At 40.4% G+C, this 144,179-nt stretch overlaps 2 protein-coding genes across 6 annotated transcripts in view; both read left to right on the top strand.

The window, feature by feature from the left end:
- The window catches only part of LOC307183458 (uncharacterized protein), a 921,334-nt gene extending 890,483 nt beyond the window's left edge, over positions 1-30,851 (top strand). Inside the window, exon 10 of the transcript XR_013827469.1 lies at positions 30,637-30,851. The gene's annotated coding sequence lies outside the window, so the exon portion shown is untranslated. The remainder of the gene's footprint in view (positions 1-30,636) is intronic.
- Positions 30,852-79,530: 48,679 nt separating this feature from the next.
- DAB2 (DAB adaptor protein 2) lies at positions 79,531-132,590 on the top strand. 5 transcript variants are annotated; one of them, XM_079917328.1, is made up of 16 exons: positions 79,531-80,121; positions 109,724-109,916; positions 111,136-111,275; positions 111,979-112,077; positions 113,768-113,899; positions 114,386-114,466; positions 114,900-114,926; positions 115,175-115,228; positions 115,612-115,674; positions 120,415-121,068; positions 122,041-122,200; positions 126,864-127,496; positions 128,566-128,675; positions 129,278-129,348; positions 130,896-130,931; positions 132,232-132,590. In XM_079917328.1, the coding sequence occupies exons 2-14, from the start codon at positions 109,826-109,828 to the stop codon at positions 129,341-129,343; spliced, it is 2,310 nt and encodes a 769-aa protein (XP_079773454.1). In that variant the 5' UTR covers positions 79,531-80,121; positions 109,724-109,825; the 3' UTR covers positions 129,344-129,348; positions 130,896-130,931; positions 132,232-132,590. The 5 variants fall into 5 exon arrangements, with proteins under 5 accessions (XP_079773454.1, XP_079773455.1, XP_079773457.1 ...); XM_079917329.1 differs by having other exon boundaries at positions 131,767-132,590; XM_079917331.1 differs by lacking the exon at positions 129,278-129,348.
- Positions 132,591-144,179: the final 11,589 nt, after the last annotated feature.

The following is a 144,179-nucleotide window of genomic DNA, read 5'->3' as shown; positions in this document are numbered from 1 at the left end:
TGTTGATGGGCACTTGGGTTGCTTCCGTGTCTTGGCTATTGTAGATAGTGCTGCTATGAACATAGGGGTGCATGTATCTTTTCATATTAGTGGTTTTGTTTTATTAATATACATACAGGAGAGGAATTGTTGGATCATATGGTAGTTCTATTTTTTGTTTTTTAAGGAAACTCCATACTATTTTCCATAGTGGTTGCACCAATTTACATTCCCACCAATAGTGTACAATGGTGGGAACCTCTGGTCTTAATGCCAAGTTTTTTAGTACAGATCCCACCCCCCAACCTGAGAGTCTGCCACATTTGAGAGATAGAAAGTTGCAACCCTTTCTTTCTCTAGTCCCCACCATCCAACCACCTTTTTGAGGTGAGACCACTGCTCTTTATATCCTCAAGAATCCTCTCCATTTTAGACAAGGCAGTTTAAACATCTCTGCAGGTTAAAACTTGAAAAAATAAAGAAAAAAATAATGTTTTCCCTGACTTGAGAAAAATCCAGACTAAAGAATTCAAAAGCTTCTCTCTCCTCTTGGGAGGGAAATGAAAACATTTCTATATCACAGATAATTATTTATATTTATAGCTATTATCAATGTCTACTCATCTACTTCTATATATTAACTATCTGCATCTTTCTATATATCAATCTATAGCTATATCTACATCTCTATTATCTATCTGTATCTCTCTCTGCATAGCTACCTGTATCACAGATTATATCCTAACGGATCACTTGCCATATTGTGTTGTCAGCAAATCATCTTGATGCACTTATTATCTCCTATTAGCCACACCATTCCTTTGGAAAGATTGCAAAATCAGAGGAAGTGTAGGGCTGAAAAGAATCTCAGAATTGACTTATTTGGTATTTCCTAAACTTTTAATATTTCAGCAAATATCTGGTATTTCCTAAACTTTTAATATTTACAACTTTTGTTATACTCACATGTCATAGTCTATTATTTTCTTGATAACTTCTTTAAACCAACTCATTTATTTTACTAAAATACAATATTCTTTAAGTAAATCTTATTAACATAAATGGAGAAAAACTTGCAAAATAATTTCCTTGAGAATAAATAAAATGAAAACAAGACATTGTTCAGTCCTAGTTGCTAGAGTAGGCAGACTCTGAGCTTCAGACTGTTTCTTGCCCCATTTCTTTGTGACTGAAAGGAAAATTTGAAAAGAAATGACCTTCTCTGCTTGTGATTTAATCATACTTAATTCTGAGTCTATATGTCACCAAAAAATATATATATTATGCATCACACTTTGAGAAACACTGAAGGAATTTTTCCCTTCACTTTGCTCAAGAATTTAGCCCCAGAGAAAATGGGTTCCTACCTTGCTTCTGACAAAGTGAGACTAGTCTTCGAGTTTCTTGATCTTGAGCTCTGTGCACTAACCCACGTCATCCAACTAACTTACCTATAGGTTATTACAGGACCATTCCTTTATCTGTGCCCTGTCACTCTAACTGGATGGCAGGCTCACTGAGGTCAGGAGCTGTGACCCTGTTCTTTACATACTCTCCTGCACATGGTGTCTTTCACTCCACAGATGCTCAAGAAGTACAGTTGGATTTGATGTGAAATGCTAGTGGTGTCACCAGGAAATGTTTGTGAGGAAATCAGAATTGCCCCTCTGTCACCTCCAGGTTAGGACAAATGCCAGGCATTGTGCCAGAGACTTGGGTGACTGAGACACAGCCTTTGCCCCCAGGAAAGTCCAGGTGGTGGCAGGAAAGAAGACAGATGGATGGTGGAAGGGTTGCATAGATATAATTGTCCTAAAGGCAAGACATGCAGTAAGAGGGCTAGTCATCAATAGCTTAAGGAGCACAGAGGGAAGAACCATTATGAGAACAAAAACAGATGAGGAATTAAAGTAGGATGTGGAAGAAGAGGAAAGTGAAGAATAAGAGAAAGAGGAAAACCTATTGGTTCAGAAGACTAGAACTCTCTATGACGCCGACGGAGGACTAGCTCAGCTCAAATCAGAACACTTGAGGAACCTCAGCTATAAAGTTTGGATTAAAATTAGAATATAATACCCAGAGCTCCCCCAGAACAAGGGAATTCAGTTGCAGTGATGTCCAAAATCTCTGTCTAGCCTATGGAGCTGGGTTGACCACATTGGTCCACAGTCTCTCTCTCTCACTGACTTAACATGACTGTGCTGATCTCATGTTGGTGGCCTAATGATTTGCTACAGGGCAGACTCTAGTGCCATATGGGAAGTTTGTAGCCGTGGACCACCCAAGCCTCAGGTAATGGAGCAAGTGTTGGGGAAAGTCCACCCAGGCAGCTGAGGTGGATCCAGCTCTGCAGCCTGACCTGACAGAAAATTGTCTTGTGTCCCATATAGAAACTTTTCTGTTTCTTAACTTGCCTAAAGTCCAATTTACACTTCTGAGAAAAAACTCGTTCCTTGGGTAATATCCATCTACAATTTCCCTTAACTGCCATATTACTGTAAACAGGAGAGAGCTCAGGGCAGCTGTGTTGGCAGAATCTATTACTGCTGTGTTTTTATGAAAATCTAGCAGCTTCTCAATCCCTTTTATTTTAGCACCCCCCTATAACTTCCCACCCTCACACTCCTGCCACCTATCCCCACCCCTGCTCCTTCTCTGGACTCATTATTTTTCTTGGAAATATTCTTTGACATATCAACCAACTACAGGAATTGGCCCTGATGTACTCCAGCCTGGAGAGGATTCACAGTTAATGTCAGAAGGAAGCAATTGTCCAAGTTCACTCCAAGAGAATCAATTAGCTTCTAATAACAACCCATCTCCAGAGAATGCGATGGCCTAAGTGTTTGAGCAAAAAACACAGGCCGAATTCCCCACCTCCTACACTCATTTTTCACTCCCAGATATAACAATCAGTTTTTCCACACTCTTCTTACAGACTCTCATTCATTTTTGTACCCCCACCCCCCAAATCTAACATCATGGTGCTGAGCAATGCTCAACACAGAAGCTTTGCCAAATGAATGATTCATAAGAATTCAGGAATATTCCAGTGAGTTACATGGAAAGGTAAAGTAGATATGTAGATATCCAGTAACTTCCTGGTAATTCAACACATGGTTGTCGCACTACCTAGAGATTTCCTGTAAAGTACTCATAATTGAAGTACTTGTAGGTCATATGTGACTTCTTGGTAGTGTTATTCGTTGTACTTTGTGCATTCTAAAGCACAAAGTGTTGCTTTGACCCGTATGATTTATTAGTTTAATTAATAACGCATATCGCCTGTGGAAGCACTATTGCTGTTTGGAGAGGTCAGCTATGAGGCTGCAGAGACACTGCCTGCACAGAGCTGTCTGAAGAAAGAGTATATGAATAAGTAAAGAAGACATTGAGAAACAGAGAAAGATGGAGAGCACTAACCTGTCTACAGAACGGGCTTCAAAACAGGGGAGAGGAAAGAGGTCAAAGCACTGAAAATAGCTTTCAAGCCATGCCAGATCTTTTCCTGGATCAGCACTGCTTTCCAGGGGGGTCTGATCTGGTAGACAGAGCATAAGGGCAAGATTCTAGGCTGGGGTGCTTTGTGAATCAGGTGGCCAGTGATCAATATCATGATTCCAAGTGGTCCATCTGGCTTAGAGCTCAACTCCTGTGAACAGCTAGGGATGCAGATGGGAAGTTGCAGAGATAAGAAAAATACATTGGTAAAAAACTGGGCAAGAATCCTGTTATGGGTTGGATTGTGTCCCTCCCCCGTTCGTATATTGAAGTCCGACCCCCAGTATCTGAGAACGTGACCTTATTTGGAAATAGGGTCATTGTAGATGTAATTAGTTAAAATGAGGATGTACTGGAACAGGGTGGGCACCTAATCCCATATGACTGGTGTCCTTATGAAAAGGGGAAATTTGGACGCGCACACACACACACACACACACACACACACACACACACAGGGAGAACACTATAGAAAGAGTGGAGTAGTATGGCAGAAGCCACAGAACACCAAAACTTGTCAGCAAACTACCAGAAGCGAGGACAGAGGCATGGAACAGCCCTCACAGCCCTCAGAAGAAACCAATTCTACTGACACCTTGATCTCAGACATCCAGCTCCAGAACTAGAAGACAATACATTTCTGTTGTTTGAAGCCACTGGTTTTGTGGTATATTGTTAGGGCAGCCCCAGGAAACTAATATAAACCCCCAGTCAAGTCAACTGGCAAAGCTCCAGGGAGCTGGGGCACCAAGCAACACTTGGGACGTAAGGTAGAAGGGCAGTCACGGGCACTAGGCAGATGTGGCAGAAGTAAGGAGGGGATAGCTACAACTTGTCCATGCCACCTCAGTCCCCCCACCCCCAAATCCATGCACTGGAAAGAGAGCAAGCCCGATCTCACACACTACCAACTGGGGGCCCAAGCCTCCCCTTACACCCCAATGCTTTCGCCAGTCCAAGGTCTGAGTGGGTCGAGAACAAAAGGGCTGAAATTCCCTGTGCCTGTAGGGAAAGATAGCAAAGCAGGCACAGCTGATGCCTCATAGAGAGGGTGAATCAGAGGTCATTGCCCGCCAACTCGGAATTCGCAGTTCTTTTCCTGACACCCTTTTACAACCATCCCACAGATTTTTTCTATGATACCTAACATCCCTTTGGTTCTTAAATGGGTTTGGGATTTAAATTTAAATCCCCAAAGCCACTAAATGGCTTTGGGGATTTAAATCTGAGTTTTTACCTGCCAGTAGCCTAGGTTCCCCAAACATCTCTCTTATAAATGCCAACCCCAATATTTGTTTATAATACTTGAATTTCCTTTGGTTCTTAAATGGGCTTTGCTTTTTGGTTTAAGATCTGTGTATACCTGCTACTAGCTTAGACTACCCAAATGTTCACCCTCTGTTCACGATTACCCCATTTGCCTCCTGGGCTCCTTTCTGACCTCCACCCTCCCATCTCTGGTTAGTGTATCCTTCTCTTTGACCTCCTGTAATGGACTAGTCACACCCCCAGAGACTATTTCTGCTAAGTTCTGTCCAGTGGGACAGGACACCTCCCAAACAGGCGGCCACCAGACAGATTAGGAAATCGTATGAGCCAGAACAGCTGCTGTGGGACATGCTAGCAGTTCAACACGATGCGAGTACAGAAAATTACTGGCTGTCCAGAAGCAGAGAATTTTAGAAATGTACCTCCTACAACTCTTATTATACAGATCGGGAAACAGATCAGCAATTTCATCATACTCACAGAGCTAGCAATTCAAAGAGCTGGCGGTTTGCACTGTACCTGGTAGGACTTGCTGTACTTGGGTGGGCAGCAGGTTCTACAGAAAGGGGCCAGCAGCAAAGGCTTGGACAGGAACGGGAGAGTAAATGAATACTCTGGGCACAGGTATGGGGATGGAACCAGCCAGAGAATGTGTTTACAGCAGAGACCTCAGCAAGACGTGCCCAAAGGGAGCTGAGGTGGGCAAGAGAAATACCCCAGAGCCACAGGATAGCTAAGATGGATAGCTAAGATGGATAAGTGAGACTGCACTCTTGAAATAGTTCGTGGTAGAGGGTAGAGTGATCGGAGAAGGAGCTTTAAAAGAAAGGTGAGGGCTTCCCTGGTGGCGCAGTGGTTGAGAGTCTGCCTGCCGATGCAGGGGACACGGGTTCGTGCCCCGGTCCGGGGAGATCCCACGTGCCGCGGAGCGGCTGGGCCCGTGAGCCATGGCCGCTGAGCCTGCGCGTCCGGAGCCTGTGCTCCGCAACGGGAGAGGCCACAATAGTGAGAGGCCCGCGTACCGCAAAAAAAGAAAGGTGAAAGTCTTACTGTACTGGGTAGAGACCACGTTAGAGAATTAATATATCAATTGTTCTTAGACTTTGGTGTGTAACATATAGATATTCAGTCCTAAAGATGCCGATCGGAGCCTTTGGAGTAAAGACCTGGAAGTCTATGTTTTTTACCAACACCCACCTCACCTCATGATTCTGAGTCTCATTACTGCATGTGAATATGATAAAGACCCAGTTTGTCTTCCAGGCTTTTGCGGCCTATGTGTAGGTATGTGTTTGTGCTGCACTCAAGATCCTAGGGGAAGGGAGTATATGATTCTCAAAATAAAACCTTAAATTTGTTAAATTTAAAGGAAAAACATTCAAGGGATTATTATTTATTTATAGTAACGGCATGATGTATTTGCTAAAACATCATGAATACAGAATTAATATTGAATCAGAGTTGGAAGAAGGGGCTCGGGCTGCCAGTGACAGACAGGCAAGGAAAGAGGACAACGACATGCTCATCTCTTTGCTGCCGTGTGTGGAGAGCAGCTCTGTGATTTGATGGACCTCCTGTAATCCCAGATACTGACAGCGCCCAGTTTGTCAGCACCTGAGCCCTTTAAACAGCTCTATGAGCAGAGCTTCCAAAGAGAATAAAAAGGCAAGTTGTCCATGGCTGCCTACAACTGAAACCGGAGCTGGACAGACCCAGGCCAAGAGCAAACCCGACCCAGCCTGAGACATGCACGTGAGCACACACGCAGGCATGAAAAAGAAACCCACGCTGGCTTTTTTTAACCATCAAAGTGTAGGAGTCACATGGGTAATGTGACTTTGCAAACAGCTAGCACTTAGTCATTTTTCACAGCTGATGGATGGTGTTTCCTTTAACCTTTTGGATTACATTAAAAAAAATAAAAAAAGAGCGACCACAGGGTCTGCACTGAAATCACCAGGGACAATGAACGGCATTGAATCCACCAGGGAATGCACCCTTCCCTCTTTATCTTCCTTTGCCCTGTGTGTAAAAATACTTACATTTTTCAAAACAAGAAAGAATTTGAGACCCTGTGAAAATTTTATAAATTGTTCCTGTGAATCACCCTCGAGTCACCCTCGAGACCTCTGCATCCCATTCCAGTAAGTGTTATATCAGTTCATGACTGTGCTTGCTGGCCGCTGCGAGATCCCTGGGAACAGCTTGGACCTGGCAAGATGGGTCCTCAGGGTAATGGCCTTCCCTGCCTGCTGGAAAGAATCATTTTTAAGTTCAAGAACAAATATTGTCTTTTGCATTTCAGTTGTTGGGTTTTATTAACCAACTGTGTCTGCTGAAGACATCTTGACCTTAATACTAAAATGTCCATTTGAATGTTTCTATATCTTAGTAATCGATTTTTTCATGTAGTCATCAACAAGTTGATATTGAATACCTACCTTCTTCTCTGCATTGCACAAACATTATCTGGAATGAGCATTCTATAGGAAATAAAAAACTTATACACAGCCAAAAATTCTTGGTTCATGTAAGATTAGATATATGATTAAGTGTCAAGATTAGGTAGACATTCAAATTCCAAGCAATATTCTCATTTGTAAGTGTAGTAGACACATAAGGTGTCACTATGTCAGAAATTACCCAAAGTGGAGATTTTAAACCCAGCTGTAAAATTAAGCTTTGGTTCACATGCCAGGGTTTCAGATGATGCTGGATTCTGTGAAGGGATATTAAGCAGTAAATTTAACATGTTAAATAATTCTGTCCCTGCTTTTTTAACGCACATGGATGGATTTTCATCTAAATCTGAAATTGTGGGTGTTCTATGAATGCATTTGTTGCTTCTCAATGTATATTCTGATCAATAGTTTTCTCATTTCATGTCTATTGGGTGACCTTCTTGTGATAGAGGGAGAAAGGATGTTTCTAAGAAAAAAGGTTGACACTGAGTCCACTTGAATAAGACTAATGATAATTTTGATATGATGAAATGTATTTACTTATTCTTTTTTTGTTTGTTTGTTTTTGTTTTTGCGGTACGCGGGCCTCTCACTGTTGTGGCCTCTCCCGTTGCGGAGCACAGGCTCCGGAAGCGCAGGCTCTCCGGACACGCAGGCTCAGTGGCCATGGCTCGTGGGCCCAGCCGCTCCGCGGCTTGTGGGCACAGGCTCCCGGATCGGGGCACGAACCCGTGTCCCCTGCATCGGCAGGCGGACTCTCAACCAGTGCACCACCGGGGAAGCCCTACTTATTTATTCTTTAAAAAACAAATTACATGGCTGGATTTGCACAGGTTAAATTTAAACTGTTCATAGTGTAGAACTTTCCAGTCTCTCTGTGATTTAGCCATTATATATCTGTGTGTTATTTCAGGATTGCTTAGAAGTAGATGCCAAGACAGAATTAGATATGCAAGAGATTACTGGGGAAGGAAGCAGAAAAAGACAAAGAGATCCTTGATATGGGGCTGCAGGTCTGCTACCAGTAGGAGGAGAGAGGAAAAGGAGGGTTGGGTGGAAGAGTTGCAGACGGCAATGAAATTTCAAAAAGTTTTGGCCAGGCCAACGGGAATTCCTTGGGTCTGATGGAAAGTCCTGCATCTCACAGCAATTGGCCTGTGTTAGTCTCCCCCATCCCCAGCTCACACCCTGTACTCAGTCATGGCTAGGAGCAGTCCTTGGGAAACATGACCAGAGCACAGACACAGTGATGGATTCAGAGGGGTGGCAGCTGAGGCCCTCTGTCAGTTATGCTCCCTAACAGGAGTTGACTTGAACAACACATTCTAATGCCCACCACTCTCTGTCAATAAAGGCCTCATCAAGGATGTGGAGAAATTGGAACACTTGTACACTATTGGTGGGAATATAAAATGGTTCAGCTATTATGGAAAACAATACGAAGCTTCCTCAAAAGATTTTAAATAGAACTACCATATGATCCAGCAATTCCACTTCTGGCTATATATCCCGAAGAATTAAAAGCTGGATTTCAAAGAGATCTTTGCACACCTGTGTTCATTGCACATGAACCAAGTGGTGGTTATCTTCACAATAACCAAGAGTTGGAAGCAACCCAAGTGTCCATCAGAGGATGAATGGATAAACAAAATGTGTTATATATGTACAATGGAATATTATTCAACCTTTCAAAAAAAAGAAGGAAATTCTGACATATGCTACAATGTGGATGAACCTTGAGGACACTATGTTAAGTGGAATAAGCCAGCCACAGAAAGACAAATACTGTATGATTCCATTATATGAGGTATCTACAGTAGTCAAAACTTAAAAACAGAAAGTTAACAGTGGTTGTCAGGGGCTGGAGGGAAAAGGAATGTGGAGTTGTTGTTTAAGGATATAGAGTTTCAGTTTTGCAAAATGAAAAAGTTCTAGAGATCTGTGGCACAACAATGTGAATATACATAACACTGCTGAACTGCACCCTTAAGGTGATTAAGATAGTGACTCTTATGTTTTTTTAAACCACAATTTAAAATTTTTTAATTAATAAAAGCGTCATATAACCAAAGTTTGTGGATCACATTTGTTCACTCATTTATTGAACAAATGTTTACTGAGACTTTACTATGTGTCAGGCACCATGTCCCTTACTGTAGACTCTACAGGAAACAAGCAAAGTCTATACCCTCATGGATTATATTGTAGAGTGTATTAATACCCTTGAAAATACTGCCTGATAATGAGGCTCTCCTTCACTAGAGACATGTTGCCCACTGCTGATGGTTAAGAAAATGACTACTTTGGATCTTACTTGAAAGTGTCTATTTGGGGACTGAGTTTGCTGTCATTTACTTATTAGAATCTGCACACAACTATATAAAATGATCCTGCCTGCATTCTACCCTAATCTTTTAATTTTAATACATTGGATTGAACAATTACATAAGTCAGTATTTCTTAAATGTATTTGACCACACGACCATTCCCAATTCTGTGTGTTTGTGAATTTTCCCTTCGATAGTTGAGTGTGAAATCTAGAATAGTGGATGACAGAGACATACAGAATTGGGGGAATATAGTAGGGATGAGAAGAAGCCATCTTAGTTTTGTTTTTTTTCCCCAATGTATATCCTGTTTCTACCTCAGTGTGTGCTCATTCCCATGTACTACAAAACCTGAAATTCCATCATTAAATATTAATCCCTTTGATGTAAGGATTAGACTCTCCAAGTTTTTCTCTTTTTTTTCAAATTGCAAATGGTTTGAGAGAAATAATGTATACATCATTAACACCTTTGTGTGGTTGAGGCTATCAGCCTACTTTTCCTGGATGAGGGGAAAGAATGTCACGTTGGGATTACAAGATGCCTGGAGGTGAGAGGGACTGAACTGATAAACTCTAAGTTTGTCTGTGGTCAAACAGAGAACGTCAGAAAACACAAGTTGCAACATCATCAGTGAGATGGATGGTGATGGTAAACTGGTCTGCTGGATCCCAATAGGAGTGTTATCTCTGAACATACTCTGGCATTTTTCTAATTCTGTCATTGCAAAGGTATGCAAAAAAACTCAGATTTCAAACCAATCTTGAATCTGCAGAACAGTAAAAAACTAGATAATGCTGACCTGTCGAGTGCAATAACTATGGCAGTTTTCAGTGATATTCACAACTTTCAGAGTTATCATCAAGTAAAATTGTTAAATAGACGAAAATGGGTTTGGATGGCCCTTATCTCTGCTCTTGACACCCACCAATTCCCCTTTGTTCACCCACCTGAAAATGCTGTATCCTGACCTCTCCCAGCCTCCCTGACCAGTGTATCATGTTTGGGACCCTTTCCAACTTCATACATCGTCATCACCATCACCATCATTGCCAGTATCCATCTAGTGTTTTCCCTGTGCAGGCGTATTCCATGCATTATCACATTTAACACCCACAGCCCTATTAGGTGTCTAGGTTTTATTATCATCCACGTTTAATGGATGGGTACGTTGAGGCTCAGGAAGGTTAGGCAACTTGCACAGGGTAAGGAGCTAGAATGTAGAAGTGCTGGGTTTCCGATCCAGACTTGTCTGGCCCATACACTTACCTCATACACGATCAATTTTGGCTACCAGTTTAGGGGAGGTGGACACCAGGCACATCCCAAAATCTATCTAAGGAGAGGTTCCTCCCCACGTACTAGTCTGAATACTTTGTGTGCATAAACACATTTGTGTGCAAGCTGAAGACATGGCTTGCCCTTACTGGCCTGGGCCTCATAAGTCTTGACACAAGGGTCTATTCCATAGCAATTAACTCTGGGCTATGCATTCCCATCCCAGGATCGGGAATCTATTTGGGTTTTCAATAATAGCTCAGGAATTCCACACCCCCACTCCAAGTTTTTCTACTTCCATCTCCACCAGGTTTCTGAGTAAAAACTGCAATTTGTTATTCTCTTTCTTTAGGAGAGAGCATCGCAAATGGTAAAAGGTCTCTATCATGAGTCCCTGGTTTTATTTGCAATCAGATGTGATCAGGCCACAGGAATGGCCTCTCGCGCATTTTACAGTCTGGATAAGGATGGCCATGTCAAGCGTGTGATTCATTAAATGACAAGTAGCTACTATTTGTGGTGCTTTAATCATTCAACACATATTCCATGAATGCCTTCTCTGCCAGGCACTGTGCTACATTCTGGACATACAGTGAGCAAGGGAGACTTGCTTCTTGGCCTCACAGAGTCTACTGTTTGGAATCCCAATACCCGATATGTGCTAATAATCACCATATTCTTTGAATACTTAGGCACTCAGTACTTTACATAAATCAGCTCTAATCTTTACAACAACTGTGTGAAGTAAGAAGACAATAGCCCCACTTTACAGATAACTAAACTGAGGCTCAGAGAGGTTATATAATTTGTTCACTGTCATGTGGCTAATAAGGACAACAGCTGGAATCAAAACCAGCTGTTTTTGACTAGAAAGTCCATTCTCTCCTTCATATCATTAACTATAAAGTAGGAGTGAGGGAACCTCAACTCCAGTCCCAGCAGTCTCCCCATGCTGCCCCCTCTGTATTACAAGGTAGCTGTTTTAGGGCCTAAGGAAACCCCTTTACCCCTTTATGTTTCATCTTTCTTAATTGTAAAATGGAAATGATAATTGCACTTTTATAGGAATGCTTAAATGGTGAAAAATCTATAAATACTAAATATCATTATTAATTTAATAATGTGCTCCAATTTTATAATTTCCCCAAATTCCCAGTGAAGATGAGTTCGTAGTCCTCTTGCATTCTAAGTGTGTGTGGAGTGAAGGCTCATACTGCCTCCTCCCACTCTAAGTGATGGTTCAAACAAAAATTGGAGTTGCCTTTGGCTTCTCAGAAGGCAAACCTCAGCTTTCTGGAAAACTGTGCCAATGAGTATGATTCAGTTGAAAATCAATTTGACTAAACTGGTGGTCAAATGAAAGTTCTGCCCATTTCAATAGAACACAGTAAAAAGAAAACATTGAAGTATATATAAAACAATTAACACTGCATCTGGGAACACTGGATTTGCTGATTCAGTTGGATATTTATGTGGTCCCAGTTTTCCTGGCACAGATCCAGTTTATGCTGTAATACTAATAGATTTCACTTTTAATTAATAATAGAATTATTAATTAGCTAGCAGAGTTTCCACACCAGAAGAAACCAATCCCAAGTACGGTGATTTTGCTGAATGACACAGCAGAACTACATAGATTTTGCTTTAAAGACTAAAAAAACTATCTATGTGATCAGAAGCCTAATGAAGTAACTTAGAAGCATCTGTCACTCCTCAATATTCTGTCCCTGGGGGCTATGGATAATTCCAGCAAGGACTGGCACAGGGTTAGAGGCCATTATTTTGGAATGTTAAAATTATGAAATCTTAAAGCACCGTACCTACCTTTAAGCCCAGAGTCTCCACTTCCCCCAGTTAGTTCAACAGTGTCAAACAAAGGTCAGCGAAGTTGTTTACATTGAAATAATCAGCACCCTTGTAAAAGACAATCTGATCTTCACACTGATGAATCATTTTCACCAGCTCCCAGATGAGTTCTTTTAGAAAATCTGTAGCCACATGTACCATCCTCTTCTCCTCTTAGAATAACCAGATTCAGAGACCATGTCACTAATATCTGGGTTCCTTAAAATTTGAAAGCCAGAAGGATACCTTTTAGTGAGCTAACATACCTAGTTATTGAGGCCCTAGTAGCCTAAAGAGTTACTATGGCAGTTCTCAAAGCATGGTGCCCAGAATCACAGCAGCATCACCTACAGACTTGCTAGTAATACAAATTCTCAAGCTCTCTCCCAAACTCACTGAATCAGTAGCTCTGTGGCTGAGCCCAGAAATCCGCATTTTAACAGACCCTCCAGGCAATTCTGCTGCAAGCTAAAGTCTGAGAATCATTGAGTTAATAATACAAGTCCCCATCATTTCTGATTTATTCTCAGGATGTAAAACTTTTGCAGCTTAGCTCAGGAGCCATGAAGTAGAAAGTTCAGCAACTAACAGACAAAGTCGAGTTTGATAGCAGATTGACTTGCTTGATGGAATCTCTGTATGAAGTTTCAAAATATGGAAAATTGAGCTCTGAAATGTTATGATGTTGGTATTGGCAACCAGTACTGCTGAATTGCAGAGAAATACAGGATCCTCCTGCTGTTTCTTTTTCGCTGAATTCCTTTCTGGCCTCTTGGAAAGGTTCCCTTGAGGCATTTCTGAAAATATAAACCTCCCCATGTAAATGAGTTGTTTACCCTCCCGATCATTTGTTAGAAAGCATTGAATTTTGCTGAATCAGGAGAAATTGCTTTTGACAAGCATACACATAAAACAGTAAGTGATACTGAAAACACTTGGTGCAAGTCTCAAAACTTGGAACACTCTAGATTCTTAATAATGGGTCAAGCCATTTGGCAGATCTTTTCATGCAATCTTAAACAAAGTCAGGCCGACCAACAGAATAACAAAGAGTGAATATTAACAGTTGAACACAAATGAGACCTTATCCTGGTAGAGAGACAGAATGCAAGGCATATTAGAGACTGCAAAATGCTGGGGCTTTTAAATAGGGTAAGTTTAAGCTAGTCTGTCTCAATACTACTTAACTAGGAAGAGACAAATCTATAGATAGAAAAACTGGACTCAAGGAAGTGGACAGTTTTTTACTGCTCCAGGAATAGAGAGAAAAAAAAAAAAGGGTAAATTAAAAGAAAAAAAAGCAAACTATACTATTTAAAAAAAAAAGTTATCTTCCAAATGTAGTTGCATTTTAATCCTTTAGTAATTTTAATTTATGTATAATTTAGTTCACTTTTTCTTTATGTTTTAATTATGAAAGCATAGTATTAAATGCCAGTATTAAATTCAAATATATGTAGAAGAGGAGAGAATAAAAGGTGAAATATGCCGCCCGCCCTGTTCATTTCTTCTTGTTTTTCTATCCATACTCTATCTAAGACGTTGCCACTGAAAATTGTTTGGTGTAAATATTTCCAGGCTTTTATATGTGCATGTCTTTAAATTTGAATCATATTTCTGCCTTTCGGTCTTTTACTATATCACGTGAAATTGGCTCAGTGAATAGTCACCAAATTTTGAGTATATACTTGAAGACATCTTAAATAAAATAAACAAGAGCCGTTTGCAATATTAGTCCACATTGAACATGAAAAGGGCAAATATTTGAATTCTATGTATTTTTATTTGGAATTAAGCTGCTTCTCATGTGAGCACTACAGCATAAGCCAAGATAAATTACAGCAGGTATTTGTTTAATTAATAATATTTAGGTGTCTTTTCAGAAAAAAATGGACACAATAGCTTTGTTTTATGTTTATTATGAAATAAGTGACTGTACATATTGTCATGTATCATGAATTTTTTTCACTGTATTTATTGTGCACAAGTTTGCACGTCAGTTTATACAGATTTACTTCATTCCTGTGGAAATGGGATAACAGCCATCGTATAAATGAAGACTCTACCATGATTTACTAAGCCTCTCCCCCTTGAAAGGCCTTGGTTTTTTCCATATTTGCTACCATAAACGATCCACCTATAGCCATCCTTGTACATTAATTGTTGTGTATTTTTGTGAGCATTTTGGTAAAGTAGATTCATAGAGGTAGACTTTCTGAATAAAAAGCAAGGAACATTAGAGTTTTGTTTTGATAGGTACTGCCAAAGCATTCTTTTAAAAGGCAGCAGGGAATGAAAGCACCTATGTTCCCACAGTCACCAAATCTGAACTGTATCACTGCTAAAATACTTCTGTTCTAGTTAGAAAGAGGTATTTTGCTTCAAGATTCATTTCTTTGTTAGAAGATTTGAAAAGCCATTCTGTGGGTTGTCTTTTCACTTTCTTCATGGTAGCGCACAAAAGTTTTTAATCTTGAAGAAGTCTAATTTATCATTTTCTTTTGTTGTTTATGTTTTTTGTATCCTATCTAAGAAACCATTGCCTAATCCAAGGTCAAAAAGATTTAGTCTATATTTTCTTTATGGTTTTAGTCTTACATTTAGGTCATTGATCCATTTTGTAATTTTGTGTATGGTGTGAGGTAGGAGTCCAGCTTCATTCTTTTACAAGTGAGTATCCAACTGTCCCAACTCCATTTGTTGAAAAGACTCTTCTTTCCTCCATTGAATTGTCTGCTACTTTTGTCAAAAATCAGTTGCCTGTGGTTTATTTCTGGATTATCAATTCTATTCCATTGATCTGTATGTCAATCTTTTTGCCAGTGTTGCACAGTCCTGACTGATGTAAACTTGCAGTAAGTTTAGGAAATTAGGAAGTGTGAGTCCCTTAAATTGATTCCTTTTCAAGATTATTTTAGCCATCCAGCTCCTTTCCATATGAATTTTATGACCACTTTGTTGATTTCTGCAAAAGCTATCCAGGATTTTGATAGGGATTATATTGAGTATGTAGATCAATTGGGGGAGTATTACAAGCTACAGGCCCCAAGTTTTTAAAAATATATTTGCCTAATGGCATGGTGACCAACTTGAATTTATGAAACTTTTATAGTTTTATTCATTCATTCATTCATTCATTTAACACACTTAGTAAACACTTAGTATATTCAAGGCACTATGCAAGGAATTCCAGGAATTCCAGGATGAATAGGATACAGTGATTCCCTTCAGAAATTCATATACATGTATGTGAATAGATGACATATTCACAGGTAATTGCAATACAAGGCAATATAAAAATGCCATGTGAAATATGGCATCTTTCATGTGGCATCAACTATGGCAGGGAAACTTCTTTGAAGAGAAGCATTCCATATACAGAGTGAGGAACAGTAGCTATAAGCCCTTCCTAACCTAAGATTATAAACATTCTTTTTCCCAATCTACTTTAGAGAGTTGTTCAATTCTTACGGGTCTATTTCATCATGCTGATAGAAAAGAAAGAATGATAAACTGAGCTTCAGTGACTCTGTGCATGTTCAAGTTTGCTGCCTCATCTGATACTTGGAGGTAGTGTGGCAGGGGCGTGCTTCTAGTGCATGGAAGGCCATCACAGACTTCCCTCTGGCTAAGGCCCCAGGAACAAGTTTCAAATTCTACCATTCATCCTTCACCTGCTGGAATAGTGGTTTGCATATCATGGTGGCTCTTGCCCCCGAGTTTGATCCTAAACCTTTCGGTCTGGGCAGATACTTAGAATCGATGTTAACTTAGGAGCACACATATGTATTCCAGTACTAAGATATGAACTAAAGCTGAAAGTGGACCAAAGAATAAACTGCCCACCCAGAAAGCCATGTAACCCACACTTGAATTTAACAGAAGAAGAAAAATAAATCCCTGCCATTTACTTTGAGCAAGGCAGTAGAAAGAATGTGGAAGACTGTTGAATCATCTATTCACTTCTCAGCTTGAGATGTATTTTTTTTTTTTTTTACTAATCATATTCCTCTCCACCTCCCTCCTCTTTGCTGAGGGAAAGGGATGGAATCAGTACCCCGAACAACCATAACTGTTTTAGGTTGGCAGTGGGTGGGAGAATGGCTCCCCCTCTATGACCGGGCGGTTGACCTGCTGGGCTGTGGCAGTGCGCCACGCATACATTATCCAAATAGCCTGCGGTGCAGCCAGCAACCATGCGCGAGGGCAGCAGAGTTACCCCCAGAGGAGCTCACTGTCCCCTCTGGAGAAGAACATTGCTCCACCCACGCTCGCTGGCCAGCGTCTGTGTATCAAGGATTGAAAAAAGTGTGGCTAAGGGCGGTTTCTTCTTTTAGAATAAACGTTTATCCTCTTGGGTTAACATCCACTTAAATATCCACCCCAGTCCCTCAAACACAAGAGCACATTGCTGCTTCCAAATGAATCTGTATAAATTGCGTCGAAGGCAGAGGAAGCCTGGTGCCCCCTACACCTCCGCTTAAATTCTAGGCTTTGCAAGGGTTTTGTTGGTAACTGGGCCGTGGCTCTCTCTAGCCAGGGATAAAAAAAACATTCCTGAGATGAGCGTGCCAGTAATCAGTCTTAAAACCCCTTCACCATCGCTCAGTCAGAAGTGTTTTCCTGCCCTCTTCAGTACATTTTCCTTGGTCTGTCCTTTCCTCATTTTACCCCCTCTTTAAGACAGTCCTTGTGCTCACTGTAATCTGATTTCAGCTCCATAAATGATGTTCTGATCTTGTCTTCATTTGAAATTTTGATACAATGATTCCCTCCGGATTTTGTTCACTGTGGATTTTTTTGCACTTATTTTCTTTTTCAAAATGTTGCATTCAAATATTATTTGTCTTGATGACTGAGGTTTTTGGCACTCTGTACATTCTGTTCCCAAAGCAAGTGACTCCATGGCCTTGCCCTAGTGGTGGCCCTGATCAGCAGGGTTACACTCAGGGATTGGACAACCGTTACCCTCCCTCTGTCATGGCCCCAGCAGCCAAAGCTCTTTGGAAATACTAATATATCCATGAAAACATGAGGTTCTAATAATAAACTCCCTTGTACCAGAGTCAGTAGTGCTGGAACCCAGAAAGACAATAGCATGCCTACCTCTTCCTGCAGCTGTGTTTCTATGGAACCCTTCTAGAAATGTTCTGGAAAACATTTGAGTACAGCCTAAAGACACATTCTCTATAACATTATTTCTCTGTTCTCGTATTGAGTTTTGCTGTGAGGTGCTCTTATAATAAGTATAAAATTCGAAAGTACAGGGAAGAGAATATCTTGAGGCACATATTATTTATTCTGAGATAGAAGTCTCCTGCTGGTATATGAACACTGATCAAGCAAAGTGGAAACGTTATGGAAAATAAATGATGAAGCAAAGCTGACAAGCTTATTTTCAAAGCAAGAGACGTGGATCTTGTAATAACTTTCCACTATTGTAACTCTTTCTATTATTTCACATGATTGATGTATGTTTAATGGTTTTTATCTGATGTGTCCGGGAACTGGAGAAATGCAGTTGCTTAGGTGAGTGTACATGTCTTTCTTAACAATTGGAGATGTTTTTATCCACAAATCGGAGATCTTGCTTTTCAACTTACATTCTTCTTAGAGAATCACCTGGTATGGCTCCTTCACCTTGAGAGATGCAGTCCAGTCACCAGGTTTGACATAGCGGTCCCTGTGCTCCTAGTAACATCACGTTTATGGGAAAGTTTTATGTGTGTGGTTTTGTTCACCTACTTATAACGCTATCTTGCAGTGGGTTCACAGGGGAGGAAAGTGGGGTAAGAGAGGATAAATGAAATGTGTAGGTGCGCATTGAATTGGCGGTGGGCTCAGACTACGTGCTCCAGCCTTCTGAGTGTGTGGCCTGTGCTCTTAGCTAAATGGAAGATTTAATTAACTTTTGTGCTTAGATTATTAATATACCCACAAGCACATGAGGTTCCATCTATTTTATATGTTAATTATATCCCTCTTTAGTATCTTGGAGCACAAGCCATGTCTGAGAGCTCACATCTATCTTTCTATTTTTATCTGATTTCCACTCCCTTAATCCTACTAAGAGGTCCTTCTACATTAAGAAGAATTCAAGGAGGGGGATATGTCCTGCGCAGCAGAAGCCCTTTAAAGTGTTGGTGTTTAAACTGATTTTACCAGAGATGGGATAAGACACTCAACCTACCGGATCAGATTTGTCTTCAGCACATTTTTCTTCTATTATATTTGTTGTTGTTCCTTCCCTCTTATTTATTCTGATCTCTTCCTTTGGGACATATGTTATTCATATTTGGAGATTCCTTCTATGCCTTTTATATCGAATGTCTTCTGAAATCATTTTTGTGTGTTTGTCCCTTCTGATTCTGGAACACATTTTCATCTGTGTCTTCCTACTCACTCCATTTATCTCCTACAGTTTGCATTGTGCCAGTTCTTCTTCTAATGTAAATGTAATCCTGTTATCCTAGTTTGGTTTTCTCTTATTCTTTCTCTATCCCCTTTACAGTTTCCTATTTATTTCTGCTTGTCTCCCAGCCAGAAAAGTTTTGTTGTGTTTTGTTTTGAAATCCCAGTCTGCTGTCATATCACCTCATACTTAGTTCACAAGTCCATAGGCTCTTGATTTTTATTAAGAATCAAAGCAGGTACTTGTAAAATTATTTCTCATTTCTGCAAATGCTTGTGGTTCCCACAACACCTTTAGTTAAATCTCTTCTTCCATCTTATGAAAGCTTTTAATGGGCCCCGTGATGTTTTGTCCTGTTACTCATATATGAATAAGAAAATGTGCATTAGGGAATTTCTCCAAACTGCGTGCGTACATGCTCCTGGGTTCCTAGGTTGCTCTTAAATACCCTTTCTCAGATATTAAGCTAGAGGACTGACCTATGTGTGTTCCCTGCCACCTGAGAAGTGGTGGGAAGAGAGGAGAGCCCCAAGGAACAAGCAACCTCCATGATAACCTCTGTACCTGCAGCAGCCTCCCCTGGTGCAGCCTCGGTGCTTGATGGAGGCCTCGCTGTTCATGGACCTTCGACTCAGGGGCAGCCCTGGACTGGCCAGCCTTCTATGGGTGTGGCTGCCTGTTTTCTCAGGGGTTCTGCCCACACTTTTGCTACACCCACTACTCACTGCTTCCTGTGCTCATGACATGAACCCAGGGCCTCCCAGAGGTACTAAAATGCCACTTAGCTGCAGGCTGCTAAATGGAACCCTAGCAGTGTGCTCCCCCAAGTAAGACATTTTGATGTAACCAGGTCAGGGTGAGATTTTGATGTAAGCTTTTGGATACATAGTCTTTTATCCAAATGGGCCGTAAGAGTGTATAATCAACGGTTCTCTATTACCAGCTAGAGTCTGCACAAACATCCCTGAACCCAATGCTGATTATGGTAGACTTCTATATTTGTTGTTATTTCTTGAATTTCTCTGTTGCTGATTTTTCCCCAAAATATAAAATCCTTGGGAATCAAGTCAGTACAAAGTTTCAGATGAGTGTGAGAATCTAGAGTTAGACTTTTGAGATTAAACTCTGACTCCATCACTTACTAATTGTGTGACCATAAGAAATGTCCATGTACCTCAGTTTCCATAGCTATCAAATGGGGAAAATAATACACCAAACTTAGCATTTTTAAACTTAGAATAAATTAGTTAATATACGTAAGGCTTTAGACTAGTGCCTGTCACTGGCTAATCACTCGATCAATTTTAGATAACATTATATTTTTTAAAGATTTTTGTAAGTGGATAGATGCCCATTTTCTGGAAGAAATGTGAACACTCAGAAGATTATAAAAGAATTAAAGTCTACACTCCTAACCCTTCTAGAACTCATTCCCTTCCATCATAAGCTAGGATAGAGCAATAAGTAGTTGGGGGCAGTAAATCCTTTTTTAGGACTACCTGGTGCAATTCCTCTCACATATTGGGCGTGCAATAAATGTTAGCTTATTTAAAGGGTCTATCTATGTGATTCCAGGGCATCTTATATATTTCTGGCCCACAGACCATTTCCATATGGCACAGGGCATCAGAGACCACATATCCTGACCAAAATGACTGAGAGATGCTGTTTTTAAAGAGACAGTGATAAGGGCTATAAACTGATTTATTCTAGACTACAGAGAAAGTATTAAGGTAGTTGTATTTAAATACTAAAATTATAAGAGACCAGCCCAACGGCCACCTGGAGGATCCATAAGGGCCACCAGTGGTCATCAGACCACACGTAGAGAACTGCCGGTTTATGTCTATTTTTATATCCCCATAGTGAGCTTCCTTTTTAAAATGACACTGCTCTATCATTTTGTCATGGTCAGTTTGGGCTTCACTTATACACTGCCACAGACTTTTTCTGCTCTGGGGAGATACAGCAAGTTTAAAATTAGTTTTTTTGCTCTATTTCATTTTTAGAGTCATATAAAATACAGTTTATAAAGACTCAAGCACAAGCCAACAAATGCTTCTATTAATGTCATCAAGAAAACAGAATAACTCCTGAAAGCAGAACATGAAACAACAGATTTTTAATTGCCATTTCTCTAAGCTGTCTTCCTCCCTACCAAGTTCTAGTCCTATTTCCCTATTTCTTTCCTTTGAGGCCCAGCTTTGAAATTGGCACTGAACAGTCAGAGTGGCCATTAAAGATTCCATTGGACTAAGTGTGCCAAGCAGACATACATGCCGAAGTCCTGAATAAACACACTGCCTGGAGCCTTGGGAATCAAGAAGGGACGATGCTTGTATAGGTCAGGGGCACTGGGCCTCCCAGCAGCCGTAGACCACAGATGGATTCTGGATCTGAGCGACAGTGCAGATTTCTGGAATTAAGATCCCCAGCCCTCTAGGCAGGAAGCCTGATCGGAAAGCTTGGAAAGCCAGCGTTCTGTAGGAAATAAATAAGGGACATTTTCTCCCCAAGTATTTCCTGTTTTAAAGAAGAAGTAACAAAACAACTAAATTTGCTGCCATCTCCTTAAGACTCTGATTTCTTTTGGTTTAATATTAAAAACAGTTTTTAGGGAGCAAGCACCAAAAAGGAGACTTATGCTAACTGGAATAGTGGGAGGAAGATTTCTTCCTAACACTTAACAGCTCTTAAGAGCACTGGAGGAGGAGTCAAGACCTAGGATTCACTGCTTTGAGTTCTCGGGCACTTCATGAGCCATGACTGAGCTGCATTTTTAAATCAGCAACATGAATTTTTTGATGGGATTATGAATAATTACCTTTAGGATCCTTTCTAGGTCTAGAGTCTTCTTTTGTTCTTTTGCTGCAGGATCCTATTCTGCTAATGATTTCATACACTCTGAATTTGATAGTATAATAGTAAATAAGAAGGCAGTACAATATTAACATCAAGCCAGTGTCAATCTTAACACTCTTTTGTCTTCTAAATCCATATCAATCATTATATTAGCACACAGCCCACCCTCTATTCTTAAAGCTCACTGAAGAAAAGATTGGAGATTATATATATATATATATATATATATATATATATATGAATAAAATAGAATATATTCTAGTACATTGTGGGAGATTTTATATATATACAATGTGTGTGTATATATATATATATATAATTTTATAATATATATAAAAACTGCGACAAAGCACTAGATTTCAAAGTATGTAAAGACCTACAAATCAATAAGGAAAAAAGGACAAGCTTACAGAAAAATGGTCAAGACTTGAAGAGTCATATCACAGAAGAGGGGCAACTACATCAGCAATAAACATATGAAAAGATGCTCATCTTTGATAACCAGGAAAATGCAAATTAAAACCATGATGAGGAATACATAGATGAGCAAAGTGAAAAAGTGTCACGAGTTCAAGTGATGGTGAGGGTGTGGAGAAAGAGAAATGTTCATGCACCGTAGGTGGGAAGATAAATTTGTGTGACTCTGGAAAATAGTTCTACATCATATGGTGAAGTTGAAGCCTGTGATATAGCGCTATGACCCAGAAATGCGGGACGTTTTCTCCAAGGCACATAAACAAGAATGCTCATAGCATGCTCATAATAGCCCCAGTCTGGAAACAACACAAACATTAACCAACAGTAGCATGGGTTGTCTTTATACACTGGAATACTATACTGCAAAGCAAATGAAAAGGCTCTAGCTAACCAGCATGAATAAATCACAATATTGAGTAAATGAATATTTATAGTATGTTTCCCTTGACATAAAGTTCAAACATAGGATGAATAAGACTATATTATTTAAGCATGTGTATAGTGGTAGTAAAACTACAAAGAAAACCAAGGAAAGTAATATCATAAAAGTTATTATAGTGAAGGAGAGAGGATGTTATGATGAGGAAAGAGCAGAGGGAAGCAGTTTCAGGTGGGTTATGCTTTGTATTTCTGTTCTGGGTGATAGTGGCGTGGATATTCTCTTCATAACCACTTTGTTAAACCCTAGTTTTAGATTTTGTTTTTCTGAATATACATTATATTTCACAGTTGCAGAATTTAAAGTTTAAAAGAGAGAAACTTTTTAAAAAGACTAGCAGATTGATGTCTGAAAATTAGAATCTCTACTGAAGAATCAAATGCTTGGTTGGAGTGGAAATGACAGACATTTGGGGGTCAAAGTGTGATGTAGGAAGATTCCAAAATTAGGAAACTAACTTCTACGATTAGGAGCGTATTCATTTCCCAGAACAAGGCAAACTATGAGCCAAAAACATTCCTTTTTAAAAATTTTACTTTTATTTTCTTTGGGAAGGAATTCAGAGATCTAAACTGGCTCTACATGTAAAACTGTACTTGGTTGAAATGGTTAAACAAGTTATAAATATTAACGTAATGAGTAACTTCTCTGAAAAAGTCTGTGAAGCCAGTAACAATGCCAGAGAATCAACTGAATGGGTCTCTAAAGAGTGAAGCGCTCACTCTCTTCAATTCCTGCATATGATTCACCCATCCGAACACTTACATACATCCCTAGTTTGTTAGTTCTTTTAAATTTTTCATCAACAATCTATTATGTCGACTAGTTTACCTAATTCCTCTGTGCTCCTGTTTAATCTATCTCCACAGAATATGGAAATGGACAAGATATATATGACTTCATATATATATATATGACTTCAGTTTCTTTCAGTAATAATGCGGTATCCTCAGCCTTAGCTACTTGAGCTTAAACAGTCCCAGTTTTTGGCCGGGTCCCTGTAAATCTCAGCAGTTGTAGGACTTCTTATAGTTCTCCAATTAGTTTTTTGGTTCACTTCCTGCCAATCTTTGTAACATCTACAACCATAGGGTGGATGTTTGTTTTCTCTTTACAAAGTTTGCCTATTAAATTAAAAAAATTTTTAATGTGAACTGCTCAAAAACGAAAAAAAACACAGAGGTCATTCATTACCAAAACTCCTTATTTGAGAATGGATTTGTCATGCTATGCAGACTATTGATCGCCCAGCACATGCAGGTGATGATCCCGTCATGTGGCCCCGTGGACAGTAACACCACATGTGGACAAAACATCGTTTCTTTACTAAAAATATGGGAGCGGGGGCAGAAAAAGGGAAAAAACAGCTACTAAAACTTTGCTTCAGATGGCTGCAATTTAAAATGTTTCCTAATAATTTATCCAAAGTTATGGGAATACTTTCTTTCTAATCCTAAATCTAGACTATATGTTTTTTGTTACACGATTTAAACACCTTTGTTACGCTTTCTCAATTGCGTCCCGAAGTTCAACTTTGACACCTCACCAGCAAACATTCTTTTGCTCAAGCTTCGTATATGACGTTCTCAGGAATATTTTCCATACTTGAGGACAGACCATTAGAACATGTTATTTTGCTCTGGACTCACCAAGAGAATCGTTTTCCTTAACGTGGTTTCACCCTGAGATCTGAGACCACCCAGTGTTGAAGTGACAAGGATTCTAAAGCTTTGCTGTCTCTGCTCCCCTCCCCTTGAGCCTATGCCTGAAGTTGGTTAAGAACATCTATGCCAAGGGGGCAAGATGTGCGGGCAGAGAGGTGGCGAAGAGGCCCGTAAAGGGAGCTGTTCTGCTCGTTTCCTCCCCCTGCACCTCATGCTGTGACCCAGGACAGGGGACACAGTTACCACATCCTGCCAGATGGACGAGTGCACAGAGTCAGCCCTTTCTTCCTATTTCCTACATGTAGAACACCTGAGTGTGTGGTAGTCAGAAAACTGTTTCTATTTCATCCAATTATTTACTCCTTTTAAATATAGAAAAAGAGAGATCAAAGTGTCTTTTCTAAAGCCTCTGCCAGTTTTCTGGTCATCCGTATCCTGACCTAGTTGGGTTGAATAACTGCAGTGCAAAGTTATTCTTTCACTGTGGCCACAACAGAGAGGTAAATTGTTAACAAAAGACCAGGTGAGTCCATAATTGCTGACATTCTCGGTCTCTATGATGTCAGTTGAGGCCACTGTGTAATCAAGAGCCTGGTGTGATGGTTGTAAACAGGGCTGAAATGCTATCAGTACATCCAGTCTTCCCATCCAGCTCTTCGTTTAAGTTACTGAAATTTCTTTCAGCTACCCTTCCTACCAATCACCCACAGTGTATTCTCTCTCTGGACACAAGTGAAAGTTGGCTGTGGTAACCACAGTTTACCATGCACATTCTAGTTGCGTTTTATGTTGTGGATTTCACATGTCAGTCTAAGGAGTTAAGTTTCTTCAGAAAAGTCTCTTTTCTAGTTGACTAAAACTCAGGAATCCCCAGTGCAATAATAAGAAAGTTCATGCGGGCAGTCTTTCATGATTAGCTCACTCGTGTTGGACAGGACAAAAGGAAAATTTCCTCCTGCGTGTGCAGGGTGGATTGTGTCTCTCCAGCAGCCAGTGTCTGCAATTGTGATGTGCTGAGACTAGAGGAATCGTAAGAAATACATTCTGGAAGACAGAATGAAGGCAAGGCAAGGAGAGGGAGTTCAAGAAGAGAAAGAGAGAGGGGCTCTTTATTTCAGGGTGTCAGGAGACAGAGCCTCCGTAAAGTCTGATGAGGAAACCCTGCCAAGGAGGGGCAGAATATGGATTTAGCCAATGGCGGGGCACTGCTTCAGAGGAGTGCAATCCGGGCTTCCGAAGGGATGCTCTGAATTCAGGGCATTTCGCAAGACCATTGAAAATGCTTAGTAATTGTTTGCAGCTGCTCTTCAGCCATTTCCTTTACATTCCATGGCCCGGGAGACAGAAAGAACAAATTCTTTATGCCTGGTTTTGTGGATCATAGCGTTAGTTGTAAATCCACTGTAGTCTGTAAGATATTGTTTTTATTTCATTGTTTCCACTTCATGCCAAATCATAAAATTTTTAAAAATAAAATAAAATGAAAGAAAGAAACAAATGTAAACAACAGAACGTCTCTTTCAAGGAAATTGCCCTTCATATACAATAAAAGTTCAGTGATTCAGATCTGTCTAGATCAGTGAAAAGTCTGGATTGCAGGCTCTAGAGTCTCAACGTTTAGGTTCTTAGAGATATAGGTGCATGTGTGTGCATGCGGGTACTTCTTTTCTAGGGTAACGCAGATGGCCTAGCACGTGAACTGTGCTGGACCAGGCACTGGGACCCCTAACAGTCTCTGGGCCTCAGGCAAAGTTCCCTGAAATGAGAGATTGGGCCAAGGCAGGATGGCAGATATGTGGTATGTGCAGAGTAACTTTCCATCCTTCTCCCATGGCCAATTTTACTAATCTGTCTCAGTTAACTTTCTATTAGGCCCAGAAGCAGCCTCAGAATGTGTCTTAGCATAGAGTTCCAGGAAACATTCATCAATCTCTCAGCCTCAGCATACAACATTAAGTCTAGGATGGTACTAAGATGATTTCAAAGATTCTTGGAGCACTGTAATTCCAAAATGCAGATAGAGCTCCTGAAGGAACCCACGTTAAGGAATGCAAAAACATAACTAATATATGGTTTATAATGTACAAACCCTTTCCAAGGGTTTGGAAAGGGAAGGGGTGGCAAGGAGAAGGAGAAGGCGGGCGCGTGGAATCATCTAGGGAGACTTCTAAAAATACCCAAACCTGGGACCCACCCTGTCCATTATCTTTGCTTAAGTCTGCGATGGAGGCAGGAGAATATTCTTGCTTAAAAATCTGTTTGTTAAGTTTTGAAACAGACTCCTGTCCAAAGAGCATTTTCTGGAGTCTTGTTTATACGATTTATTTCTTTAGACCGCCTATTATTTCCAGAAAAAGCAATGGTAGATGTTATGTCAACCCCTACTTAAATTAAATTTACACGTTTCCAATGAGTACAGTGCAAATAAAATGATGTTACCATTGATTGAATTTGCAGCTTTATTTCTGGACCAAAGACATTGAATTTTTCAGATAATGGTGTCCACTCAACCCTTCCAGTTTTTCGGGCCAAAAACCCGGGAGTCATTCTCAGCTCTCCTCTTTCTTTCACAGACCTCATCCAGTATATTCTGCCAATTCTGTCAGCCCTTGCTGCTTCTCACCACCTCCTTTGCTAGAGCCTTGTGCAGATTACTCCGCTATCTTCCTAGCTGGTTTCCTGCTTCAGTCCTCGGTCCCCAGTGTCTATTCTCCACCCAGGAGAGAGAGATCCCAATAAAACTGAAGTTGGACCATGCCATTCCTCTGTTTAGAAACCTCCAACTGCCCTCGCAGCTTAGTCTCATTCACACCCAAAGTCATCGGAATGGCCTGCCAGACCCTGTAACTCTTGACACTCCCCCTGCCTCCTTTACTCCTTCCTTTGTCCACTCAATCCTGGAGACTTTGTTCCTAAATTTGTATGTATCCTTCTACTGAAAGTCTTTGCACATGCTGTTCCCTTTGCTTGGAAGGCAAATCCCCCAGATACCTGTATGACTCTCTCCCTCATCTCTTTCAAGCCTTGAATCAAATGTCATGTTATCAGGGAGCACCTTGCTAATCACCACTCTCATTAAAATTGTAACCCTACTCCCCATCCTGCTTTCCTGTTTTAATGTGCTTTATAGAATGTATCACCATATAACATAATAGGCAGTTTAATTACTTATTTTGTCAGCTCCCCGAAGGCAGGGGTTTTGGTCTCCTTTGCTCACTTCTCTATCCCTAACATGTAGAATAGTGCCTGGCACATAGAAGATGCTCAATAGATATTTGCCTAATCGAAATAAAAGAATGGATCAGCCAATAGATAATATGATTCAGTGATCGGAGGAAGCAACATTAATAAGCAATGAATAATTGGGCCAAGGTTCTCTGGGATATTCCATGTTCGGTTTCCCCCACCATAAAACTGACTAATCATTCCTCCCTTTCACCAGGTCACAAAGTTGCAGTTAGAACAAACAGGGATTTATTTTAACACTTTGGAAGAAATGTTCTGTCTTATCTAAATATACAGGAAATAATTATGCAATTTGCTATTTGTGTCATTTACCTCTTCTTTTCTTTCCCTGCACTATTTCACTTAGCAATTTCATAAAACATCAATAGTTAAAGAAGGGATAAAAGTAAGTTTCAAGCAAATCCATTCAGTTACTCACTCATTTCTTTGTAACTGAGGAGAAGAAAGTTCAAAATACGAATTTAAAACAGACATGGAGATTATCTGTTTAATATAATCTCCATTCTCTTTAGATAGAGTCATCATATTTTACAAATAAAATACGTTAGGCCTCAAAAATAATTTGGGGAGAGTTTCTAGATATAAAAGGCAATCTAGAATAAACAGTACGACCCCAAAATATTTGAATTAACCAATAATAATGGCTAATATTTATGAGCATTTTCTAGACAGCCATTATACTACAACTTTGCATGCATAATCTTATTTTATCCTCAAACTCTAAAATGGAAGAACATATGAAAAAATTGAGGCTTCAAAGTGTAAAACATCTTACCTAAGTTCACACAGCTTAGTGGGTGGCAGAGTTGTGATTCAAATTTCAGTCCATCCAAATCCAAAGACAACATTTGTAAGAGCTTCACTTTTCTAAGACAGTGGTTTATGGGGATGGTAAGATAAAATATTTCAAATGACGATAGTTCTATAAAAATTGGGTCATAAGCTTAGGGCATTTTACATTATCCTGAATTTCTAAGTGTTGACTGTAAAAACAGAAGTTATTATCCTAACAAGTCAGAAGGAGAAAAACTGCTGATAGTACCACAGGGTGACTTTCCCCCAGGAACCACAAAGTACTTTCACAAGACATACCAACCAAAAAGGCATTCACAGCATAAAGTAAAATGGGGATTTGGCATTCGTCCAGATAATTGGATCAATGGGATACAAACTGGATGACTCAGCTCTCAGAGTAATTTTTTTTATTTTTCATTTTGAATTATTCAACTTATCTTTTATTCATCTTATATCTATTATTCAACTTCAGTGAATTGAAGCTGGGACTACAATGTCACCTCCTGATTTCCTGTCTGGACCATAACGTATTTCCAAGTGAAGGCATTTTGTCAAATTAGTACATCAAGAGATGTCTTCAGTAAGTCTGTCATTTGAAATTATATGCCTATTCCTCTGCTTACTTTGGAAAGAGAAGGAGATATGGGACCTTGCAGAGAGAAAGGAGAAAAGAGTTGAAGTATACGTATGTGGTGTATGGTGTGGTATGGGTTGTGTGTGTGTGTGTGTGTGTGTGTAGAGTTTTCCTGGCAACTCATGGCATATCAGAAGTGAGTGTGTAATGGGGTAGGGGTGCTATATGGGGGATCTGAGTTCCTGCCATCCTGTTATTTCCCAGCAAGGTCTTAGGAATTCCTACGATCTTCAAATACATTCTCTACCAAAACACACACCACGAAAGCAATCATCATGACCTTCATTAAGTCTAAAGTTCTTGTTTTCTTTCCCTTTATAGATGATTTATGTGACCATTTCTGAATATTGTGAAGCTATTTGTTGCTATAAAATGTTAAAAAGGACTTTCTCCCTATTTAATATATTTTTCTATTTAGAACTTTTCAATCATTCATTTATATCCCAGTAAACCTCTCACATGAAAAGACAGAAAACAGAGACTGTGAATCAGTATAATTTCATGAGTGGAAGATGAGGAATCTTGGTGAATCTAAGAGAAGGTCCATGGAAAATCAAGGAAGTGTCGGGAAAAGAAATGAGTGGTGATGACAAATGGCTCATGGGCTACTCGATACTGGCCCACGTGCCATCTTTGGATCATGAGCTAAACAACATGACTTCTGCCACAAAGGGAGCTGTCTAAATGTAATGTGGGCCCAAGGCTTTGACCTTGAATTAAAACTTTTACTTCTTTTAATGTATAAATGATTATGCTGAACATTAGCCAAGAACAATTCAATACACAGAATGACGTCATATTTAAGAAACACTTGACACGACAGAAATAAATCATCTTAGAATTAACGAGGATGAGAACATATGATATCTTACTAATGAAGAAAATACAGCCTCCATTTAGGCGAAAGCAAATGTTCTAATTAACACTATTAAAAAAAAAAAAGAAAGAAAGAAACTACTAGCTTAGAAAAAAAATTTACTATATTTACCGGAACTGTTTTTGTAACTAAGGCTAAAAGTATGCAGTAGGCAGGTCTTCAGTTTCAAATGTCCTTTCCGGGTTCTGCATCAGAGTGGAATGAATCAGGTGGAAGCATTTCCATGGAGGGCTAGGTCAAAGCAGAGATGTGCCACTAATGGGGGCTTTGTAGATGCAACCAGAGATTCCATGGTGATTAAAAATACAGCCTCTGGTGCTAGACTGCCCAGGTTCAAAACCAAGTTGTGCCACTTACTAGCTGTGCTGTACTCAGAGATATTATTTAATTATTTAACATCTAAACTGTACCTCAGCTTTTTCTTCTAGAAAATAGAGATACAAATGAAGCCTTCTTCATGGGGTTCTCAGGAGGATCAAAAAAGTTAACTTCTATAAAGCACTTGGAACTGTGCCTTGCACAAGGTCAATGCCATATAGTATTAGCTATTGTTATTTTTATTGCTACAGGCGAATAGAGAAACAAAAAGAGAGCTGGAAACATCACTGTTGTACGTGAATCACTCCTGTGACAGGAGGTGAAGTAAGCCAAGATGACAAGTCATAGGGTGGTACATGGCACAAGACAGAGGATTAATAAATATATGTTGAATGAATATATTAATAAGTGAGGGTCCTATTTGTAGGCCAAGAAGATTTAAAGCTAATCTGTATGAATATGAGAACAGCAAAGAAAATAGAAGCAAACTAAGATGGCCAAGACTTGGTTTCATTGTCAGCTCTGTACACCTGGAGTGAACAGGGCTAGACTGTTGTCAAAAAAAAAAAAGGAGTACATATTACTAACCTGAGTCCCTCACTGTTTTAAAAACTTGTGCTTTGATTTAAGTAATTCTTTTTCTTGTACTCCATTCTCAGTGATTTGATGCATTTAAGAAGTCTCAGTAGTAATGCAAAATGACACTGCAATTCACTGGATAATTTTGGTACAATAACAAATAAGGAAATGTGACTAATCTGCCTTCGTCTTATCTTTTTCCTGTAGTAATGAACCAGCTATTTTGGGATGGTTGAATATTGTTTTCCCTTCCCATACACTCCCTTTCCTAAAACACTTTTGGAAGTTTTGTTCGTCAAAAGAAGTGTATTCTAACTACTTCATTCACAACATGCATTTTACAAGCTTCTGACAGAATTCCCTCTTGTACTCTAAAATAGTTTTTTCCTAGAACTCTGTACCAAAAAGACTTTACCGTGTAATGGTTAATATTTTCAAGGTTCCATCTAGTCATTACCACGGCCTGGACAGGTCAAATAAAAAGTAAAGAGAATGGCATAACCATCTAGGGACAGTCCAGAATGTCCATTTTACTATGCTGGGTCTTAGTCCGCTGGCCAGCAGTGTAGGCGGGGGTTACACTCTTCAGGTTATCAACACGAATTCTGATAAGTTAAATAGAATGATGAGGGATTGGGTAGTCATGACGTTGGCAGAACCCAGGATCTCCAGGACTCAGATGCAGTACAGAAGATGCAAATACTTTAATTGCAGATTAAATTAAATGCAGATTTAATTGGCATGTGGTGTCTTGGATAGTCTAGGGGGTAGCATAGTGGACTTTAGTCAAATGAGTCAGGAAGCAGGGCCTGGCTTGGAGCAGCTCGATGTCTCCAAGCAAGAATTGTACTGCAGCTTCCAGAAGCCTCTGCTGCCTTTTCTCTTAGGACAACTGAGGCATCCCTGCTCAGTCTTCTTATTCCTGGCCAGCCTTTTGGGCTTACAGGATCTTCTGTCTTTCCTGAATAGGTGGCCTCACCTTCTCTATCTTTTGGCAGGTGCATTCCCTGAAAAAAGCAGAGGGGGATTTGCAAGAGAAATTTAAACATTTGGGGAAAAAGGTCTTGTGTCACAGACTCCCACTCCTGCCACTATTGCAGCCAAGTAATATCCTAAGATAGGTCAACAGTTATGAAAACGAAATTAATTTTAATATTAAAAGACAAACGTCTGCTTTATAATAGTTAGGGATTTTTGATCAAGGGTAGAAATAATACAGTATGAAATTTCAAAAAATTGGATGTAACTATTTTGCAAGTCAAATGAACATCAGCCAGAAAGTCTCAGAATGGGAAGTTTGGGGTCTGATTTGTCTCAATTCAGTGGTCCACCACCCTGGCTACATATTAGGATTGACTGAATGGCTTTTAAGAAATTTACTCTTCAGATAAGTTAAATCAGAATCTCTGGGAGAGGAACCCCCAACACTGGTATTGTTAAAATTGCCCCAGGTGATTCAGCATGCGTTCAGATTGGAAACCCACTGGTAGAAATTATCCTGATTCGTTAGTTGCCTTGACTAGAGGTTCCCAGACATAGCTGTTTAAATGCTGTTGAAAACAGACTCCTCAGTACAGAAGGATTGAATCAAAGTCTTTAAGAGTGGGAGTGGGTGAAGGAGGGGTTTGGGGGTGTGGTGACATGGTGGTAAGAGGCAGAAATCTGTATTTTAAGAGTACTTTATGGGAAGTCACTTCATTTCACCATCCCAACTCTTAGGAACAATTCTGATTTCATGTTTTGGTTTGCTTAAATGAGTAATCTGCTAAGTCATACTCCTTAGTTCAGACTGTTTTCAGTCTTATTGAGAATATTACCTTGAGTTTGCTTGATACAACACAATTCAAGATTAACTTTCCAGATGGCTTTTCTCTGTCAGCTTTTTACAAGATAATGAGACTGCTTTGATAAAGACCCGCCCTTATAAATCTGTGTGCTGGGCTTTTGGAATTCCTTGCTGGATATGCTCTGTGAACACTCATGCCACATGTTATGATGAACCAGGAAGGAAACAAAGGCATCGGGTTTTTAAAAACTGAGCTTCATCATAGACCCTTACCATAATACACCACCCTACCTTTCTAGACTCTCCCCCCTGGACTGACTCTTCTGAAAGTTTCCCTTTAGCAAACATTAAAGACCGCCCTGCTCTCCTAAAGGACCTCCAATGCTGGAGTGTCATTCACTGAACCACTGCTGGAGCAGAAGGTTGACTTCCTGATTTCCAAATGTGCCTATTTCCATTAGCCAGCAATATTTTATTCTTTGTGGTTTCCCAGGCCTCTCAATTGACTTTTTCTCTATAATGGAAAAAGTAGAAAGACACCCTCTCTGCATTTTTCTCCAGTTCTACTATGACCAAGCATACTTCCTTTTCAGAGGGGAGGTTTATCCACTGGCAGAAAAGTCCACTTTCCCTCTCGCCGCTGACTTCCTCTACGTGGGGCTAATGGATTTTAAACTCTGAGATTTGGGTGCTCACCCATACTGCCTTACTTTGTTCTGAGGCTCTCAGAATGCAATTATAGCTAAGAGTCAACCTAGTACCGCAGAAAGGAGAAAATCTGCAAGGGCTGGGCAGAAAGTAGCTGTTTTATAAACACACTACAACAAATACCTTTGACTTGACCTCCGTCTTATCAAACAGCAAAAACAGACCTGTGGCAGAGAGTCCTGAGGCCATAAATTCAAGAAAGGCTTGCCTCTTAACCCAGTAGAAGAGGAATTTTGTTTATCCCAGAAAACTTTTTTAGTTCTTAATATACAAACTTTCTATTAGAAGATTGGGCCTAAATTAGTGATGAAGGCTGCCTACATTGACCAAAAACCCTTGAAAATAGCTCAACTTTACACTTCAGTCAACCACTGAATATAACCATAGTCAATCCAGTTTCCTCACATAAAAAAGAAATGATGGTAAATGGAACTTTTCAGGGAAAATTGAGATCAGAGTGAGTAAGGTCAAAGGGAAGAAGGTATTGAATACTGACAATCTTCCAGGAGCTCAGTTTGTACTCATAGAGAACAGACATACAAAAATGAGGAAGTGATGGAGAGAAGCACTGCATCCCCAAAACATTCATTTTATAGTGCATCCACCACAGGACAAAGCAAAGCAAAACAAAACAAAACAAAACAAAAAAAATTGAGTTATTTCCTTAAAAATATTATAGTCTTTGTAGGAAGATAAGGCAGACACCCTGAAAGGTGAAATAAGAATGCAGTGTAGTATTTGACTAGATTCTAAGAAATTGGAAAAGAGAGCAAATGTTGTAATGGTTCAGAGGTTCTTCTTGGTAGGGTGTTGTCTTGAACCAAGTAGGATACAGCTGGGCCGTCAAAGACAGGTAAGAGCTCTAAATAAGGAACAGATTTTACCAAAAATAAATAAATAAATGACTATAACAATCATCATAATCTTACACTCACTTGAAATAAAGAATAATAAAGGATTTGTTTCTTCATATGTAGCTGTTTTGAATTATTTTATCTTCATACAACACATATAAGCTGGTTCTAGAAGCTCTCTCAGATTCCATGCAGATCTGAGAGAGTCTTGGATTCCACTGACATCACTGTTGATCCAAAGGACAAAGCTTAACTTTAATTAAAACCCTCGGAGCCTGTATATCAAGTCACTCAAGAAAACAGGTCTCATTACATGATATTGACCATTATCACCAAACTTGATCCCCACTTATTCACCAAGCTGAATTCGAAATAACGGGAAAAATTAAATCTGTTCTCAAAGGAAAATATTTTACCACTAATGAGGTTATTCAAAGAAACATATGGCAGGTTACAAAAATAATTGCATGAAAAGGAATTCCAAAGTGGTTTCAGGCTGTGGCATCACTGCTGAAATAATACATCCTCTTATGATGAGTACGTGAAGCAAATGCCCTTCTTTGGATCAATGACCATCGTTTTGTAAAAATTCAGGCCCATTTCTCTTCAGTCATACCTCATGTAAATGATGTGATTTCAAGACTTCCTTGGGCTCCCCAATTTTCCATTTGATTTGGGGTTGAGGGAGATTGGACTGAATCACTCCTTGTTGCTTACCTTGAGCCCACAGAATGGAGGCAGGGAGCAGCATGGTGGAAAGGGCCTAAGCCTTGGAGTCAGACTGACTATTTCAACCTGGGCTCTACCACCTATTAACTGTGGGGCCTTGGATAAGTCACTTAACCTGTCTGATCCTCAGATACCCTATCAGAAAATAGGGATGATATATACTACATAACAAGGACCTTATAAAGGTAGATTCCCAATACGCAGGAGTAATCACCCTGGCATCGTCATTAATATTTACTTGTATTATTACTTCTGATGTGATTCTGGACGAATCACTAACTCTTTCCAGGTTTCAAATGCCCTGGTTGTGCCTGAGTGGGATGTTATGACAATCTTTTCACTTCCTTCCAGTTCTAAGATTTTATGAAGGAAATCACATCTGCCACCAACCTAAACCACAAACACAAGCTAGGAATTTCTGCTGAGAAGTAGTTCTACTTCTGCATTAATGGAAATTTCACAATTTACTTAAAGAAGACAGAGCAGTGGAGGCAGAGGGTTTGCTAGCTACATATTTCTCCAAAACACACTCTCCAACCTGGGTTCCGGGCGAAAACCCAGTTTAGGCAAGGGGAAGAATACCATCTGTTGGAAACAGGAAAACAGCCCTGATGTTTTCCATAGGACTTATTTATACAATATTCACATTATTTTTAGTGAACTTCTCACACAAGATTGTACGTAAATCAGGATGCTGTGGCCAGGGAAGAAGAGACAGACAGGCCTGGAAGAAAGGAGGCCCTGCTTTGATTCCCAGCTCTCCTCTCTGCTAACTGTGTGACCTGAGTGTCCCTTGTCTTATCGTCAGGAGTAAGAACGTACACATTCAGGGGTGCTGTGCGTTGGCATTGCAGCAGGTCTGGAACATAGTGATTCGGTCCCAATGATCTTGTCTTCGCCATCCACAGGGACAGGCACGTCACTGTAGTCTTCTTAGTCAAGAAAACTACCAGCGCTAGACGGTCAGATAATAGATGTTCAATAACCATTTGCTGGGTTGAATTGGACACACATTCTTTCAGGAGTCAGTTGACTTCCAGAGAAAACTGCAAAAGTTCATTTTTTTAATGATGACCGAAATAGTGATCTGCCAACATTTTATCCCACACATCTAGAATCAGGCTGATTTAAAAGCAGCATTTCCCAAAATGTATGGACAAGAGCTCTTGGAGAAAGGAGTGCAGCTATCAAATGTTTTTGAAAAAGCTGGTGTTCTGAAAATGTACTACCACCATCCCTCCACTTCTCCCACCCCTTCACCCTCTCCCCACCACACACACGGACTTAGGAATTCACAGCGTTAAATAACTGGTTAAGGGCTCTATGAAATGCTGCAGCAAGAAATTTGTTTTGCTGTTTAAGCCAGTAGCATTTGACCATGGAACCCTTAGAATTTAAATTGAGAAATACTGTTTTTTCAAGAAATGGGAAGGAAGTAACAAGGATGCTTAATACGTTCAGATTTTGAAAGCCATTATAAAATACGTTTTAGAACTTCAGTCAGTGCTCAATTGGGCGCAATGTTTAGATATGAATAAGAAGCTTTGAATAAAGCTTAAAAATAGAAAATTAATGTTCCCAGATACTTCAGATCTTTTTCCCCAAACAGGTATTATCATTTAATATCTGGAGGAATTATAGAGAGGAATGAGCTAGCATTGATCAGTGAGCAATAAATATTCTGAAATAAATTAACAAAAAATAAGTTAATAAAAATGTGACTAGGCTTCCCTGGTGGTGCAGTGGTTGGGAGTCCGCCTGCCGATGCAGGGGACATGGGTTCGTGCCCCGGTCCGGGACGATCCCACATGCCACGGAGCGGCTGGGCCCGTGAGCCATGGCCGCTGAGCCTGCGCGTCCGGAGCCTGTGCTCCGCAACGGGAGAGGCCACGACAGTGAGAGGCCCGCGTACTGCAAAAAAAAAAAAAAAAAAAAAAAAATGTGACTAACATAACGCCACAATTCATGAAATGACAAGACTAAGAAGAAAATAAATATTTTAAGATTTAATAAGTATATGGTAGATACATTTTAATGTATTTAGGTTTAAATCTCTAAAATTAATTCAAATTGAGTTCACATTATATTTCAGGTAGGGTGCTGGTTTCTAGAAACAAAACAGTGGGGAAAAATTCTTGCTTGCATGGAGGTTAAGAGATATAAATCTAATAGTAAAAATAGGCGTTAAGTTCTGCTTGCAATAAGTCCTGTGAAAGAAGACAGACTTGTGCTCTGATTTCCACTTTGGACAATGAGATCAGGAACCACACATGCCTCACTTGCTATTGTATCCCAGGCCCGGGCACAGAGCCTGGCACAGAGAAGTTGCTCAGTAGGTATTTGTTGAATTATTTGAGCGAATGCGTAAGTGAATAAATGAATGACTGTAGGAGGATATGACAGAGTTGTCAAGGAAGAGGACCCCTTAATGAAACTAACTTCTGAAGGTTGTTCATCGAGTAAAGAAGGGAGGGAAGGCTATGCCAGCGAATTCATGTGCAAGGGAGGAAGCATGGCACAGGAGGGCTGGGGTGGGTGTCATAAAGAGGAATGGAGTCATCCATGCAAGATGGCACTGGGAGCTAAGCAAGCGGGGGGAGGAGGTTTTCTAAGACCAGGTGGGGATTTTGTTTTTATCTTAAGGTCAAAGGGAAACCACTGAGTACCTTAAGCCAATAGGAAGTGTAACGCAATCAGATTTGTATTGAAAATAGCTATTCCACCTATTGCATCGAGGTGGGGTGGGAGGAGCAAAAGGAATTGTAGGTGGGCGATCTGGGAAGCTAGCGCGATGGTGTGGGTAAGATGATGGTGACATGGGGCTTCCCTGGTGGCACAGTGGTTGAGAGTCCGCCTGCCGATGCAGGGGACACGTGTTCGTGCCCGGGTCCGGGAAGATCCCACATGCCACAGAGCGCCTGGGCCCGTGCGCCACGGCCGCTGAGCCTGCGCGTCCGGAGCCTGTGCTCCGCAACGCGAGAGGCCACAACAGTGAGAGGTCCGCGTACGGCAAAAAAAAAAAAAAGTAAGTTGGTGGTGACATGGATTAATGCAGCTTATGAGGGAATGGAATGATTTGAGAGGGGTATCAAGGAAGGCCCCTGGATTTATGGTCTGAATAACTGAAAAGATGGTGTGTCATTCACTGAGTTAGGAAATAATGTGAGCACGGAGGGGCAGGGACTCATGGATTCAGTTACAATTATGGAATGAATGGTTGTGAATGAATAATTTAGGGCTAGAGCAAAAGAATCAGAATATATTTTTTTGCCTTATTCTTTCCTGTTTCATACATAGTTAGTGAGCACTTCTTTTAGCCCAGGTTGTGGTAGTCATTGCTCCTTAAGGCCACTGGTCAGTGTGTGTCCCTCACTTGTTTAAAAAGCCACAAGATAAAAAAAAGTGTGTAACTATGTGTGGTGATAGATGTTAACTAAACTTATTGGGGTGATCGTTTCACAATATGTACATATATCAAATCATTATGTTGGACACCTTAAACTAAAACAAAGTTGTATGTCAATTATACCTCAATAAAACTGGGGGTGAGGGAGCCAATACAATGCTGGGCACATGAAAAATGATTTTAGGAGTACTGATACTTTCCCCATACAAAGACGAACAGAATCTCTCTGTAAATGTGATTTTAGCATCATTCTTCTTTTAGCATACCTTTTTAAGAAGCCCGTAAAGGATTGAAGAAATGACTGTAGAAATACAAACAAAATAATTTGTTGTTGAGGGTTAGAGGTAATCCCCTAAAAGTTCACTCAAAATACTGAAAATGGGGGAAAGAAAAAATAAAGTCCCAAGAACAACTAACAAGAGAGTAATAATAGTGCCCCCTACACAAGGTTGTTGTAAGGATTTTAACTGAGACGATTATGGGCCTATTGTATTTCCTGAATGTTAGCTGCTGGGATTATTAGTGTTATTAAAGTCATCACATCAGGAGGTGATTGAGACTAAAAGCACACATTAGTTGAAGAGTGTTTTAGGTAACTTCATAGTTGATGGATTCACAGGTACTGTAGTTCTCAAGGCAGATCAGAATGTTTGAGGCTAAGGCATATCACTGTGGTATCTGATCATTGAGTTTAACCCACTAGGTAAATCTTATATTCTATGTTCATCATTTCTCATTAATCTATTCAGGCTGCCTGCCCAAATACCAATGCTGATAAAACAGAATTGTACCAGTTTCTAGACACAGAGGACTCAAACTGTCATGACAGGCATCAACTCTGTGTGAGAAAATTCAACTGCAGGACTATCATAAGAATATGTTTATGCTCAAACAATTGCATGCTTCTATAATAGTAAGACTTTTCCCCTCCAATTCTCTCCCAGTGAAATGCTTTTGTGTCCAACATTAGAGATGCATAAATTACCCGGATTTAAAAAAGCATGTGGAGAGAAGACGATATACTCAATCCATCTCATTGAACACGCTGTGGATTTAAAGGGAACTCTGACTCTTTTTGATATGCAGTGTGCCCCACAGGTCCTTCTGGGACACAAGGGGGGTGAAAGTCCTTCAAAAATAATTTACTTATTGACTTCAGTTAGTCTGAAGGAGAACAATTAAGTGCTTTCAATTCATTTTATCTCGAACAATTGTGCATTGAGAGTCAACTGTACGTCTGCCATTGTCCTAGGGGATGTGTAAGGGCAAGAAGTTTAAGAGTCAGTTCCTAGGCCCAATAAGTATATGACTGATTTGTCAGAAAAGTCACCCACACATGAACAGCAGCAATGCGCAGGGTGCCATGTGACTGATTGTCAAAGTGGCATTCACAGGAGGTACCAAAGGAGGACAGAGACGGGAATGATTGGGATTTGTGGAGAACAGCATCTGAGGAATTTGATTTGGAACTTAGAGAGTGACAGGATTTGGATAAATCTAGAAGTCGGATAGCCATTCCCGGCCAAAGCAATAAGAACAAGCCTGGCAGCACGTGGCGGTGGAGGACTTGGCATCACTTTGGGCCTGCAGAAAATAATGGAAGATTGTAAACTAATATCCTTTCAGTATAGTGGGGCAGGACCATGGAAGGAGTTTGACAATCAACTGAGGAGACTGGAATGAGAGAGGGCAGTGCACTGGAGGAATAAGGGTGTGAATACACGTATGGTTATAGATGTGTATGTACATGTGTATTTAGTTAACAGCTGGGGAAACTGTTGAAACTTCCATTTCCAACATAACATCAGGTGATAATGCTAACATATAGATTATGTACCTGTAGCACGTAGCACTTAAATCTTGTCGACAATGAAAGAATTCTGGTGTCAGAATGTGCGTTCATCCTACTCTTCCAACCAGGAACTCATATCTAGCAATATATAGAAGGACCCTTTGACTTGAAACTTTTGTAAGATGATGAAAGAATTTACCTAAAATGATTACATCCTCACTCTCAAATAAGAATTTTAGGCACTTTAATTTTCTAATTATAAACAATGATGTAAAGAAGACCATCAACATGTTCTACTAAGCAACTAGTCATAAGACTTGTCTACATGACTAGGGGCTATGGAAACAGATCTGATCTTGTCTGATGCTCTTCTGCGTGTGCACAGTTATCTGCACAATGTGTTGTCTGCTTTGGGTTGTCTGGCTGGAATGTCCATTTCTTTCTTCAGGATCCTTATTCCTAAGTCTAGGTCATTATTCATGCCACGGTTACTCTTTATTGATGAAATTCTTCATAAAGTTCTTCTTCCCTTAAATGCTGACTATACTTTGCTGCACTCTACTCTGTGTCTGTAAGTGCCTTCTCCCTGGCAGCTGTGTTTCCTCTGGGAGAACAGTGGTCTTCTGTCTGCTGTCGCAAGCAACAGTCACTTCTTCTTGTAGTGAGAACTGAAACCAGAGCCACCATATGCCATTTCCTGGACACTTTCTATTAAAGTCCCCTTCCCCTCACCCAGAGAAGCTGTAGTTTAGTGGTTAGGAGCATGGGTTCTTGGATTTGAACGTCAGCACTGCCACTTATCAACCGCATGCTCTTGGACATTTAATATTTTTCTGTACATCAGCTTTCCTTTTTTTTTTTTTTTTTTAGAATGGGATAATAGTGCCCACCCATAGAGTTATTGTGAAGATTAACTAAGTTAATATGTGTAAAAGGATTTAGAAGAGTGTTTGGCACATGACAAGTACTCAAAAAAGGTTGGATTCTTTTTCTTCTTCTTATATCTCCTTATGCCCCAATATCATGTGGATATCACTCAATCACTAACTTTCTCCACTCAAGATAGATTCTACCACTGCAACCCATCAGCTAGTTGACACATCCCTGAACCTGTACTCTGGGGCAAACTGAAACAGTGTAAAGCAATGTAATTCCTATTGATGATGTTATAGAGATGAGATTTTTGTGTATGAAAAAATTAAAAAGCAATACAAAATTGAGCACATTATGAGAGGTCAGGAAAGAGTGAGATAAAACAGGCTGAAATTGTAGTGTGAAGAATGGAGAATAAATACCAGGAAACATTTATGAACAGTCAATGCTATTAAAATGGGGTCATTACAATCTCCTTCCCCAAGAGCCTTAACAAATGAGGATTTAGATATAATCCTGTTTTAGCTCAATAATTCAATGCATACTTTGGAGGCAAAGGGAGTGGATTTGATTATCTCGTTAAGGGTCCTTTGGTGCTGTGATGCTATAATGCTGAAAGAAACTCCTTGGTACCTAAATCTCATGTTTCTCAGCTAAAAACAGAAGAATAGTAACTTTGTGTCTACAGCGCTCCGAGATCTTTGAGCTGAAGGTGTTATAAGCAGCAAGGGCACATGTATTTATTACTAACTGGGGGAACTGAAGAAAAAGGAGGCCCTCAGAAATTTTTACATACTTACGTCTTTCTTAGCATTTCTTGATTTTAGAAACATTCATCTGTAACCAAAAGCATTCTACAATATTTTTAAAGCATGTTATATTTCAGTAAAGTTTTTCTTACAGAAGAAAGTTACTAAAAGCTAAACTCTAAGACTGAATCAAGAGGTATTTATTTTAAAAGCATTATAATTGTCTCTTCTGAAAATATAGCACCACTCTCCCCCGCTAAGGTAGAGAATCCATAAGGAATGTGCACCTACTGCTGATTTAATCAATAACCCAGCTTGGAGTTCTAGTTACACTGTGTACAAACTTGGAAGATTATTAAAGGACTTCTTTACGTATCTTTCCTACTGTGACCTTACAGAGAAAAATTTCTCCTCTTTGTATTCATTTTGGAGTACATAAAATATGCCAGATGCTGTGTTGGATGTGAACTAGAGAAAGACAGATAAAAAATAAACAAATAAGGAACTTTCAAGAATGATATGTGCCGTGATGAAAAAACAACAAGTTAGGATGTGTCTGGGTAAGGGTGGCTACTTTAAGTTGGGTGATATACCTATCCTTTTTTTTAAAAAATTAATTAATTTTTGGCTGCGTTGGATCTTCGTTGCTGCACACGGGCTTTCTCTAGTTGCGGCGAGCAGGGCCTACTCTTCACTGTGGTGCGCGGGCTTCTCATTGCGGTGGCTTCCTGTGTTGCAGAGCATGGGATCTAAGCATACAGGCTTCAGTAGTTGTGGGGCACGGGCTTCAGTAGTTGTGGCGCACAGGCTTAGTTGCTCTGTGGCATGTGGGATCTTCCCGGACCAGGGCTCGAACCCGTGTCCCCTGCATTGGCAGGTGGATTCTTAACCACTCTGTCACCAGGGACGTCCCGATATACCCATCCTTGATCTGATTCCACTCAGATTAATTTCTCCTCCATGTCCTGCTCTGCTCTGTACCAGAGTGGGGCTGACCTTGCGGGTTACATTCTGCAGGCTCTTATTAACATAGCTAACCTATGGCTGGGTTTAACAAATGGAATCACTGAGATTGGAGCACTGCAAGAAGGGAGAAGTTAACGTGTTTTTCCCCTCTCTCCCTGCCTTGGGTAATGTCTTCAGCAGAGGCTACATCCCTTCCCTGACTCTTGCCAGTCATGCCTGATGTGCTTCTAGCTTCTGCTGTGGTCCTGGACTTCAGTCAACCTACCTCCTCTTTTTGCCTCTCCAACCCAGAATTGGTAGTAGCTTTCTGTTGTTTTCAAGCTCTGGGTTATTTTTCCATCTCCTTTTTGGCTTCTCAGCTCTCCCACCACATGTGTAACAACACTGCGTGTTAAAATTCCTGTTTTAAATACTTAAGAGTGGTTTCATTTTCCTGGATAGACTCTGACTGTGACAGAGTATCGGGAAAGACTAAACGGAAGAAGCAAGATTTAAGAAAAGAACTAGGAAACTAAAAGGATCCAGACGTATGATGCTCTAGAAGGAGGACAGTCCAGGTTGATAAACATGAACGCCCATAAAGAATGAATAGCCTTGGACTTTCTAAGAAGCATAACGCAATCCAGTGCAGCTGTACCATCGTGTGAGAATGGACAGCGATTAGTTAAAGCCGGAGAGGCAGATGGATGCAGGATCACATAGGTTTTCATTCTAAGTGTGAGAGAGATGGACAGACATGCTTTGATTTGAATTTTTTGAAGATTACTCTGGCTACCTTGTCTATAGTGGATTCAATGTTGGGAGGAAAGATAGTCCAAAGTAGCAGCTAAGGAGATGAAGAAGAGTGGGAAGATTCACAAAGAGCTTTTTGAGATAGCGTAAACCCAATTTATTAGCAGTGTCGATGTTGAGTGTGAGAGAAGAAAAAGAAGAACCAAGGATGACTTTGTAAATTTTTATTGGAGCAACCAGGTGGATCCTGGCACCATCAATTGAGAAAAATGAGGAAGAAGCAGGTTGAAGAATGAGAAACGGAGAGAATTAAGAGTTCTGGTCCTGTTAGGTTGAAATGCCTCTTAGACCTCCCAGTAGAGATGTATAAAAGGCAGCAGGTATTTGAGTCTGGAGTTTAGGAGAGAGGTCAGAGCTGGAAAATAACTTTAGGAGCTCTTGGTATATAAATGGTTTTTTAAACCACAGATTTGGATAACATTGCCTGAGAAGGGAGTGAAATTGGAAATGATTTATTGCAAGCCATCTGTGATTGTTCTAAACACAGGATTTTGAAGGGAAAAAAGTCATTAGACATAACCATGTTTTAATAAATAGACTTTTTACAGAACAAGTAGAAACTTTTTGTATGTATGTTTAAAAATAGCCTGAGAACCCAAAGGCTAGCCCTACACAATTAATTTGATTAATGTAGACAGCTTTTCAAATAATTTAGAACACATGACAGATTGCCTGAATGGTCTTTGCCATGTATATGGTCTCAGTGAAACAGATCCTAATTAGAAACTCTTTTCCTTCGGATACATAAATTTTCCCAGGAAATCAGTCATATGTGATGCACTTGAAATGAGTGTAGAAATATCAACTGACCCTGAATATTACAAAGCTTTAACAATTTATCCTCCATTTCCTGTATCTCTATCAGAGCAAGTCATGAATCATCTTTCAAATATTCTGAGTATGGACACTGAGAAATCTTCAGCTTCTTACTGTCTTTGGCATTCTGTGTTCAGTCAGTTAACCAAACACGACATGTACTTTCTGTAGCTCATATCTCTTCTTCTTTAATCCAACTGCTCCACTTCTAACCCTGTGGCTCTCACCTTCTCTCATCTGGATCACCTTCCTCCTTCTGGGCAACCCCTTCCCAACACCATCCCCTTCATATGTTCTCTCACTGCCATTTCCAGAGCAGCATCTTATCCTGTTACCTGGAAATCCTAGAAGGGCTTTCTAATTCATTCCTGATTACATCTTCTGTGTCTCTAGTCCTCCAAAAGAGCATCCACATGGCCTTATCTGAAATCCCAACCTCTCGGACATCTCCAAAACATCGCTAGCTGCTTATATCAGTGGAATACCAGGCGATTCAGTGTAAAATGTTTGCTATGCTTTGTTCAACATGTGTTTTTAAACAGTCAGAGAATAAAAGATGTAGTCCCTAAATAAGAGTAAAGTTTATTTTAAAGATTTAGAATTATAAAAGAGGCTGCATTGCAAACTGAGTATTGATAGTGTAGGGAGAGGAAAAGTAAATGGAATGAGTCAGTCGTGTGTTTATTGGCTGTTTTCTCTTAATTGAAAAGCATCTCGGGGTTGGAGGATAGTTTTAGCAATGTAGAGAGTGGGATTCTCCCCCATACTTTTCTGACCATGCTAAGAAAAAGGAAAAAAATAAAGGCACTCTAAGTGTAGAGAAGAGATAAATATAAGCCTTGCCAAAGATTTTAAGACAACCCTATTTCTCACAAAAAAAATATAAATTTTGAGAACTGAGGAAGAGGAAGCATTAGATGAAAGCAAGGAAACGTTGACACCCCATACAGTACAGCTGGATACACACCAGGTGAGAAGAAATAAGAAATTCCTGGTCATAAAGAGGAAAGTTAAGGGTAGCATGATGGGGAAAAAAATGAAAATAGTTTTATTATTTATTTTATTTCTTATTAAAATTATATATACAAATGTAATTTTAATTGTAGGTCACTTAAAGAGATCAACCATCTTCACCTAGGAAAATACCTTGAAAGTTTGCTCTGGGTAGAAAAAATGAGACCTCTCCCAAAACATGGTGTGTAAAATGACAGGATTTTCAGAGATTAGATAAGCTGCTCTTCACAAACAGCTAACAGTTAATCAGTGATTGGGGTAAGAAAAAAGAGAAAAGAGGGATGAAAATTAGAGAAGGATAAAGGAGCTAAGAAACACAGCAGGCTGCAAAGCCTGTAGAAGCGGGGCTCCATGAGAAAGCCCAGTGGCGGGGGACTGGGGGTTACTTGTGAACAGCAGTGTGAACGCTCAGTTTAAAGTTATCTGTAGCGCTGTGATGGAAATCCCCTGCATTGCCCTAAAGCGTCAGCAAAATCTGTTACACACGTGTGCACCAAGGCTTTTCGAAAATTACAAAGTAATAGGCTTTGTTCAACCTTAGAATGGCCTGGAGCAGAGAGAAAAGAGGAGCTTCAGTTGATGAGACAGGAAGGGAAACACAAGCTTTCCCCCCGCCGCACCACCAATTCCTGGATATATTGGAGGAACAGTAAGAATAGAAAATGAGGTATAGGACCTCATTTGTATTTAAGTCTGAAAGAGAAGACGTCCCCCTTGACATGTGGATTACGTAAGCATTAACGATAGGTAGATTCATTGGGAGAAATTATTTAATTTCCAATGCAGCTGTTTTCACGTCTCGTATTATGTCATATTGGCATGTTTTTAGCTTGTAAAAATAGTAATTTATAATTATCTTTGTTGAAATCCTTACTTTTTATGAAAATGTGCATTGAGTGGCTCGTGGACTAAATGTTACACCGGAGAAGGGGTTACCTCTTGCTTGCATATTCTTTGCCAAGCAGAGAATTTTAGTCACAGTGCCTAGGAGGTAATTATTACTGATGCCTAACTGGTTCTAGTTCCACGGAACTTTGAGAATCTTTTTTAAACTGTGGATCTTCCATCCAGACGAAGAACACTCACTTAAATTTAAAAGTTTGCATAACATTTCAGGGCTTTATTTACTGCCCTGTATCTAAAAGCCCAGCTATATTGTGTGTGTGTTTAAAGGGGATGGCGGGGGTGGGGGGGTGGGAAATTGGGAGATTGGGATTCACATATACACACTATTATATATAAAATAGATAACAAATAAGGACCTACCGTATAGCACAGGGAACTCTACTCAATGCTCTGTAATGACCTATATGGGAACAGAATCTAAAAAAGAGTGGATATGTGTATATGTATAACTGATTCACTGTGCTGTACAGCAGAAACGAACACAACATTGTAAATCAACTAGACTCCGATAAAAATTAATTAAGAAGGGCTTCCCTGGTGGCGCAGTGGTTGAGAGTCCACCTGCCGATGCAGGGGACACGGGTTCGTGTCCCGGTCCGGGAAGATCCCACATGCCGCGGAGCGGCTGGGCCCGTGAGCCATGGCCGCTGAGCCTGCGCATCCGGAGACTGTGCTCCGCAGCGCGAGGGGCCGCAGCAGTGAGAGGCCCGCGTACCGCAAAAAAAAAAAAAAAAAAAAAAAAAAAAAAAATTAATAAAATAAAAAAAGTTGGGAAATGTGGCTCCCTGGCCTGCCTGCCTGCCCCAAACCAATACAACCAATCCCTGTTCTCAACAGTTGACTCCTGACCCCCTACCTCATCCAAACCAACTTCCCAAAGTGATAAGGAAAAAAAAAAAAAAGGAAATGTGTTGCTTTTCTTTATCTTTTTGCTAGAGGTTCTAGAATTTTTTTCAAATATCCCTGTTTGGAATTCATGAAAGTCAGTATTGGTTGGATTCTGACCTATAGTTCAGAGAAAAATGGACTTTACCTTCATCCTCAGTCTGAGCGTGGCATAATAATGAATGAATGGACTATTCGTTACCCAGCTTCCATGGTTCTTGGATCCCAGCACTAAGAGTTCTACCCTCACTGATAGAACATGGAGAACATCATTTAGGCTCTCTGGGCTCTACCTTATTTATGCAAAGAGGAAGTTTACAATTTCTTCCGGCTCTAACATTTTATTCGTCATAATATAAAATTTTATCAGAATAGATAAATATTCCTCCTTCTGATCATAAATTTCTGAAAGCAAAGCTGTGCCTAGTGCCTCAATAGTCCCTGTTTTTAAAATATATGCACAGAAAAACAGACTCTCGTGATTATAGTCCTAGAACATTACCCATTGTGGGGAAAGGATGTTCAAATCTACTACTTTCCAAATACTGTATATTCTTTCATCACAAACATCACACTAAGGAAAAGTAGATCAGATGAATATACCAGTAATGATGCCATGAATTATCAGGATGACTATTTCCATCCAAATACAGCCCTTATTTCTCTGTACTATGGCATCAGCAGTTCAGATTGTTTTCCTGCATCCAAGAATCATGGAGTCAGGAGTCAGGAGGGTTTGGTGCTGAGCTTGCCAGAAACTAAAGCATTAAAGCCAAATAATATGTCATCTTCAGTCCTGAAATGTGCAGAAAAATTCTAAGTGCCTTTTAATAGGTTATGTAACCTATCCTCTATTAATGGGCCTTTGGATTGATTCCAATTTTTTTCATATAAACAATGCTGCCATAGACATTTTTGGATAAATGCCTTTGTGGATACATTTGAATATGTGTATATGTTACGTATATGACCTTCATTTGGTAACCATATTATCAAGATGTATGAGGTCTTTCAATCAAATCACAAGCAATTAAACAAAGGTAGTTGAGATTCAGATGGATCGAAACCAATGCCCCGCTTTCTTCTTGTCAGTAGAATGTCCTTTGAGGTTGCAACTGAATAGCAAGGGAATGCCATGGGACAATATACAGGTTCAGTTGATATTATTTTAATATATAAAAGAGTTACATTTGAAAGTATATATAAAGAATGCAGGCTCCCACCAAGTTTTACAAACTGTAGAGTTAGATATGAAAATCAGTTCCTATCTTAAAACTCAAAAAAGTGGCTAAGCTTCTCAGGTAATCAATTAGATGAGAGATAAGCAATCCTTTCAACAGACCATGGATCTCTGCTAACACGAGGTAGGACTAAAATACCAGACTTCAAATTATGAAGTCCCTGTTATGAACTCTTAAACAGGCCTCAGTATGTTCTATCAGAATTCAGTGAATGTCCTGACCTAAATTTCTGGTTGTTAAGTCACCTCAAGCAAGCTGAGACATCAACTCCAAAAATGATATTAGATGACATAATTCCTTTCGTAGCTAAGCATCCTTCAACCCTCGAGAAACTTGGAATTAAGTATAGAAACGTTTAAGAAGATCAAAACAATCTTATTAATGTTTTTGGTTAAGTGATATATCCATGTTTGGAAGGAACTTGGCATATTAAAATGAGAAATGAGGTCAGTAATTGCAATTTAAAATGCATAATGAAATAATTGATATAGACTTGCAATTTTAACTCATACAATATATATATAAAAGCTTTGGAATATGAAAGAAGATTAACCTTCACTATTTTTATGTGCTTGGTTTTTTTAAAGATTTTTAAAAATATTAAGTATTTGGGAAGGTTTTTCAGATAGATGATCGACATACTTGAAAAGGAAGTCAAGCAGATGAAATTTACAAAATGAGTTTAAAAATATATGGAGGAGGACTTCCCTGGCAGCGCAGTGATTAAGAATCCGCCTGCCAATGCAGGGAACACGGGTTCGATCCCTGGTCCGGGAAGACCCCACATGCTGCGGAGCAGCTAAGCCCGCGCACCATAACTGAAGTGCTTGTGCCCTAGAGCCCGTGCACCACAACTACTGAGCCCATGTGCCACAACTACTGAAGCCCGCGTGTTCTAGGGCCTTGCATGCCACGACTACTGAGCCCGTGCGCTGCAATTACTGAAGCCTGTGTGCCTAGAGCCCGTGATCCGCAACAAGAGAAGCCACCGCAATAAGAAGCCCGCGCACAGCAACGAAGAGTAGCCCCTGCTGGACAGGACTAAAAGAAAGCCTGCGCGCAGCAACAGACCCAACGCAGCCATATATGGAGGAGTTTAGTTAACTAAGTGCATAAATGTGATTACACACACTCAAAATTTCCCTAAAAATGGTTACTAAAACCATCCAGATTTATAAATAGAGTAATAAATGTGTAAACTGAATTTAAAAGCTTAAGTAAGAAGTATGGCTTTGGATTTTTAATTTTAATCAATTAAATGCTAAGTTTTTAAGCAAAAGCAAATCTCTGAATAGTCTTTTCTACATACAGAAACTACTTTTAAGACAAAAATATTCATACTTAATAGTTGTCACCTACACTATATCCCTCATAGCAATGTAATAGGGCTAAGAAATAAATTTTTAAAAAGGAACTCCTACACATAAATAAGAATAGCCCATTAGAAAAATTGGCTAATTTTAAAAGAAACGAAATACAAACAGCCAAAATATATGAAAATGTACTTAACCTCACTCATAGTTAAAGACAGGGAAAAAATCAAAAGTGTGGTCCCATACAGATTCAGTGAGACACAGTAACTGTCATATGTAGATAAACATGTTAACTAGAACTACTTTTTTGGAAGACAATTTGCCAAAAACTCATGTTTGAAAATGCACCTATCTTTGGATGTGACATTTCTACTTCCAGGAATTTATCATGTATACATATTTGAATGTGTTCACAAAGGCATTTATCCAAGAATGTCCACTGCAACATTGTTTGTAATTAAAGAGTTGGAATGACCATCAGTAAAGGACAAGTCAAATATATTATTAAATCCATGCAGCGGCTTAGCACACAGCCATTCAAAAGAATAGAGTAGCTTTTCATATATTGATATAGAAAAATCTTCAATTATGTGAATATAAAAATAGATAATAAAGCCAAATATAGAGTAGATATGATATACTTCCAATGTATACTGGAAGGAAAAAAGATATCTATGTAAAGATATTTACATAGAAATTTTCTGGAAAAATATAAATACATAGATGTCTCTTATAGGTGATTGATGATAAGGAAGATGTATCTGCTTCTTAGAGCTGCTATAACAAAGTACCACAAACTGGGCGACTTAAAACAACAGAAATTTATTCTCTCACAGTTCTGGAGTCCAGAAGCCAGAAATCAAGGTGCTGGCCAAATTGATTCCTTCTGAGGTCTGTGAAGGGGAATCTGTTCCATGCCCTTCTCCTAGCTTCTGGTGAAAGCTGGCAATCCTTGATGTTCCTTGGCCTGTAGATGCATTACTCCCATCTCTGCCTCTATCTTCACATGACTTTCTCCCCATGTCTTTATGTCCTCACATGGTCTTCTTTTATAAGAACAATAATTGTATTAGACTAGGGACAAATGCTTTTCCAGTACGGCTTCATTTTAACTTAATATCTGCAGTAACCCTATTTCCAAATAAGGTCACATTCTGAGATACTGGGGATTAGGGCTTCAACGTATTTTGCCAAGGGGGTGGGGGGCAGAATTCAACCCATAACAGAAGAATATGGCCATCTGGGCTTAGAGTAAAACTGGTTAATAAGAAAGGACTACTAGTTAAGTGATACAGGCATGATTAAGTGTTATTTGTGGTCCTGATCCGTTCTGAGATAAACATTTGGACAGCAAATACCATGCTGTATAAACTGATCTTCCAAATCTCAACATTTGGCATTCAATTAATTTTAACAGTGTTTCTCTCCCCCACTCAGAAGACTTCCTTTTGGTTCAAAAGAACAAGTCATTAAAACTCAATTTCCCTCAAATGATATTTTTAGTTCATGGAGTCTCAGAGGTAAAAGGGCCTTTAGAGACCATTTCGTATATGCCTGCAGTGCTTGACAGTATCTTCAGCAAAAGGCCCAGTCTCTGTGTGAACACTTCTAGGAATGAAAAACCTACTGCTCCCAAAGCAGCCCTTTCTGTGCCAGGACAGCCCTGATGGTTAGAAAGCAGATACTGAAATTCTGCCTCCCTAAAATTTTCACCATTCTGCCTGTAGTCAGCCATCTGAGCTTTGCAAAATCACATGTATATTTAATATTTAAAATTTTATATATACGTGTATGTAAATATATATTTTATAGAATGTATTAAAATATATTAAAAATACATTTACACTACTACTACTAAAATATTGTGGGACATCTTTGGGCTCTATCACATGTCTTACTTGAGTGGCAATTACAACCACTTCTTAGAGGTAAATATCAAAAAATCAAAAACACAGAAGTAACAACCAGATAAAGGAAAAATGCCAGAATGAAAGTATTGGATAATACAAGCAATCAGCTATCTAAAAAACAGTACGTGGCCACATTCTCATTGACATTGATCCTTCCAAATACATGCGTAGCAAATGCTCATCACACAATTTGATTAACATTTTTATAAGAAAATATCCAGTATAAATGTAAGTTCTACAACTTTTCTTTGAAGACTCAAGTCTTATTTCCAAGATGTTCCTAAAGAGATATATTCTCTTGGGGAGAATGTTAAGAACCGGAAAGTTATCTCATGTATATAAGGAAGAGCTGAAAGCCTTGAAAATAATAGGGGAAATTTTGTGGGAATTTTGCCCAAGAAATCTTTTAGAAAACTTAAATACTTTAGGCAGCTTGAACAAAGGCATGAATTCTGTATGTGAAAGGATTCCATAAAATTGTGACAAATTGTTGCATTCACAGTTACTCCGCCAGATTTTGTCACACAGTTTGAGAGACATTAATAAGTATATGTCAGCTTGTCTTTCCTTGACAAAATACTCCCTTCACCCAAATAAATGGACTTGTTTGAGGCTACAGTAGCTGTCTTTGTCTAAGAAACACTCACTCAGTTTGTAGATGCAGGCTCTTTGCTTGCAGCACCAATTCACACAAAACTCTTTACACCTGGGCAAAAACAACAATGATGCTTCTTTGGAAATATGAAATATATCTAGAGCTCTCAGAAGTGCTGTGGGAAAGTGCAATCATGAATCACTTGGACTTTTCAATAATAGTCAGAAAATCAAACCTAACGTGTTACAAAAATGAAGCTCTGTATCAAGGTAAGTTTGCCACCCAGTTGTACAGTGAAGTAGCTCAGAAAATTGACGATTTAAATTTACCCTCTTTCTTTAATCAATTGTAAAGGATAACATTTCTTCATTGCCTCTCTGATTTAAAGAAAACAATAAAATGTCCCCTGATAATTAAGGCCTGAGAATCACAGCTTCACAGCAGGAAAAAAAAAAAAAGAAAAATTATCACTTAAAAGATAAAAATTCTACCTTTACAATAATACCTATGACTGACTTGTGATAAAAACTAATGGTTGTACAATCTGTGAGCACTTTAATGATATATCCCACTGGCTAAGCAACACCCAATCATGGGCTTTTTCTGCTGTAGTTAAACAGAATTTTCTTACCAGGAAACAGTTGATTCGGTTCTTAGAGGTGAGCTGTTTATTCCCAAAGATCGGTTTACTCAGCATTAAAAAGAGATACCACTATTATTTAGTCCTTTTAGGATTCATGTTTTAAAAATGGTTTGTTGGTTACTTCTTTGTTTTCCCTTTAACAATGATTTTTGTAGAACTACTCATGACTGTACATTTAGAACTAAATAAAATCTAGACAAAATGTAAAAGAATAGAAACCTTAATAAAGTGATGGCGAAAGGAGGGAGTATATGCAGTCAGGATATCTATTAAATTCTGTTTCAGGTTAAGTTAATCTATATGTCCTACATCGTACACTGCCAAAAGCCGCTGATGGAAGTCCTGCTTATCTGGAAATATATACTATTAAGTTGCTCACAAATTGCCAAAATAAATATTTTTTAGCACAATCAAGTCTCTAATATTATTGTAACCTGCCGTCACTAAATTTCAGTAGTGGTTCGATGGTAGGGTTTGTTCCTTGTGGAGTGAATGTTCTGCTATTCTTCTGAAAAATACTTTCTAAATATTGTCTGTCACTTGACTGTACTCAGCCAGACTTGGTTTGGGACTAGGTTTTGCAAAATCAGGGGTTTTGTCCAACAATGGCTAATTTGGGTTTTGGTTTGGCGTCGTGGCCTATAAGAACATGGAGGGTTTCCACTTTCCAAGTTTTCTTCACTGATGACGTAACCTGAAACAAGAATCCCTGTTTTTCTTTTCAATAATTTGTTCCCCCTTCTGGCAGGGTGGCCTGTGAAACTCAGTTAAAACATGTTATTTCAACACTACCAAACAATAAGTGAAACTAAGCTTTACAACTTACTTTGTCATAGACCTGGATAAGTGTATTGCGGTAAGGAGTTTTATCAACCTGCAGCCTATCTTGTTTATTTAGGAGAAACCCCACAACTTCCCTACACTGCCCCCATTCTTCTTCCATGACTCTGTTTCCTCTTTTTTCTCTGAGCCAGGAAACTTTGATAGCTCCATGGTCTTACAGCCCTTATTCCTTGTGCTCTAGAAGTCCAACTCAGGACTCCCATTCTATTCCTTCACAAACTTGGCATACATATTATACATATACTTAACTTATATGCGCCACAATTCATGAACTCTACCACTCCTTTATTGCAAGATGCACCATTATGTTATCTACCACTAAAAAGGTTGGTAATGCTGCCGCTTAAAAAATCTATGCAAGCCATCAAACGTATGACATATTCCAACTTCAGAAATATTAAAATGTGAAAAAAATTTTATCATAGAATTGATGAACTATGGTAATTTAAGGCAAGAAGAAAAGAGAATACCTTTAACTATCTGTAGAAAGGCATTAACAGAATCACTGACTTTCTTCCATTTTGATTTACCGATTGTCTACAGCCCTGACTATCTCATCCTTCACTCACTTTCTGCATTCCAAAAAAAAAAAAAAAAAAGAAGCCTACCATGTGCAGGTCCTGTGGTAGGTGCTGAGGACACGCAATAAACAAGAGACAGTCTTTGTGCTCGAGATGTTTTCACTTGGGGAATGGATACCGAAAGCAGCTAGAGAATTATGATAGAGTGACTATCACTATACTAGGCAGAAGCAAGAATTCTATGGGAGCACAGTGAAAGGTGACCTAACTCAGCCTTACAGAAGTTACGGAGAGCACTCCATAAAGAAAGGCAGCGTCCTTGTTCAAAAGGACAAGGCAGATGAAGAAAGGATACTCAGGTAAAGGAAATAGCATTGTGTTCTGGCAAATGCAAGAATCTCCATAAGACTCTGCTGGACTGGAAGAAGTGAGGTGAGCTAGGACCAGCTGGTGAATGGCCTTGCCTACTGTGCAGAGGAGATGAAAATTGATTCTGAAGAAATTGGTAAACAAGTGAAGGTCTTAAGGATAAAGTGACAAGATTAGTTTAACCCTTTATTTTAATTTGTCTTACTTTTACTTTGTAAGGATCAAATTAATCATGAATAATTGGGTCATCTCTGTCTCCTTGGCTTCTGAAGTTTCACTGTGTTTGTACTGAATACTCAGCTTTGTTTTTTCCTTCTGCAGATGCCTATCTATCCATTTTGAAAATTTCCTTTAATCCTTTAGAATTTTCTTCCTCTAATATCTCTTTCTGAAATTCCTACAAGTCAGATAGTTGACTCTCTAAATTGATCTTCTATGATTCTTACTCAAATTTTCCACCTCCTCATCTTATGGTTCTACTTCAGGGAGCATTCCTAGAATTTATCTTCCAACCCTACTACTCATTTTTTATGGAAGGAATAGCACTATTGTATTTTTAATTTCTATGAGCTCTATAGGGTTTATTTTACAACAATCTGTTATTGTTTATGAATTTAATAGCTTTTCACATCTCCCTAAGAATATTATTATAGAGTTTTAGCATATGTATTATCCCTGCATTGTCTCCATTTTCTTCTTTTGCCCTGTTTTCACCTCATTTACTTTGGCCCCCCTCTCCGTGGTGAGAGCATCCCTTTACATTCTGGTAATCCAAGGCTTTTCATTCATATTTAAGAGTGGAGCTTCAAGACCTGAGTGGAAACTCAGTGTACATGGACAGGGTTAGCTGACTACCCTTCAAGTAGATCTTGTAGGCAGCTGGCCATTCCATTAGGGCTTCCCAACCACTAGTCTATAGGGGGTCTTTCTTCTACATGATTCAGTTTTTCTAGAGACCTTCTAACCTCTTGTCTTGGGGACAGCTTCCTGGTTGTGGTGTTGTGTGCATAGGAAGGAAAAAGGGGCTGGAAGAATCAAACTATTCTAGAAGTTTCCAATGAGAGCAGATTTTATTTGTTTCCTTGTATTGAACTATGACTCTCACCTTCACACCCTCCACCATGTCTGGTGTCTATGAATCATCAGCTACTCTCATCCAATTTCTCCAGTTAATAAATAAAACTCTGGTTTCTTATGGTAATGACGGGCAAAGTCAGGGATATGGTAGGCATTGATGTTCTGTTCATGGTGGGCATTGGGGAGTTGAAAGGACCTGGTTGTTAGTGTTCTATTACTTGAGGAGAGGATCGATTTATATAACCTTACCATCTACTCCCTGGTCCAGCCCCATGCCTCAATCCTCCATCTACCTTACCAGCTACTGCCGTGAGTTAAGCCTCTCCAGGGTTCTGCAGTGCCAACTGCTTCTTTATAGTTATTGTGCTACCTGCATGTACATGAGGTCTGGATTTTTCTGCCTTAATAAACCAACGTCTACACCTTCATCCACTCTCCATTATTCAATGATTTGTTCAAACAGCTTGCCTGCTGATGCCCTCTTCTCTTCTCTTTGTCCTTTTGGGTTTATAGCCTTGTACTCATTTAATAATAGTTTAATGGGGGCTTGGGAGAGAGACGGGGTAACACATGAGTTCAGTCTGCCTTCTTTAACTGAATACTATATTTGCAATTTAGGTTTGCAATATTTTAACTCAAATAATTTCTTATGCTCATATATGGAATAAACATATTTTATGAATCATAAATTAATAAGCATGATATGAACGTTATGAGAGACAATAACCACAGAACATTTGCAATCAGAGCTACCCTGAAAAATTAAGAGTGTACAATCATATTTCCTAACTGACACCTATTCTCTGCTTCATTTTCATACTTTTTATAGCCTTAATTAAATTTTCTAGTCATAAGCCAAAATGAAACAGTAATATGTCAGAAAAACTTGAACCCAGGCAACTCTCACCCCCAATCCCAGCTTTCTCACTTTCTTCCCCCAGAGTACTTTCACCAATACTCCAAGGAATTTATACATCCAATTTCAGACTTAGACATATTTTTAATCTAGATAACGGCCAATTTTTCCACTCTTGGCTCAGAAGGATATCTATTTTTACTTTTTCACATGTGGCACAGCACAACTGAACCAACAACTAAGGCTTAAAAATCTGTACTTTGTGGTAGTCAGTGAGTTTATCCAGGATTCACTATTCTCTTGCTCAGTTGTTTGAATTCTTCCGTTATCCTTGTAACCTTCTCAACAAAGGTAATGTAAATGGAGCAAAACCTGGAAAGATTCTCAGACACCAGAAACTTTTAAATATATACATATATTTAATATACATATATTACATAAATATATGTACATATATTATATAATATATTATATAAATATAATATAAATATTATATGTATTATATAAATAAATATATTATATGTATAATACATATATTAAATAAATATATTACATAAATATACATATTCCCCCCAAGGAGGGAATAGTTTAATTTAAAATGTCTTGGTAAACCTTTGGGGTGGATGATAAGAACTTGAGAGCGTGAAAATGCTTCAAGTAAAAGAGATAAACATATATCAGCATGTCACCAACAAGAATTTAGAAGTTTGCATAATACCCTCCAAGTCTTTCCATGTTTTGCAAATGGCAAAATTTCATTCTTTATTATGGCTGAGTAGTATTCCACCTTCTTTATCCTTTCATCTGTTGATGAACACTTAGGTTGCTTCCATGTCTTGGCTACTGTAAATAATGCTGCTATGAACATTGGGGTGCATGTATCTTTCTGAATTAGTGCTTTCATTTTCTTCAGATATATACCCTGGAATGGAATTACTGAGTCATATGGTAGCTCTATTTTTAGTTTTGTGAGGCAACTCCATACTGTTTTCCACAGGGGCTGCACCAGTTTACATTCCCACTGACAGTGTACAAGGGTTCCCTTTTCTCCACAACCTCACCAATGTTTGTTATGTGTGGTCTTTTTGGTGATAGCCACCCTGACAGGTGTGAGTTGATACCTCACCGTGGTTTTGATTAGCATTTCTCTGATGATTAAAAACGTTGAGCATCTTTTCCTGTGCTGTTGGCCATCTGTATGTCTTCTTTGGAGAAATGTCTATTTGGGTCTTCTGCCCATTTTTTTTAATCAGGTTGTTTGGTTTTTCGATGTTGAGTTGTATGAGCTATTTGTATATTTTGGATATTATCTCCTTATCGGTCACATCACTTGCAAATACTTTCTCCCATTCAGTAGTTTTTTTGTTTTGTCAATGGTTTCCTTTGCTGTGCAAAAGCTTTTAAGTTTAATTTGTTCCAGTTTGTTTATTTTTGCTTTTGTTTCCTTTGCCTTAGGAGATAGATCCAAAAAAATATCGCTACAGTTTATGTCAAAGATTGTTCTGCCTCTGTTCTCTTCTAGGACTTTTATGGTTGCAAAGACACTAGGGAGCAAACAAAAGGGATTTCTAAACACTCTGTGTATGAAAAGAACAGGAATTTGGGCTTGGGAAAAGAGTTTGGCTCTATAAAGGAGCAAAGAATAAGACTTTTAACAATAGGGATTCTAACCTTCAAATATATATTGTGTTGTATATATGTCCAAATGAATATATATGAATTTTAATATCTATTAAAATATATATTTAATTAATATATGTACATCAAATAAAAAGTGTATATTCAACACAAGTCAAACAGAGAAAGATAAATTTTGTATGATTTCACTTATATGTAGAATCTAAAAAGAAAACAAAGCAACTGACAAACATAACAAAACAAACAGAGTTATAGATACAGAGAGTAAACAAGTGCTTGCCAGAGGGGAGGGGGGTGGGAGGAAAGAAAGAACTCATAGAAAAAGATATCCAAATTTGTGGTGACCAGAGGCAGGGGGTAGGGGAAAGGGAAATTGGATGAAGGCAGTAAAAAGGTACAAATTTCCAGTTATCAGTGCTAGGGATGTCATGTACAACATGATAAATACAATTAACACTGCTGTATGTTATATATGAAAGTTGTTCAGAGAGTAAATCCTAAGAGTTCTCATCACAAGGAAACCACATTTTTTTTCTATTTCTTTAATTTTGTATCTATATGAGATGATGGATGTTCATTCAGCTTACTGTGATAATCCTTTCATAATGTAGGTAAAATCATTCTGCTGTACAGCTCAAACTTATACAGTCCCGTATGTCAACTATACCTCAATACAACCAGAAAGAAAAAAAGAACACCTTAAACAATAAATAAATAGGGGCTTCCCTGGTGGCGCAGTGGTTGAGAGTCCGCCTGCCGATGCAGGGGACACGGGTTCGGGCCCCGGTCCGGGAAGATCCCACATGCCGCGGAGCGGCTGGGACCGTAAGCCATGGCCGCTGAGCCTGCGCGTCCGGAGCCTGTGCTCCGCAACGGGAGAGGCCACAACAGTGAGAGGCCCGCGTACCGCAAAATAAATAAATAAAAATAAATAATAAATAAATAAATCCCATTTCACTTCCATACACCTTCAGAAAAGACTGCTGTATCACAAACGTCTTTATTTACGTGGGTTTCATATGCCGTACAGTGATATGATCAAGGAAGGATGTTGAGTTTGACATGGTGCAAAACAGACAAGGCAGACAAGGAGCAGCAGGGTGAACAGTGAACTGAAAAAAAAGTAGCAGAAACATGAGCTCCAAGCCAGCCAAGAAAACTGTAAATCATCTCCCCTCCAGAATCCACAGAGAGATAGGAAGGAACTCAAGGTTCCCACTCTAAGTTCATAATACATCAGCTGACATCTGGGTTAGTTTTATGCAATGTCTCTGAGCCTTAAAAAACAAAGATGCAAGCAAAACCTGTAGCTTGCAAAAGGAGGCTGAATCTTCTCCTGTATCTGCTTTTGATGAGAATCAAACAGAAAAGGTATTTAAGCTAAGTAAAGACACAACAGAATGCCTCAGGACATCCCCTTTGCTGAGAGTGTTCTAGGGTAAGGTGAATAACTTCTTAGGGCAGGGAGGGTACTGTAGAAGAAATGTAAGGGCTGGCTGGGAGACTGGACTGGATGGGGTTCTTTAGGATCCTGAAAGTCTATGGTTCTAGGTAATATGCATACCATTTCAATTTTCCCCAAATGCAGCTAAAGTTAAACAGATGTTATGTATAATGCCTCAAAGCTCTCTTAGCAAAATTCAACACCACCACATGGTAGTCCTTATTCTTGCTCAAGCCAGTGGTGGAGAAATGGAGGTCTTGCAAAAACTATTCCAGTATTTCCTGTTGGATAAACTCTATCATTCTCTAAAACACCAAAAGGAAAAGTGAACAGAGTCAGAAGTAGAAAAGCTTCCAAAACCAGGAGGGCTGGGCCAGGTTGAAAGAGCAGGGCCAGTGGCTTACACAGAGGTCTCCTGGTCGGAACTGGGTTTTTGTTCCTCTGAAAAAGGTTGGCATGCTAAATTATTATTTGTATTTATGATGCTTTCTCATAAGCACCCTCTGGGGACTTGCATTTTAGTTCAAGCTGTGGTCTTTATTTTAGGGATAAATCAGTAAAAAGGGTCTGTGCTAACCTGTCATTTTCCTCTTCTATTTTGAAGCTCTCTGTATGGGAGTTAACATCTCCCAAAAAAAGCATTTGGAAAATTCCTGGTTAGGCCACTTGCTTGTTTTGTGAATGACGTTTGTGGTCAGATATATCATATATAGCATGCCTTCTTCTTATTGCTGCCTTTTTCATGCATGTTTTTCTTATTTTGGCATTTTTATGGAAGTGATTAAATATTATTGGGTTTTAAGCTGGTGTAGAAATTGTGGAGATGTAGAAAATACTCTCTAGTTGAAATCCAACATACACATACCCACACAATCATAAACACACACACATATGCATGCAACATTCCTAAAATATGTCCCAACAGCTTTTGTTTGATTCAGCTTGTCTTTCTTTCTTTGCTTTTTTTCCCTTTCTTTCTCTTTTGAGAGAGAGAGAGAGAAAGAGAGTGGAGGGAGGGCAATGAAAGGAAATATGATTTCCATTTCATTTTAGGCCCGCTTTCTAATAGAAGCAGCATTCCTTGGATGTCCAAGCCTCCTGCCTTCTTCCAGAGTTAAATGTTGTTTCAAGTCTTATTCAGAATAACTGAAATGTTTTTGCAAGGTGTCACCTTCCGAGCTTTCATTAATGTTTACGGTTTCAAATGCAAAACTGTATTGCTATAGTAACTCTTAAAGGAATATTCATTCTCTACCTCAACTTTAAGCTGAAGAGAAAGTAAATCCTGGTATTTAGACCAAGAATTCCGGACACATTGATTAATATTTAGTAACTTCCAAAACATATCCCCAAGAAGCAGAATGTTTCTTATTCTATTAAATCAGTTTCATATCATGTTGTATGATAAAATCTAACTATTTTAAGAGAAACTCTGGTTTTGGTTATTACAAACATCAACCTCTAATTGATACAAAGAGGGAAGCATGAAAGAGTACAATTGGGAATGGTGCCAGAATAACATTTTTTGTGAGGAATCCTACAGCTATCAGAAGAGTTAAAAAGTCTACTCAATATTTCATAGCTGCCTGTAGACATAATAAGAGAAAAAAATCTATTTCATTGGATTACTTCCTAGAAGGTTGAATTGGAATATTTTGGCTTCATCACTGTATAATCCACTAGTTGGGTCTGCATAATGTTTATAACTGAAAGGAGATTATATATTTGGATACATTTTTAAACACTCTGTTTATATATGTTATAATAATAGTAGTGATTAAAGTCAGATTCAGAATTTTTCTTTACCTATCCATAGTATTTAGTTGCTAGGAGATAAATATGAATCATCTAATATCATTATTGATAAATGAGTCATAATCCACTTTCAATTTCCAATGCCAGCTGCTTTGGGACATGTATTTATTTAGACTCTGTAGACATATTGTATACTCAATGCAATAAGAACATCTTTCTCTGCCTGATCTTTCATTTGTAATTTGGAGAAAGGTTAATAAACATAAATCTTGCTAACTAAGCATGTCCCCTAAAAAGTAAAATGATCTCTAACTCAGAGCATTGTCAAATTATCTGCAATTTAAAATTTTGATGATTTACGTACACCAGTTGAAAGCAGAAACATCTGTTTCATTCTCCTTTCACACCAAAAATGTGTAATGAGAGGTCTTCCAACAGTAGAAGTGTTCTATATAACATTTCTCTCATGATTGATTTTATCTCGTTTATCACAATATGCAGGACAGGTATTTTTCAAATTGAAGAATGCCACATGTAGAGATCAGTCATTTGCCACAGGACACAAAGTAGTGACTGGGACAGTATTAATCACGTCAACTCTACCTCAGCCCAGTGTACCCTCTATTGGATTGAAAAAGAGTATCTTTTCTACTGAGAAATCTCAAACTTCAACCTTCTTTGTTAAGTAAATTATCCTATGATTTTGTGTCCTCATTAGCTTTTGTGTTCTTTACAGTGTCTTCTATTATATTTTAAGAAGATCCATTCAGATAAATAACAGGTATATTTACTTACTTCTTTACTTAACATAATACTTTTATTGCTTTAAAAAAAAATTCTTGAATTTTTGTTGTGTCTGGACTTACATGGTAGTTCAACTTGGAGACTATTCAATAATAATAAAGAGTACAAATTCTTCGGGCTTCCCTGGTGGCGCGGTGATTAAGAATCCGCCTGTCAATGCAGGGGACACGGGTTCGATCCCTGGTCTGGGAAGATCCCACATGCTGCGGAGCAACTTCAGCACAACTACTGAAGCCCATACGCCTAGAGCCCATGCTCCACAACAAGAGAAGCCACCGCAATGAGAAGCCCACGCACCACAGTAAAGAGTAGCCCCCTCTCTCCACCACTAGAGAAAAGCCCATGCACAGCAATGAAGACCCAATGCAGCCAAAAATAAATAAATTTATAAAATAAAAAGAACTCCCTGACAAATTCTGGGTTACTACCTATGCGACCTCAGGCAAATTCCTAAGCCCGTGCACCACAACTACTGAGCCTGTACTCTAGAGCCCGTGAGCCACAACTACTGAGCCCACGTGCTGCAACTACTGAAGCCCGCATGCCTGGAGCCCGCGCTCTGCAACAAAAGAAGCCACCACAATGGGAAGCCCACTCACCGCGACAAACAGTAGCCCCCAAATGCCGCAACTAGAGAAACCCTGTGCACAGCACCCAAAGCAGCCACAAATAAAAAGAGTACAAATTCTTAAAAAAGATAACTTCAACCCCAAAGTCTTCCCAATCCAAAGAGTAAGTTTTCCACCTGATTCATCTCAGGCTTTACTTTTTTGTGTGAATAAACACTTCTTTGACAACCCTACCTCTATTTCCTCACATTGCTTTTCTTGCTTGGATCGAAGGCTATATCTCTTTTATGGGCTTTGCTTAGGAGTGCCATAATCAGTGAGCATTCCTCAGCTAAGAAGAACCATATGGCCATGAAGAGATGTTAATATTCCCCTCACATCTCCGGGCAGTCCTCATTCATAAGGGACAAGTGTGCTGACTTACCACTACTTACCACTACTCTGAGACTTACGTTAATCCAAATAACCAAGGACAGTTTTCCTATTTTGATGGCAGGCATAAGCCAGAGGATCCTACCTTTGTCTAGCAATTAATCAACTTGTTTGGAGACAGCCCTGAATTGTGCCGTATATTATATACGGTACCAAAATAATATTCGGATCCAATGAAAATATTTTAGGCAAAATAGAAGACTCTATGATTTTACATTATAATGCCCAGAGATTCTCGGAGATTAAAAAGAGAATGTGTCTAGCACTAATAATAATAATAGTAATAAAACATAGCTAAGTTCACAGCATCTGTGCTAATGAAGACATGGATAATTTTAAAACTCTAATATCTATACGCTTCTTCCTTGCTTTTCATCAAATGTTTAAGAGGTCATACAGAGTAGTTGAAAGGTCACTGGGTGGGGTAATAAGACTTAGAAGAATTGGTTTGAATCTTGGCACCGTCACAAGCAATCTAAGTGCACTTGAAGGAGTTCCCTGACTTTTCTGAGATATAATTGTATCATCCTTAAAATGGAGACGGTTATACTGGTTTAACTTGCAAGATGAATATTAGGATCAAATAAGAATATATTTGAAAGTCTATTAAACTATAAAGTTGCATGCAGAGAACGCATAACCAGCATCGTCTTCATCGAGGTCAAACAATTTCTGAGTTCTATCCCATCCCTCTTCTGCCCTTGACAGAGGTGCCACAACTCTTGAGCAACAGGAGGAAAAGGAAGAGAAGTGAAATCCCTCACACCTCTCCCCGCCCCCACAATATCAGCAGTAACTTTACAATGTAGAATTGCCTTTGGTAGCCATATCCTGATTACCAAAGACACCCCTGAAAAAAAAATCTACTTGAAGCACTGTGGTTGATTTCCTGACTTTATGAAGCCAGAAAAAAGAAAAAACAAACTCTGGAACATCTCATCAGACAAGCACATGACAGCACTATGGGCCTCTGTCTAGGGCTCAGAAGCCAAACAGACTTTGCACCTATTTGTTCTCACCCCCGTGGTGTGAAGCAGACAGGAGAGACAAGGTCCTTCTGCAAGTCATCTGACTCCAGCCTGAAGTCAGTAACCCAGAGGAAAAAAATCTTGGGACCATAGGGGCGTCAAAGAAGGGGCCAGGCCTGGGCTTGCTGATAAGGCCTAATGTTGAGTGGAGGGTGGTGGGTATGACTCAGTTGATCATTCAGCCCAGAAGGTACTCCTCCAGCAAACACAGATGTCTGGATCCCCTCTGGAGAGGAATTAGGGTAAAACAAAATCACCCTCTCAGACACGGGGCACTATTATATCCGGAGTCTGATTCCTGAGCTTCTCAACACTGACAGAATATTGGTTTTCCTATAAAATAGCTCCATGTGAAAAGTTCTCTGAGCTAAATCATGGAACTCCTAGGGTAAGTTAAGGCTTGTTTATCTACAGCACTCACTGGTAGCCCAACAGTAACTAGCCCATGGAAAAATGGAATGAACGAACTCCACGGAACACCTAATGGTAGCAGTGATCTTTAACTTTTCTTATTACGGAAATTTTCAAATATAAACCAAAATAGAGAGAATTGTATACAGAACCCCCATATACCCATCACTCTGCTTCAACAATCTTGTTTTGTCTCTTCTCCCTCATTTTGGGGGATGGAGTAGGTTATCATTTTACCCGTAAACACTTTACATCTCTAACTCATAAGGACAATGCATTCACACACCTGCAAAATTAATAATTCCTTAGTATCTTCTAAAATTCCAATTTTTCTGCCTCAGAAATATTTTTTAATGTTTGTTTGCTAGAATCAGAATCCATACAAGACTCACAAAATTGCATAGTTTTTTCCTTGTCTTCGTAAATCTATAGAGGTCTTTCCCACCCACCCCACTCCATTTTGTTAATACCATTGACTTGTTGAAGAAAGCAGGCTTTTTCTGTAGCATGTGCCGCATTCTGGGTTTGGCTTACATGCCTGGTGGTGTCATCTAATTTGATTCACTATATGTGTATCTCCCCTAAACTGGTAGATGTATCTAGAGGCTTTCTCAGATTCAGTCTGCTTCAAATATACTTCATAGTTAGCTGGGTACTTCCTACAGTATCTCACAGAAGTGATCTTTGAAAAAGCATCAAATGGCAAGAAATCACTTTGGTCTGTCTATATGCCATATATAGGTTATAGCAGGCGCATATTCCAGACATACTAGAAATTCAGTCCTCACATTAAATAACATATACTCTCTCTTTTTGGTCTTATTTGTTTTAATGGATCTGTATTGGTGCAGTAACTACACACAGCTATTTTCTTGAACCTGAGACAGGAGGAACAGTAGAAGTTAGATGAGTTTAGCAGGTATTCCCCTTACTAAGGAAGCAATGTCACACATGTAGGGATAAACATTTCCAGTTGGAAGAGAAGGTGAGAAGGGAAAGTTAAGTCACGTTTGGAGACTACAGTGATTTGCTAATCGCCACAGTCATGAACCATATTGCTCAAGGGAAACTTAGAAACCATCAGGCTCTTGTCAGTTAGTGAGAGGTGCTATGGAGAAATGTAAATCAGAAGCTATGTAGGAGGTAGAAGGTAGAGGGGCAGTAATTTGAAATCAAATGATTTTATTTGCTTTCCGGGGCTGCTGTAACAAACTACCAAAATCTAGGTGGTTTAAAACAAGAGAATTTGATTCTCTCATAGTTCTGGGGGTTAGAAGTTTGAAATCAAGGAGGCATTGGGGGCCCTGCTCCTTCCGAAGGCTCTAGGGAAGAATCACTTTCATGTTTCTCCCTTGGCTTCTGTTAACAGCCTCAATCTGTGGTTACCTAGGCTGGCGGCAGCATCATTCTAACCTCTGCCACCATCTTCACTTCGCCTTCCTCCCTATGTGTCTTGTGTCTAAACTTCCCTTTTGTTTCTGTTTCTTTCCAGTTTTACTGAGATATGATTGACATACAGCTCTATAATTTTAAGGTAAACAACAGAATTATTTGACTTATGAAATGATTATCACAATAAGTTGAATGAACGTCCATCATCTCATATAGATATAAGATTAAAGAAATAGAAAAAAAATTTTTTTTCCTTGAGATGAGAAGGCTTAGGATTTACCCTCTTAACAGCTTTCATATATAACATGCAGCCATGCTAATTATCTTTATCATGTTGTACATTACATCCCTAGCACTTATAACTGGAAGCTTGTACCTTTTGATTGCTTTCATCCAATTCTCCCTCCCCCACCTTCCACATCTGGTCACCACAAATCTGATCTCTTCTTCTGAGTTCCTTTGCTTGTTTGTTTTTGAAGTATAATTGACCCATAGCACTATGTTATCTCCTGTTACCCAACATATACACGCACACACACATAGAAGTGTATATTTCCATACATTTCAAAATGGTCACAGTAAGTCTAATTACAATACAGCACCATGCAAAGATATTACATAGTTATTCACACTGTACATTTCATATCCATGACTCATTTATTTTGCTGCCAGAAGTTTGTACTTCTCGGGAATTCCCTCATGGTCCAGTGATTAGGGCTCTATGCTTCCACTGCAGGGGGCACGGGTCGATCCCTGATCCCTGGTTCGGGAACTAAGATCCCACAAGCCATGCAGAGTGGCCAAAATTTTAAAAAGAAGAAGAAGAAGAAGTTGTTTGTACTTTTCAATCTCCCCCACTTATTTCTTTTCTCTCCCAACCCCTGTCCCCTCTGGCAACTACCTGTTTTGTTCTTTGTATCTATAACTCCGTTTTGTTGTTTGTTCATTTTTTGTTTGTTTGTTTTTTAGATTCCATAAATTTCCTTTTCCTTATAAGGACACCAGTTGTTGGATTTAGGGTCCATCCCAATTCAGTATGACCTTATCTTAATTTGATTACGTCTGCAAAAACCTTATTTCCAAATAAGGTCACATTCACAAGTTCCAGGCTGGACATGAATTTTTGGAGGACACTATTCAACCCAGTACAATGGTCAAGAGTACTCTCCATGAGAAGGTGACGATTGAGCAACTACCTAAAGTAGTTAGAGAGCTAACTGGTCATGAATCTGAAGAAAGACAGTCCAGGCAGAGAATAACAAGTGTGAAGGTCTGAGATGTGAACAGGCCTGGTGAGTGAAGCAAGTGAGGGGACGGTCAGTAAGAGTGGCAGTTACATAGCACGGGGGTGGAGGGCGGTCAGTACAGCCGTGGAGGCCATTTCTAAAGACTCTGGCTTTGACTTTGATGGAGAAGGAGTTTTGAAAGGTTCTAAACAAATGTGTGATATTATTGGACCTTTCTCGTGAGAATCACTCTCTCCTCTGATGACCATAGACTGTGGGAGGGATAAGAGCATAAGTAGTGAGAGGTTATTTCAATAATCCATGTGCGGAAGGATGATAGTTTGGACCACAGTGGAGGCAGTTGGAGGCTATCAGATAATAAGAACTATAAATTAAAAAGTTCCAATCTGTTTCCATCAATACCTATCTACTACATTATCGAGTGTTTTGTCACCTGTTAGTACTCACCCCCAGACAGTGGAGGCAGCACCAAAAGTTTAAGAATTCTTTTTATAAGAAAATCTTCAAATGAGAAGAATGTGAGTTATTTGCCAAGAATTTGTTATCTCACATCCATTATTATATCATTTAATCCTGAAAATAAACCTGTACCACAAGCATTGTTTCCCGTTTTACACATAAGAAGTTTAAGGTTCAGAGAAGTTAAGCAATTCATCCAGTCATATGAACAGTTAACGACAGAGCCAGAGTTTGAATTTATACACACTTAATCTCAATCCCATGTGATTTTCATTGTACTACAGTGTGAATTAGGAAAAGTCGTTATTCTGTTTCCGTATCTAATCATTATGGCCCAGATCTTGTTCCAGAGAAACATTCTTCATTTATAGGTAGTTGATTCATCAATTTAACCGATGGTTATTGACCAGGAATATTGTGAAAATAGACCCTTCAGTAATGAAGGTATTGGGAGAGAAAGAGCCTAGTACATGCCTTATACCGGGGCTGTGCTACAGCCGGCACCCATGCTCACAAGAGCAGATCTTTCCATCTCTACATTCAGTGATGTGACGTCACATCATACCACATCATACCTTGAAACAAATGTGTGATATTATTGGAAATAATAAGCCCTGGTGGGTGTAGTTACCTCGTGGAAATCAGCTAACACACTAAAGCGGAGCTTTCTTTCTCAGAGACCTGGTTTACCAACATACTATTGCCTATAACTCAATCACAACTAAATATAAAGGTGTGGGGTGGGGGGCAGAGATGGGGGAGGGGCGGAGATGGGGGAGGGGCGGAGATGGGGGAGGGGCAAAGTGTTACCAAATTACTAAGTATAGTTAATGTCTAACAGTAGTTTAAGGACTGCCTCAATATAAAACGAAATAATAGAAAGTGTCCGCTTGACAGATAAACACATTTAAAGTTTATGATTACACGTTTCCTGGTTGGCCTCAGCAAAATGACTATAGGACTTAAGCGCACTCACCTGCAACTGCAGAGTTCTAGACTGGTTTTCCCTAAACACCAACACACCTAGCCTAGCTTTGGCAGGTGGTGTTTCTTCAGCAAGTACACCTTTGGTGAGCTCGGTTCCTCCACGGAAGATCAAAGCCACAGCAATCCTGGCAGAGGCAGGCCAATTGCCTGGCTGGCCTGGAGGAATGCTGTTTCACCAAGGAGAGACTGAGGAGAGGAAACAGCCTGAATATTAACCAAAGTAAGTATGCTTTCCTTGCCATGGGGAAAAATCAGGATACCTTCATCTAGATGGAGTGATGACCTCTGAAAGCCAAGGAGAAATTGTTTGAGGGTTATGGGTTATTTTGAATCATCCCCACGCCTTGTATCTTCCACCAGGATGTCTTTTTTTTGCCACTTTAAAATTATTTCATTTGCCGTAAAACACATATAGCATAAATATGTAATTTAACCATTGTTAAGTATACAATTAAGAAGTGTTCATTACTCTCACAATGCTGGGCAACCATTACCGTTATCTATTTCCAGAGCTTTTTTTTAATCACCCCAAACATAAAATATGTACCCATTAAGCAATAACGCCCCATTCCACATCCTCTCCACCTAGCTCCTGGCAAGCTCCAATCTACTCTCTGTTTCCATGAATTTGCCTATTCTAGATATTTCATATAAGTGAAATAACACAATATCTATCCCCCTGTGTCGGGCTCACTTCAGTTAGCACAATGCTTCCAAGGTTCATCCACATGTATCAGAGTAGCATGCATCACAACTCTGTTCCTTTTTATGGCTGAATAACATTCCATTATATGGATATATCACATTTTATTTATCCATTTATTTGTTGATGGACACTTGGGTTGTTCATTGCAGTATTATTTACAACAGCCAAGATATAGAAACAACCCAAGTGTTCATCGACAGATAAATTGAATATTATTCAGCCATAAAAAAGCATGAAATCCTGCCATTGTGACACCATGGATGGACCTTAAGGGCATCATGCCAAGTGAAACAAGTCAGACAGAGAAAGCCAAATACTGTATGATCCCACTTATACATTTCATCTATTAAAACCAAACTCATAGAAACAGAGAACAGACCGGCAGTTGCCAGAGGCAGGGGGTGAGGGAAATGGGTGAAGGTGGTCACAAGGTAGAATGTTCCAGTCATAAGATAAATAACCTCTGGGGATATAAATGTACAGCATGGTAGCTACAGTCAACAGCACTGTATTGTATATTTGAAAGTCGCTAAGAGGGTACATCTTAAAAGTTCTCATCACAAGAAAAAATTTTTGTTAACTACGTGAGTGATTGATATTAACTAAACTTGTGCCAATCACTTCACAGTGTATGCATATATCAAATATTGTTTTGTACCTTGGACTAATACAATGTTATATGTCAATTATAGCTCAATAAACTAGAAAAAATATAATATGAAAAAGAAGTAAAAGAAAAAAAAGGCAGATTCCTGGGCCTCTCCAAAGACCCGCTGAATCAGAACCTCTGAGGTAGGACCTGGGAATGTGCATTTATTCCACCTTCCTGGAGACTCTGAAATGGGCCAACATTGGAGAATCCATGCCCTACGCTGTACTGCCTACCCCTGCACTGGACCAGGGGAAGGGAGTGGGGAGGCCACTCTAGCAGAGGCTATTCTGCTGAGACCTATTGATGTGGAAGACTGTGGAGCTTTCAGGGATTGCAGGAACAATGGGCGTGCCTGAGGATCCACTATCCCAGACGTGCTGGAGGCCTGTTGACCCCCACGTTCTTTTCATACTCACATCTCTAACTTCCTTCACCAGGTCCAAGACAAGACAAATCCCTGGTGTTCTTCAGGGGCACTTGCTTTCACAGAACCCAGAAGGCAGCATCAGCACTGACCCACTGGACACTCTTAGGCTGCCGACCCTGATCTAAAGGCTGAGCGTCCCTGAAGGCCTTCGGTACCACGCCCCCTACTCCCATTGTAGCCCGCTCTGAACTTGGGGCTAATGGCTGCTAATGTGGCAGCCATCCTTAGCAGGGAGGGGACCAAAGGAGTTAGAAACATCCTTTTGGGGATGTCATGACACTTTACTGGTGTCATCTCATTTTGTCCTTCAACAGCAGGTGAGAGAGTGTTGATTATCCCCATTTTACAGATGAGGAAGATGAGGCCTGAGACAGGGAATGGGGAGGCAGAATTCCCTGATTGGTCCTGAGATAGGGGAGAACTGGTGGCTGTCACGTAAGTGGTCACTGTGTGGATACAGAGCGGGGCCCAGATCCCCACCAGTATTTCTTTTAAAAAACAGCAGCTTATATCCTGAACCAAACAGCAGCTTATATCCTGAACCAACACCACACACACACACACACACACACACACACACACACACACGCACACACACACGCACACCTGCTACCACCTCTACTCCTGCCCAATCTCTCTTAAAACCTTTCTCAAAGAAACACTCCTTTGCAGGGCCTCATCACTGCTGTCCTCAGCTGGAGTGTATAACTTCCCATTTTCTCTTCTCCTTCTCATGACCACTGTCCAAAAGGGCCAGACCCAAGGCTTCTCCTTGTGCTCAACATCTAGACACCAGAGATGGCCTGGAACGATGCTGAAGTCATGATCAGAGACAGACAAATGAATCCGAATGAGGTCATAGATCCAGGGAGGGGAGAAGAGCAAGGAGAGATGAGGTGTGAAGCCCGAGTGTGTGGGGGGCAGCGGAGGGGCAGAGCAGCCGCAGGAACCAGCAAGCGGAAGTGACTGGCGTGCCTTCCAGAGTTGTGCTGGAGAGTCCGTGTCACTTACAGCCTTCTCATTTCTCCATAACTTCTAACAGGAGTCAGGATCGCATAGGGGTTAATTCACAGACCTTGGAACCACACTTCCTGGCTTTCAAACCTGGCTTTGGCTTTTTTTTAGCCTGTTATGTTCATCAGTTTCCTCAGTTTCTTAATCTGTAACATGGAGAAAATAATACAGGTTTTACCTCACAGGATTGTCATAAGGATTAAGTAAGGTAATATCTATAATGTGCTTAGAAGAGAGTCTATATAAAAAAGCCATAAAGGGGCTTCCCTGGTGGCGCAGTGGTTGAGGGTCCGCCTGCCGATGCAGGGGACACGGGTTCGTGCCCTGGTCCGAGAGGATCCCATGTGCCGCGGAGCGGCTGGGCCCGTGGGCCGTGGCCGCTGGCCCTGCGCGTCCGGAGCCTGTGCTCCGCAGCGGGAGGGGCCGCAGCAGTGAGAGGCCCGCGTACCGCAAAAAAAAGCCATAAAAGTAAAACAGTACATATCCATGCACCCTGCGGCAAGTCTTAGAAAAAAAATTATCAGCATGATTGGACCTCTCTTTTATTTATCTCTCTTCCTTCTCTCAAAGGAAAGCACCATCTTGAAATTGTGACTTATCATCCCCAGGCACCTTTGTATTCATTTATATGAGTATCGTGTCTCTAATGCACAGTTTTATTTTTTGCATTTTAAACCGTCTATGAAGTATTTACGTGTTCATCTATACCTTGCTCTGCTTACACAGTTCATCTGTGTTGATGCAAGCAGATCTGGGTCATACATCCATGTCATTGCTATTATTGTTAGGGTATTCCCAAAGGATGCCTGCACCACAATTTATCTGCTGTCCAAATGATGGACACTTAAGTTGCTTCTACTTTTTGCTATTCTAAGCATTCTTAGACATATTTCTTCGCAAATGCGTTAGAGTTCTTCTAAGCTTATTTAGAAGAGAAATTTCTGAGGTTTAGGGTAAGCTTATTTTCAAAATTACTTGATATTTTAGAAATTATTCTTTTAAGATATTCAGACAAAAAGCACGTTTTCATCAGCACTCTACTTGTGCTAACTACGACTACAAGTCTTTTCGACAAATTGACTTGTTTAATCCTCATAACAACACTATGAAGGAAGTTCTATTATTTCCCTCGCTTTACTGAAGAGAAGTTCAGCAATTCTCAGATCTCACATTTGGTAAGCTGTGGAGCTGGGATTCACACCTAGATACACTGGTTCCAGAGTTATGCTAAATGAAAATAGGATATAACAAAAAGCCAAGAAATTCTGACCAAAAAGTATCACAAGGCAGATAAAAAGGTTTCATTGAAGGAGATGAGACTTCATATAATCCAACTGAACTCATCTTAACTAATTACATTTACATAGACCTTCTTTCCAAGTAAGGCCCATTCTGAAGTTCCAGGGTAGACATGAATCTTGGGGGGAACACTATTTAACCCAGCAAAGGATCCCCTTCTATCTTCTGTGGCCAAAGAGAAGAGTCTAATCTACTTTCTACAGGGCAGGCCTTCGGATACTCGGAAAGAGCTCTACTACCCATAGATCTCCACTCCCAGCCCCTGGCAAAAAGCGCCCGATTCAGTCAGGCCATGCTGGCAGCCATCCAGTAGTTCTCAGTCCCCAAGAAAATTCCCTTACTGTCCAAGTGGCCCTGCTCTGGACACTCTTCCATTTGCCAGTGTCTTTTGCATGAAGGGGTATCTACAGCAGATATTGGACAGACCGATACAGGAACCAGTAAACCCTAAGTGGTTGGGTCATGACTACGTAAGCCATACATTCTAGGTCATTCAGGAAAGTTGAGTAATAGTTCTAGCTCTGTCTCTAACTTTGTAAACAGAAGTACATCAAGGTTTCTGTGCTTATATTTCTTAACCTTTAGAAAAAGGAATGCTTGCCCTAACCTGTTTGACAATGATGTTGTGAGGACACAAATCAGATTGGTACAAAACACTCAGATAAAAATCGTCAGATAAAAATGAATAGGAGGAATGTGACTAGACAACCAAAATGCAATGGAATTTAATCTTCTTTTACGCCATGGGGTCCTTTGATTATCCAGTGAAATCTGTGGTGCACCTCTTCAGAAAATGCACATGAGCGTGGGCACACACATATACCTGAGCTTCAAAGTAATTGGGGAGGGAATTCCCTGGTAGTCCAGTGGTTAGGACTTCATGCTTCCACTGCAGGGGGCCCAGGTTCCATCCCTGGTCAGGCAACTAAGATCCCACAAGCCATGCCGCCAAAAAAATAATAATAATTAGGGAGTTAAATTACCCTGGAGTCCAGACATGGTTTCCCTTCATTCTTTAATTAAGAAGTGATTTTGAGCCTGAGGATTAAATGAGTGCAGCAAATAGTATTCCCCCTTGATTCCAGTTTAGAACTGAGATTATTAAGCCAACCCAGGAACCCCAGCACAGCAGGTGGCCATAGTTGGAGCAGAGTGGGATCTGTTTTGATCGAATTGAGTGTCTAGATTTTGAGACCTCTTTCTCAGTAGTAGCAACAGATCTCCGAAGTAAAAGAGGTTGGTGCTCATTTTCTGATTTTTCTGCCTTTCCCCTGCTTTTAATATCCCCATTTCAGCAGAAATTCACTCATCTCTCTTTGACAGGATGAAACTGATCCATTAAAGTAATCCTCACTAATATGTTAGAAAATCAGGGTCTGGGATTAGCCCAAGGGATCAGCCTTAGGAAAGTTCACTGCAGCCAGAGGAGCATCATTATCTAAACACATGATTTACTAGTGATAGAATTTCTGATGTTGGTGGCGGAAATCATTTGGGACAAAGCACCTTTCTTGTCCCCCTCCCCCGCAATAATGTATTTTTTGAATAATTTTTGCATAATTTATGGTATTTATATAATGTCAAACTTTCCAAAGTCCTCTCAGGTATATAACTTCTTTTTCTTCCCACCAGAAGCCAAATGGGAGGGGAAGACAGGGCATGCCCATTTTATAGATAAGAAAATTGAGTCCTTGAGAAGTTAGGAAACTTGCAGAAATCTTGTAGTTTGGTAAGAGATGGAGCCTGAATTTTAACCCAGATCTGATCTTAAATCTCACTTTCCTTTGCTGTATCAGAAAAACAATTATGTACGTAATATACAGCTTCAATTTTCGAAATGGGCCCTTTGAAGCCAAGATGTAAAATGACGTCAGGGATAGCAGAGGGCCATTCCAGGAGTTGGAGGTCCTATAATCTTCTCTTTCTAGGTAACCTTATGCTGGATACAGAGTGGAGTTGACAATCACCTCCACCTGCTCAAAAATAGGAAAAAAATCGGTCCCTGCTCTTACTGATGTCTGAGATCCTTTTAACACTGGGCAGTGCCTTTCATACCAAGTAAGGGTCATGGTTGGAAATGCAAATATCTCGGTACAGGTCCATGCAAATGACTGGTATCAGATCCTTCTCTGAAAACAAGTCTTGACAGGGGAGGGGGCAGGGAGAGAAGTCACCACCAGAGCCAGGACACTGAAGCTGCAGAGAATCAGGGGAGAGAGAAGGGGCAGTATCTAAAGACCAGTGGCACCTGCTTCCTCTCAACCTTGCTGTTTTCCCTCTCCACACAGTTCTCAGGGCTCAGAGAGGAACAAAATGAGTGTCTTCTTGACCACAGGAGAAACTCAGTGTTTCTCAAAGAGGGTCCCCAAAAACACAGCATCCGAATCACCCGGAAGGTCTGGTTAAACCTGCAGATTCCCATGCACTGCATGCCTCTCCTCCCACACCAACCCCCCCACCACACACACACACACACACACACACACACACACACACACACACACACACACACCTTTCCAGGCTCTGGGGCTGGACCCAGGAATTTTCCCGGAAGCAAGTTCCCAGGAGGCCTGAGGTGAACAGTAAAGTTTGAGAACTGTGCTCTAGAGGCCAAATTAGATCAGGAGGGCACTGATGAACACTCACTTCTGAAAGACCTTGAGGAAAACTCCTCAGGGAAAAGCCATTTTATAGCTTTTACAACTCTTCTCTCTCCTTATCTTAAAATCACTTGGTGTATTTTTTTTTAATTATACAAACCTATGGATATATCATTTCACTTAAATGCACAAATGAGATCTATAACTATATCTGCATACAGGCTCTTTTAATTTCTTTTCCCTTTTTGCAGGGCTCTCACCCTTCTCCTCCCCCTGTCTACCCTAATCTCCATTGGGTCCCCAGTAACCTGTATTGTCACTAGTCTCTAGTGTCCCTGATAACCATGCATACACACACACACACACACACACACACACACACACACTCAAACCTACATAGCTAAGTGTTGCTTTTTGTATTACTAAAATAGAAACATATTTTACATTTTTTTCTATATCTTGTTTTTCTCACTCAACACTACCTAATAGAAATCCTTCCATATTACAAGGTTCAACTCCAATTTTATTCTTTTAAATGATTGCATATGATTTCATAGTGCAGATGAATTGTAATTTATTCAATCATCCCCTTACTGACAGACATAATTTTTTCCCAGGTTCCTGCTGTTGTGGACAATGCAGCAAGTAACATCTTTGTATTTTTTAATGTATATTTTATTTCTAGGGGATAGATTCTTGTTCACAGGATAGAGAACTGTATAAGCATTTGCTACAATGATAATTAATATTAGCATTTTGTAGTATTACATGTATTTTTATTTTTAATAACTCTTTCCAACGTACCTTCCAAATAAGATAATATTTTAACGAGTAATTCATTATAAGGACTCTTTTTCCCCTTTACAACTTCTTATTATAAAAATTTTTATTATAGCAAAATGTAACTAGTTATGTAAACCTATCACATTGAATTTTTCCTTCACTTTACAACATTCCAGCTTTTCAGGTAACATCTGAGTTTCACTAATGTTTCACATCAGAAGCAAATAATAAATATTGAGTTCTGAGGTGCGATACAGGTGTAACCAAGAAACCAAACAAAAGCAACCAACAAAAGAAAAAACAAAAACAAACAAACCAATAAAACAGGCTGCCTTTAGTAGACCACGTTCCAAATATCTTAGATTTTAGATAGATAGATAGATGAAAGGGAAAACCCTCCAATGTTTGCCCTGCCTTGCCAACAGCCAAATCTGATAGGGCCAGTTTTTCTGCATCTATGAATGTGCAGAATGAGTGAAGGTCAAAGAACATTTTCTGGGAACAATAGCTATTCTCTTCTTTTTTTTTTTTTTTTTTTTTTTTAACAACACCGAGGAGGGAAAAAAAAAAAAAAGATGTGACCTTGCTAGATCCACAGACTTCAAGCAGTCCCTGTTTGATTAGAACATCTGGACACATCCAGCAAGGAATCAAGGTGCACAGTCTACCTATGGCCAAGTCTAAAGAAACATTTACAATTCATGGGAAATGGCAGGATTCAAAATGGAATGTTTCAGGGAAACAAGAACAGTAGGGAAGGAGATAGGAGAAAACCTGGAGAAGGGAGAGAGAAAGCCTTTCGTCTGTGAGCTATAGGGGGAAAAAAAACAGCTTAATTATGGAAGAAAAGACACACACATAGGATAGCTCGCACAGGCAGAGTTGCTGTGGAAGCACATTCCAGGAAAATCTTAAGAGATTACTTTAATAATAAACCATGCATTCTTCAGCAAGCCATCACGGGATTAACTACCCCTTTCCTAGGCTGGGAACAGTCGTCAGTTTTTTTGGGGGGGTTTCTTCCTTTTCCCTCACAAGCAGGTTTTGTGCAAAGAAAGAGTCATGCAAGGATCACAGTTTTTCAAACATTGCACTCAATTTTCCTCACCTTAATTGTCTAAACATTAATTTCAGAAGTGATAAGAAAAGACCGTGGTTTAGGCAGGGTTAATGTCTGGGTGGGTTTGGGTGTGATTCTCCAGGAGCAAGGATGTTCATTTTAGATTTACTGAAAAGCCAACAACTTCCATGGGACAGGAGACTATGCTCTACCAGGGATAAAAAGGGTTACATTTATTTTCATTCTTCTCTCTTTCTTTCTTTCTTTCTTTCTTCCTTTCTTTCTTTCTTTCTTTCTTCCTTTCTTCCTTTCTTCCTTTCTTCCTTTCTTCCTTTCTTCCTTTCTTCCTTCCTTTCTTTCTTTCTTTCTTTCTTTCTTTCTTTCTTTCTTTCTTTCTTTCTTTCTTTCTTTCTTTCTTAATGTGAGCAGGATACTGAATTACTGCCAGAGTAATATCAGAGCCCTAGAGATATAAAAACACACTTCAAGTCAAATCAGAGTTCTCCACTGTTGACTCTTAAGATATCTGTGTGAAATGACAGAGCTGTCCACTTCCAGCTGTGTGTGTGAGCCCACTGCTCACAAATGCACTATTTTCATCCAAAACCTTCTCTTGAAACTACAGGTTATGGCAGATGAAATCATTTTCTTCCTCTGGCTTCTTAGACATATCCCTTCCATTTGGTGGGGTAGAGCAAACATAAGTCAACATTTCTTGATAAGAGTCTTTCGATTAAAAAAAAAAAAGATGTGGGTGGTCATTTCTGAGAAAGTGTTACATAGTGAGGTTAAAAGAGAGACCCATTTTTTTTTCTTCAAATTGTCAAAGCCTCTGTTTGCCTGAAATCTGCTGTCATTTTTCCAGCTACTTAGCTTTTGGAAGGGAAACCAGCCCTCTGTACTTCTGGATCTTAAAAATAAAGCACTATGTCCTAAAATGTACCAAAATTAAAGTTCTTTGCACAGAAACTAACACACTACTGTAAAGCAATTATACTCCAATAAAGATGTTAAAAAAATAATAAAACAAAATACAGAATGTGGTATAAAATAAATAAATAAATAAATTTCTCTGCACAAATGTTATAAATACAGTCCCAAGACTAAATTTTATATACCTCTTGTCATTCACACAAAGTCATTTTTTTTTAAATAATAGCAAATTACCTCAGAGGAATATCGAAAACTGTCAGCACCACCCTCCTCACCTCTACCTCCCCAGGTATGAGGGGATGAGACAGGTGGCAGAAAGAGTAAAGGTCAAAAGAGGTAGTATTCTCATCGTTGACAGGTTTTGCTGCTCTGCACGCCTGGCTCCAGGGCTGTCCCAAGCCTGACCTACTTGAGAGCAGGGACTGTCACTCACACTGAGCTGTCCCAAATTACGTGGTTTTGCAGTCGGATCTAGGCTGGGACCACAAAATACATATCTGGTGTCCCATGAGCCTGATTTGAACCCCCAATTTCCAGAGGTAAAATGCAAATCCACTGTGTGTTACTTACTCAATAAAATCAATAACCCCTTCCCATCCAAGTCACAATTTAGTTGTTTTCACATTTAGTACACACTGTCTAAGACTTAAAAAAAAAAAAAAAGAAGGAAACATAGACATACTTTCACAAGAATAATTTCATAACTCTTAGAAATCAACAAAGCTTCTGGGGATGTTTTACAAGTGTTCATGATTTTAAAATACGGAGAAGATGAATCCCCAGCTTGTTAAGGTCCACGAAGATACGCCATGGAGTGCCTTCTACTGCTGAGTACTGTATGTCACTATTTCCAAACATTTTATTTCTCATATTTCAGATTTTTCTTAGAAGTATAGGAAACACTATAGAAATCACTGCAGATAAAGTCATGTTATGTGTCTACCCAGGGATGCCCATACTGTGGGAGAAGCCAGTATATAATCTCTCTGTTTATATCAAGTATATAGCTTAATTAGTTAGGTTATATAGGCGTGCATGTTTTTGTTTATATCCATTTCATAGAGAGTATTGTCTTTATATCTGTATATACAGGATTATATTTCATGCATAAATACAGTATGTTTTACATATACACACAGATTACCCACCAATTTAAATTGGTGCACTTAAGTGCACCCACATTTGCCGTGAAAGAGACACGAATTCCTTTAAAGGGGGCAATCACACGTGCAACTGTAGCGACAGCAGATCTGAGCTAGCATCCACTGCTTCTTGCCAGGAAAGTCAGGAGTAGAGGCAGCCCTTTGTTCAAAGGGCCCTACCGGGTTAGGATGACTTGGGACGCCACATCACTGGAAGCGGCAACGCAGAGAAGGAATTTGTGAGATGAAGGTCGCTGGGTCCCACCCCTTTCCTGCGGAGTTTCCCTTTCCTGTCCTTAAGCGCACCCTCCCCTGTCCCTTGTCCCCAGCCCCGCGAGTCTGGGCTCCGGACGGCGCCCTGACTCCTTCTTCCTCCCCTTCGCTGGGCTCCGGGCGATCGCCCCGCGCTGGTGGGGCTCCCAGTCCACGGGAGCCGGCTCCTCTGCGCGGCCCCAGCTCGAGTTAATAAACAGTTAAGTTTGGAAGACTCAGCAGACACGTTGAGGGGGAGTTACCCAGCCCAGGCAGCAAAAACATCCCGGCGCATTCCTGGGGAGTCCTCAGCTGCCAGCATCTGATTAGAACCATATCTCGCCGGGAGTGGCCCGCGGCTCCGAGGCTCCCGGGCCGGCGGCTATTTAAGCGCGGCCGCCGTGTCGGCTGCGCGGTAGCCAGGAGGCTCAGGCACCACCGGGAAGTCATGCTCGCATCGCGGAGGCGCTAGCTAGCCTGTGAGTAGCTTTCCGATCCTTCCTCCCTTTGGCTCCATTTTTGGCGACCTCTTTCCCTCCTTTGCTTCCCTCCCGCTCCGCGTTGGGATGCGGACCTGGGACTGCTGGGGCATCTTAGAAAGGAGACGGTGTGCTTGGGCAAAAGGCGGTTTTGTGGCCTGACATCCGAGGAATGCTCCCGCGAAATGCGTTTATCTTTGGGGTCGGAATCCAGATGTCCAACTAGTGACATTTAACAAGCGCCTCGTGTGTGTGTGTGTGTGTGTGTGTGTGTGTGTGTGTGTGTGTGTGTGTGTGTGTGTGTGTGTGTGCTTGTTTAAAAGCTCTGTGGGCAGCCCGGATCGGACGCTGCTGACCGCCTAATTAACTCCTCCAAGGGGGGTTATTTTTGCCGTGTGACAAAGGCTGGGGACCTGGTTTGTGCCTGCGAGAAGCTTTTTTCCGGTGACTGACAACGTATGGCATCAAAATGTGAACTTTGTCTTACACCCGATTCTTAAGAAAGTATCTGCCCAAGAGACTGAACAAACTTGTTTGAAATACTCTGAGGGTTTAAGCGGTGTCTGCCTGCTTGTTGTAATCTGGAAAGATTAAGTAAGAATTTTGGAAAAGGGGGAAAAAAAGAATGGTTGACTGGAGCCCCAGTCAACATAGCGGGTTTCATAAGCCTAGAGCTGACTCTGTTATTTGTTTCTGTCGTCCTTTCCTCTTGACTTAATTCTTAGCCTGGAATTCAGGTCCGCAGTCAATTTTAGAAGGGAGCCCTCTGAGTCCAAAGGGAAATCGAACTGGATTAAAAACACTTAAAGAATCTGGATGTTATCTGCACCCCATCCTTTCCCCTCCTCCCCCCACCTTATCCTCCTTCTTCTTAGTTTGTGTTTGGAAGGAAGAGAGGCACTCTGTAAAACGAGAAGAGCCGAAATAAGCTTCCAGACACATGGAAAGACTTAACAATTACGGAGGGGCGACTTCATGAATAGTAAATGTTGTTATTGCACTATAAAGTGACTTAATGAAAAAATTTCTGGCCCTAATCAGGCAAAGCAGGGGAAGGGGGGAGAGGGAGGTAAGACAGAGCTAACTCAAACAGAAGGAATGGCTGAGGAAAGAAGGCAGCTGCAGAAATGCCCTCAAGAGGTCCGATAAGGCTCTTGGAATGGCTTTGATGGGGTATGTCATTGATCTTCCTGCAGGCTTGAGGTTTGCTCCCCACACAGGAGCATCTACTGGCTGTTGGGGCAGGAGGGACTAGCTGGGAATGGGGGAGCCTGACAGCCACCAAATGGCTTGCCTCCACGCTCTGCGACACCTCCACCTGGCTTCTGAAACCAGCAGCCAGACCTTGATGAGGCTACTCTTCTCTGGGCGTGGTGCCTGCCCCCTACGGCCCCAGGTTCTGTCTCTCCCTCCTTGAGGGGAGATAGGCCTCTATGATACTGCAAGAAGGTTTATTGCCATGAGAATTCAGACGTATTTGAGATTGAGCTGTCCTTCATCTTTGGGGAAGGATCCTTTTGGTTGAAGTGCTACGTATGTGCTAATAAACAACGGTACACCTAATGCAATGCGCAATCTTGTTGAGAAAGCACAAAGGAGGCCTAGTGGTTGTTTCCAATGTGTATTTCTGGAAGAGATTACTTCTACATCCCTAGCCAGCATCCTCCTAAGGCAGACTGGATTCTTTTTCTTGTTGGTGATGACTAACTTCACTTCCCCTTCCCTTCCCACTCCCAACTCCAAATGGATGCCCTAGCAACCAGTTCTTCTTAAGCTATACCCTCCTCCGTTTTAAAGTAGATGGTAGGAGAACGTCTTCCAATTTTGAGCTGTGACACATAGGTAGTCGCCATTCTGGTGATCTTGGACACAGCTGATCTTCTCCTGAGGATGTGAGAGAGGAAGGGAGCCACAGCGCTTGTTCAAAGCCTTGCCTCACTGTTAAGGACAGAATCCAGGGTCTGCATTTCCACTCAAGACTTTTTATAGTTGGAGATTCAACTAAAAGTCCAAATTCCTGTGCATAGGCCTTATGTCTTGCCTTGCCCAAAAGGTTGAATGGATTTCAGCCACCTTGTTTGGGTTGAAGGGAATTGCTTTCAAGACACTTGTTGGCATGAAGGAAGGTGGTACAGGGACCCATGGAAGCTGCTGACCAGCTGGTTGGGGTGATATTATTGGCCTGCTCGGCCATGCCTCCCATTACCTGAAGAGTTAGAGAGCAGGAAGACGGAAGCCTTGGTCACGGCTCCTGCTCAGCAGGAGGCTTTGTGGAGACTTGGGCTGTTGGTGGTACAGCCAGTATGGGCTGCTTCACTTCTCTTTCTACCCTCATATGTCTGTAAGCCTACACTTGCTACCATGATACTTTTCACCTGGGTAGTTTTGAAGTTTCCATGTGTTTCCCTTCCTCAGTCTCTAGTGACTTGAGGATTTAGTTAATGCTTTTCTTAAAGACAAACCTAGGATGCTGAAATACTTGAGAAGGCTGCCAAAGACAGAGCTCCAGGGTGTTAAGTTGCCCTAAGGGGAAGCAGAAGATGCCTCCCCAGGTGGAAAAAGCCTTGAAACTGGACCAGTTAGGGAGGTTTTGGTATTTGACCAAAGGCATAAGACTGTCTACACTCCAAGCAGAACCAGAATGAGAACTCGACTCGAAATATGAAACACCTGAGGAACAGGATGTGGTATTTGAAAATTCTCTGGCGCTGCTGTGTAATTCTAAAGTTGAAGCCGTGCCACTGGATTGCACAGAGGTTGGCCAAAATCACATTTAGCCGAAATAGCTGTAACCTCAGATCTATGTATTTAAGGGTAACCTAACTCATGGTAATGTTTCCTGACTGGATTAATCCTGTGACTCAGAAGGAAAGCAGGCCATCGAGCCCCCTCCTATAAAGAGTACGCTGATTTCTGGTGAGGGGAACACATGACGCTGCGTGTGGACACCAAGGGCTGGCACACAGGCCATTTCCACCTCACACCTTGCTTGGCCGCAAGTGTGGGTTCGGGGGCCCCATTGCCTGAGTTCAAATCCCAGGGACAGCACTGCTGCTCATGTGACCTTGAGCAAATTGCGTCATTTCTCTGACCTTAAGCTTCCTTATCTGGAGAGAATAATAATACCTACCCCCAGGTTTGTTGGGAAGACTGTTAATCCGGTATGCTTAGAATAGTTTACTCCGATGTTTTGTTTTCATGTTGCCCCCTGAACCACTGAATTATGTATCTTTGTGAAAACTAAATGCAGAACGGGGCATGTCTTTGTCAAAGTTGGACACCGCCTGTCTACCTGAAAAATGTTAATCACTTAAGCACTTAGTATTAACAAAGCCAGGGAGTTTGCTGTGCTTAACACTGAACCGCCTGGGAGTTACTCTCTGTTTTCTGCCTGGAGCCTGCAGTTTGCTTTGGTCAAGCTGACCTCCTCTGGTCTCATTTAAGTCTTTCCCCCCACCCCCTACCCCCAGACCCCCTACAGAGAAGGAGCAATCCTTCTGCCTGAAGTCAGCATTATAGCAGAAGGAAGTGGGAAGGGAGAGGACCATGGGAACTAAACTGAGGGACTAGGCTAGAAATAAAAAGTCTTCTGAGTACACAGGGCCCCATGCTGTCCTTGCCCACGTAGCTGGGCAGGTTGCCACCGTTACTCCCCTTCCCGAATCTTTCTCCTACCTTGGAAGGAAGCCTGTCACTCTAGGGTAAGCAGAATCTGAACAAACTGCTTCCTGGTCTAAAAATGGAAGTTACTTTTTTTTTATTAAGTGAGGTAGAATCTCCTCTCTACCTACCTCATCCTTCTCTTCTCAAGTTATTTTCATCCAAAACTATCATCCAAATTGTCCAGCTCTTGCTAATTCTTACATCATCACGACACAAACATTATGGCTTATGAAATTTCAGGAACATAAAAGCTGTTGGCTCAATACAGAGCAAGCCAGTTAATGTTTTTCTGCTGCTGTAACTTATAACTTAGCCCCTAAGCTAGCTAGAGGCAAGTGACCTTTAACTCCTTTAAACTAGTAAGAGTTCTTTCTGAGTGAACAGAGCAGGCTGAGTGAGCGTTCAGGGCAGGGGAGCTACGGTGAGGCAGAATGCATTGGGGCTGTCACTTATATTTTTAGGTAACCATGGAGCTGGTAGGTTAGGAAGTAAGAATACTGGAAAAGCTGGGTTTGAAATGTTCTCCAACCTGGAAGAGATTTGGGTGAGGAATTTACAGTTTAATGTTTTCTCTGGGTAAAACGCTACCCTATTTCTCCCTAGCAATGTGACACAAAGTGTTATTCTGAAACAGACTTAGAACTTTATGTAACCGATGAGCTGTGTAAGTTCTCATTTAACAGTCAGATTCATTCAAGAACTTTATGTAACCGATGAGCTGTGTAAGTTCTCATTTAACAGTCAGATTCATTCATTCTTTCAAGATTGGACACGTAGTTAGCTAGAGTGTATTGTTCACAGCTAGAAAGAACTCATCGCAGACTAGCTTTCAGAGTGCGGTCTCCGGACCAGCTACATCAGCATCCTTGGGAACTTGTTTGAAATGCAGATTCTGGGTTCCCATGCCACATCCACTAAAGCAGATGTGAGCAGTAGGGCCCGTCCAGCTGTATCTCAGCAAGCCCTTCACGTGATCTAAGACTAACTTTCAGATTTCACTTGTTCAGTGGAAAGCATAACAAAGTAACTGAATTCCTACAGTCATGGAAATAATAAAGCATTTAAACATCGCTCAGTTTAACTGAATCTGAGAAAGATGAAAAAGCACAAACCTTGCCATTCTTCCTGCTATCTCACATAACTGCTTTCTTGATTCTAGGAAAACGGATCTACTCCTTAGTTTTATATTGTCAGTTCGCTTCCAAATCCTTTTCCCTTTGGGGTTTTTAAAAAAACATAATTAATCTCCGTTTATTAGAAGACTGTCCCAGTTGCTTCTTTTTAAAAAGATTTCCGTAAACTACATCATTACTCTTGAACCAGATGGTTCTCTCTAACCTATAAAACTTTTTATTTTGTTTTTTCATGCCTTGCCCAGAGTGCAGATGTAGGCCTTGCCATCATGGTAAATGAATCTGCTGCACTTAGTTTTTATAGCTCTTTATGGTTTATGAAGCACTATGCCATTCTCCCATTTGACTTTCACTTTAAATCACTTAAGGTAGAAAAGATATCTCCATTTCTTAACTCCAGTATGATCAATAGATATCAGCCTGCCCAAGGTCATACCATTAAGTGGGAGAGCCAGGATTCAAGCGTGAATCTTTATGATTCAAACCTTGATGGTTGTCAAAATATTTAATAAACACCTGTCACATGAAGTATGTTGCTAGGCTAGCAACGGAAGAACTCCCAGTGAACAGAAGTCTAGAAGAAATTCTATTTTACGTGAAGTAAAGAATGTAGGCTCTACTCCTGCAGTGGAATGACAGCACGGCCATTTCTTAGTCCCTGACCCTTAGTCACCTCACCCTCCTTGCAAAACAGTCCTAAGAATGACCAGTGTTCATCAGAGACGGGTGTTTAGCAGAGATCGCGCCTTAGACTGAAAGATACAAGGGTGTGATCTAGAAGGAGACAATTGGAGCTCTGGCTTTGAAGAGGCAGCATAGGTTAGTGGTTAAGAGCTTGGGCTTTGAACTACAAATGACGGTGTCCACAACCCAGCTTTGTTATTGAAGGCGAGGAATATAACAACTGAGCTTCATTTTCTCCGTCAATAGAACGAGTTGCCTCCAAACTAAAATTAAAGGAGGAGCCATGAAAAAAAAAAGAAAAAAACAACTTCCTCAGAGCTACTGCCTCAGAAGTGCACCTGCTCTAGGACTATAATTCTCAATGAAATAACTAAATTGATATTGGAAAATCGTCTTGTTCTCATTGTTTGTGGTCTTTTGGCAAGCTAAAATCTGGAGATGAACACATTCAGGCTGAAAATGAGACCATCTTTCTTACCTATCATGAAACTATTAAATGTGAAGTTCGAGCAGGAAAATGTGGCCATGCTTCCTAAACAAGTACCGGCACACAGATGTTAATTCTTAAGGTACCACTTAAACCTCCTCTGGGCAGGACAGTTGAGTCGTCCTGAGGTCTAGAATTAATCCATGCCCAAGTAACTGGAAAGTTAAAAATATCTTCACTAATGTATCCGTGTTGGGTACAGCTGCCTTCCTGTTCTAAACATTTCACCCAAAGGATCTCACTTACTTTTCATATTTGAAGTTTCCCACTAAGGGACCAAGAGCTGTTCTAATCCTCTATAATATGTAACGCAGATGCTAACGTGTTTTTTTGTTACCATTTAGGGCAGCAGAAATAAGCCAAATGTGTCCGGCTATTTGTCAGAGGGCTCTCGTAGTCCTATGAAGAATGCCAAACCAGTCTGGCTTTGGGGCACAATGTTAACCCAGATGAGAAACGTGTAACTTACTTGTAGATCAGAAGTTGGAATGGTACACACAGTAGGCGCTCAAACCTCCCTGAAAGGAAAATGCCAGCTGTGCTTCACTACATCAGCATTAGGTGGTGGTCGTGTTATTTTTTGTTTTTGTTTTGGGATTTCTTTTTTTACCCTTTGCTTCTGAAGTCAGATATCTTAAATAAAATCCCAGTTCTGAAGTAGAAAACAAATAGAACAGGCTCTTCCATCCATAGCTGGTTGACGATAAGGAGATTTAATATGGATTTCTGCCTGGACCAAGGTTCAACTATAGCTAAGGCTTTTCAGAAGAATTCGTGTACTTGAATTGAAATGATAGTTTTATTCAATGTCCAGCCTGTCTTCTGAAGGATATCTTGATGCATAGATGTTTGCTCGGCTGCCTGATAACTTGTTCTTGGGGTTTCTGATTTGTCCAGGTGATCTAAAGTTTTCACTGGTTGTAATTGAAAGTTGGCTGAAAGCATTTACCTAACACCTGCTAGGGAACACGTAAGTGTGAACAGTTGCTGCCTACCTGAAATTCAGAGAAAATGACAACCGCTCAACTAACGTATGGTTTTATTATAATTAAATGGCACAGAGTGGTACAGAAAGAAAAGGACGCAGGTGTGATGATGGATTTGGCTTTCAAAGGAATGGTGGAAGTCAAATCAGCAAAGGTAGGAAGAAAAATGCATTCTAGGCAGAAGCTCATAAGTACATCATGCAGATGTATGCCCAAAGAATACTGATTGGCCAGTTTGGCCAAGAGAAAGTACAGGTGGTAGAGAGGTAAGGGGTGATATCATTTGGAAAGGAGAGATGGACTGCACTGAGCTTTGGATGTCAGGGCAAGGACTTAGATCTTTATCTGCTAAGCGGTAGATCTCTTTATTAAATCCGGAAAACAAAATGCTGACTCAGATCAATTAACCTGGCTGTATTGGCAGGAGGAGTTTGAGTAGCGATTGCTTAGCAGTTGAAGAAAGACCTGTTCTTTCATGGAAAATCAGCAAGGTAAAGATTTCTATATTAAGGAACAAATTGCAACTGTGTATTACCTCTAATGTTTTAAGTGCACTCCTTCTACCAGACTGCATGGGGGCTAGAAAAGTAGGGTAAATGATTCCCTGACCTCAGAATTTCATTGAGTTAAGGGAAGAGTTCCACAGGAATCAGAGGACAACAATAGGTCAAGTGTGGAGAAGTGTAGGGCCGGTGAGAGGTAAGTGAAGACCTAAGACAACACATCTTGAGTGAACTTTGAATGACAGGTAGGAATTTAAGTAGGTGAAGGCAGTAAGTATTACAGGCTAGGGAGGTAACAAGAGAAGGCACTGTGTACTTGTGTGTGCACACACACGTGTGTGTGTGTGTGTGTGTGTGTGTGTGTGTGCAGGGTAAATGGAAGAGATCAGCTTCTCCAGGCAACAGGTGGCTATGTATATATCTACTGTGCATTCTAAATATACAAGGCTTTGCATCTCAGATTGACTGTAAATAGAGGAATTGAACACTGATGCCTGATTAATACAAAATCAGGAAGACCCTGAGGTCTGATAGGGCGCCACTACAAGAATTCAGCCATGAAAGTGGGTCAGAGACAACTAGAGGCTCTTACAACTTAGATTCTCATTGGATCCTTTTGAGAAGATGGAAGGGAGAATTAATCCCACAAGGAGCTTTTTTTACTTCAAGTATTCTAAATATGAAATACCTGTGCTGTGTGTATAAAAAATATAACACTGTACTAAGAGTTGGCTAATTGTCAGGAACAAGGTACGTGACACAAGATAGTATAGCTTTTTTGGAAGCAGGAACTCGTCGGAATGGCGATGAAGCAAGACTGGGGAGGAATCCCGGAACTAAGTAAAAAAAATTTTTTTTGGTGGAGAGGGAGCAGAGGTATGGAAATAAAGGGTAATTATGGAAAATAGAGGGTCGAAAGTTTGCCAGATTCAGTAGATATGTGAACAGTCTAAGATAAAATCTTAGCTTCATTCTAAGCTACAGACAATACTGTTGTGGGTCTTTTAGGTATATCCATGAACAAAAGAAAATCTGTACTTCAGTTTCCAGATAGTGTATAGAGATAGAAATCTTCAGCTTTGTATACAAGAAGTCTTTAACAGAAACAATGGATGCAACTGTGCTCTGTTTTAGGATCCAAATTCTTATATTTCATGCAGCCAACACTTGTTGAGCGCCTTACTATTTGGGGTGATAATAAAGTCCATGTTCTTGATGAAGGCTAACCTTAACCAATTGTTACCTAATATTCTCTTGCTGATCCTCTCGTAAACTAGGTAGTGCTGCTTAAATAACTAAAGCCACTAGTAGGGACCCACGGTTACGTTTTCAAAATATTGCTTCATTTAAATCCACAGTTCAGTAGTTTGGCCTGATCTGAAAGTGACCCTGTTGTACTCTTAGAAAAATCTGGTAATTAAGAGTGCCACAGAACATGTTTGGTTCTAGAATATAGAGGTTTGTGTCATCTCTGAATTGCTTGTACTCCTGAAGTGGCAAAACTGATGCCAAGTGAGCATATGTTTCTTTCCTGTGTTTATGAAGAGAGTGTTGATTCAGAACTCTAGATTTTAAGATAACTTTGCAGGAAACATCACTGACATTCCTTCATAACCTAGCATATCACAAGATTTTTTCCTCCCACTGGCTCTGTCACACAGATGGTCTTCCAGATTGCCATATTATTATAGGAGATTCCCAAATATTTAATGTAAATATCTCCCATCTAATTAATGTTTTAAGTAAATGTCATCATTTTAAAACTGGCTATTGAAGAGGGTAATTAAACCCTTAAGACAAAATTTTCATCTTTCCGTGGTTGATATTAATAAGAAAACAATATATAGAATTCCTTGAAGTAGTCTAATTTTGCCTTCTCTTGTAAACGTTATTAATGGCAGTGAAACTTTCTACCCTAATCAGAAACATTTCCTCTGAAATACTTAGTAGCAGTTGTAACTATTGCTTGCTTATTCTCTCTCCCCTGTTTATACTGTAAGCCCCTTGAGAGTAGAGACCATATCTATTTTTGTCACTGTATATACAGCATAATACAGTGCTTGGAACACAGTAGGTATTTGGTAAACACTAACCAGATCGCCAGGTTAATGAGTGACTCAAGCGACTCTCATCTGCAACATTAATTGGAATTTATTGTAAAGAGAGCAAAACAGAGAACTTCAGCTTGCCTTATCTGTTGGTATAAGCAAAATAGTTTTGAGTCTTTTTTTGACTTTAAGGTTATTTATAATGAGCAATACCCCTAGATTCCTCTAGTTTATATCTGCTCAGGGCCTGAGAAAAGCCAACAAGCTGTTACTGAAATTCTCCACATGGTGTGGTCAAGCCTTTGGTTTAACTTCTGCCACTGGAGTATTCATCATGGCTCATACATCTATCTAACCCAATAGATATTATCACAAGGGCCAATAATAATCATAGTGGCGAATAGTTTTCAACCTGGTATTTCATCAGGTTGTCCAAGGACAACTTCTTATTCTCCTCCTGTTTTCTCCTTTTAAGAGCATCTACCAAACTATTTACTAAAGAACTAATAAAAATTGAGAAAATAGATGAAACCTTTGGCTCAGTACCGAATAATTAAGGTTATCCCTTTGACTTAACACAATTTCTGCTCAGATCAAAGAAAGCTGCTTTTTTAAATTTGTATGTGCAGCTGTACTGAACATACAAATTAGGTTCTTTAATTCTTAACTTAGGTTGCCAACTTGTTCCTATCTACACAGACCCCATTGGATCCAAGAAAACCAGTCTGGAAATAGGCAATAGACCGTACTCTGATCAACTTTGAAAATGCTAGCATAAGAGTTTTTTCAAACCCCAGTGAGCAATTGATTCAAAACATACTGTTCATTTGTTTTAATATATCAGGAGCTTTTCTCAACAATTTTGGACAAGTAAACATTTAACGAAGTCTAAGATGACAGTGTGGAAAGCTTTCTGTGAGCAGCGTTCTGCACGCTTGCAGAGATGTTCAAGTTCAATTTGTAGGTTCTCTTAGCTTTTGAGTTTAATTTCATGTGACTGATACTAGAGTAGCTTTATGATTCTGTCTTTAGCCCAAGTAAGACTACAGATTTGCCTACATTTTAAATATTGCTATCTGACAAATTAGTACATCCCTAAGGAATTTAATTTTAAAAATGCGGAAAGGCACACGTCACCCTAATATCACTATTCTAAATGTATAAGAAGCAGAAATCTGTCTCTCACCCTACTGCCACCCTTCTTGACCAGCATTTCCTTGTGACTCTTCCTTCTAGTCTTTCAATAGTTATATGGAGAAGCATATATACAATGGGAAAATGTTATCTGTTCTGCTTTAAGCAAGGAGCTACAATGACATGACTACTTTAGTCAATAGCTCCCTTTTACAAGTTCCTTTAGTCGCTCCCATTTCAAATATCATTATACTTACGTAAGGTTTTCTAAAACTGACATTATGGGAATTCTTTTTCTAGGGTCTTAGAATGAAAGTTATAAGACATAATGGCCTTTGATTTTTTTTTTTTAAGCCACCTTTAGGACATGTTGTTTATTTGAAGTTTGAGGGTCACCAAGCATCATAGCTCGGCAAGATGGGATAACCTTGAATCTGACATTTGAGATTGTTAGACCTTAACCTTTCAGTTAAAAGGCTTTGTTTCCAAAAGATTAACCAAGTAATTAAATGAAAGAAACCGGCAGTTTTGAATCACTCAAAATGGCAAGTTCATGCAACTATCATACTACAAAGCTATCTGACTCTTTGATACCACGGCTCCACACACAGATTTGTCACCACCCCGACCTCTACACCATTGCTCAAAACCTCAAAGTCTTCTCAGCACCGTCTAGACAAAATAGAGTTCTGTTAACCCACCCTAATCCAGTCTGACCTACTTTTCAACCTTTTCCCATCATATAACCCAGCACGGGTTTGGTATTCTAGTCAAGATTCCATAAATATCCTTTTCCCATTGCTATCAATTCCTCTTTCCCAAAAGTATTTTCTGGCTAACACCCATTCCACCTATCTGAAGAACTAGATGAATTCTCTCTTTTGCCTGTATTGTTCTAAAACAAAGACATTAAAAGCATAGATATTAGACTCATGTGACTTTGAGGGGGTTGATTAACTTCCGTACTTCAGCTTCTACTCTTGTCAGAAAGGGATGAAGATAAATTTAACTTTTAAAACGTTGGTATTCCTTCTGTGTTTCTTAAAAAACTATTTTTTTGAATTTAATTTAATTTATTTTTTTATACAGCAGGTTCTTATTAGTTATCCATTTTATACGTATTTGTGTATATATGTCAATCCCAATCTCCCAATTCATCCCACCACCCCCCTAAAAAAACTATTAAAGCCATCCCCAACCCTGAACTCCCAACCCGCTTTACTCTGCTCTTTTTCCAGAGCATCTGTCACCTTCTGAAAGGCTATAATCCCTTTAAGGCTTTCCCCTGCTAGAGTGTAAGCCCTATAAGGGAATAGATCTTTATTTTGCTCCCTGACATATCCCAAGCGCTAGAAGAGTGCCTGGCACATAGTAGGGATGTAGATTTATGACATGAATTGACTTGTTGGCACTGACCCCTGGCGTTCAGGAGCTAACTTTGTTTCCAGTCTCTAAATAGTAATGGCTTTGAGCAGGGATCCGTCACCAAACCCCATATGCTCTCAACAACATATGAAACAAAGCTGCCTGTATTTGAAGGCCTTTCTGATTTTCTGTTAGCATGGCTTCAGAGCAAACTCTGGGGTAGCCAATGATTTACCATCTGTAGAGTCACACTGACTGAGCACAGTGTGAGACAGATGACATGCTCTTAAAAGTCAACAGGGGTGGGGACTTCCCTGGCGGCGCAGTGGTTAAGAATCCACCTGCCAGTGCAGGGGACACGGGTTCGAGCTCTGGTCCGGGAAGATCCCACATGCCGCGGAGCAACTAAGCCCGTGCGCCTCAACTACTGAGCCTGCGCTCTAGAGCCCGTGAACCACAACTGCTGAGCCCGCATGCCACAACTACTGAAACCCATGTGCCTAGAGCCCGTGCTCCACAACAACAGAAGCCACCACAAAAAGAAGCCCGTGCACCGCAACTAAGAGCAGACCCAGCTCTCTGCAACTAGAGAAAGCCCGCGCACAGCAATGAAGACCCCATGCAGCCAAAAAATAAATAAATAAATAAACTTATTTAAAAAAAAAAAGGAGAGTCAACCGAGGTGGCATTTGACTCTTAAGGGATTTCTTAGGTGGAGGTGCAAATGTAGAATGAAATTTCAGTTAGAGAACCTCAACGCTGGAGAGAATGACCCTGAGAAAGAAATTTTATTCACATCCTACTTGTGATAATTAGTCCTGAAAGTAAAACTTTGCTTACCTTAGAGAGACTGAGAAAGCATGTTAGTGTTGTTTCTCTCAGTGTTTTCTTTGGTGGAACTCATTGTCTACACACATCTATAGTTTAAGGATCACATTCTGTTTTTTAAAGACATTACAACTATGTTACAAACCACTATATATAAAATAGATAAACAACAAGGTCCTACTGTAGAGCACAGGGAACTATATTCAATATCCTGTAATAATCCACACTGGAAGAGAAGAACAAAACATTAAAACTATAAACATATTCCTAACTTCAAGTTTTACTGCAGTAGAAGGCATCGTTGGGTTATAGCAAAGCTTGATCATTACTTTTTTAAGGATTTGTCTTAACCTCCTGGTCCATAATATTGAGTCTTTTTAATAAAGATTGGATTAGGAACTTAATAGTGGCTTTCAAAGACTTGTCTTTGCACAGGACTATAGAGTTCAGCTAAGGAAACAAATGATCTAATTGCATTCTCTGATGCTAAAAATGCCTACATAATAAAACTAGAAAATAGCAGATGCCACTGTGGAGTGAATCTAAATCTTCAAGGACCTACTGAAGTTCCTTTTATTTAATGACCATATATCACAGGGATCGTAAAGAGAAGCTACAAATGAAGGCCTTATCTAATCACTTATATCCATTCATGTTTTCCTCAAGTATTTAAATGTCAATTACTTAGCAGACACAGAATTTTGCAACAGGTCATTAATGGTTCAGAGAACAGATGAGATTGCTCTAAAAGCTAATGAAACCACTTGCTTAAATATTACATTTTTTATGAATCAAGTAAATTTCCTTCACAGTGAATCATTGATGTTGACATTGCTGTGTAGACTAATGAGAAACCTTTTTGTAGTTGAATATAAATATGACATCTCATAATTGGCCAGGAGGTCTCAGTGCAAGCCCAGCAAAGTGGCCGGCAATAAGGAACCATGCCTACTAGTTCATCTCACGCTAAAACTATAGAGCCGTGTGGCACCCCCATGATTTGTCATCTTAAGAAGGCAATGAAACCCAACAGGGATGGTGTACATGCAGCAGGCCTGGGAGAAGGAAGAATTCTCATCTCATCTACTTATTCTGGGAAAGTCTCCTCATAGTAAGTCACATTTTTGACCAATCGCTTGCCCTAAAGCCAAGCCTTGACCATTGGGTGATACTTGTGACTGTGAGTGCTAGGCAGGTTATAAATAATAACAATATAAAGGGCAAATACTCGACACAATTTCTTTTTTTTTTTTAATTTTGTTGAAGTATAGTTGATTTACAATGTTGTGTTAATTTCTTACAGTTTCTAGCCAAAGCTCTGAGAGCTAGAAAACAGACACACTTCACAGGTTTTTAGTGCAACTGTTAGACAATACAGTATTCTCACTATTAACTTAAGTCAAATTCATTTAACGGGGAAGGAGTAGAGGGTTAACCAGCATTAGACTCACACTAACAACATCTGCAGCTGGAGATGATTTTGAATAACAAATTTTAAAAGACACAGACATAGATCTAATAAATGAATCTTTACAGTCCCAAAAGCCAGAGAAACTAGATTGTCTTAGTATATAAATTTATCATTTCAAATCTGTTAAGCTCTTTGGGAAGTAGCAATTCTTTTGCCTCTATATGAATTGATGGTTCATTTAGTTAAGGCGTTTATTGCCTTTTAAAATACCCAAAATGAGTTGTTTATCAGGCTACCAGTGCAGGTTTATAGGAAGCAGCATACTGCATTGAACATTACTTCATGTAAGTATAAAGTTAAGACACTGATTACTTCTTCAATCTTGCAAAATAATATCTAGGTCAAAAGTAAAAAAAAAAAAAAATTATGCTGGACCTGGGGAAGAAAAATCTCATTTTCCTAGGCTCCTCCAAGCCATTGGTTAATGCCACCCGAGGAACTTATCTTTAAAAAAAGAGAAAAACAGTAAATGAAATATTCAAGACTCGAGCCTTTGAAAATGGTGTATAATGACATAACCAGGGCAATTTTCTTAGATACCTTGTTTTTATGCAGCTGGTACAAATTTGATTTTTTTCCCCCTTTCTCCCAGCTCTGGAATGATTTTAATATTAGAAGAAATGACTTAAGAAAACAATCCAGTGGAATATATGTGTTAGAAAACCTTCAAAGTCACTCTTTAAATCCCAGAATAAACTTTTCAAAATCTGTACAGATTAAGGTGATACTTGAGATCCTTCCTTGTGTTCTTTGATTATTGCAACTAAGAAAGAAAATCAGTAAGCTGTATCTTCATTTTCTAAGAACTCTTAACTTGGTGCTCTGAAACACCACCTCCATTATTTTAACTTCATTTGTAGAATCACTTAAATGATTGCCAAAGGTGGAATAGAAATTGACTTCCTGAAACCTTCTTTAGATTAATAATGGTTAATGTTTGGAATCATACAGGGGTGGCTTTTTCCCGAAGGCTTTAGTAGATACAAGGTTCCCTGAATTACTCTTCCAGACTTGCCAATTGTACACCATGATCCCTAAGGTAGATGTCTAGACATGTTTGTGGAAGGGAGGACCAGTTAATGGTGATGACTTACATGATGGTAACAGGTAAAATTTTGGTTGCATTCTCATGAATTTATGCATAGAATTCATGAAACAAAACCTGTCTCACCTACTTAGACTTTATAAGCGAAAGTCTGATATTAAGTGGTAGGATTTTTTCTTGTAATTGGAACTTCCTTTGCTCATCTATCTCTGCAGTGAATGAACCATATACAGATATTTCGATAAACTAGAACACTTTGTTACATACATTGTTCAATGAAGGTGCTTCAGCTGTGAAGCAATTAAAATCCCAAATCTGTTTCTTTTAGCATGAGTTAATGTGCTGCCGTATGGAATTTTTCCATCCCTCAGTTTAAAAATGCACTGACTTATCCCCATGTGCTTATTCGGTCCAATTCAGGGGTTCCCAACCCCCAGCCGCGGACTCGTACCAGTTTGCAGCCTGTTAGGAACCGGGCCACACAGCAGGAGGTGAGTGGCTGGCAGGCGAGCCATGCTTCATTTGCCGCTGCCCATCGCTCATTACCACCTGAAACGTCTCCCATCCCCCATCCCCCCATCCCCCCAACTCCGTGGAAAAATTGTCTTCCACAAATCCGGTCCCCGGTGCCAAAAATGTCAGGGACCGCTGCAATACCATTTCCAAAAAAATGAGAGAATAATGATGGCATGTGAACCTTAGTTCAAGTTCAAGGATGCTTGTGCATTTCCACCACTTTGTCCATCTCACTCTGCAGTAGCTTTTTTTTTTTTTTTTGGCTGCATGGCATGCAGGATTTTAGTTCTCCAACCAGGGATGGAACCCGTGCCCCCTGCAGTTGGAAGCATGGAGTCTTATCCACTGGACTGCCAGGAAAGTCCCATGCAACAGCTTCTTAGAGTATTTGTGTGCACACAAGTTCAAAGCAGGTGGGCTAGCTATTTCAGACCATTTTTGGAACCTGTCTCCTAAATTTTTAGTACTTGAGTAGAATTAATATATCACCACAAGAAGCAAGAAAAGAAGTTGGCAGACTCACCCTTCTCCTTGTCTAACAGAATCTGCAATTACCTGGGGATTTCTTATCTGTTAACTTATCTAATTTGGCCAGCAACCAAGAAGTAAGCAAATGAGCCTATATGCTTATTTCTTCTGGACGAGTTCCCCTGGCCTTTTAGATAGCATTCTGGAGACTTCCTAACCTTCAGCATGGTAGAGCACTGGTGTCGGGTGGGGGGAGAGGGCTGGTTATCAGGTTCCTGGTTCTCTGTAAACCTGAAATTCAACAAATAAATAGAAAGTCCCTTTTTATTTTTATTATTTTTTAAAATATTTACTTATTTATTTGTTTGGCTGCATTGGGTCTTAGTTGCGGCACACAGGATCTTTGTTGTGGCGCACAGGCTTCTCTCTAGTTTTGGTGCTCTGGGCTCCAGAGCGTGTGGGCTCAGTAGTTGCGGCACACTGGCTTAGTTGCCTCACGGCATGTGGGATCTTAGTTCCCCGACCAGGGGTCAAACCTTTGTCCCTTGCATTGAAGGGTAAATTCTCAACCACTGGGCCACCAGGGAAGTCCCCCTTTTTATTTTTAAATGACTCCTTTTTCCTTCATCTTGTTTGAAAACAACCAAATCTTCTCTAAGGGAAATCAGCTAAATCATGAAGATATCCTTTGACTCGTATATTGAATTATGTTTTGGCTTCTGTTTTTCTCTGTGGATTTCACTGTAGTAACTACTAAATTAACCAGGTGATTCAATCTATGGTTTTTATTAGTAGGCTTTTCTCAGAGATTTGCATTTTTTCCTGTTTCTCCTCCTTAGGGCAGTTTACACTAATCACTTTGCAGTAGCATCTTTCTCAGGCTACAATAAAAGTTCATTTTTAAAAGGTTAAAAAAAAAATTCTTAAAGTGATAGTTAATATATTCAGCACACAGGTAACAGTAAGTGTTTAAAAAAAAACACAACCTGTTCTTATCTATGGGGTTAGCAGGGCCATTGTCATTCTTGAAGATGAAGCCCAAATGCCCTGTTGGCTGTAGATATCTTGCCCAACTAGAAGAGATTGTGTCAGACGTGGAAACAGGAGCCAGTGGCAAAGTCTCTCATGGAAGGTTAATACCAACTCTAAGGGTAGATTGAACACGAAAACAAAGGGCATATTCTACTGAAAAGGCCACTCAGAACCAGAGATAACATATTAGAATCAAATAACTTAAACTCATCTTATGTTGGGTCTACATAGGTATAATAGCTTTTTTCATGGTTTTGGTCTATGTACAGAAATGTAACAAAAAAGAAGTCCTGACTGTCTACACACACTTACTACATACACCTCAGTTTGACTACTCTGTGCAGGTGTTACAAGGCAGCTGGATTCTTCTTCCTTTAAACTCTCCAAAATACAGCACATCTCTGAAACGTGAGTTACAGAAAGATACAGAAACACTCAAGCCATGGCTTTGAAGATTATATGAACGTGGGGCTCTGCCTAAGAACGGAAACCACGTTGGAATTTAACATAATTCAGCCAGGTTATTAAAGAAGAAACTAAATATCAAGCAGTGTTTCTTGCACTGGTTTTGGAAAGTTTAAGATGACTTGCCTGCTTTTAAAATGGCCTGATATGGTATATCATAAAATAATTCTACTAGTGTATGTTTGTTTATAGCTTAATGTTTAAAATACAAGTGGCTTATTGTATAGTACAGGAAACTATACTCAATAATTTGTAATAACCTATAAGGAAAAAGAATCTGAAAGACCATATATATATATATATATATATATATATATATATATATATATATGAACTGAATCACTGTGCTATATACACCTGAAACTAACACCACATTGTAAATCAACTATACTTCAATAAAAAATAAAGTAAAATAAAAAGAAATGCACACATACATGCATCAAAAGATACGTAGTAGAATATTCATAGAAGCACTGTTCATCACAGCTCCAAAGTGGATAAAATTTGTGGTGTATTCATACAATGAGATATATGGCAATGATAATGAACAAGACACAACATGGCTGGAACTTCATAAATATTATGTTGACTCAAATAAACCAGACACAGAAGCAAAACAAATTTTTTAAGTAAATAAATAAGATGCAGGTGCTTCTAAATAACGTGCTTTCTTGAGCTCTTCTAATATCCACGTGGACTTTCAAGATGACTATTGTAATGGCACTCAAGTAGAAAGTGCAACATGTTTAACAGTTAAGATTTACATATGCAAGCATCATAGGTGAAATCACAGAGGGGCTCAAATGAATCAACTGTGTATCCTGAAGTCCATGTGCTAGGTGTTGCTACATGGCTGGGCTGACGTCATTCAGATTATTTCATTTGGGAACGAGAAAGCACAACTTGATACTGTGCATGCTAGGAAACAAACTGCTAAGATTCATTTGTATGATTTATTTAAAAACTAGCTTGGAATTAGGAAGAGGGGTGAGTTTTGGTAGAAGAATGTTAAAGTAACCTGGGAAGGATAGACATGAAAACGATGAAGTATTTGCTGGTCAGCTGGGTAAGTACACGTAGATATGAGGGAAGATTATTGAAGGTAGGAATAGTGTCAGTGTATTGGCCTAGAAATCAAATGTGCAATGACAATCCTTTTCCCTCATTCTGATTCGTTGGTATTTTGACTACATTTTCCTGTAAGGGACAAGCATAATATCCACTGTACATTTAGATGCCAAATTCAAAGTAAAAATCATGTATTTTTGTGTTTTTGTATCATAATGCTTCTCAAATTATTGCCTCAGAGGCCCTGCAATAGAAAAATTCCAGAGGCTTCCATGTTAGTAGTTTTGGTTTTTTTTTTTTTTTAATTTCAAACCCTAAAATATTTCATATAAATTGTTCAATCCTTAGAATACTCTCTTCCCTTGCCTTTAGGATGGGAGGGAAGCAGAATGAAGTATAGTGTTCTACTTTACCATCTAATAGTACAAAATAGAGTTCTTCTAAACTCAGATTTTAAAACTGGTTTATTCCATCCACCCATTCTGGTTATCTCTGAACGTTTAGCTTTTCAGAATCTTATTCCTTCCACTTGCTTTTTTGGTATACTTTCTAGTTACTATCGCTTCATAACTAGACCAGACTCGGTGAGGACCCCCTTCTGTCACTGTCAGCATGGTGTTCCCAGCGTTATGACAGCACCAGTGTGAGCTACTGTGCTACCACTATACCATGATGGGTTTGGCCACTAAAGCAAGTGCTCTGGTGACTGAGGCAGGTGCTACTCTCTCAGGTCCTGCAGTGGTGACTCAGGGTCGGGGGAGAAGTGCTCTGCAGAGTTCCGTCATGTCCCCACAGGCCCTCTAGTCACACAGCTCGTTCAATGTGCTCACACATATCACCTACCAGCCAGGGTACTGAGGCCTGCCCAAAGTGCCAACATACCTTCTTGGCTGGGTTCGATGGGAACCCTGACATTTGAGCCCAGGTCTTGAGTCTAGACGTTTTGTCTTCTACCCGTTCCTCAGACATAAGGAGTTTTTCCACCCCTCCCTCCCATCTCTGCCCACACACACCACCCCATGTTGGACCACTTCAATCCACTGGCCATTTCCCAGAAATGTCTTGGCTTGGTATACATATTTACCCGCTAGATCGTCAGCCTTTGTCAAGCCTCTCCTACCCCCTCAAAAGCCACACTATCCTTTCCCCCAGAACAATGGATTCCTAATAGCCTTTCCTAGAATTAAAGGGAATCACTCCTAGCTCCTTCCATAGGTGACTTGGTAGCTCACTAATAGAAAGAGAAGCAGCTAGTAAGGTAGTTCAAGATGATACTTAATATTATGAACTTCACTCAAGGATGCAGTCATTACCTTACCAATCTCTCTTCCCCACACAGCTCCTGAGGGACAAGTGAAAAACGGACAATAGCAACAGATAAGGAACAAATACCACATTGTTAGGGGGATCAGGGCCCAATAACCACCAAATGCAGAGCTCTGGTAAATCTAGGTTGAAGCACACTGCACACTAGACCAGAAATCCCCCATTCTCTTTTCCATGTCAAGTTGCACCCACTACATCACCCTGCCCAACTCGCTCGAGATATACAGAGCACATGTACCATAGCCTAGTTGAGCCAGTCCAAATGGTCCCTGGTGTCAGGGTTACCACAGCTACCCCAAATGATCCAATGCTAGCAATGTAAAGCAGTGGCACAAACATGATTTTCAAATCTCCAAAGTATCAATGTCACTTCCTTCCCTTTGTAGACGGGAGCTAAAGGATAAAGTTGGATTTCAGTTTTCCTATTCTGTTCAGTCTAAGCTGGAGGAAGTCATACTCAAAAACTGGGGTAGAACGATTAGCTGAGATGTTAAAGTTGAGATGGGTATACTCTCTCATGTCAATTAATCCAACCCCAAGCTTCATGTGTCTGTATTCACAAAAATTCCACACAGCCCAACGACCGCAGAGATATTCCAACAGTACTTTCTCTCTTAGAGTTTGATTAGGTGTAAGGAGGGATTCTAGAATCAATCTGCTATGCCTTTGTTCATACAAGCATGTTAACTTGTGCCCAGCTTGCCAAGAGGCTAGAGCATACTCTAATTGTGAATCTGCACATTCTACTTTTTCTAACCCTAGTAAAGTGTTCAAAATAACAGTCATGGCACTGAAACAACTAAGTAATGTGATTGCAAAATTGATGGTAAATAATACTTCAGTTAGACTAGTGAGCTATTTTTAGACATTTCTAGTGAATCTGCTGCATTGCCCAGTCTAGAGAATGGGCCTTCATTCAGATAACATTAAGCTCCTTCTTAAAGCCTTAAACTCTCCCAAACACTTTTATTATGATGACTATTCTTTAGGCCCTGTTAGGAGATACTCCTAATAAAAAGTTATTTTAAAAACAAAATGGGTGGAGGTGAATACAAAATTAGGAGAGGTCATAATGAGTCAAGAATAGTGGAAAGGGCTTCCCTGGTGGTGCAGTGGTCGAGAGTCCGCCTGCCGTTGCAGGGGACGCAGGTTCGTGCCCTGGTCTGGGAGGATCCCACATGCCATGGAGCGGCTGGGTCCGTGAGCCATGGGCGCTGAGCCTGCGCGTCTGGAGCCTGTGCTCCGCAACGGGAGAGGCTGCAACAGTGAGAGACCTGCGTACCGCAAAAAAAAAAAAAAAGAATATTGGAAGTTGGAAGTTGCCAACTCAAGAACTCAAACTTCCTATCGTGCTTTAAAAACAACAACAACAACAAAAAAAAAACCACTAAAAGGCCAAGCCCTGAATAGTAGAGAATGTACTGAAATAATGTGAATTCTTTGATCTGTGGGTTGCATCTCAAACCTAGCCAAATACTTTCTTCCAAGCAGCCAAATTAACATTAATGAGCCAGTTTGACCAAGCAGGACTCCAGCTACATAGGCAAAAGAGAATCCAGTGACAATGTATCATTAGACCACATAAAATCCTTTTTCTGTTTTGGTTCAGAAAACATCTATGAAAGTCCATGTTCAAACTATTCTGCTAAATTATCTTCTTGTTGTTGGCTTGGTATATCTACTAAATGGGAGGTGTTCTTGGTTCAGTCTCTATATCATGGGCCTTGTACAGCCTTCTTAAAACACAGTTTTAAAAAAAAGCTGACTCGGGCTTCCCTGGTGGCGCAGTGGTTGAGAGTCCGCCTGCCGATGCAGGGGACACGGGTTTGTGCCCCAGTCCGGGAAGATCCCACATGCCCCGGAGCGGCTGGGCCCGTGAGCCATGGCCGCTGAGCCTGTGCGTCCGGAGCCTGTGCTCCACAACGGGAGAGGCCACAACGGTGAGAGGCCCATGTACCGCGAAAAAACAAAAACAAAACAAAACAAAAAGCTGACTCGTACATCTCTAGAAATAAGACACTAGAGTCTCATTTTAGGATCTAGATTTCTCCTGGTACCAACTCTTATCCACAACCAGCTGTTTAACAGTTAGACAAGTTATATACTCTTCCTTGCCCTCAGTTCCCTAATCTTTATAATGAAAGGGTATGACCAAATTATTCCCCAGGTCTCTTCCAGCTCAGTAGTCTAACCCACTTGGTATTTCTTTAAGGGGACAAAGGATTATGGAAGTTAGACTACTGTACCTCAAAGTTGTCGGTACATTAGAATCATCTGCGAATCTTGAAAATATATTGGTGCCTGCATCTCTTCCTTCATGGATTCTGAACTAACGGATCTGGGTGTGACATGGACTTCAGCGTCTTAAGAGCTCCACATAAAATTCCCCAGGGGGTGTGAGGTAGACCTTCTCAACTGCCAGTGGTAACGATGTAGGCTGAGATTTGACTCGGGATTCATTAGAGCAGGCCTCTCTGCATAACTTAGAGTAGTTTTTATGCCCACAGTCCTGTTCCTGTCAGGACCTACCTTAGTCACAGAAGCCAGAGTTGGACAGGATGTGGCTCTAACAGTGTTTCTTCTTACTAGCTGTTCACCTATTGGCCCTGCTTGTTCTAAAATCGTTTAAACACTTGCTGTGGAAGAGCAGTGTTGGCTACAACACAAGACTGCCTACACGACACAGTGTCCATGAAACCTAGCTGTGATTTAATCGCAGCTGCCATTTGTTGAGCGCTTTCTGTCTGCGAGGCACTGAGGTCTCTACATCAGTCCTTACTGATGTTTATAACAACTCTGCAAGCTGTATTCCCATTTTACAGGTGGAGAAATGACTATTAGATAAGTTGCCTCAAGCCACTGTGCTAGCAAGTAGTGACAGTATGTAAGATTTCTAAGCCTGAACTCTGAGCTGCTACACTATCTCACCTCTACGCAGAATGAACTGTCTGAGGAACTCTTAACTCTGGTCTGACTTGATTCTAAAAATAGGGGAAAATTTTCTGGTTCAGAGCTTTATAGGTCCTATCAGTCCTGCAGCATCCTTCCTAGGGGTTAACAGCAATGGTACGTGCTCTCTGTAAATGCGTAACTAGTGTATACCTCCTTGACTCAGGCATGTTTTGTTCCTGAGGCCCCTACAGCAGCGTCAGCATTTACAAGAAAATCTCGTAAGGACTCCTTTTCAGTGTGTGTTAACATAATCTTATTTCCCCAGTTAAATAGGCTGCAAAAATCTTACTGTCTACTGTCAACTTGGCCTTTGCGGAGAAGAATAAACCTTCCTAAAAGCATAGAAAGTCAAGCAGTTAAAGGAGAATAGCTTTACATCAAATACCAGAAACTTGGCTGCATCATTTCTGGCAAGGTCCCTTATTCTCAAAAGGCTACTTTGAAGATAGTGGTGAAGGCTGTTTGCTGCCCTCTTGGACCTCGAGATCTGCCCTAGAGGTTAATATTTCACATGTCCTAGTTCATTAGCTCAGCTGAGACAGGCATAAAGTTCCAAAGGACAAGAAAGCACATTTCTGACCTGTACAAAGTGCTGGACACTAGCAAAGACATTTATGTTGCTTTGTTCTTGATTCTCCTTAACTCGCTTTCCTGTGTCTATTTTACGTGGCTCTGTCCGGAAAGTTAATTGATATGTTAAAGTCAATGGGCTTATGACTTTGAGACCAGCTGAAAAAATACAGGTTAAAATCAGTGGAATTAAAAAAAAAAAAAAAGTTAAGTGCAGCAGCATATATAGTAGGAAAGGGAACACAGATCATGTTCAGTTTGAGCCCAGCGACTTATTAGTGGTTGATCTTGTGTTACCGAGTCCATTTCAGTATTCATAAAATAGATACACAGTCTATTCCATAGAGCTGCCAGGGTAAGTGTTTTAAGGACTTGGTAGGTTAGGTGTTTGTGCCATCCCCCTTAACATTAAAAACAAGTCCTCTACCATTTGTGGAATGGGGCTACCGTTAAATAAGTTCTTAACTCAAGTTATTCCTTTTACCAGCATTGAACCTGACCAAGAAAATATCTCTCTGCTCAGGATAATAGGTGAAAAGATAGACTGGGAGGGAGGTGGCAAACATGTGTCATGATATTGCTTTAGAACGCTGTAATCATTAATTAGAATCATTGCTGATACCAATACACTCCTATTGGTGGAAAAGGTAAGGAGGGATAAGGAGGCACCAGCCAAATTGGTCCCTACACAAATTTGTCCCTTCTGAGTATTCCAAAGTGATTGCATGAATCACTTTAAGTGCTAAATAAACTATAGCAGATTGTTTTCTAGTGCAAAGGACATAGTCATCTGAAGATGACTCACACAGTCTTCTGGTATACATTTCTCAGAGCCTTCTCAGAAATCCAAAAAAAACGTGTTGCAGAATCTCTCCCGGTCATCTGATTCTTGTGCCATGGAAAGGGCAAGTCCCCACATGGTTTGTATTAAGTCCAAAATCCAAGTTAGATATCTTCACTCAAATGAAGCTAATTTTATTGACTCAGCATAGTTTCATTTACAACTTTCTATTCTATATTAGGCCTTAAAAAGGAGTCAAAAATGATGGCGAGCTGTTCGTGTGACCTTTTGTATATGTTTTTGAACTTTAATTAGTAATCCCTTTTTTATGATAACATCCCTTGTGTGTCTGTTTCCTGATTAGTTTTTGGTCCTTGACCAGAAGGGTCCCTGGGACTAAACCCAGTGAATGAGAAGGACTAGACCTGCTGGTTGTCCAACACCCACTTGTTCCCCTTTATTAAAAAATCCCTTAGCTTAATGCAATCTAGACACTTCCTTCAGCAATGCCTAGGTTTGGGAAAGCAGTCACAGGAAATGGTAGGGCATCTTTTGGCCCCCAGGTCCCTTTTTCACGCCCAAAGCCTTTCCAAAAATCAGTTCATTTTAAAACCTGCCAAAGGTTTTATGAGCACAGCTGACAATTCTGTAACATTGTTGGAAGGATTATGCATTTGAATTTTAAACATTGGATTTAAGTTGATGATTCCTACGGAGGGACCTAAGTCTGGAAGCAAGACTTCTGTCTACCACATGTCAAATGGTAACTTGGACATTTGGGAAATCTGTTCTCTTTAAACCTGTGGAGAAAGAATGTTTATCACTCTGGTACACACATAACTGGATGTACACTTCTGTTAAAATTTTTCGATAAACTTTAATGGTTCTTTGTAAGGGGATTTATTTTTGAGTCTTGGAGCCTATGGGCAGAATCTACCTTCCAGTCATTTCAGGGAGCATGGATACCTTTTAAATTGTATGGCCTACAATGGAGACCTGCCCTTGGCTATTACAACCCACCATACACATCCATTTTCTTCAAGGAATAAGCTAAGATGCTAAAGAAACCTTTTCTCCCTACTTTTTTCTCCCTTGCCCCTTGTAACTGCTCATCCCCAACAGTGAAAGGATATAGTCAAAAGATACCAAGTACCTTAAAATAATCCCAGTGCTGTGAAAAGTTGTAGTTCAGTATCTAACAAGAGAAATTTTTTGCTGTAAAACCAAGGTAGCACCACTCACTTTAGAGCTCTTCCATTTTGGCCCTGTCTGCCGACACCAGATTTGATGCTGGTTTTGAGTTATAAGGTTGTTACATCTTGTATCACCTTTATGACTAAACCGCACACCATTCCCTCCCTCAAGCCCCCTCAAAGTGCTCTGTGGCGCTTCTCAAATTCCATTAAAATACTGTCACTTTAGGACAAAACTTCCCATGTTTAATGAGCTAATAAGTCTTTTCTTCTCAGAAATAATATGTATGCTACAGAAAAGTATGGTACCAGCTTCAAATGTGGGTGACAAACTCTTATGCCAGGTTACTTTCCAGCCAGAATTGGAGGGGAGGAAGGGAAAGTCTTCAGGGACAAATAGGTAACTGGGATGGGCAGGAAAATGGGGGAAAAGGGAGCTATGCTAATTTGAAAAGGGAAGGAGTCAAAACCAAAATGTTTTCTAAAAGAAATGAGAAGTATTGGGGTTTCTATCCAAGAATGAAAGAAAAGAATGTTGAAGATAAGTAGGGGTAAAATATTTGAGTCTCATATATAAAGTGAAAAAGTCTCAATCTTTGTCCTAAATGCAATGGGAGCCCCAAGATTAAGTAGGAAATCTTTCAATGTTATTCTAAAATTTAGGGGGCTTCATCATTTAACAACAAAAATCCGGATTATCCCAATTCAATAAACACAAGCCATGGACTGGAGCTTCAGGGTGGTCATGGGAGCAAAAAATGGTGGGAAAAGGGCTCTCAAAGAGGTGTAGGTATCTGATGCATGCAGTCGGATACCCCCAAAAGGATGAAAGCGAAGTAATTGGATTTGGTCAAGAGAGCCATTAGCAGCTGAAGTTGACTTCCTGCGACTAACGTTAAGATGAACAGTCCTATGAGGGGAAGGGGATAGGAAAAGGTGGAGGGTAAGTGCCCATCAATTTTAGATGTTTAGATCATAAGATGATAACTGGAGGACTACAGGGTCGCACAGAAGTGTTTTCCTTATTTCTAAGATGAGATGAGCCACTGATAAAAGAAAGGGCCCACTGGGGAGAAGGTGAGGATGCAGGAGGATGAATGTTGATGTGTCTCCTTAGATCAGAGCTTATCTCACCTCCTGATATTGTTAATGTGGGCAAATATCCTCTTGATTTGGGATACGTTTTCTGAAATTAAGAAAATGATTATTGGCTTCCTGACATTAGAAGAGTGTGGATATGACAAAGAGATTTATCATGTTGTCAGGAAATAAATCTTGGAACCATGAAGCCAACCAAGGCACACAAAATAGAGGTGGTGTATTCGTTTCCAAGGGCTGCCATAACAAATTACAAAAAACTGGGTCACTTGAAACAACGGAAATATATTCTCGCACAGTCTTGGAGGCCAGAAGCCCCCAAATCAAAGTGTCATTGGAGTTCATTCCTTCTGGAGGCTCTGAGGGAGAGCTCATTCCATGCCTCGCCCTTAGCACCTGGTGGACGTTGGCAGTCCTTGGCGTTCCTGATTTGTAGGTGTATCAATCCCATCTCTACCTCTGTCTTCATATCACTTCCTCCATGTGTCTCTGTGTCTCAAACTTCCCTTTGCCTTTCTTTTATAGTGACATTTGTTACAGAATTTAGGACACTCCCTAAATCTAGGATGATCCCATCTCAAGAGCCTTAACTTAAAGATAATTGCAAATACCCTTTTCTCAGATAAGGTCACATACAAAGGTTCATGGGTTAGGACTTGGATGTATCTTTTTGGGGGGGGAGGTGAGGGGCACTCTAAGTATATAATAGAGCATCTCTGTAGCAAACATGAGGCTTCCCATGTGAGACTCATCATTGTAGTGTTTAAGGAACTCTGGCTTGGGGCCAGACAGCCTGGGTTGGAGACCTGGTTTCAACTTAGCAGCTGCGTTGTTTAAAACCTCTGTGCCTTGGCTTTCCCTCTGGAAAAGTGAAATAATACTGTATCATAATACTCATAGGGTTACCGTGAACGTTCTGCAGTTAATACAGTTAAAGGGCTAATAGTGCCTGGCCCCCAACTAAATCTTGAGTAAATAAGGCTATGAGTCCCCTATAGTCTTCACCTGTAAATAGACTGCCTCCCCAGCCACCTACCAGTCAGGTGTCTTTGGGCAAAATTAACTACTAATGGGACTTCCCTGGTGGTCCAGTGGGTAAGACTCCATGCTCCCAATTCAGGTAGCCCGGGTTCGATCCCTGGTCGGGAAGCTAGATCCTGCATGTTTACCAAAACTAAGAATCTGCATGCCACAACTAAGAAGCCTGCATGCCACAACGAAGATCCCACATGCTGCAACGAAGACCCGGCACAGCCAAAATGAATAAATAAATATTTAAAATTTTTTTTTAATTTTTAATAAAAAAAATTAATGACTAAATCTTCAAATGAAATAATTCAGATAACATTAATCATATACAGATTTGTGTAATTGTGTATGTATGTATTTTAAAAGACTATTAAGATTATAAAAAATGAAGAGAGCTCTTGGGGGTAAGATGAATGTACCAGCCCATTCATGGTCTTCACAGGATTACAACACCATGAGTGGCTTTTCTTTGCTTTAGTCTTCAGTTCACATCGAAAGTTAACCTTTCCCAGCGCTCTCAGGAGCTGTGTAGAAATTTTCACTCCTGGGAGGTGAAAGAACCTTTTGAAATGTTAGTTTTGACTTCTGTGTGCTAGCAATGACGACTTTTTTTTGTTTTACCTACCGTGATACATAGGGGAGCTTTGTGGAGCACATACCAAAGGGTTCTGAGGATAGTAATACTAAATAATAGCACAAGATATGTACAATGAGACACCCCAAAAATCTATTCTTTCCCTGATATGTGCGTTAGTGTCAAAAATGGATGGCTTTTAAAATACAGTGCTTAGATAGCTCTGGAGATCATGTGCAGAATCTTAATACTTAAAAAATATTTATCTATGAATAAGACAAAATTCATAACTCTGCTCATCACTCTCTATATAGTTACATGATATTTTGAGGAACCAGAATTTTTTTTTTTTTTTTTTTTTGCGGTACGCGGGCCTCTCACTGTTGTGGCCTCTCCCGTTGCGGAGCACAGGCTCCGGACGCGCAGGCTCAGCGGCCATGGCTCACGGGCCCAGCCACTCCGCGGCATGTGGGATCTTCCCGGACCGCGGCACGAACCTGTGTCCCCTGCATCGGCAGGCGGACTATCAACCACTGCGCCACCAGGGAAGCCCAGGAACCAGAATTTTTAATGCCCAATTTCAGATGCCAGTTGCAATCTTCTCAGCTCAGCATTCAATTTATTTAAACTTTGCTATGAAAACTTATTCATCTACGTGTGACACGTTTTGATCCCTATCTTTAATACTACATTTTTATGCCAAAGTTCCGATATGAATTTCTGAGCTAGATAATAACATTATTTTTAAATTTTAATGAGATATAGTTGATTTACAGTATTATATGTTTCAGATGTACAAGAGTGATTCACAGTTTTTAAAGATTATACTCCATTTATAGTTATTATAAAATATTGGCTATATTCCCCATGCTGTACAATATATCCTTGTAGCTTTTTTATTTCATACGTAGTATCAATAGTTTGTACCTATAATCACATTAAATGTTATCAGATATCAACTACTTAAAGAAACATCTGGTAAATACCCTCTTGGTATTTTGGAAACTACAAAGGAAACAGTCCTACCCACTCCCCTGCTGTGAGAGTTCAGTCTAACAGAGAAAAAAGAACAAAATGAGTCTGAAGAACTACGCTCCCAAATCACGGGTTGTGGGCCTATTAGGACATAAAGTCTGGGTTTGCTATGTTATGATCTCATTATGCCGCTAAACTCTGCCCACAGGTGTCTGCAGCAGGTTATGTTTGTTTGAGACGTCTCCATCGGGGATCGCTGGGTGTCACTAAGTGTCTGCTGGTGCTGGAGTTGGCTGTCTGCCTCCTTGCCATGTCTAACGAAGCAGAAACGAGTGCAACTAATGGTCAGCCTGACCAACAGGCCGCACCAAAGGCACCGTCAAAGAAGGAAAAGAAGAAAGGTATGGAGAGGTCCTCTTGAGGCCAATGAGGGGAGCTAGTGGTGGTTACCAGTGACGAAGTGTGACGTTCAAGGCAAAGTAAGAGCTGGCCCTTGCCTTAATTCAATCTCAGCCAAGTGTCAACTTTTCCTAAACAAGAAAGTAAGACTTTGGCAGAGGAGATTGGTCCGATCCATATACAATAAGACGTATCTCTGAACTCTGTGGTTGCACCAATTTGGGTCCTGCTGGGAAGCTTTCATACATCTTGTTCAATTGGGAAATGCAACTATCAAGTATTACATGGTTATCTTTCAGTAACCTATATACCACTTTGCTTTACTGAAGTAGCCGTTTTATAAAAAATCAAGATCTTTATTTTATGACACCCTCTTCTTTTGACCTGAAGTACCACTAGAAAGTGTCAGCATCCTTAATCATTCATAGTTTGAGAATATGCTGTGATTTCCTTGCCTTTCATGTCCACGCTTTAGAAATGGGAATGAGAAGAGAAGCAGAAGAAGTTCTAAAGATGGATAATTGTCTTAGTTATTTCCAAGGGAATTTACCCACAATTCTCTTTCACTTTATTGACAGTTCAAAGATGCTAGTAAATTGTGCAGTGGCTTGTTTTCCTTTCATTAAAAAAAAAAGTATTATCCTCCTTATATTCTTTTTAAAAAATATTTTTAAAACTATGCTGAAGAATATCCCCCAATCCCATCTCACATATTCCCGTAAGTTTCCCATAACTCAGCCCAGTCTGCATCTTTTTTTTTTTTTTTTTTTTTTTTTTTTTTTTGCGGTACGCAGGCCTCTCACTGTTGTGGCCTCTCCCGTTGCAGAGGCAGAGGCTCCGGACGCACAGGCTCAGCAGCCATGGCTCACGGGCCCAGCCGCTCCGCGGCATGTGGAATCTTCCCGGACCGGGGCACGAACCCGCGTCCCCTGCATCGGGAGGCGGACTCTCAACCACTGCACCACCAGGGAAGCCCCCAGGCTGCATCTTTAAGAGTTTATTTTCTCTCCGCCCCAATGCCATACACAGTTTTACACAGTGTGATTTTTTTTACTCAAAGGAAGTAAGGATAAGGGTAGAATATTGCATATTTGATCAATTGTAGAATAATCAAGATATTTACTACTCAGATTTTTAGATCCTGGGGCATATTTGGTCATACCTGGGGCTGATATTTCAATACATTTATAAACTTTATCCTCTATTTCGTTCTTTTCTCAGGCACTGAAAAGACAGATGAATATCTTTTGGCCAGATTCAAAGGGGATGGTGTGAAATACAAGGCCAAGCTAATCGGCATTGATGATGTGCCCGATGCAAGAGGGGATAAAATGAGCCAAGATTCTATGATGAAACTAAAGGTAAAGGGGAAAAGCATACTTTGTCTCTATCTTAAGCAAATACGCAGCAGAGGAAATGATATTAGGAGTTTGTATTTACCTATATCTCAATTATTTGAAAGAAAAACTTTTCTAATCACGTAATTGATCCAGCGGTGCTGCATTTTATGAGAAGCCATGGGTTTGTTTGCATATATTGAGTGCTGTCTAGAGACCTGATTTAATCAAGTGTAGCAGGACCCTAGATGCCTTTTCCTTTGAGAAGACCAACTTTCTGAGCCTGGAAGTATTCAGGTAAAATTCAGGAGTCGGCTTCGAAACTGGTGTTCTTTAGTGTTAGCCCTTTGGTTTTTTTAAAATTTTAAATCCTAATATTGCCATGCTGTGAAACTAATTAAGGAAGTAATACTCATTAAATAAGACAAGGCCTAGAAGGAACATCTTTGAATATGTTTGAAGATCTCTGGTCCAGTCTTCTTGTCTTTGCCAATGACTGTTTGGAGGCCAAGGGAATGAGGACTTGTCCAAGTTCACAGAGCTGACTAGTAATTGCCTGGCTCAATGCCTTCTATCTCATCCTGCTGTCTCTTATGAAAGATGCCTAATCCTTTCATAGATGGTAAACCAAGCTGAAAACAAAGCTGATTGCCTTTTAAAATTTGAGAGTCAGAAGCATCATAGCGTTCTTTTAACTAGATTTTTCTTGTTTTCCCAATTTCATCAGGGAATGGCGGCAGCTGCTCGGTCTCAGGGACAACACAAACAAAGGATCTGGGTCAACATTTCTCTTTCTGGAATAAAAATCATTGATGAGAAAACTGGGGTAAGAATTCACTTTCACTGACACCTTTCTGACCACCTGAGTCTGACAAATAATTTGTGACATAAATTTCAGCTCTCCTTTTCCCTTTTCAAAGTTCTGTAGGGAAAAAAAAATTACATATTACTGCACTCCTCCAGAAGTAACAGGCAAAAAACAGATAGGGTAGGAGGTGAGGGGTCAAGATACTTTATTTTGAAACTTTTTTCCTATAATAGATGCGGACCTCAAGTCTATAAGTCTAACCTAAACACTGGTATGCCATGGATATCAGTTAGGTATTTTTTGGACCAAGATATACAGCACGAGATCAACTCTAACCACTGGCTTGTGATGCTATCATAGATCTATGTATGGGTCTCATTTTAATATAAGGTCACGGGTGAACTTACTGGCTAACCAAACAGAATACTATCTGAAACACATCTTCTTTTTTCTCTCCTTCTCTCTTTTCCCTTCCTCTTTACCCCATAGATGTAAGCTTGCTCATTTTTTGGGGTTACTCTTATTCTATCACATGAACAGTCTTGCTTATTTTGTGTTTGTTTGTTTGGGCCTTATCAAAAGCGATCATACTTCAAGTCTTCTGGGACTCTTTTCCCTCTACTCAATATAACATCATAAGATTCATCTGCTTAAAATGTTTTTCATTGCTGCACAATAGTTTATTGTATCAGGATACTGTGGGAAGACCTCAAGTTACTATTCAACCCTTCCTAGAGATTCCCATTATCTAATATGCAAAATCCATTGGTCAAACTTAGGGCTCTGGAACCCTGGTACACGCTCACCCACCCTGCTGTCCTCATGCACTGCTGTCTCCACTGTCCCTTATCTTTTGACTCTTGTTTTCACAAACCTGCCAGAGAATGGTGGCACTTTTCCCACACAAGCATTCTCTCACTCCCAAACCTCCTAAGATGCCCAATCTAAACTTTTCAGTGGTCTTAGGTGCTTGGAAACAAAAGTCAAGACACATTCTGAGCATCTACAAATATGCATGAAGAGTTGAGCCCTACCATCTACTTGAAAGGGTCAAGAGAAACGGGGGAGGGGAATAGCAGGGAAAGCACTGCTAAACCAATAAGCCCTGCCACATGAAACTCCTGTATAATGACGTGGACATCTGTGTGATGTTGACAAATACTTGATGACAGAATCTGGTGACTTCCAGAATGTATTGGGGGTAACTGTACCAATAATACCTAGGAGGGTTCTCTGGCCAGTCTGAGGCAGTCAAAGGATCCTTGTGAACACTCCTCTAGCTTAATTATGCTATTCACTTGAGTTTGTTGAGTTGAGAAAGTAGACCTCCCTGGAATGCTTTAGAGGTGATATGTTCCATCTTCGCTTTAGAAATTCTTGGTCTCCTAATCCTCGGTCCTTCCTTGCGATGTGGCATCACGTCTTTGCGATAGAGAGAATCAAGTATAGATAGTTTAAGAAGGATCATTCTTTCTATTTCTGTTTTCTACTCTTTGTTGTTAGGTTTTTTGTTTTTTGTTTTCCCCTTTTGAGCCCTTCCTAGCAACGATAAATGTAGCAGTAGCCTTCAACCAGGAGTGAAAAAATCTTCAAATGTTTTAGCCTTCTCATATATGCCTTGGTATCTGATGCTTAGTTGTGCTCCAGAGAGAATCTACAGATAGATTCTAGTTTTCTCAATACACCATTTTTGATGTCCCTTTTTTAGGTAATAGAGCATGAACACCCAGTAAATAAGATTTCTTTCATTGCCCGTGATGTGACAGACAACCGAGCATTTGGTTATGTGTGTGGAGGGGAAGGCCAACACCAGTTTTTTGCCATAAAAACAGGGCAACAGGTAAGCTCTAAGCCTTGAGGTATACCTGGAGGGGGACTTGAACATGAGAGTGTGTGTCTCTCAACTAGAGAGCTTACTGGAAACAATTGGATGTAGGAGGACTAAACAGTACCTCAGAGGATGACTATCTTTAATTAGTCTAAGGAATCTTCTTTAAATGTCATTGATACCCATGTAGTGCGTGGCACAAGCATTGTTAGAACGGACCTTCTCATAAGATCATTGCTGATTTTAGAACGATAGTCAATTATTCCCAGAAATCTTGAAAGGACTTGGAAAATTATCATTGTGCTTCTTGTTTTATCTAAGTATTTTATGTATCTGAGGGCTGGGGTGGGAGTGGTGGTGATCTTCCACAAACCAGGGGAGGGTAGGAAGGAGCTTTAAGAGAAAGGAAGGAAACATTACTAATCAGAACTGATGGGGGACAAAGGGAAGAAAATAGTAAGATTAAAATTCTGATAAAGATGCTTTCTCTTGCTTCAGGCTGAGCCACTAGTTGTTGATCTTAAAGACCTTTTCCAAGTTATCTATAATGTAAAGAAAAAGGAAGAAGAAAAGAAAAAGGTAAGTCCTATCTAATACAGGCTCTATTAGACTTAATACAACATTCAAGACCATGTCTGAACATTATGTGAACGCATGGCCTGCCTGGAGTGTTGGCGTCTATGTGGCTCTTCAAAGTATAGAAAGTGATATAATTTTTGTTCTTCCCAATAGGGCAATATTTGGATGTTATAGTTAGGCCCTTCTGATTTCTAGTGCCTGACTCTTGTATTTTCTCCCTATAAACTTCACATTGATTCCAGGACTACCAAGTCCAATAACGCTATTCAAATCCAGTATTGATATGAAAAGGGGAGGAGAATGTAGGGCAGAAATAATATGCAAGACTCTCTCTTGCTTTCTCTTTGTGAACCCATAGGTATATTTATTCCTTTATTTAATTCTCTTTAACTATAATTTACTAAGATCACTGAATTTGTGTCTTTCTTTTTAGATGGAAGAAGCCAGCAAAGCAGTAGAGGTAAAACCGCATCTTTACTTCTCGTGAATTGCACGTGTGATGTGTATAAGCCCTTGTTTGCCACCTGCCCAAGCAGGCTTCCCTCCTAGTTTTATTACTACGTGTTCATGACCCTTCTGGTCATAGAAGATGTACAGTTGAATGACTAGTGCCAAAATCTAAACTTCTTAGCAAGCCAATACACTAGGAAATTAAACTGTGTAGGGAAGACTCACCAACTAAACCTTTAATATTTGCCATCTTTTCAGAATGGGAGTGAGGCCCTAATGAATCTTGATGACCAAGCTTGCAAACTGAAATTGGTACGTATGTGATTTTTTATGATTCTTACTTACCTGAACACGGGATTTGCTTCCTAAAGATGTTGTTAATAAAATCCAGTTGCGACAACTCTTTCCCTAACTGTTAGTATAACATTTATGTCAATATACAAAGTGATCTTTTTAGTAAACACTCTGAATCTAATCCAAATACTTTTTTAAAAGTGTACATCAGGTGGATTTGTTTGGGGACTTGTCTACACTTCCTGACCTAAATAACCTAATATCAAATCTGTATTAGTTAAGTGAAAATCCAGTTGTGACAACTATTTTCCTAAACTTTAGTTTAGGAAACAATTACAACAATATACAAAATCATCTTTTTTAATAGACACATCTGAATCTAATCAAAATACTTTTTTAAGGGTGTTGACCAGATGGATTTGTTTGGGGACATGTCTACACCTCCTGACCTAAGTAGTCCAACAGTAAGTGTCTGTTTTTAAATTTGCAATGTAATGGAAATGACATCTATAACTCAAACTGGCAATTAACCAGAAATCTTGAGCATCTCATTGAAACTTGGAAGGTGACTGCTGATTTTTCTGCATAAAGTGTAAATGGCTACTAGAACAAATTTGCATCTTAAGTCACCACGGGAGCCTATCAGCACTACTTCAGATACATTAATATTGCTTAGAAGTTAAATCTGAGCAATAGGTCAGGCAATGTAGTCCATCTGGGTATTACTTAGGATCAGAAGGAGGAGCTGAATATTAGTCCTTGATGTAAGCCTACTTGAAGGAAACATGTTTGTTAGATGACTAATTGTATAGACTCCTGGCCTCTTCATTATTTTTTTTTTTTTCTATTCTTTCTGTTGTGATTTAGCAGCATAAGCTTGGTGTAAAATAAGACTTAAAACAAGAGGCTCAGTTATATTTAACCAAAGCTTGTCTTTGTTAAAAAAGTTGCTCATCCTTTACAGGATATTGTAGTATATCAAGTCTTATTATTGATTGATCTGTAACAACTCTGTGAGAATGGAGCAGTAGTTTTCTTTCCAAATAAGGAAGTGGTGATTCAAAAAAACTCTCATTTACCCAAGCAGAGGTCCAGTTTCAAGGCTTAAGCCTAAGTCTCAGACCTTCCAAAACAGTCCTCAAGTGAAATTGCCTGTAATTTTGAATGACTTCTTACAACTTATTTTATTTATTTAACAGTTTCTTGAGTACCTGCTGTTTGCAGGGCACAATGTCAATGACATCATGGAGTTTACTGTCTAGCAGGGGGACCAACATTAAAACTTATCACAAAGCCTAACAGTTGATGTTACTTACAAGGTATTTATCCAGTTTAGAGGTTCAGGTAATGCCTCTGAGTAAGTGAGTTTCTGGACTTGAACATAAAAGATGAGAAGGCAATAACTAGACATAAAGGGTATCAGTCTAGAACGTTGGGGAGAATGTTTCTCTAGGGGTCACTTATATCAGGGAATTCTCAAGCAAGCCTCTGTGACCAAGAGGGTCATAGGAATTAAAGCAGCAGCAGACTGAGGACTAAAAGTCTCACTTGCTGGAGTACTGCAGAGAATGGCATGCCTATGCGATTTCACACAAATGCCCAGGCCCAGTGAGACGGGTAGGAGCAGGGACTGCAGACCCTCTTCTCTACCCCTCCTTTTATGAGAATCACAATGCATAATATAGCGCTTAGAGATCCTAAAAAGCCCGCATTAGAGAAGCCCATTTAATGTTCTTTCAAGTAGTGAGTCCTAACTCGTTTGTCTGTAAAACCTTATGTTTGTCTGTAAAACATAAAATGTTTTTCGTAACATTTGTTACCATTGTAAGGATAAACTTTTTGAAATACCAGATTTGATAATCCTGACAGGTCCATCGTAGATCTGAGGTTTTTTGATTCCTAGGCAACTTTGCCCCTCCTCCGTGAGTAGCTCCCTTCCCAAAGTAAATTGACTTCTGAATGACCTTCATTCCAAGTATTACTGACATTGAAACCAGTAGTATATTAAAAGAGATCAAAACACTCAAGCTATGATGTAGAATTCCAGTGGGATAGGCAAGGAGGCACTGACTGTTTAATCTGCTTCTGTAGACTTCTAGAAAGTTCTAAAAAAGGAAATGGAAAACAACACGAGTAATCTTGAGTCTCATTATTATGAGACCTTACGCATTCTAAGAATTTTTGGCTTGTTGAAATAAAAGGCAAGTTTTAGCTAAACTAACAATAAATTAAAATGATAAATACCATCAAAGTGATGGTATCTGATAAGTAAAAGAATGCTAATGGCGCTAATTATGTGCTAGTTAGACTTTGCCAGTGTGTTCTTACATACTGACTCCATATTCATAGGTCACGAAATAGATTTATCTCTACTTGATAAAACCAGCATGTTTAAAAATTTTGAAATCTCACATCAGTTGCTCTGGAAGAGATGAAGAAAGGCAGAAATCTAAATTAGCTAGACCTTATTAGTGGTTCCCTAACCCAGCTACCCTTCCCCCAACATTTATACAAAATAGTTTTCTGCATTTCAAGTAAAGCTCATGTTGCAAACTAAGTAACATACCTTAGAAAGTAATTTTTTTCGCCAAACCACTTGAACAATTTTCTTCCACACTGTATCTCAAAAAAAAAAAGGAAAGAAAAAAAGACCAAAAAGACATGATCTCTAACTTTAAAAACTTGACCGTTTGAAAGCATAGTTATTATGAAAAGAACATAAAGTGTGGTTTCCCCATTAAATCTGGTATGGGGATGGGTATCAGGGCACAAAGCACAGTGTCATATATACGTAAGATGCCATGGGTGGGCACAGGTGAAGCTGAAATAGAAGGATCAATGGGAAAAAGCTTTGTAAAGAACCTGAACTTGAGTTGGGTCTTTGAAGTATGTAGGAAAGTAGAGTAGTAGTTAGGCTAAAAGTAAACGAGGTCTCCTGGTGGGTCATTTTGAAAGTCTGGCTAATGGAGATTATTTTAATACTGGGGAGTAGCAGGAAGTCACTGAAGGCTTTGAGTAAGGAGGTCCAGGATTTGGTAGGCTGGAATGATTAGGCAAGATGAGCTACCTGCAGAAGAGCTAGTCTAGAACTTAGTATTTTAAACCTTGTCTGTGCAGACACACCTTCTTGGTTGCCTGCTTGACCCTCTTACTGGAGCCCCTTAACAGCAGGGACTATATTTCATGCTCAGTTCTTGTCTCTCAGGTGCTTACATGACAGCCAAGTGGATGCAGTGTTTACAGTACAGCAGAGAATTAAAGAAATGCTGACCAAGGGGGTGGACGAGAAGTCTTACATCTTTCAGTTGTAGTCTATGAATCAGACTCTTAATCTTGGATTAACAACGACCTCAACCTGAGGAGAGCCTTATACATTTTACTTATAGGGTGACTATTCAGAAGTCTAACATTGTGGTTCCTGTTTGGTGTCCTAAGGACTTCTTCTGAAGTAAATGAAGGAGAACTCTACCAGCTGTGAACACCCAACTGTTCTAACCCAGAGGTGGCTCATAATAAATGAATAAATATTACAATCACAAGCTTTCATAATACATTTTGTCCTACCTTTTGATTGTTAAAGACCCCTGCATTAAGAAGCCTTCCAATCAATTTCTTTGATTTTTTTTTTAAGTTTTTTGTTTTGTTTTGTTTTGTTTTTTAATTACAAGTTCTCTCTTCTGACAAGTTCTTCTGGTTATAAAGAGAAAAGCTGGCTTTTAAAAATTGTGCCTTTATACCTAACAGTGAAGGAAGCCAAAATATAGAATACCAATTAGGTCTGATTTAGGACCTAAACTTTTAAAACTTTTGTTCTTTTCTCTTAAAGCTGAGGAGACCTATTCAGTCTCCCTTTTTATTTACTAGTTTGAGAATTTTATATTCCCTTGAGATCGTCTTGATCATTGTCCCAATGACCAAAATATTTAATAATCTGCCCAGGATAATACTAGAAAACTAACTTCCATTTCAGCTCGACAGTTTTTATTGTTTATATTCTTCTGTGGCTAGCATAGTTAAGTATTTAATTGATCAAAGTCAATCAGAAGGAAGGTCTGTCAGTATGATAGCTATATCCCAGGGTGAATCCTAATTAGTTGTGTCATTGCCCTGAATAAAGACATGTCAGATTTATCAAATTTGCTGCTTTTATGCTGAGAAGAATGTCATATCTGACAATTGAGAATCCAAATAATTAACGTAACTGAAAAATGATAGGGAAGGAATAGAATTTGTAGAGTTATTCATTTAGTATGTCTTTCAAATTAACTCTTACACCCATATCTCCACCTTATACATAAATTAAAGATTAGATTATACATAAATTAAAGGTGACTTCAACATTAGTTGAATTTATCCACTAAGTAGAGGAGACTCCTGTCATGACACAGGCAACACTAAACTATATTATGAAAAAAGGTACAACTATGAGAGGTTAATGTGATATATTATGTTAGATTATATCAGTATTTTGAGTATCATGTTCTTAGAAGGACATAGACAAAAGAGTACGTCCAGAGGAGAGACTAGGATGATGAGAATGAGAGATCCAACTTGGCTACACTTTTAAAAAGATCCTTAAGTATTTAAAGAGGCATACCTGGCAGGCTGTGATGTGAGGGGAAAATCTTCTTTGCCCCCCTAGAGGAAAGACCAATTGTAGGGAAATATATTTGACCTTAAACTTTATTATAACTAGAATTATAAGATATGACTATATTAGGCAATGAATTCACTCATTTAGAGAGGTGATATTAGGTGACTCTGGGGGTACAATAGGAATGTACATCATGTAGGAAGAGGGGCTAGGCCATTTCCTTCAAGCTCAATATGCTTAGATAGTCACTTAGAGTGACTCAAAATCAATTCCCTTTAAGACTGTCAAAGGCATGAATTGAAACAATGATGATTATGAACTCAGCCAGTCTGAAAGGGTGAGGGGAGACATGTGAAGTAAACAACAGTAAGATTTCACTGAATGAAGGGCCAATGAAGTTGAGACTTAAAAGGGCCTGGGAGGGGCAGGGAGGACCTATTCTACAACTAGTAAGTGCACTCAGGGACACGATGGGAGGAGGTAATGGTCAACCAGTAAGACTGAAATCGAATGGAAATTTTGATAATCTTAGTCATCTTATGTAGCTTTCTCATTTGAAGTCACAACGTGGACTAACATTTTCTTTTTTTTTTCTTTCCAAATGTGATAGGAAAGCAAAGATATCCTGTTAGTGGATCTAAACTCTGAAATCGACACCAATCAGAATTCTTTACGAGAAAATCTATTCTTAACAAATGGCATCGCCTCCTGCTCTCTTCCTCGACCAAAGCCTCAGGCATCTTTCTTGCCTGAAAATGCCTTTTCTGCCAATCTCAACTTCTTTCCCACCCCTAATCCTGATCCTTTCCGTGACGATCCTTTTGCACAGCCAGACCAATCGGCACCCTCTTCGTCTGATTCTCTCAAATCTCCAGATCAGAAGAAAGAGAATTTGACTAGCTCGTCTACCCCTCTGAGTAACGGGCCCCTGAATGGGGATGTTGATTACTTTGGTCAGCAATTTGACCAAATCTCTAACCGGACTGGCAAACAGGAAGCTCAGGCAGGCCTGTGGCCCTTATCAAGTACGCAAACACAGCCAGCAGTGAGAACTCACAATGGGGTATCTGAAAGAGAACAGAACGGCTTCCATATCAAATCCTCCCCGAACCCTTTTGTGGGAAGCCCTCCCAAAGGACTGCCCGTACCGAATGGCGTAAAGCAGGACTTGGAAAGCTCTGTCCAGTCCTTACCACATGACTCCATAGCCATTATCCCACCTCCACAAAGTACCAAACCAGGAAGAGGCAGAAGGACTGCTAAGGTGAATTGTCTCCACATATCCATTGGCAGAATGCATGTTCGGTACCAAAGGGTGGTGTGATGCAAGCTCTCTTTCCTGCTGCTATTGTAGTTTCCTGTGTGGCTGTAACATAGGAGGTGGGATAAGGCGCATCGTTCTCCAGGAATACTTTCCTCTAACTGTCACCCTTTTTAAGCTTCTCACTCGGCAGTGTTTGTCACACCCTGCTTTCTGTTTGCATGTCGTCACATATTATTAACTAAACACAAGTTTTTCCGTTTTTAATGCTGCTATGCTTCTGTACCTCCGGTAAGTTTGATCATCATGTTCTGGGAGGGGAGGGGAAGGGTTCCTGTGATTCCCTTTGTACCTTCCCCGTACTAACACACGCCTCCACACACCCCGGCATATGGCATTCGTGTCCAAGGTGGTGGTCTAAAATTCTCGAGTTTTTCTCCTCTGATTAATGACTGAACAATCCATTGTCTTAAAAGAAACTTATATATTTACTATTACCACTTCCTTCAAAAGCAATTTAAAATGGGGTTTATATAAGTTTCATTTTAAAAATCGCATTGGAATATGCTGGCCTAATGATTAAACTACTGTATCATCTTTATGCAGAATGATTTAAATCCAGAAGAAGGATCAGAATATTTAGGCTACTTACTTACAGTTGCCCTTTCTCTCCCAGCTTCAAGCTTTTAGCTGATAAGGAGACCAGACAGAATCAAATGTGTAAATGAGCAAAGTAGATCTCACTTTGTAGGTCCTCCATTGCGTCAGTCCCCAGGACCCAATATTCTGTCCATTGCCAGGATCCGTGTCTTTTTTTTTTTTTTGTCTTTTGGAGTTTGTTATAATAATTTATCAATAATGGGGAAAAGTTTCTCTTTTTGTGTTCGCAAATTCGAGGTACAGAGTAGGAAACAGAATAGAGCTGGATTTCACTGTTCCTGAGTAACTGCTCTGTGTCCCTCTCTGCCCTGTCAGTCTCCAGCAAAAGACTTACTTGCATCAGACATCTTTGCTCCTCTCGTCTCAGAACCTCCAGGCCAGACATCTCCAGGACAACCTGCAACCATACAGACCAAGCCCCTGGACCTCTTCAAAACAAGTGCTGCTGCCCCAGTAGGGCCCCTTGGGGGTCTAGGTAGGTGTGTAGAGATGGAGTTAGGTTTGGCTCTGTTACTTTCACTCCTAAGATGGTAATTCATAGGAAGGAGCACTTCATATCCATGGGGGTTCCTGGGGCATAAGATTTGAGCATCCTAGGGAGCCTTTCTCCCACTTTTACTTCTCTACAACCCACCCCTATTAGGTACTCTTGACCTGTAACTGGAATTTGACTCCTTGAATTGGCATGTGAGAAGAAATCCATTTTTAGTATCGCACTTACCTGAACCAACCGGTCATGGCTTACTGAAGACAGTAGGAAGGGATTCTGAAGCCCAGACCAGCTTCATTGGAGAAACAGGGTTGAGATGAGAGAGCCTTGTCTATCATCTCTATTTGAAGAAGTAGCAACATGCATGTCTTCCATGCAATTTGCCATTACTAAATTGAAGCGCTATCCCCTATTTAACCTCTTGGTTAAAGGAAGGGATATACACCCCAAGAGGGCTATAAGTTAAATCTGAAGCAAGTGTGAGTAATTGAATGAAAGTGCCGGGTTCTGAGCCCAGCTCTGTTTCTAGGCATATGGTGGGTGTGAGACAGGCATATATCTTGATCAGTCTCTGAATAGTTCAGCCTTAGCAGCTCCTTGCTGGTATTTTGGCTAGATGGGTGTCTTAGTAGAGTTAGTAAGTCCACAGTATAGAAGTCTGAAGTTGAAGAGAACACAGAAATAAGGGAAGAGATGGAATTTTATCAGATACCCAAGAGGTGATGCTGCTGTCATTCAAAAATGTGTCACCAGCTCTGCAAGCCACTGGGCCGCTCTGTGGCAGGACGTTGGGGAAGGCCACTTGGCCGAGGGCTGGCCCTGCTACTCGTTGCCTGAAGCCTCCAGTTCTTTCCTGCCTCCATGGAACAGTCTTCAGAAACCCCGACAATGGTCTTTGCTCTCCTGCTGGGGCTTCTCTTTGTTTTTCTACTTCTTATCTCCTCTACAAGCTCCAAATAGACTCTGTCTTGGGAGGGGGCTGGGGGGGGGGGGGCTATGGGTGAAGAGAGACTTTCCCCTATTTTGTAAAATCTGACCAGGGATCTTGGCTTTCTCTGCCTCCTGCTGAGTCAATCATCAGGACTCTTTTTTTTCCTGCTGTTTTCCGCCAAAGGAAAATATTTTGGTTCTGTCATCTTAAATCCGCTCCATCCTATCTGGAGCGTGGTAGCAACAGGAGGGTTGGTTCCCACCTGCTGAGTGGCTGAAATCCCTGCAGGTGTGAGAAGCCCACTTGTTCCAGGTCTCTGCTTGGCGTTGACACCATCAGGAGACTCTCCCCAAACACTTCATATCTCTTGGGGTCTTCCCCTTTCTGCATCCCTTTCTCCTCCACCCTCAAGTGGAGCTGGTTGGTGCCTTCCCTGCAGAAGGATAGAGAGCTTGTATGCAGTGCCTGCGACTAGGTCACATCGCAGAGCTTTGTAGTTTCATATCAATGCCCCGAAGCATTTTTACAGCCGATATTTAACAAGTCAGCCTGAAAATACAGCTGGACCCTATAACTGTTAATTTATTCAGACGAAGTGAAGCTTTCTGGCTAGGTGCCCCTGTTGAGGCCTTGGGGTATACAACTGCAGAATACTGATGATTCTTCCCAGTTTGGACATGGGACTCAAACTGAGCCCTACAGTATAGCCCCTGTCCACTAGCAGGGACCCTCCGCCAAGCCATGGAAGGTTGTAGGTCTGGCTTCCGCTGGACCCAGCTGGGGGACCGTTTCCTCTGGAGAACTGGGGGTGGGGAAAGGGCATTGTAGAAAGCTGAGCCTTTGGCTTTGACTAGCTGCCCTGCGCTTTAATCTAGCATCTAAAGGTTAATAAAACTAACTTTTTATACCCACACTTTCTTTTTCCTTACCTTTCTCCAGCAGGGCCTTAAATATCTTGGAAACGTGATGCATGGGACCTGGTAGACGGGAATGAAGGCTGGCCTAAGTATACACTGGGAAAGCCTTTAGTTCCTCTCAAATGTATTTTTCTCTTTTACCGCCACTCCCACTAATACCATCTAGGACTAAAGCCACACATTTTCCTAAGGGAAGGCAAGTCATCCAACATGAAAGATGGTAAAATTCTATCCAATTTTTGCACATCCAATTGGTGTAAATTATTAGTGAGTGACTCTAGCTTCAGTGAATAAAATGTAAGTAATTTGTTTTAAAATGCCAGCAATAACTTTGTTCAAACTCAAGCCACTTCTAGAAGCCTGTATTATAGGATCTAAGAGAACTGTTCCCTTGATTGGTTGTGAAAGGAACACAGGCATACCTCGTTTTATTGCCCTTCATTTTATTGTACCTTGGAGATATTGAGTTTTTTACAAATTGATGGTCTGTGGCAACCTTGAGTCGAGCAAGTCTATCAGCGCCATTTTTCCAACAGCATTTGTTCACGTCGTGTCTCTGTATCACATTTTGGTAACTCCTGCAATATTTCAAACTTTTTTACTATTATTATATTGCTATGGTGATCTGTGATTGATGATCTTTGATGTTACTATTGCAAAAAGATTATGACTTGCTGAAGGCTCAGGTGACGGTTAGCATTTTTTAACAGTAAAGTGTTTTTAAATTAAGGTATGTACGTTGTTTTTTAGACATAATGCTATTGTACATTTACTAGACTACAGTATAGTGTAAACGTAACTTTTATATGGGCTGGGAAACCAAAAAATTTGTGTGACTCACTTTATTGCCATATTCCTTTTATGGCAGTGGTCTGGAACCAAACCTGCAATATCTCTGAGGTCTGCCTGTATGTATACTCTTGAGTGTACATGAAGTCTCATTTCGGTATATGTCAAATAAGTATTTGGATTAACATGCTAATAAAAAATATAGTTCTGTTCCTTGATGCCAAGGAGACAGAACAGGAGGATAGGGTGCTGGCTTTGGAGGTGGTATGCCTGAGTTTTAGTCTCTTTCACAGACTGTGACCCTCTCAATTGTAATAATATTCTTGTGCCCAGTTTCCTCACCCCAAAAATAAGCATGTTGATTTAGTAAGATGACCCACCTCTGAAACCCAGCAGCCTTCGTGAGCACACCTTGTGTTCACGGCCAGATGGCTGTTGTTCCTGATGACGGTTGAGTCAAGTGACACCAGGCTCCAGTCCCAAGAACATTCAAGATACAACATCTTACCATATCGGCCCCTGAACGTTGTTTTAAAAATATTTCTCACTCTGGAAACAAAAACATTCCTAACCCAGGTTTGAAGGCCTTCTCCTACTTTGGTTAGAAAACTTTCATAACTCAAGAATGCTCTGCTCCAAAGCTCAAAGCAAGTAGGTTTTGAGAGCAGAGTGTCGTTTGTGAATGGGCATGAGGCTGAATTTAGGTTTTCTGTTAGTGACGACAGTTTAACTGGGTCATTAATACACTTGGGAAGAGGCCGAAGAGAAAATGTGCTACGTATTAGAACAAGATGCAGGGAATGAGCTTCTCAAGAAGAGGAGGGCGCACACTGGCGAGACCTAGATTTTAGTGATTTAATGAATTACAAATCAACGATGGCAAGGGTGCAGGTGATAGAGCCGTTTCCCCACAAAGAGCAGATGCCTGCAGACGGGCAGTTAGTCACATTGCAAGGGTTGTTTTTTTTTTGTTTGTGTTTTTGCTTCACTTTATCTCGTCTCCCTCTCTTCCTCTTCCTCTTTTAAATACTCTGTTCTAACTTCTGGCAAAGTTTAGTGAGTGACACATGGCAGGAAGCTCTTTTATTTGAAACAGCTCTCCTAGGAAAACTAGCCTTTTCTCCATTTTTGTATATAAAAGTCTAGAGCTATCTTGGCATCAACCAAATTTTATCATCCTTTTATGTAGCTGTGTCCACCTTGGCAGCATTTAAAAGCAAGGAAGCTTTGAAATGGTTTCTTCGGGATGTAAACATGTTAAAGCCTAATGCACATGCCTGATAGCTAGTCTCCATAAGACCTCAGACATGAGCCAGTTGCCCAATGAAAACATTAAATCAGTTTCTCAAGAGTATCTGATGGATTATATATATATATTTTTTCGGTACGCAGAAAAAATAATGTTGTGACCTCTCCCGTGGCGGAGCACAGGCTCTGGACGCGCAGGCTCAGCGGCCATGGCTCACGGGCCCAGCCGCTCTGCAGCATGTGGGATCTTCCCGGACCGGGGCACGAACCCGTGTTCCCTGCATCGGCAGGCAGACTTTCAACCACTGCGCCACCAGGGAAGCCCTGATGGATTATATTAATTTACTTCATAACAAGCATGGTTTCTATATGTAAATGTATTTACTCAATACGTAGGTTCATGCTATTGACAGGCTCTGTTCTAGCTGTTTGAATGACGTCAGTGTACGTACGAGAAGGGCTCATTTTCTTTTTTATGACTGGGTACTTATGGACTGTATTATCTATCTAATGAGGAAAGTGAAAAAGGTGTGGAAGAAAGAAAGGGCTTCGAAATGCAACCAGCATTTAAATGCTTGCTACAGCTCCTTCATCTTTGGAGTGAAATAATCTAATAAAAGCCATGTCAGCCTCAAGGCTTAATAAAGGTTTGGCATGTAGATGCTCTCTAAAAATGCTCTCCGGAGAGTTGACTCTCTGAAACTCGAGGATCCTCTTCAGGCTAGTTTCCTGATAAGTCCTTTATCCCATTTCCCTCCTTCAGGTGGTGTACCAGTTATATCTGCTCAGACAGGACCGTGGAACCCAGCGCCCTTAGTCTTTAGTCAATCCACTACAATGGTCCCGGGCACTATGATGGCTGGCCAGCCTTCAGGATTCAGTCAGCCAAGCGTCTTTACCACAAGCCCAGCTGTTCCAGGTTGGAACCAGCCTTCATCCTTTGCAGCCTCAGCTTCACCTCCAGCCCCTGTAGTCTGGGGCCCGTCAGCATCCGTGACACCCAATACTTGGTCATCAACCAGCCCGCTGGGGAATCCTTTTCAGAGCAATGTTTTTCCAGCTCCTACTGTGTCAGCCCAGCCCCCTTCTATGCTCTCCTCTCTCCTGGTCACTCCTCCTCAGCCACCTCCCAGAACTGGCCCTCCGAAGGACGTCTCCAGCGATGCCTTTGTTGCCTTGGACCCACTTGGGGACAAAGAAGTGAAGGAAGTGAAAGAAATGTTTAAGGACTTCCAACTGCGGCAGCCGCCTACTCTGCCAGCAAGGAAAGGAGAGCAGAATTCCGCTGGGACTTCAAGTGCCTTCTCCAACTACTTCAACAACAAAGTTGGCATTCCTCAGGAGAATGCAGACCATGATGACTTTGACGCGAATCAACTGTTGAGAAAAATCAATGGTAAGCTACCTACTTCTCTGTCAGCTGTACCAACAAGTATTCCACTGCCATATGGGCCCACAGAGTCCCTCAGAAGAACCCTCTCCCGACCCACCAATAGCTTTACTCTTGCTTTTTTTGCCTAGCAGGGGTTATGGAGACAACTTAACCATTTACCTTACGGAGTTAACTTTACCTTAGTTAGCTGTTTCTAAGGGCTGGCCCAATGCTGCCCTCTTGTGACAATTCTTAAAAGGGCTGCCAGGAGCTATTGAAATTCAATGGGTCATGGCACCTGGAGGCTGTATGTGTGATAAGGACTCATTTTTTCATGAGTAGGTGTGTATGGACTGCACTACCCATCTAATGAGGAAAGTTAAAAAGGTGTGGTAGATCGAAAGCGCTTCAAAATGCAGCCAGTATTCGAATGCTCGCTGTACTGTATTAGTGACCTAACCTCTCGGAGCTTTTACTTCTGTGTTGGCCTCAAGGCTTGGTGAAGGTTTGCCATGTACGTGGGCCTCTCACTGTTGTGGCCTTTCCCGTTGCGGAGCACAGGCACCGGACGCGCAGGCTCAGCGGCCATGGCTCACGGGCCCAGTCGCTCCGCGGCATGCGGGATCCTCCCGGACCGGGGCACGAACCCGCGTCCCCTGCATCGGCAGGCGGACTCTCAACCACTGCGCCACCAGGGAAGCCCCACGTAGGTACTTTTAAGTGAGGGAATTCTGAATCTCTTCCACTTCAAGCAAATATGCACGACTTCCTCTTCCAAGAAGGGATGAATTTGCCTGTAATAATCACTGGGAGTCTTGGTATTTGGTGGTGATTTTTGTTCCATTGATGTCAATTTCAAAAGTATGGAACTTAGGGCTTCCCTGATGGCGCAGTGGTTGAGAGTCCGCCTGCCGATGCAGGGGACACGGGTTCGTGCCCCTGGTCAGGGAAGATCCCGCATGCCGTGGAGCGGCTGGGCCCGTGAGCCATGGCCCCTGAACCTGTGCGTTCGGAGCAAGTATGAAACTTAATTTCTAAGATAAGCCTGACTGGAGAACTTGTGCATGTATTTGACTACTTTTTCACCTTCTAGAACTACCAAAGCCAGCTCCCAGACAAGGTGCCCTGCCAGTTTCCAAATCTGCTGACAATGCATTTGAGAACCCCTTCTCTAAAGATTCTTTCCGTTCATCACCAGCGTCTGTAAGTATCAACTATTAGAAGATGAGCTCCAAAGTACACACCACATAGAGTTACCACCTCCTGAATTAACCTTGCTTGTATCTTTGACAGTAAAGGACATTTGAATACGATGGATCATTGAGGACCATCGCAGTGTAAACCTCAACTCAAACTGGGGAAAGATTATTTTTGCAGGAACTACTCTCCTGAACTTGAGAAACAAATAACATATAGAAAAGTCCTTTGTATCTCACTTAACCTAGCTCGGGAAAGCACTTTGAAAGAAAATTGAGCCAAAATAGTATCTTTAAAATTTTTTCAAAGATTTAAGTTCCTAATTTCCCACCCATAATTACTTAGCTCATAAAAATAATATTTTGCATTGGGAGGCAAACATAATTCTGAAACTTGGTTTTGATGTAAATAATACACACACACACACACACACACACACACACACACATCACAGGCAGGCAAACACAAGTCATCACAGACCCACATACAATATCTGATTAGTCTGTGACTTAAGTGATTTTTTTTAAAGGGATCTGAGAAGTCTTAATTATAGTTGTTTTCTTACGATTGTAATTATGGTTATTGACTAGATGGTTTTATCTCCATAGATGGCTTCTCCTCAATCCACATCTTCTGATGTATATAGGGATCCATTTGGAAATCCTTTTGCCTAACTTCTGTAAGTAGAAGATCCTCCTAAGCTTAGGTTTGGTGAAAAAGGGTGGCATGGGGGTAAGGGTGAAATTTTAATTTTAGAATCGGAAAGAAGTTAAATCTCTGTAATGGAGAAGTAAAAGATATGGAACACTGTACTTAACTAGTTTAGTAATGAATAGGCTGGACATCTGTGAATAGAGTTCTCATACATATGAAAAACAGTACTATACGCATGTGGATGTGGATTTCTGTCATCCTGTGTTTTTGGTATTTCACTTCTGTATGGGAGTAAAACTCAATATAACACATAGCCTTCTAGATTTTTGACCTTCACATTGAAGTGATTGCAAAGCTTCCTAGTAATTAGTTTTCTACAGAAGCTTCAAAATCTGGGGACCTTCTGAAGCCACCAAACAGGTCAGCCAAACAGCTCATGATCACACTTCTGCCTCCCAAATCAATACATATTTCTCTGTGAGGGGCCTCAGATTAGTCTGAACTAGTCTGGCGATGTTAAATCCCAAAGTGGTGACAGCTGCCGGTACCTCCTTCAAAAGTAGCATGAGCTCACGTGAGTCTGCTGGTGGGTTTCATCCTCGGTCAGTTATTGTGTGTAACCACCTTAGACTGAGACCCGGGAAGGGGAAAGGGGGAGGGTTGTTTTTCTTTCTCAACAGTGAGTGGAAGCAACTTTAATCTTGAAAGGTTGAAGTTAGTGGAGGAGAGGAGACTTATCTGCATTTTAAAAGGGGTGAACAACAGGAAGAATGAAAAGAACCCAAACCCATTTCTTTTTCAGTCTTGCCCCATTCAAGTGAGACTACCAAACTGTCTTGACCCACGTAGAACTGAATTCTTTTAAATAGATAAATATCTTAAATCTGAGATCAACAATAAGATTTGAGTTTTTTTGCAATTTGGATTAGCCCCCTTCACTCCACTTCTGTAATTACAGTATTTCTGAAAGTGCTTTTCCGTAAAATCAGCTTCAGAGAACCGAGTGAGATTACTGAAAAGACAAATTCCCGGGCCCCAGCCCTAAGGAATCCCCCTCGGTGTTGAGGAAAAGCTTCATTTGAACAAGCGTCCAGATGGTTTCTAATGTTAATAAAGCAGTGTAATATATGGAAGATGTTGAAGGGCTAGAAGTCTTGACAGAGACTCATTATTGCTTCCTCTCCAGGGGAGGCACACACAGACAATAGAAAGGAACAAACCGCACTGAAAATCTAGGAGGATTGTTTGTGCTAAATTGAATTGACTATAGAGTTCTCTTTGGAGGCACTTTCTTCTTTAGGTCATGAAGGAAGGATAATTTTGGTCAACCTGCTAAATATATAGGTTGAGGGGTAGGGGGGACAATTGCCATGGGAGAAAATAGCTAACATTATTAAGCACTTGTGTTAATCACTTTATTACAGATTCTACATCGACTGTTCTATCCAATCCTCTTGAATCGGTCCTAGGAGATACTATGACTGACATTTTAAAATAATGACTTAATATTTAATACATTGATAGTCAATCCAAAATCTAACCATGGGTTTTTTCTTCTCCACACTTCTCTAGGAACTTGGCATGCTGACTGTCCAGAGGAACAAAAAGGTTGGCCTTAGTAGTCAAGGACAAAGCTAATAAGCAGACAAGTCCTGACCTCTGCCCTTGTTCTAGCTTTGACGTATTATCTGTTGCCCTATTTCTTGCTGCCTCTTCCACTTGTAGAATGCCTTCCACTTTCTGTTTAGCTAAACTGAATCTATGGATTTAAATAAATTAAGAACCTAAACTCTCTAGCTTAAATGTAAATGAAGTAGTTTCCCTCCTTGAACCCTTGTTTATTGTGTCCCTAGAATCTTCTAGAACACTGTGCTGTGTACCCTCTGGCTGGGCGATGCAGCCACCACAACCCCTCAGATCATACTGTTTTGAATAAATTTTAAAATCCTTACGGTTCAGAGTGTTTCGGGGTTCTGTTTCAGAGCATAAAAACCTAAAGATTGTGGTAGAACAAGGCACCTTCTTAAACCTTGCTTCAGACCATCACTTGCAGAGTATTTTTAAAGTAAAATAAAGTAAAAGTTCAGTTTCTCTCTGGGGACTTTGAACACAACTAAGAACGTTTTTAAAGATATAACTTCTCTTTCTGAACATTATTCTTCTCTCAAGGGCAGGATTGTCTTCTCCAATCTCTTGCTAGCTATTGCAAATGAGGGAAAATCATTTTTCATCTCTCCTCTTCTTTTCCCTCTGATTCTCTTTTCAGTCATTTTTACTCCTGGGTTTATATAATATTACCTCTCTTTCACAAACAACAGAGTTTTATGGGGCAAAAAAAATCTAATGATTCACAGATCTGAAGCCTCTCTGCCTTCTCAGTAATCTCTAATCCCAGTAACTAGAATTGCAAATGGGCACAACTTTTATCCTTTCTATGGAATAGGAGGCCATCCTCCTGAGCTGAAGTTCCGGAAGAGCAGTTCATGTTGAAGAAAAATTGAACTCAACTCAGCAAAGAAGGACCGTGTTCTGAAGAGAAACATCACAAAGTGAAATGTGATAGTGCCAAACATTAGGTGCTTATTTGGGGTAATGCCAGGCCTTTATCAAGTAACTGGAAAGCTTTCTTTATGCCACACAGTCTCACAGTTAGTAGGATGATAAATGGGAGAAGAAATCTGCAGTGTTATCATTAAAAATCTAATGCCTGCAATATTTTTCTCCTCATAACCTTGGAAACCTTTCCAGTTCATTTTCAGTCCTATTGTCAGCACAGTTCAAAGGGTTTGTTCTTGCCATATGAGTTTTGTTTTGTTTTGTTTATGTTGGGTTTTTTAATGTTGTCTCTTGACCCCTAGTGCTCAGGTTCTTGTGGGTGTTAATCAACCACATACAATGTTATCTTTAGGTGGAAGAAGAGGATGACTGCTCAGGAACTAAACGAGATGGTGGCCTCCTGAACCTCTACTGATTAGCTCCAAGTAGTCCGAGCTAAAGTCCTGTGGCTTTATGTTGAATGCTAATAGCTGATCACGTATGGCATCATTTTCCATCTGACTCCCCACTCAGTCATTGTCAACACAGACTTGAAATAGTATTTTATATGTCCACATACCTAAATGTGCTAACTGGAGGCAACTATTTCTAGGGAATTGAATTTTTGAAAGTGATGGACAGCCACACAATTGTTTTGTACATACTTATTTTCTTGTGCACTTTTCTGTATGCAAAGAAAGCTATAAATTTACTCATTTCAATAAACTGGAATGGCAGAATCTCACGTGTTATCATCAGTTCATTTGACCCCTGCTTTCGGTTGATGTAGTAGAGCCGAGGTATAGCGTACGCCAGGGTAAGGTCAGCAAATGTTAGTTATAATAGATTCTGGATTGTCACAAGAATGAAAAAGTGGAAATCCATGAAGTAGGACCACAGGGAAATTACTGTCTCATGCCTTTCAAGCTTCTATTTTCTCTCTCAGACCTATACATAGTCCTTCCCTGGGAGTTTAATGGGAGTCTAACGGATAAGACCTGTACCAGAACAACCTCAATTATGTCTAGTATAAAAATCATTCTTTAGTGAACTGTTGGTTCATGCCTTTTACCCTTTGCCTCTCCTTGTTCTTTAGTTAGCCATGACTGATTTCATCAAAACACAACTGTGTGGACTGGTCCAGACTTGTATTAGCTACTCAGAAGAGACTTCTGAGCTTCTGAGTTAGGTGGTCAGGCCGATGCTCAAATGTCTTTAACACTAGGACACTCTTAAACACTCTCCCCTATTAAAAAAGTTCAAGGCTCTCATTCATTTCAAGAAGACCTGGAGCTACAGGGAAGATGACCCCAAGGCAGACCCTGCTTGACTGTAGAAGTCTTGGTGTTAAACCTGACTCCTCTAGGGAATAAGATGAACTTGACAGAGTAGGTGTCGTTGCTTGGCATTTACTGTTAGGGGATGTTTGGTAGTACTGCCTTACCTTTCCCTTTAACTGAAACATTTGGTCTCTTTCTGACAAGGAGTAGAATATAGAGAAACAGACTCCACATGTGAGCAGCTTCCAGTAAACCACAGATGAACTGGAGAAGGCTGCGGATAAGCACAGGTTGCACAAATTATGTGGCTTATCCAAATGGTCTGCAGTATTTCTAACCCACTGAACCTGTGTGGTATTGCCATGTGGTTTAAGCAAGATCTTGCCAGAGGTTAAGGGATATGTGTACAAGGGATGACATTCACTTCAGTGCAGTAGGAGCTACTGTTGACCAAGCCGAGGGAGGTGCTTCCTGAAGTGTCCCTGCAAAGTAGAAACAGACCTCTTTAGAGTCTCTTAGTAGCAGTGGTGTTCACACCTGTAAGCCGGGAATTCAGCTTTGAGGGTAACACTATTATCGCAGAAGAGGGTTTCATTTAAGCATCACATAGCTCTAAGCTAAAAGCTGAACTTTAACAGCCAGCCTGGGCCTCCACTTCTCTCACATACAGGCAATACAAAGGGAGAAGGTATTGATTTTCTCAAAATAATCTTGCATCTGTGAAGTGCTTTACCATTTACACAACATAACCTCATTCTGTTGCTACTGTAATTCTGCAAGGTGGGATCTGTTATTGTTCCAGCTCATCTGAGAACGTCATCCATGCTTTAAAATGGCTACAATTTGCTTCAACTCTTTGAGTGGTTTCCAAGGTATTTGATTGTGGAACTGTGCATCTTAACTACTTTTACTGTGGAAGTTGGTAAAGCTGAAAGCTTCATTTCCCAGCCTCCCTTGCACGTAGCTGTGGCCATGTGACCACATTCTAGACAATGAGCCATAGCTGAGGTCTCATTCAGCTATGCAGGGAGATCTTTTCAGGCAGTGATTTCAAACTCCTCCGTCAAAATGTTAACCATCATGTCTCGAGAGCCAAACAGAGTATGATTGTGTGTCTTTCCTGTTCTGACAGCAGGGAGGGGAAAGGACAGAGGATATGCCTAACTCAGGAGTTTGGTTGACCCTGCAATAAGCTGACAAGTGAGGACTCTGACCCATATTCCTGGAATAGCTTCAATACAAAGTCTCTTAGTGAAAGACAGGAGCTCCTCAACAGTCCCTGGTAAATATTTAAGCTATTATAACCATTGGAGGAGATTGCTAAATAATAAAATGCCTAATTCTTGCTGGGAAAGGCTATGTTTTAACGAACCCCCTTCTATTAAAAACAACTACATCTCACGTCCTAAGTCAATATGCCAAACATGGACACACATGGGCTGTGGCGGCAGCAGCCCTGTTAACGTGTCCTAATTACAGCAATGCTGATGGACAAGACCCACCCAGGTGTCGTCTCACTTAATGAGGGACTGAGCCCCTTGTTCTCCCTTGCTTCTCTGAAAGTATGTGCTTAATTACTGGACCTCTATCATGTGCTGAAATCATATGAGTGACAGTCCCCAGAGAGATGACAGTGTCGGCTGCTCGTGGCAAGGAAACTGGGCTTCTGCGGGGACCAAAAATGGAGTGATCATAAAAGAAGAAGAAGAAGAAAAAAAAAACTCCAACTATGAAGGGCTCCAGACTAAGTTTTCCTTATAATGTTAGCTGTGGAGTTTTCTGGGAATTCTTTTTCATTTGCTTGACTTCAATCTCTATTATCTTACCTTAATTGTAAGAAAGAGAAATTACTGCTGGTCCAAAAGTTACAGGGTGACCCGACTGGTCTGAGTCTGGGTTTTGGATGTCTCCAGGGTGTGTCTGAGGCTGCCTCCACCAGGTACCTACTTACACTGATGGATCATCACAGAACCTTTTGTTTGGGAGCAGCTAAGAGGAGTGCTGGAACACAGGAGCTATAGCAGAGAGGGGTGAGAAAGAAAAGGAAGGGTCAATAGGACATTGCCTCCCTGTCTCCCTCACTGGCCTGTGAAACTGGTAGAGAGCCTTGATGGTGGAAACAATAGGGCTGAAAGAAGGAGGAATTTTCTTCTTCTGATGAAAGAACTTGGGCAAGGCAGGCAGTTCAGGGCCCACGAGTCCACTAGTAATGAATGGACAAGAGTAATGGAAGGCTCACAGTGGCTAAAATTAGTAGGGGATTATTTTTTTCACAAAAAAGTCTAGATTGATGGCTGCTGGTGTTGGCTCAGCAGCTCAACAAGACCCTCAAGGACACAGAGGCTTAGCTTTTCACTCCAACTTTTATAGCCTTTGGTTTTTTTCTTATGTTTATTTCCTAATGGTTACAAGACGGCTGCATAGCACCAAATAGGATATTACTGTTCAAGGAGGGCAGAAGGGGAAATGTAGTACAATCAATGTCTGCTCCTCGAACTAGGCATTTCGGTTTTCCCCAAGCCTTTCCAGTGGACTTCAACTATGGCTCGCTGGCCAGAATGTGGTCACGTGGCCACTGCTAAGTGTAAGGGAGGCTGGGAAATCAAGCTTTTAACTTTACCAACTTTTATAGGAAGGAAGAGGCAGGGCTGGCTGGATCATTTGTGGGGCTCAGAGCAAAATAAAAACAAGAATGGAGCAAAGAGCTTCCCTGGTGGCTCAGTGGTTGAGGGTCTGCCTGCCGATGCAGGGGACGCGGGTTCGTGCCCCGGTCCGGGAAGATCCCACATGCCGCAGAGCGGCAGGGCCCGTGAGCCATGGCCGCTGAGCCTGTGCTTCCGGAGCCTGTGCTCCGCAACGGGAGAGGCCACAACAGGGAGAGGCCACAACAGTGAGAGGCCTGCGTACCGCAAAAAAAAAAAAAAAAAAAAAAAAAAAAGGAGCAAAAATCCATTGTTCAAAAAGCAGGGGAAAAAGTACCATTAAAGGCAATAAAATATAAAGCTATCTCCTTTCTTCTGAAATCTCTCTCTTAACATGATGTATTTTCTTTGCCATTTAATGTTGTTTAAGTAAAGAAAAATTAAAAAGTTAAAATATTAGTGCGAATTTTAACTCTAATCTGTAACTTATATGTGGAATCACTGAAATTACACAATTTTTGTATTTCATAACTCATATATGCACATGTATTTGCACATATTTCATTCTTCCCAGAACTGTTAGAAACACTGCACAAAGCTAACTCAGCTGTTTTTAATTCACTTCTTGACACACGTGCATCCTACCAGCACATCTCACTAATGAGTAAAAAAAAGATAGAAAAAAAGAAACTACGTGTTGCCCTATTTTTTCTTTCCTTCTATATTGTTATTTTCAGCATTACATGAATGCTGATGCAGGGAAGGAACACTAGGAAGAAAGATATGATAATGTTTCTTGGTCATTTGTGGGGTTTTGTGTGGGTTGGAAGGAAGTTCTGGTTCAGAGAGTGTGACTTCTCAGGGCTGTCAGTGTCCCACCCACAGCCACTTCACCCCCCCCAACTTAGTCTTAGACGTAACACACTTGTTATACTCACTTTTACTTTGAGCCACTGAAGTCCCACACATCATAAATCCACCTGAATCCCATGTTCACAGGGCAACATAAACACCCTGTGCAAATGGGGTGTCATGGAAAGGGGGACACACAATGCACGTTTTTTCTGCTTGTGCACAGGCTCCACTTTCCCATCAAACTTTGCTTTCAAAACAGAAGTCCCAGCGTAAAATTCAGAATTTCAAGATGGTACCAGCAGAGCATTAAACAAAGCCTGGGGCCCTCCTGAGTGCTGAGCCCTGTGCTACTTCCCATGCCCATGAAGCCAGTCCTGGCAAGAGGGCCTTGGAACTGGGCGATAGATCAGCTAATGTGTTTCCCGCATGCCTGGGTCATAGGTTAACCCCAAGTTGGCCAACCTCCAAAGATAGATCAGGGCAGTCTTTGATTCCATAGCACCCTCAGGGCAGAAGAGAAGCACAGCTGAGAGCACAATAAGCAAAGCTAATGGTAAGGCACTTTTACTAGAAGGTAGAAGCTAAAGAATGTAGAGGACTAGTCTCTGTGAGTTAGTACCATGAAGGTCACCACACATAATAAAATGGAAGGGAGCGGGAAACTACAAGTCACCGCACAGGAGGCTTCAACGTTTTTTATTATTTATTTATTTATTTATGGCTATGTTGGGTCTTCGTTGCTGCACACGGCCTTTCTCTAGTTGTGGCGAGCGGGGGCTACTCTTCGTTATGGTGCGCGGGCTTCTCACTGCGGTGGCTTCTCACTGCCGTGGCCGGTGTGGAGCACCGGCTCTAGGCACACAGGCTTCAGTAGTTGTGGCAAGCGGGCTCAGTATCTGTGGCATGTGGGCTCAGTAGTTGTGGCTTGCGGGCTCTAGAGTGCAGGCTCAGTAGTTGTGGCGCACGGGCTTAGTTGCTCTGCGACATGTGGGATCTTCCCAGACCAGTGCTCAAACCTGTGTCCCCTGCACTGGCAGGCGGATTCTTTTTTTTTTTTTCTTTTTAATTGTATAAGGTTTAAGAGGCTCAGTTTTCATAAATATAAATAGATGAATCTTCAACAACATTGATATTTAGTAAATGAAAAGTCACACAGACAAGGTATAAGAACATAAATGGTTCTGAGAGAAAAGAGTACCTAATGTTTAAAGATAAGATATGTCCCCTGGCCTATAAAAGCTAGGAGCTCATTACTAAATCTTTTCATAAAACTGTTTTATAGCATGTAAAAATTCCCACTATAACTAATGCACTTCTGTTTTCAAAATAAATAGGATTTTTGTTATCGTGCCTTGGGCAGTTCAATAATCATATCACATGACTACAGCTTATAGCCTACCTGTTACCACTACTTTTTTTTTTTTATTCCAACAGAAAGTCACAAAAATTATAATCATCCTCATCGGTTCACTCAGTCCCATGTAATTAATTTTTTTTCATCTTGATCTTTTGTTAGCACTTTTATGAATTCATCAGTTTTCCATTAGAGTTCTGAAAATGCTCATTCATTCAGTTCAGCAGCATAGTCAGTTCCAGAAACCTGTACTTGTCAGAGTCTTTTCCATGAATTCCTTGAAGATGAAACCCTTTTATAGGAACATTTTTGCAAAAGCATCAGAGTACACCCAGAACTGTCTGTAAATGACAGAAGACTTAAAAATGACCATGGTTAAAGATTTGATGGAAATTCATAATAATGCAACTGACAAGGAAATTTAGTTATTTCTGAGATATACATTTTAAAGTGATGACTAGAATTATGACTTATAACATTATACCAGAACATATAAGATTTTTAGAAATTTCATGTAATGTCTGACACATTTATATTAACATATTTCCATACAAATAACCCAAAGAAAGTTTAGTATTAGTTGTTTTTTTTTGTTGTTTGTTTGTTTTTTTATACCACAGGTTCTTATTAGTCATCAATTTTATACACCTCGGTGTATACATGTCAATCCCAATCAGCAGGTGGATTCTTAACCACTGCGCCACCAGGGAAGTCCAGGAGGCTTCAATGTTAGTACAACCTAACTTGGACTCAAAGGGATGTGCTATTTCAGTTAAAAGGATCCGGAGGGGAGGACTGTGAAACTCCTGAGTAATTACTTGCTAAAGGGCTTTGAGCTTCTTCATTCTAAGGACGTTGCAATTCTTCATTGCAGGCACAATGCCGCCAGATTTGAAAAGCAAGAGTAGTGGATTCAGGGATGGTCCACAGGAGTCGTGGAATAATACCACCAAACAGCTACCCAGCATGTACCACAGGCAGACACTCTTTTGAGAGTGTAACAATAAACAATTTAATTTCATATTAACTCTATGAGGGGGGCTGCTACTACCACCAGCATTTTATAGAAGAGGACACTGAGGCACAAAGAACTTGAGTCACTGCCCAAAGTCATACAGCTAGTGGCCAGAGTGGAATCCCAGCCCAGGCTCCAGTGTCCTTGCGCTTAACCTCAAGTTAACCGCTCATCCACTTCACTGCCTCCAAAAACTGGTACCATTGCCTCTAGGCTGGCATACCTTACATTCATCCAGATTGTATTCTCCCCACAGTACTTCTCTCCTCCTTTTTTTTTTTTTTTTTTTTTTTGCGGTACGCAGGCCTCTCACTGTTGTGGCCTCTTCCGTCGCGGAGCACAGGCTCCGGACGCACACACCCGGCGGCCATGGCTCACGGGCCCAGCCGCTCCGCGGCATGTGGGATCTTCCCAGACCGGGGCACAAACCCGTGTCCCCTGCATCGGCAGGCGGACTCTCAACCACAGCGCCACCAGGGAAGCCCCTTCTCTCCTCTTATACTTCCTATAACCAATATGCTTACCATAAAATTGAATGAAAAAAAATTCAATCCCCTATTATATTTAGCTGGGTTTACATATCGTTAACTAATAAGTCTGTATATATTTTCGTCCTCAAATGCTAGTTTCTTTCTGTCGAAGTCCCAAGTTCCAGAAGCCAAATATACCTGAAGCAAGTGAAATCAACCAATCATTCAGTAACTATAAAATAAGTATGAAGTAACTGCTTAACATTTCATATACTGTCAGAATATTAATGCAATAAAAGACAAAGATGATTTTGAGTTATGGAAACAGAAAAACAAGGCAGGTGGTGACTCATTGACGAAATAAGGGATGTAAGAAGAGCTTCCTTGACAGGGGCAGGGAAAGAATTAGGCATCTGATTTTAGACATGGCAAGTTCAACTTATGGACAAATTAAAATCCACCTGGAGATTTCTTAGAACTACTCGAAGATTGTTAAGCTGGAAAGTAGCACAATAAGCTTTACATTTTTGAAAATTATTGCTTCTAGATATCTATACTTTCAAAATAAGAACTCAGAAGATTTTGGTAAAGGAACTTCAACAGACCACCCTTTGAGACTTCTGGTTCTAAATGATAGGTTTACTCTTAAAGCGTAGGTAAGAAAAGTAGGTAGATATTGAGAAGTGAAGAAGACAGAGGACAGACCTCCCTGGGGAATAGTACAATTTGCATGATGGACAAGGGAGAGGAGCTAACGATTGAGAAGCAGAAGAACAGGAAATGTTGTATCACAAAAGCCAAAGGAACAGAGAATTTTAAAGCATAAGAGCGGCCAGTAGGGTCAAATGCCTCTATGAGACAAAGATAGGGCCAAAACATGCACCTCAAATTTAGCAGTAACTAGGTCTTCAATGGAATAAAAGGCAGGCTGCAATAAGTTGAAGGTAAAGGAAGAACCATGTAGTAAAGGAAGAAAATTGATACAGACTGCAAAAGTTTGGCTGGCAAGGGTGGTAGCAATGAGAAAAAAATCAAAGAATTCAGTAGAACTCTATAAAGATAAAAGAGATTTGAGCATATGCACAAGGCTGAGGAGAAGAAATTGATCAAACTGAAGAAATGGAGGATATAAGGGAAAGCACAGCTAATACAGCAGAATCCTGGCAAGTCAAGAGGTAACTATAGAGCACCAGGTTTTCCTAAACAAAAGCAAGCCTGCCCTTCCTCTGAGGTTTGATTGAGGTGCATGGAAGTTGACATGACAGGCACCCACTGGAAGCCAAAGTGTTTCTGAATTTCTCGGTAGAGCAAGAGGTGAAGGAGCCTTTAAGAGAAATGGAGAAAGAACCTGTCCAAAGTCCAATGAGTAAACAAAGATGAGTGTCCAACTCGATTTAGGCAGGGCAGCAGAAAACTGAACTGGTAGGACTGATCCCAGGATGAGAGTTTGTAGACGGTGGTCCAAGGGATGGAAGAGGGGCGAGGGGGTTGAGCTTGTGAGAAGGGCCCATTAATGGGCAGGGAATCCACACAGAGGAGGAAAGGAAAAGAAGCCAGCAAGAGGGTGTTAATCTGGGGGAAAATGGAGAAATCGAGGAGCTGGATGTCTCAGTAAAGCCAGAGAAAGGGGATGTTGAGAGTATTATGAGAGTGAGGTAGCTGGAAGAATTGGAAATTGTGGTCAGAGAAGAGATCATGGACGTTCTCAAGGTAAAGCCATGACAGGTGTTGGGATGAAGCTGAGCATGGCAGTGGGCTGAATGGAATTAAGACAAATATTGATAGAACTGATGAAATCAAGGCAGTGAGTATGGTGCCTTTAAGAATACTGAAATAACTAAAGTAAAGGCTGGGGTGTGAGTGGAGAGGGAGATTCTAACGTGATGTCAAAGCCTTCCGTGAAGGTAGGTAGTCAAGAGTGTTGGTAAACAGAAAGATAGGAGGTAACAGAGCCAGACTTTGTGAACTTCAAAAGAGAAAGGGACTGTGTGGAATCTTCCCTCAAAATGAAGTGCTGTGATGCAGTCAAGTGGTTCCCAAGTAGTTCCATGTGATTGTAAACAGATCTGAGCCGCAGGAATCCTCGTTACTGTAAAGGGACAGCCAGACTTACATCACCCCATTGAGCTTCACAATAGCCCCAAAACCACTCCATAGAGAAATCCTTTCCCCTTTCTTGTAAAAGAGCTCAGCTGAGAATATTGTAATGAACAGGCACAGAACCAGCAGTGAAGAGAGCTGGAATCTGACGCTGCCTCTGCCCCTGACTGTGTGACCTTGGATGTGTCACTTACCTGTCCTGGACATCACTTTCCCCACCTGTATTCATTCATTCATCTATTAATGCATATAACTTGCAATATCTATTGAAGCTTAATATGTGCTAGGCACAATCCTCGATGTTAAGGACCTAGCAGCAAGGAAAACACACCTAAAACCAAGGGGTCTACAGTGGACAGTCATCTCCAAGTTCTCCCTGTTCAAAGATTCTAATTATCTACAGCAAGTGCATGTGTTGTAAGTAAAAGCACAACAAGTCCATAGCATTGGAAGACACATGGATCTTTTGGGACTTAGCTAGAAGCCTATATGGAATGAGACAACTGTTCCCAACTTGAAATCTCTGGACCCTAAAAGGGAGTCCATGAAATTACTAATAATAAACTTTCAAAACACTGATTCTACCACTTTAAAAGAGCCAAATGGAAATTTTGCTCAATGCATTTATATCACCTCAGTAAAAATTCAGGGTTTCTGCCTGACGGGCACACATCCTAATGTCCACGTGTGCATGCCTCTGCCTTAAAAATGGGGAAAAGTATTATTATTGTGCGATAAATATAATTTAACCTCGCAAAGTTCCCCAGCAAATTGAAACCAGTGGGAATATATTTTTTTTTAATTTTAAAAGGCCCCTGAGTGGTGAAAACTTAGAGAACCCTCAACAGAGTGGGAAACCCTGGAATGAGAGTTTGAAGACATGGTTTATTCAAATCCCACCTCTGCCATTTCTTTACATGTCACCTTGCCTGTCGTTTCTCTGAGCTTCATCTGTAAGACTAGACTGAAAGCTTACCTTTTTTGGAGTTGAGAGGATTCAGTGAGGAATTTTATAATTTCATGTTGTTTCATATTACATAATTAGAATAATAACAACAGAACTGATGGACGAGCCTGAGATTCACCAAGTTCAAATTCTAGCTACTCACCACTGGGGATGGGTGATGCTGGACAAATGATGTCATCTCAGTGCACCTCAGTTTCCTCAACCATAAAATGGGTTATCTTGAGGATTACATGAGATTACGCATATATAACCTGGCATATTACAGAAATTCCATAAACATTTATTCATTCTGTTCTTTGGAAGCCATTAAGTATTACACAAATTAAAAATGTTACCATTTTCACTGCTGTAGTCTTCATTTCCCTGAGATAAACACAAACCTCATTTCAAAACATGTCCTGTACATGATAGATGTTAAGGGCAAAGAAGAGTTAAAAGTGCTACAAAAATGTAAGACATACTATATTTTTATAATAATTATTATTATAGTATATTATTATTACACTTTACTGCTTCCATTACTTTGCTACATTACATTTTGCCTGAACCATGGAGAAAAAAATAAATATAACTTCTACGGAGCAATTCAACATTCAAACCAGTCAGCGAAGAAACACCCCTATACTCCATTCCCTGCCTCCAGTGAGTCAGTCTCCAGGGAGAGAGGTGATTTTTTTCAATCTCCAGTCACGTCTAATTGTGAAGTCAATTATCATGAAGTCTAATCAATTAGCATTAAGTCTAATTAGCATAAAGCATCGTTGTACCCTGCCTGCTTCCAAGTCCTTCTTTCCATACATATCCTGGCAGGGTTCAGAGAGGCCATGTAAGAGAGGGGGCTCAGCATTCTTCCATTATATCTGACAGATTCCTACCGTATCTGGATACAGCCCACTTGTCATTTGCAAAGATTCCCAAGAAGTGTCTTGTTGCATAGATTTATTCATCGATGTAGTTATAAATGTCGCCGCACACATTTGAATCACCTTATTACTTGGCAACTGCATGACCTACATGTCGACCATGAAAATTGTCCACACAGCAGACTCAGGAACTGATGAAATTAGTCCCATTAGAGAGCTCTAGCCCTGCATAAAAAAAGAAAAAGAAAAGAGGGGGCAAGAAAGGGTGATAAGACGAGGTAATTTTACTCTAGGTAAGACCATTGAAAAGATCAAAAGGTAGGCAGTACTGGAAAAACTAGCTCTATATCTGTTATCTCCTCAACCCTACCCTCTGTTTTGCTCGTCTTTGTATGTGCTAATGGTTGAAAATTGCCTATTTTTGATTAATGAATACTTATGAAGTCCCCTTAAGTGTTAGCGAATTTTTAAAAATCAATAACACACCGCATCTCATGTGTTTTTTCTCCAGGTAGTCATTTGAATTCTCGACCCTGACCGCACATTCGAATGACCCAGCAAGCTTTAAAAAATACTGATGCGGGGCCCCATCCCAGATCAATAATTAGTGTCAGGTGGGAGCGGTCAGGCACCAGTGTTTTTTCACAAGTCCCTAAGTCATTCTATTGTGCAACCAGTGTTTTAAAAGCCGCTGTGGTGTCCCCATTTTCCGGTAATTCCAAAATATCCTGCCCTTTCCACAAGTCCTGAAGAACATAAAAGTGAGGGGAAAAAA

This window comes from Stenella coeruleoalba, assembly GCF_951394435.1.
Source record: "Stenella coeruleoalba genome assembly, chromosome: 3".
NCBI classification, from domain to species: Eukaryota; Metazoa; Chordata; class Mammalia; order Artiodactyla; family Delphinidae; genus Stenella; species Stenella coeruleoalba.
Note: the sequence above shows the minus strand (reverse complement) of the source record. Positions and strands in the feature narration are given on the sequence as shown.

What these genes read in the sequence shown, in the direction of transcription:
- DAB2 (XM_079917331.1), top strand. Translation starts at nt 109,826, where the DNA reads ATGTCTAACGAAGCAGAAACGAGTGCAACTAATGGTCAGCCTGACCAA. An exon ending in AAGCTTGCAAACTGAAATTG is followed by an intron (nt 115,229 to 115,611) that starts GTACGTATGTGA and finishes TACTTTTTTAAG; the next exon opens with GGTGTTGACCAGATGGATTT. An exon ending in TCCGTTCATCACCAGCGTCT is followed by an intron (nt 128,676 to 130,895) that starts GTAAGTATCAAC and finishes ACACTTCTCTAG; the next exon opens with GAACTTGGCATGCTGACTGT.